This window comes from Morchella sextelata, assembly GCF_020137385.1.
Source record: "Morchella sextelata strain SCLS chromosome Unknown scls_12, whole genome shotgun sequence".
NCBI classification, from domain to species: Eukaryota; Fungi; Ascomycota; class Pezizomycetes; order Pezizales; family Morchellaceae; genus Morchella; species Morchella sextelata.
Window position 1 is genome coordinate 5,157 of NW_025408627.1, and position 122,138 is coordinate 127,294.

General features: G+C 47.1%; 33 protein-coding genes across 33 annotated transcripts; 22 read left to right on the forward strand and 11 right to left on the reverse strand.

The window, feature by feature from the left end:
- Positions 1-577: 577 nt before the first annotated feature.
- Positions 578-2,353, forward strand: H6S33_001906 (uncharacterized protein; the record flags this gene model as incomplete). The annotated part of the gene is made up of 3 exons (XM_044833674.1): positions 578-987; positions 1,075-1,936; positions 2,081-2,353. The coding sequence occupies 3 exons, from the start codon at positions 578-580 to the stop codon at positions 2,351-2,353; spliced, it is 1,545 nt and encodes a 514-aa protein (XP_044693049.1).
- Positions 2,354-5,805: 3,452 nt separating this feature from the next.
- H6S33_001907 (uncharacterized protein) lies at positions 5,806-8,670 on the forward strand (the record flags this gene model as incomplete). Its single annotated transcript, XM_044833753.1, has 5 exons — positions 5,806-6,143; positions 6,214-6,436; positions 6,523-6,582; positions 6,672-6,953; positions 7,051-8,670. 5 exons carry the CDS (start codon positions 5,806-5,808, stop codon positions 8,668-8,670), a joined length of 2,523 nt encoding a protein of 840 aa, XP_044693050.1.
- Positions 8,671-12,015: 3,345 nt separating this feature from the next.
- H6S33_001908 (uncharacterized protein) lies at positions 12,016-13,234 on the reverse strand (the record flags this gene model as incomplete). Its single annotated transcript, XM_044833764.1, has 6 exons — positions 12,016-12,198; positions 12,254-12,541; positions 12,612-12,668; positions 12,721-12,994; positions 13,077-13,141; positions 13,196-13,234. The coding sequence occupies 6 exons, from the start codon at positions 13,232-13,234 to the stop codon at positions 12,016-12,018; spliced, it is 906 nt and encodes a 301-aa protein (XP_044693051.1).
- Positions 13,235-16,359: 3,125 nt separating this feature from the next.
- Positions 16,360-17,121, reverse strand: H6S33_001909 (uncharacterized protein; the record flags this gene model as incomplete). Its single annotated transcript, XM_044833775.1, has 1 exon — positions 16,360-17,121. One exon carries the CDS (start codon positions 17,119-17,121, stop codon positions 16,360-16,362), a length of 762 nt encoding a protein of 253 aa, XP_044693052.1.
- Positions 17,122-18,359: 1,238 nt separating this feature from the next.
- Positions 18,360-20,084, forward strand: H6S33_001910 (uncharacterized protein; the record flags this gene model as incomplete). Its single annotated transcript, XM_044833786.1, has 7 exons — positions 18,360-18,452; positions 18,615-18,779; positions 18,855-18,922; positions 18,997-19,252; positions 19,314-19,370; positions 19,464-19,745; positions 19,821-20,084. The coding sequence occupies 7 exons, from the start codon at positions 18,360-18,362 to the stop codon at positions 20,082-20,084; spliced, it is 1,185 nt and encodes a 394-aa protein (XP_044693053.1).
- Positions 20,085-23,473: 3,389 nt separating this feature from the next.
- H6S33_001911 (uncharacterized protein) lies at positions 23,474-25,041 on the reverse strand (the record flags this gene model as incomplete). The annotated part of the gene is made up of 3 exons (XM_044833797.1): positions 23,474-23,799; positions 23,868-24,270; positions 24,349-25,041. The coding sequence occupies 3 exons, from the start codon at positions 25,039-25,041 to the stop codon at positions 23,474-23,476; spliced, it is 1,422 nt and encodes a 473-aa protein (XP_044693054.1).
- Positions 25,042-27,267: 2,226 nt separating this feature from the next.
- On the forward strand, positions 27,268-28,381 carry H6S33_001912 (uncharacterized protein; the record flags this gene model as incomplete). The annotated part of the gene is made up of 3 exons (XM_044833342.1): positions 27,268-27,453; positions 27,525-27,888; positions 27,966-28,381. The coding sequence occupies 3 exons, from the start codon at positions 27,268-27,270 to the stop codon at positions 28,379-28,381; spliced, it is 966 nt and encodes a 321-aa protein (XP_044693055.1).
- Positions 28,382-30,360: 1,979 nt separating this feature from the next.
- On the forward strand, positions 30,361-31,855 carry H6S33_001913 (uncharacterized protein; the record flags this gene model as incomplete). Its single annotated transcript, XM_044833353.1, has 4 exons — positions 30,361-30,511; positions 30,575-31,112; positions 31,197-31,773; positions 31,832-31,855. 4 exons carry the CDS (start codon positions 30,361-30,363, stop codon positions 31,853-31,855), a joined length of 1,290 nt encoding a protein of 429 aa, XP_044693056.1.
- A 5,764-nt stretch (positions 31,856-37,619) lies between these two features.
- H6S33_001914 (uncharacterized protein) lies at positions 37,620-38,103 on the reverse strand (the record flags this gene model as incomplete). The annotated part of the gene is made up of 2 exons (XM_044833364.1): positions 37,620-37,725; positions 37,811-38,103. The coding sequence occupies 2 exons, from the start codon at positions 38,101-38,103 to the stop codon at positions 37,620-37,622; spliced, it is 399 nt and encodes a 132-aa protein (XP_044693057.1).
- A 1,567-nt stretch (positions 38,104-39,670) lies between these two features.
- Positions 39,671-40,900, forward strand: H6S33_001915 (uncharacterized protein; the record flags this gene model as incomplete). Its single annotated transcript, XM_044833375.1, has 1 exon — positions 39,671-40,900. One exon carries the CDS (start codon positions 39,671-39,673, stop codon positions 40,898-40,900), a length of 1,230 nt encoding a protein of 409 aa, XP_044693058.1.
- Positions 40,901-40,974: 74 nt separating this feature from the next.
- On the forward strand, positions 40,975-44,457 carry H6S33_001916 (uncharacterized protein; the record flags this gene model as incomplete). The annotated part of the gene is made up of 1 exon (XM_044833386.1): positions 40,975-44,457. The coding sequence occupies one exon, from the start codon at positions 40,975-40,977 to the stop codon at positions 44,455-44,457; it is 3,483 nt and encodes a 1,160-aa protein (XP_044693059.1).
- A 1,046-nt stretch (positions 44,458-45,503) lies between these two features.
- Positions 45,504-45,905, reverse strand: H6S33_001917 (uncharacterized protein; the record flags this gene model as incomplete). The annotated part of the gene is made up of 1 exon (XM_044833397.1): positions 45,504-45,905. The coding sequence occupies one exon, from the start codon at positions 45,903-45,905 to the stop codon at positions 45,504-45,506; it is 402 nt and encodes a 133-aa protein (XP_044693060.1).
- A 136-nt stretch (positions 45,906-46,041) lies between these two features.
- H6S33_001918 (uncharacterized protein) lies at positions 46,042-47,136 on the forward strand (the record flags this gene model as incomplete). The annotated part of the gene is made up of 1 exon (XM_044833408.1): positions 46,042-47,136. The coding sequence occupies one exon, from the start codon at positions 46,042-46,044 to the stop codon at positions 47,134-47,136; it is 1,095 nt and encodes a 364-aa protein (XP_044693061.1).
- Positions 47,137-50,965: 3,829 nt separating this feature from the next.
- H6S33_001919 (uncharacterized protein) lies at positions 50,966-52,325 on the forward strand (the record flags this gene model as incomplete). The annotated part of the gene is made up of 2 exons (XM_044833419.1): positions 50,966-51,341; positions 51,478-52,325. 2 exons carry the CDS (start codon positions 50,966-50,968, stop codon positions 52,323-52,325), a joined length of 1,224 nt encoding a protein of 407 aa, XP_044693062.1.
- A 2,731-nt stretch (positions 52,326-55,056) lies between these two features.
- Positions 55,057-55,494, forward strand: H6S33_001920 (uncharacterized protein; the record flags this gene model as incomplete). The annotated part of the gene is made up of 3 exons (XM_044833430.1): positions 55,057-55,134; positions 55,190-55,222; positions 55,297-55,494. The coding sequence occupies 3 exons, from the start codon at positions 55,057-55,059 to the stop codon at positions 55,492-55,494; spliced, it is 309 nt and encodes a 102-aa protein (XP_044693063.1).
- Positions 55,495-57,212: 1,718 nt separating this feature from the next.
- H6S33_001921 (uncharacterized protein) lies at positions 57,213-58,381 on the forward strand (the record flags this gene model as incomplete). Its single annotated transcript, XM_044833441.1, has 4 exons — positions 57,213-57,477; positions 57,545-57,892; positions 57,956-58,124; positions 58,198-58,381. 4 exons carry the CDS (start codon positions 57,213-57,215, stop codon positions 58,379-58,381), a joined length of 966 nt encoding a protein of 321 aa, XP_044693064.1.
- Positions 58,382-61,740: 3,359 nt separating this feature from the next.
- On the reverse strand, positions 61,741-62,963 carry H6S33_001922 (uncharacterized protein; the record flags this gene model as incomplete). Its single annotated transcript, XM_044833453.1, has 6 exons — positions 61,741-62,224; positions 62,279-62,307; positions 62,413-62,485; positions 62,551-62,623; positions 62,681-62,794; positions 62,948-62,963. The coding sequence occupies 6 exons, from the start codon at positions 62,961-62,963 to the stop codon at positions 61,741-61,743; spliced, it is 789 nt and encodes a 262-aa protein (XP_044693065.1).
- Positions 62,964-64,517: 1,554 nt separating this feature from the next.
- On the reverse strand, positions 64,518-65,880 carry H6S33_001923 (uncharacterized protein; the record flags this gene model as incomplete). The annotated part of the gene is made up of 3 exons (XM_044833464.1): positions 64,518-65,136; positions 65,192-65,457; positions 65,518-65,880. 3 exons carry the CDS (start codon positions 65,878-65,880, stop codon positions 64,518-64,520), a joined length of 1,248 nt encoding a protein of 415 aa, XP_044693066.1.
- A 736-nt stretch (positions 65,881-66,616) lies between these two features.
- Positions 66,617-66,944, reverse strand: H6S33_001924 (uncharacterized protein; the record flags this gene model as incomplete). The annotated part of the gene is made up of 2 exons (XM_044833475.1): positions 66,617-66,773; positions 66,841-66,944. 2 exons carry the CDS (start codon positions 66,942-66,944, stop codon positions 66,617-66,619), a joined length of 261 nt encoding a protein of 86 aa, XP_044693067.1.
- Positions 66,945-68,038: 1,094 nt separating this feature from the next.
- H6S33_001925 (uncharacterized protein) lies at positions 68,039-72,441 on the forward strand (the record flags this gene model as incomplete). Its single annotated transcript, XM_044833486.1, has 8 exons — positions 68,039-68,369; positions 68,432-70,455; positions 70,504-71,083; positions 71,129-71,284; positions 71,342-71,641; positions 71,693-71,872; positions 71,923-72,084; positions 72,143-72,441. The coding sequence occupies 8 exons, from the start codon at positions 68,039-68,041 to the stop codon at positions 72,439-72,441; spliced, it is 4,032 nt and encodes a 1,343-aa protein (XP_044693068.1).
- Positions 72,442-73,536: 1,095 nt separating this feature from the next.
- On the forward strand, positions 73,537-77,045 carry H6S33_001926 (uncharacterized protein; the record flags this gene model as incomplete). The annotated part of the gene is made up of 6 exons (XM_044833497.1): positions 73,537-74,017; positions 74,086-74,127; positions 74,177-74,586; positions 74,671-75,385; positions 75,464-75,808; positions 75,868-77,045. 6 exons carry the CDS (start codon positions 73,537-73,539, stop codon positions 77,043-77,045), a joined length of 3,171 nt encoding a protein of 1,056 aa, XP_044693069.1.
- A 31-nt stretch (positions 77,046-77,076) lies between these two features.
- On the forward strand, positions 77,077-80,381 carry H6S33_001927 (uncharacterized protein; the record flags this gene model as incomplete). Its single annotated transcript, XM_044833508.1, has 2 exons — positions 77,077-77,132; positions 77,198-80,381. The coding sequence occupies 2 exons, from the start codon at positions 77,077-77,079 to the stop codon at positions 80,379-80,381; spliced, it is 3,240 nt and encodes a 1,079-aa protein (XP_044693070.1).
- A 4,140-nt stretch (positions 80,382-84,521) lies between these two features.
- H6S33_001928 (uncharacterized protein) lies at positions 84,522-84,939 on the forward strand (the record flags this gene model as incomplete). Its single annotated transcript, XM_044833519.1, has 3 exons — positions 84,522-84,565; positions 84,620-84,770; positions 84,838-84,939. The coding sequence occupies 3 exons, from the start codon at positions 84,522-84,524 to the stop codon at positions 84,937-84,939; spliced, it is 297 nt and encodes a 98-aa protein (XP_044693071.1).
- Positions 84,940-87,138: 2,199 nt separating this feature from the next.
- Positions 87,139-88,731, forward strand: H6S33_001929 (uncharacterized protein; the record flags this gene model as incomplete). Its single annotated transcript, XM_044833530.1, has 5 exons — positions 87,139-87,278; positions 87,337-87,769; positions 87,832-88,158; positions 88,236-88,262; positions 88,345-88,731. The coding sequence occupies 5 exons, from the start codon at positions 87,139-87,141 to the stop codon at positions 88,729-88,731; spliced, it is 1,314 nt and encodes a 437-aa protein (XP_044693072.1).
- A 161-nt stretch (positions 88,732-88,892) lies between these two features.
- On the forward strand, positions 88,893-89,235 carry H6S33_001930 (uncharacterized protein; the record flags this gene model as incomplete). Its single annotated transcript, XM_044833541.1, has 2 exons — positions 88,893-88,966; positions 89,028-89,235. 2 exons carry the CDS (start codon positions 88,893-88,895, stop codon positions 89,233-89,235), a joined length of 282 nt encoding a protein of 93 aa, XP_044693073.1.
- A 3,151-nt stretch (positions 89,236-92,386) lies between these two features.
- On the reverse strand, positions 92,387-93,121 carry H6S33_001931 (uncharacterized protein; the record flags this gene model as incomplete). Its single annotated transcript, XM_044833552.1, has 1 exon — positions 92,387-93,121. One exon carries the CDS (start codon positions 93,119-93,121, stop codon positions 92,387-92,389), a length of 735 nt encoding a protein of 244 aa, XP_044693074.1.
- An 887-nt stretch (positions 93,122-94,008) lies between these two features.
- On the reverse strand, positions 94,009-94,170 carry H6S33_001932 (uncharacterized protein; the record flags this gene model as incomplete). Its single annotated transcript, XM_044833564.1, has 1 exon — positions 94,009-94,170. One exon carries the CDS (start codon positions 94,168-94,170, stop codon positions 94,009-94,011), a length of 162 nt encoding a protein of 53 aa, XP_044693075.1.
- A 1,984-nt stretch (positions 94,171-96,154) lies between these two features.
- H6S33_001933 (uncharacterized protein) lies at positions 96,155-98,122 on the forward strand (the record flags this gene model as incomplete). Its single annotated transcript, XM_044833575.1, has 4 exons — positions 96,155-96,202; positions 96,261-96,589; positions 96,806-97,505; positions 97,580-98,122. The coding sequence occupies 4 exons, from the start codon at positions 96,155-96,157 to the stop codon at positions 98,120-98,122; spliced, it is 1,620 nt and encodes a 539-aa protein (XP_044693076.1).
- Positions 98,123-100,832: 2,710 nt separating this feature from the next.
- Positions 100,833-102,004, forward strand: H6S33_001934 (uncharacterized protein; the record flags this gene model as incomplete). Its single annotated transcript, XM_044833586.1, has 2 exons — positions 100,833-101,309; positions 101,369-102,004. The coding sequence occupies 2 exons, from the start codon at positions 100,833-100,835 to the stop codon at positions 102,002-102,004; spliced, it is 1,113 nt and encodes a 370-aa protein (XP_044693077.1).
- Positions 102,005-107,512: 5,508 nt separating this feature from the next.
- H6S33_001935 (uncharacterized protein) lies at positions 107,513-108,888 on the forward strand (the record flags this gene model as incomplete). Its single annotated transcript, XM_044833597.1, has 2 exons — positions 107,513-108,656; positions 108,725-108,888. The coding sequence occupies 2 exons, from the start codon at positions 107,513-107,515 to the stop codon at positions 108,886-108,888; spliced, it is 1,308 nt and encodes a 435-aa protein (XP_044693078.1).
- Positions 108,889-109,720: 832 nt separating this feature from the next.
- On the reverse strand, positions 109,721-112,754 carry H6S33_001936 (uncharacterized protein; the record flags this gene model as incomplete). The annotated part of the gene is made up of 8 exons (XM_044833608.1): positions 109,721-109,965; positions 110,056-110,898; positions 110,963-111,040; positions 111,435-111,501; positions 111,571-111,738; positions 111,815-112,052; positions 112,116-112,165; positions 112,371-112,754. The coding sequence occupies 8 exons, from the start codon at positions 112,752-112,754 to the stop codon at positions 109,721-109,723; spliced, it is 2,073 nt and encodes a 690-aa protein (XP_044693079.1).
- Positions 112,755-113,199: 445 nt separating this feature from the next.
- On the forward strand, positions 113,200-113,838 carry H6S33_001937 (uncharacterized protein; the record flags this gene model as incomplete). The annotated part of the gene is made up of 1 exon (XM_044833619.1): positions 113,200-113,838. The coding sequence occupies one exon, from the start codon at positions 113,200-113,202 to the stop codon at positions 113,836-113,838; it is 639 nt and encodes a 212-aa protein (XP_044693080.1).
- A 5,805-nt stretch (positions 113,839-119,643) lies between these two features.
- H6S33_001938 (uncharacterized protein) lies at positions 119,644-120,018 on the forward strand (the record flags this gene model as incomplete). Its single annotated transcript, XM_044833630.1, has 1 exon — positions 119,644-120,018. One exon carries the CDS (start codon positions 119,644-119,646, stop codon positions 120,016-120,018), a length of 375 nt encoding a protein of 124 aa, XP_044693081.1.
- Between the last annotated feature and the right edge of the window lie 2,120 nt (positions 120,019-122,138).

The following is a 122,138-nucleotide window of genomic DNA, read 5'->3' on the forward strand; positions in this document are numbered from 1 at the left end:
CGACGGTTCCCAGGCAACCTCAAAATCCTGTCCGACATTGGCCTACTAGATAACTTATCCCTGAAAACGTTGTCCACAAGACAGATTACGTAACTCGAGATGTTACAGTCTTACAACTTCATGGTGCGTTATTGGCCTGGAGCATATAATACAATTGCGGATGCGCTGTCAAGAAGGCCCGATTATGGTAGGAACGATGAAGACTTGGAAAAAGAAAAGAAGAGGTTAAAAAATGGCGTGGAAAATAAAGGTGGAGAAAAAGAGAAAGAAAAAATACTGGGCGTTAGTGAGGAGTTATGTATGAGGATGGAGTGGAGAGTTACGGATAGAGAAAATGTATGTAGAGAAGTGTAGTAATTGAGCGTGTTATTCCTGGTAACTAGAGAGGGGGGAATGCCCCATATTTATACTAAAGAAAGGTAACACAAAACATAGTGAATCATAACCGTATAAGTAATAGAAAGACATGACTAATAGATACCAGAGAAAGAATGAGTCAGAACCCATGACTCATAATGATAAATGAGAATCCTCCAATACTATGAAATGTGCTGAGCGTACTATTTCAAGAACGGAGATGTCGGTGGTTAGCGGTGCAGATTCGATTCAGGGAGTGAGAGACGGGTATGGAAATGATGATATGTTTGGACCACTTAGGAGGGCATGTATTTTGAGAGGACAGGCAAGAGATACGGCGGAGAAGGTTCAAGGGATGAGTAGGGATATAGCGGCAGTGAAAAGGAGGCAAGGACTGACGGCAGGAGAAATATTGGCAAAGGGGGCAGAATGGAATAAAGGGGCGAGAAGATGGATTCAGGCGGCGGAAAGGTATAGGTTACGTGATGGATTATTTTACAGGTTAGATGAGAAAGACGGAGACGAAGGGCAGCTTACCTTATGCATACCTAAGGGGGACGGTGTGAGAGTAGCACTATTTAGGGAGGCGCACGATTCCTTGACGGGAGGTCATTTCGGGATCGACAGGACGTATAATACGTTGAGGCAGCGTTTCTTCTGGCCAAGGATGAGGGCCTAGATCAAATCCTATATCAACGCCTGCGACACCTGCCACAGGGTTAAAGCAACCAATCAGAAACCAATGGGTCTCCTTAAACCATTACCCGTTCCAAATGGACGGTGGGAACGCATTGGAATCGATTTCATATGCACGATCATAGACCACGGAACGAGGACAGCTCATTTCTTTCCAATGAAGGAGGCAACTTCGGCACCAGAATTCACTATTTTATTCTTAGGAAATCATTTCCGACTTCACGGCATACCGAAACGGATTGTCTCAGATCGGGACGTGCGGTTCATGAGCGAGTTCTGGAGAAGTTTCATGGGTTTACTCAAAACGGAGTTATCTCCCTCAATACCATTCCACTCACAGACAGACGGTGCCACAGAAAAAGCCAATCAGATCGTGGGCACCTATCTAAGAGCCTTTGCGACCCAGTACAGCAACTCTTGGAATCAGATACTACCTCTAGCGGAGTTTACCTACAATAGCAGTACCCACAAAACCACTAAACAAACACCATTTTTCACGGATTTGGGGTATACACCCACCCTTCCGCTAGATACTGTAGCAGAAGTAAAATCACAAGAGTCACTGAGTGCGAGACATTTGGAAGGCGCCTCGTTCACGGAAAGAATGCACGCCAGCCTGGAGGTTAGCCGTATCGCGCTCCAAAACGCTCAGGATCAGCAGTCAGTCACGGCGAATGCTAGCAGGCATGAGACGACGGTCAAGGAAGGAGACTCCGTGTTTCTGAACACCAAAAACCTTCCGTTGACCTATGCGAACGTAGCAGTAGGATCTACCAAACTCAGGCACCTTTACGCGGGGCCATTTACGATTACAAAGATGATAAATGAGAATGCAGCACGTTTGGACATACCCCAAGGCCTGGACATAGCCAAGACACAGAATGTGAGCGTTCTAAAAGAAGACAAGACCGGGGGGGCGAGAGGAGAGGCACCCCAGGCCCCACTATGAGCCGTTAAAGGAAAAGATGAAGGAGTATTCGAAATAAAAGACATCGTGGAACACACTGAGAGCGGTACCAACCAAAAGAACTGCAAGTACAGAGTTCGCTACGTGGGCTTTGACGAATCAGAAGACGAGTGGAAATCACTACGAGAGTTGGAGGGTTCCAAGGAGACGGTAGAAAACTATCACCGTCTTAACAAGCTGGGACCCCCGGAGTGGAAGAAGAAGAAGGGAGTGAAGGATAAGTCAAAGACAAAGACGGTCCGCATCAAAATCGAACCAGGGGTGGGCGATGATACGACCGTTAGGAAGTCAGGGAGAAAGAGAGTCAAGAAGCTTCAGTTCGAGGGAGGATGATCAGAGGAAAGATACGAACGAACGAACAGTTAGAACAGCTAGCGTTGTACTACAGAAACACCCGCAAAATTTTTAGAAAGAAGGGGGAGTGATGCAAGGCGCTAGTTAGAGACAACAGCGAGCACTTAGAAGAGACAACTGTAGTTAGTATCACGTGATGACACATGACGGATAGTTGTAGCTAGATCGTGGCGACAGAGTGTCATCAGTGTATAGGGTAAAGTAAGAGGGGAGGTCTACCGAGACCTCTCCTCTCATCATCAATAAAGATAGATTAGAACCTATTACATAGGAGGTGGCTCAAGAGTCTATTCTTTCTTATGGCAGCTTAATGAACCTAAATGTAGAGGCAACTCGCGGTTTCATTGTAGCTGCCCCTATTTGGAAAACAGGACACTGCACCGGATACTATAGTGATTACTCTCAGATGAGAGGGAGGGGCGCAAGCCTGGGGGCGAATGATCCATCAAGTATGTGAGAGCTGAGTATGAGGAAGACCGAAGACCCTGTTCTCAGAACATAGGAGTTTGATATCCAATAGTGGAATTAACTCGACGCCACTCTGCTTGTTCCTCTCAGTCTTATGGACATCCGTTCATGTTGAGTCTGCTTCGAATGGTCCACCCGCTTAGCCCGGCTAAGCGACTGAGGCGACAGCGGCGCTATAGTAAAGACGCGAAGTCTTCGGGTCACGTGCAGACTCTTTTCCGGCTCCATGGCGGGAGGGTGTGGTAGGGCCTATATAGGGTTCGCCTTCAGAACTCTGATCATACGACATCACTCGCGCCAAGCAAACCCACCCGAGGGAGCTCCCCAGCGCCGGCACTCCCACAAGCTACGCGATATAAATACCAATAGAGAGGTTTTGCTACAGCGACAACGTCGATTAGGGTTTTTTAACTGTGACCGTGGCAACCCGCCACAAATTTATGTTTTGAGGAACGAAAATTTTTCATCTAGTGAGGGCCACGAGACAAGACCTGTCTACAAGACCTGGCAATACAGCGATTTTGGAAGGGCAAATATCTCGAGATGAGACTGAGGTAGGTCTCGAGATATAATACAAGACTTTCCCGCTACAGTCGAATCTCGCTATAAGGGTACGAAAATTTCGGAAAATCGGGCTGCAGCTTACCCTTATAGAGAGCGTACCCTTATGGGAAATTAGGGTTAGGGATATTTTGGTTGGCGTGGTCGGAAATGGGGGTAAGGAGAGAAGACATCGCAAAATTTCTTCACAATCATCTAGATTTGACCCTAGCCCTACCTTTTCTGTAAGGGTACGCACCAAAAAAAAAATCTCAATTGTCTAAGAATATTCTTATAGCAAGTATTTGGTCATTTACCCTTATTTTTTCATACAAATTTTTTGGACCACAAAACTGTACCCTTATAGGGCGATTACCCTTATAGATGTTACCCTTATAGCGAGATTCGACTGTAGTTATTTAGTCTCAAGGAGGCGTGAGGTGCGGTGTTCCGCAGGGTACAGTATGCAGTATGGTGCGCCCGCTCTTAAAGGTAACCGAAAATTGCGGAAAGTCGATGGCTAATAACTTTTCGACGGTTTTTCTTTCTAGATTTTTGATATCTATTCTACTTGTGAAGTTATTCGAGCTTGAAATTAATTATTATTAGAGAGTATTTATTAAGTGTCAAATTCGACAATTGACACTTTAAAAACGATGGTTGCGGGAGGCAAAATTGACAGTTCCCCTCAGTGACCTGATTAACCACACAAGGAAGGTATGATAAGAGAAACGTCGTAGATAAATAATTCTTCACGCTTACTGGAAAATATGCTGGCAGGATGTGAACTGCACGCACAACTACCCATAGTATAGTAAATATCCCCAGGCGTATCCTACATCCCCACCTTAGCAAACCGGCCAGAATTGATGGTTTTGGTAACTACTTTTTAATATGGCGAAGTGTAAATTGTTAGTTTTGACATTTGGTAAATACTCTCTATTGTATGTAAAATGTGCTAAGCTGGCGCCGAATGGAACACGCTTGGCAGGTAGGTAACTACACCTCAACATGGTGGTGGATAAGAACCGTTTCTTACTGGTAGGACGCTATTTTCAAGTAAGTACGGTAAGCAAGTTCCTGGCGGATAGGGCGCCCGAATCGTATGTTCCGGTGGATAGGACGACTTTGGATCGGTCAGAACACCAGTCAGTTCCAAGTCCCAAAGTCCGCAGTCGGACCAAGGTGTCAATCAGCTCGCGGCCACGAGTTGGCCTACCACTAGTTCTTTTGTATGGGGAATATATCTAGATAGCAAGAAGAGGTAACGAGGTGCAAGTAGGTAGCTATCACGCCAAGAGCCTAGCTAGACACCCGTAGTGTAACTGAAAATATCAGCGCAATGGGTCTAGACTAAGCTAGTGGACCACTTGAGGCCCGCCCCCCCGCCCTGCTGGATTATTAGGAGATAGGCCTCAATAGCAGATCTGGCGGCATTACGGGTACTTACATATATGCAACGAGCGACTGATTCTCGATCGCCTGTAGACCTTTCTGTCTGTCGCGCGAAGAACATTTACACTGCATGTTGACGAGTAGGGAGCTTTCGGCTAATAGACGGAGGTGTGGCTATATATGCTGCCATTAGTAAAACTTGAAAGGATGCCGCCCAACATGCAGGAAACGCAGTCGGGTTTGAAACATCGCCCCTTATATGGTAGTTATGATACCAAATACAGAGTAAGTACCGTTATTTCTGGGAAGTAAGCCCGTGGGCTTAATTAAAGCAAAGTGGTGGGAGGAAAGTCAAGGATAACTGGTGGTGTATGCATATTCCCGTGACTTAAGCCAACCAGCAAGCAATTTTCTACCACTAATTTGTTTTAAGCCCATGGGCTTATTGGGTATGTAGGAGTGCTTGCATAGATCAAGTCTTGATAGAGGCTAGAGTAGGTGTGCCAACCTTAACCTTTAGCTCGAATTTAGGGTCTTGACTTGAGGCTCTTCCTCTAAGATCTAATATTGCCACTGACACACCCACACACTATCGGGAATCGAGCAATATTTGGAAAACACTATAGTTGAATCAGGTATTTTGTTTGGTTCGATTCAAACCATCAATCAGATTATTTCTAGTGGCTCGATTGTAGCTCTGTCCAGTGCGCGCGGTATTTGATGTATCCTATCGTAACGAGGTGCTGTACAGCAAGGCTTTCATCGAATCGCCGAGACCCGAGCTCGCGATCCGTTCGTCACATTATTGCAGCTGAGTCTAACCATAAAATAAGGTCATTCTCTCCGTAAAGATTGCCGTCTTCGAATTATTCTTCGACCATCAACCCTTCACACGAACGCAGTCTGCTTATTCCCCAAGCCACTGGCAACCCTTAAGCTCGGTCATCAACCCCAGTTTTCCTACTTCAGAAAGGTCACTCCCTCCAAGGCTATCTCTCAACATCTACCACCTTTAAGGTATTCTCACCATGTCAATTATAAGCCCAGTATTTCGAGCGAGGGGTATTCCTCTGGACGCCGACCTAAGCAAGATCATAACCACACTCCGGGAAGCGTATCCAGGCTTCAGTGTCAACCGCGATGCGTGTGCCATTGTCCCATCACCTTACACTAGTACTACCGATAAAACAGCCTTAATCCAGTTCTTCCGTACCCCCCCAGCCCTGGAGAGACTAGGCGCTCCTGGCCAAAAGGACTCTGTGCTCATCGACTATAGGCGTCCGGGCATGGTTCAGTTGATCATTGATAAGGAGTTCTATGAGTTGACACAGCTATACGAGCCGAAACCACTACCGATAACCGCAGAGTACGTTCTCCCTTCCCCATTCCTCTTGGTACAATTTAAATATACTGAGATTGCTCTTCAATGTATGTAGTATCGTAGCGGTTTCCGGGTTGAACGGGCACGCATATGGTTCTTGGCGAAGCAAAGGGGGCCAGAGCATGTGGCTTCGGGATTTTCTATCCAAAGACCTTCCATCATGCAGAACAATGATATTTGGATGCAATACGAAATTGAGCGATGATTCCGACTATGAAATCTCCGACTATGCTGCAACGCTGTTGGGAGAGCTGAAGAAAGCTAGAAGGACGACGGAGGTGAGCAGACTGTGATTGCTACGAGACCGTGTGCTCATTAGAGATCTTGGGGCTAATTCTCCTTTCTCTTTCTACGTATGCTCTAGGAGAAGGCAAGGCCCATAGTCTTTATCGGACATAGCTTCGGCGGAGTCATTATCGCTCAGGTAGTTATATATTCTCACACTTTATAGAACCCACCAAACATCAACAATATCGATCGTGATCATCGAGCAGACCTAACTAGACCCACCAGGCGATTGTGAAAGCGCACTCGGATGCCCAGGACATCTGTGGCTGGAAGAATATTTTCGATAATACACGTGCGATCGCACTTTTCGGAACACCGCATCAAGGCTTTTACCTAGATGACCTGCAGGGCATGCTCAAGGAGGGATCCCCAAGGAAGCGCCTTCTCGATGCTCTAAAGTCCGGAAGCTCACAGCTGAGGGAGGAGTTGTCTAAATTCGTCAACTGCTGCGATAACATCAAGATTATTACATTCTACGAGGTCAAACAAACCAAGACAGTGGTAACGGTGAGTGCGCTGATTCGTTTCGGCCGACTAGCTAGCTTTTCCCATATACAATATATTCTACGTTCATAAGCTGATATGTACAACGCACTTCAAAAAGAGTCCAGACGGCGTTTCGACAGCCTCTGGCAATCCCAGAATGAGAGTTGACCGAGACTCAGCCATTTTACGGCTCCCAAGCAAGACGGAGCAGGTCCACGTCGCTGATGGAGACCACTCCGATATAGTCAAGTTCAAGCATAGCCAGGAGAGGTCATACCTGAGCTTTCTCAATCATTTCAGGGACTTTGATCTCAGTCCCAGGAATGTCACGGGATCAAGCCAGGCACAGAAGCCCGCAACCCCTGCACCCGCGACTCCTGCGCCCGCAACCCCTGCACCCGCAACCCCTGCACCCGCAACCCCCGCACCCGCAACCCCGGTACAAGCAACACCAGCACCAACACCAACACCAGCACCAGCACACTCAACTCCAGCACCCACACCCCCACAACCCAGACCCCCTCCCTCAACGCCGCTTCGAACGTCACCGCCACCCATCCCCACTTTTCCGCAGGGGCCTGACATTCCAGGGCTATCTTCAACGTTATCTTCAGTGTCAATCGGAGCAGGGTCTACACCAAAGCATGGGATAGCACTCGACGCGGTTCTTTCGAACGATCCATCTGCCCTGAGGGGGATACTTCACCAGACACCGGGAGTGGTGAACCAACGGCAGTGGAATAACACAACAACACTGCTTCACATTGCCATTGATCACGGGTTTGAATCCGTTGCACACGTTCTACTGGATTATGCTGTTAACCTCGATGCGAGAGATCAAAACGGACTGAGTGCCCTACGCGTGGCGGCCTACAAGGGTCTCTCCGGGATAGTCAGGGCTATTATAGCACGTCAAGGGCAAGCACATAACTGCGAGGAAAGAGGATGGGCCCTTATAAGTGCCTCCACGCAGGGGCATCTGGGAACGACCCAGGTGCTCTTGGAATCTGAAGTCAGCCTTGAATGGCTGTCACCAAAGGGGGATGGAATCCGGGCATTACACGCTGCAGCCATAGGGGGCCATGTACCGGTGGTACGGTTACTCGTGCAATACGGGGCAGTTATTCATGCGGTGGAAACCCAGGGCCGGAATGCCCTACACCTTGCTGTAATAAACAACAAGCTTGATGTCGTTAGAGAGTTAATACCAGTGCACATCGGAAGACGCATATGCTTGGACATCCCGGATAGGTGTGGATATAGCGCGCTTCACCTCGCTGCCTCGATGGGGCATCAAGCAGTTGCGGAGGCCCTTCTAGAGAATGGCGCGACTATTGAAATTAAGGGCCCGGACGGAAATACTCCATTGGGTCTTGCAGCCGGTTCTGGACACAAGGGAATGGTATCGCTTCTTTTGGCCCGGGGGGCAGAGGTAAACATGGTGGACCATAGAAGAACGACACCATTATCTCTGGCCTCCAGGAGTGGCCATGTTGAGGTGGTGGAGGAACTGCTAGGAAGGGGGGCTTCCATCGACCTTGTCGATCTCTTCAATAATTCGGCGATATACTATGCAACTGCTGGGGGTCACATGAAGGTTGTTGAGATCCTTTCAATCGCCAGGCAGCAACGCATCGGACAACCGGCACAGCGAGCACCAGGGCTTCAAGCGCAAGGCCACGTTTCCATTCTTGGGTTTGGTCTATCCTTTGGCGCCCAAAACTCATACTGGCCTTAGGGTTAATGATCCATAATCCTTTCATTTGGTCTTTGATTAGGTAAATACATACCCGGTGGATCGTGGTGATCGATTAGTTGATCGATAGTTCATTAACTCTTTGTGGATCATGGTAATCAAGGTTGAAATTATCACAAAGTCTTCTGGATGCGCGCGCTAGAGGGGCGAGACAAACGAATGGCTAGAATTATTTTGGTTCGGGTTTTGGTTTCAGTGTATTCTTGTTGAACGATACTCAACTGAGTATTCATGCTGTAAGCTTAATTCGATTACTTCAAGTGGGTGCCGAATGATTCCGCCATGACATTTCGTTCAAGTGTTTTCAGTGTCTGCATACACGGCATGTAACCAGTTCTCATATATATCTCGTTTCTCATTTTGCGAATGGTCACTACGAAATTCTGGGCAAGAGACTTGTGGGGATATTTGTTCATTTAGGGCAGACGACCACCACGCACGGTGTATGACATTATCAGAGGCTCGGGGCATCGTGTGGCTCAGCGAAACATACGGGTCGTGCAAGAACCTATATCACTCACTTCTCTTTATATACAGCCACTCTGCAAAAGTGTTCGTGAGTTCGATTTCGGAGTGAGACATTTCTCTATATGTAACTCTGGCGGACCATTAAAAAAACCCCAAGAGAAAACCTTCCCAGTCACCAATGGAGCCCGGAATCAATGAAGAATAAGATCAATGACCTATCTTCTTTTATATATAGCCACGAACTATATTATATATTTTTCGTTGTTTTAAATCTCTACATTAATAACATTAACGTCATGGGTGCGCGCGCCACACTGCGCACTGACATTAAAGCTAAATCACGAACACTTTTGCTGAGTAGCTGTATATAGGTAGCTGATCTTCAATGGCTCTTCGACAATTGTTAATACAGTTAATCAATCTACAAACGTCGACAATTAATGAGTTAAACAAAAAAAAAATTCACAAATGTGGAGCATGGGAAAGCAGGATGCCAGTACAATTTTAACCGATCGGAGCTAGCAACGAGAACCCTGACCCTCGGAAAAAAATCGAGAATTCGCCGAATTTGCGGGCGCCTGGCCCCTGTGTCATGGTGTATTTGACTAGAACAAGGCGGCATTCGATCACCACCGACACCTGCTTGGTATTGATATATCGGTCCTGGATACGTGTAGGATTAATGATCTCGTGGAAATTGAGTTCCTATCCAATAGTTTAGTAAATGTATCTTTACTCCTTTCCCCATACAAATGAGGTTGGTCGGTGCACCATGTAAATGTATCTGTGGATGACTTAACCCCTGTTAACCAATATCTAAAATTGTCCGTAGAGTCGTGAAAGAGGAGTTTTTCTATAATGATGTCTAGAATTAATCAGATTACATGGTACAGGGGTTACAGACAGTTAGTAGTCATGAAATGGTCTGTGTTCAATTGCGGGTGGAGTTACATTACCGCCCGAATGGGTATTTTTATAAGCCTCCAGTAACGATTTACTGTCAAATAATGCTTAATTAAGCGCTTTTTGACGAAAAAGGGTGGTGGTGGTGTTAATTTGATATAAGGCTCTTTACTGGGTAAGGGTTGATGCAAAATAAGGCACATATAGGGCTTATTCTATGAATAACTATTAAACTTAGATAATTATTATCAAATAGCTTAAGCCTTTATACTAGATCTCCCTTATTCATCACATAAGGCCTTTTTAAGGCTTTTCGGTGGGTAATGTTTGTATCAGGCTTAAAAATTCGCATTATATTGGCCACATATTACTTCCAGCACCGGAATTTCAGTTCTCCTATGGCTCAGTGGGTAGCATGAGGTAGATGCTACCTGCAAGGCTCTGGGTTCAACCCCCCGCCTTTTTCTTTTTGTCTTTATTTGAAAATAATCCTTAAAAATCGACATAAGCCTTATAATCTTTATAATCCGTAATAAGCCTTAAAACCCGAAAAAGCCTTAAAATCCGAAATAATCCTTATTTGAGATAATGATTATTGGTCCGAGTCTATTACTGGAGACGTAAAAACGGAATAAGCAATATGCGAGCAAAAACGGTTAAATAAGCCTTATTTCAGCGTTATATAACCCTTATAAAAATACCCCTTCGGGCCATAAAGTACCTATTCTTAAATGATATTTTCCTGATAGTTTTAGGGTTGCTACAGGTTGAGTAAATGATGTATGTAGGGTCGTATAATTTCCTTATATATATTTACTGATTCATGCACATACACATGCAAAGGTATGGTGTGGGGAAACTAGTTTACAGATGACTTTGCTCATAAGGTAGTGGTAAGAGCGATGTATTTACTGACGATTTTTGTTTTACAGTTATTTGTGCCTTGCTACTTCAGTTCAGGGTTAATATACGTACCTTTAAATTTGGTGTTAAATCACCACTCCTAAATAGCCGGATAACCCGGACAAGCTCGAAGTTAGATCACATAGCCGGTGCCACCGTACAATCCGACCAACCATATAAATACCGCCCATTCTTTATTTGATCTTACCCCCGTGCTAATCTAGTTCTCCAGTTACACAGGCTCATTCATGACTGCAAGGCAGAGTGCATTTTGCGATACGCGGGGGGTAGATCAAACAAATTACTCAAAGAAGATGTACTCAAATCTATATGAGAGTAGTTAGGCCATATCTGTAGTAAAACGCGATCGATCTATTTCTTAAGCTGCAAGGCACCTGTTGCAAACAGTTAATGGATATCAATCAATCAACTTGCGTGAAACCCCGACCCTTCCTTTTTCCTTCTTTTCCTTGATCTCTGATGCTTCTTCTTCGACCCCATAGAATTGTTCCTTATGAGTGGGTTGAGCGAGATTCAATGAGTCAATTACCAAAGGGAACACATTTTTGAAAGCCTCACCTATGAGGACTGCATAAGGCGAATTCAACCTACATTCCTTTCTGCGCACATGCTCTGAAGCCTAGCTTTGATCAAGCACTTTTCATGGTGTCTTGACGGACGAAATCCTCTCTAGTCGTATGTCATTACTCAAGAGCCTAGGACTGCGAGATTACAGACCTGCGATGTTTATTGGTGGTTGGCCTTTTCCAATGGAGAATGGTTCAAGTACATAGAGAACTAGCTACTCCCACACGAAAATGATATTTATTTTTGAATCTAGTTGCTATGTTTTCTAGCTCCCTAATTGAAACAATCCTCGCAGTTCGCCGCCTAAACCCACACGAGACGTATACAACCAAGATATAAAGCTGTGTGCCTTATAGTTGCACCAGATATACCTCTAAAGCAACACTCCCTTGTAAACCCTACCTCTGCCATGTTAGTTTACTAGGTAGGCATAGAGTAATGGTAGCGTAAGTACCTTTCGTCTATCTATCCCTGACTCTTAAGGGCTGCTTTGTAGATGGTACGGACATCGGCCTTCATACGTTGAAGGATCGTTTTACCGTTTGAGTCATTGAGCGTCATGAACCTACACATTTCCCGATGGGTCTTGTTTAAGGGCACAATTCGACTTCCGCTAGGGCCCGACCTTGCTGAGCCTTCGTCCACCACCTGTTGCAAGTCATGGAATCAGTGTGAGCACATGATAGGGGTTTGACATTCTTACCATCACGCCTCCTGGCTCTGCCATCGTTTCGTAGAATGTCGTTATAGCTATGCCGGTTGCTCTTTCTGTGAATGCGTCTGAAAGATCCAGCAGCTCCGGAGACCAGGTCCCCAGTGCCTTGGCGGTCTGAGACGTACCAGCCATCCCCAGACTCCCGGACATTCTCCCAAGCACCTCAGCCCAAGCTTTTACATTTGCTCCTGCGTGGGGGGTGCTATAAAAGTGAATGGCCTTAGTACTGGCGAGAATGTGTCCAAGTGTTGAGTTGGAGTGTGCTATATTCAGAGCCTACAACATGAGCAAATGCAATAGCTATTGGAATATAAACGATCTCAGTTGGGTGGTTTCGGTTTATTACCTGTTTAATAACCAGCCCACCCAAGGAATGGCCTATAAATATGATGGGTCGATTTTTCTATGAGAGATCAGTGAAGGTTTCGGCCTATCTTAGTATGGAATCTGCCTACATCCTCATCTTGCCTTAAATCGTCATCATCGAGTCCGTTGAGAAGAGCTGATGCAAAATTCTGTAGGCGTTTGGTGTTGGCCTCCGCGGGTTGTACGAAGATGGATGCGTCATATCCAAACGTGAGAACCCTCACGTACGAAGAATCGCTGGTAAGAATATCCTTCTTCAGGACACCCGGAAGTATATCGGAAAGCCACAATTTAGAGTCAGAACCGTTGGTTGCGGTCCAGGTTTGAATGGCGTCTCCACCAAGTCCGTGAACGGCGACAATGCTGAGTATCAAGATCTATCAGTACTGGGTTATACTTGAGGATAGCCCCTCGCGGCTCAGTTATTGGTGCGACGACTACTTACTCGACTAGTATAGACCGGTCTTCTCCTTCGGGAGGGTACAGGGTGCGAAGCCCATAGGTGTCCGGCTATATCGCGGATTCAGAAGGTAGGACACTATCAAGCAGGAAAGGGCTACATACGTCCACATTGAAATGTTCACTATCGACATAGTCGGCCATAATTGTTGAGAGTTTGTCAATTCGAGATATTTGTGTGAATACCGAAGTGTGTTCGGCAGGGTCAGAATAAGAATTCACTGGTCCTGGTCCTGGTTGAGTTGTTTCAATAGCGGATATGGCTCTCTTTTAAGGGGAAGGCCTTATCTCTTGAGGTCGGCTTAAGATTGAGAACGGGAGCGCTGAAGGCGGGGAGTAGTGTGCGGGTTGAGAATTAAGATCTGCGTAGGAGCAGGTTTGCATGTACATACCACATGCACAGAGAGGTAAGCAAGGCCTGGAAATATTACGGATTATCACAAATAATATACCGGGACGCAACAACGGGACAACGAACAGAGCCACATGAACCCAACCACACCACCAAAAAACACCAATATCAAGTATTGATGAATGTTTGTATATCCTCTCATTATTATTATTCGTTTTATTTGAACCTCTATATCAATGTTAGTCATCGTTGGAAGACCGTTAATTGCGTCGAAGCCTACTGCGTCCCACTTCTCCCGATAACTCGCAGTACTGCAACCAATCGAGTAACCATCTGAATTTCCTAGCTACATGTATACATGAGTGTGTCTTTGTGAAAACTAGACCTTGGCGTTACATTTATCGTCATTAATCGCCGAGAATAACTACACCACATTTTTCCCCCTAGCTATAGATTTTCGGCCCCACTGAAGTCTTGGAAGCATGCTGAATTATTTTTGAGGGGTTCCGCATATACTTCACCTACTTTATCATCACTTGGCGGATTTATACATGGGGGGTGGGTTGGTCGCGGAGAGTCTCATTTTCATAAAAGCACACCACATGTACATCTACATGATCGTCGACAGAGGCTGCGATTCAATAGCAGCGCAATGCCTTCACGAAGAACCACTCGCGCTCGTATCAACCCAACGTTCTTCGAAAAAGAAACACCTCAACTAATCCTTGCCTTTACATGCTTCTTGTGCGCACAAATGCCGGGACTTGTGGTGAATGTGATATCAATGACCCTGATGAAGAATGTGTAGCACAGAAAAAAGCCCCAGGAGTGGAAATCAGGAGAATTAGTCTACTTGGTGATTTCTGAATTCAGCTGTCGAAGGGCTGTGGCTTAATTACCACGACTCTAGTGGTCCCCGCAGAATGTTTGGTTGTCTGCGCAGGGTCTCCCCGCGTTTGGCCTATATCACGCAACCCATATAGCAATCATGCGCACCCAGCCTATTTGGAAACCACCCACTCGCGTGGCAAACATGTCCAATGAGGGTTAAATATGCAGTAATGGAGGCAATTAATTCTCCATACAAAGATATCATTGGTCTTCTGCGCAACCCTGCGCATGCGCGCAGTTCTGAACCTTCGACGGTCCCATGAGCAGGCTACGCCGGAGCAAGCATATGCGTTGCCAGTGCATTAATACCTGCAGGGCCCACCAACCATCGGTAGTAGCTATAGGATCGTCGTCGACAAGAAGCTCGGGGATGCAGATCCTACACCTACCTGCAGAGTATTTAGAGTACTCGTTACTAGAGTAGTAGTGGCCTACCTCGCGACCGCGAGGTCCTCCCACATGAGAATTTTTTCCACCTCCGTGTAGTAGTTGATCACCTCTGACCACCTCCGTGTAGTATTTGACCACCTCCGGTAGTTAATTAATTTTTGCCTTAGCCATCTCATAGCCAGCTCCCACCGCATTGACCTGGCCAGCTCCCGCAAATGGGGTAGTGATCCAGCTCTTTCAGTTATGTAGTAATGATGTATCTCCAGCATAGTAGTTGCCGAGCTTTCCCAGTCGCCCATCGCCAGTTCCATTGCCAGCTCCAGTACTTGCAATATCAGTTCTCTCAGTTACGGCCTCCAGCGGAATCTGATGCACTCAGTCCAGTATATATAGAAATGACCCGCTTCCAACGTTGGTGTGTCGTGCTTGCTAAACCTCCTAATAGATTCTTTGGCGTTTCCTGACTGAACTGGGTCTGCATATGGGTGGTATGCAGACCCAGTTCAGTCCGGGCCTGATTGGTCGACAGCGACAGGGGTGATTTAGTAAGCACGACACATCAAAGTGCTGTGCACTCACGGAAGGGGAGTAGGAGGACGGGGCCATAATTCTAGAGGAAAATTTGGATTGGAGAGAGCAGGAGGTGAGGCGGGGGGCCGACGGTCCCCCCATAGAAGGCCTTCCTCAATTACTTCATACTCAAAACCCAAAGTACAACTCGCGGTCGCGAGCTGGCCCATTACTACATGTAGTCTTCTACTATCTACTATCTACTATCTACTATCTACTATCTACTATCTACTATCTACTATCTAATATCTGGTACTAGAGTAGATTAACGATTTTTCAAACGGTCTGGCAGCTGATTGGATGTCGGGCGCAGGGGTGTTTACTAAGCACGACACATCAAAGTACTAGGGTGTAGCGAAAAGTGATCAGAATCTGATGACAAATACACGTATTCACCGCAGCATTCACTTATCAGATTCTGATCATTTACCGTCAACACCCGGTACTGAGCACTCACGGGGCCTAAAGCCCCTCATAATTCTAGAGAAATTAAACTGAGGAGGCGGAATGGGGGGGCCGAAGGCCCCCATTGAAGGCCTTCCATAATTATTTGATACTCACAATCCAAGGTCAACTCGCGGTCGCGAGCCATTACTAGAAACGAGTACCACAAAACTAGTGTTACCTGCTGGTGATTGACAGGGGGGATGTAAAATTAACCTGGTTCCCTACCAAGATTGTGTCACTTCAAATCCTTTCCGCTCAACCACAACAGAGAAAGATTAGAGGCTGTATACCTGTTCCCCTATTGATTATACCAGTATGGAATGGGAGTCTGACTAAAAGATTCAACCCACACTTTCTTATTGATCATATTCTCGGATTGAGAGTCGACCTTGCACCCTATAGATCCATTGAACACCACAGTGCTCACGTTCACAGTCAATTAATGGCCACGTAATTCAGAGCGTGATAGGTTATCATTTCAATATGTTTTATGATGATTGGGGAAGAACTGTGGGGACCGCTGAAACTGCATGAACGATGCTAAGACAGATATTTTCCGTGATAGACCATTCAAATCTGGAACATCCAAAACACTTGATGCTATATGATACATAATTGCCTAACAAAGCTCCCAGTCATCCTGCTCACCCTGCTCGCTCCAGGTTAGGAACTCGCGGGCATCCCCGGCCGGATGTGCAGCCCATTTGCTTCCAAAGTTGCCAAGCAGATCTCCAAATCGAAACGTAAATTCCCCCGCATCCGCCCCACAGATCACACCACTATCTGTTGCGACTCGCACATGGGCTGTAGCTCCCACAGCGGCAGGATTGTTGGGAAGGGATAGACGGACAATATCGCTTCGGGTCAGAACCTTGTTCTTGTCATCACGCCCAAACTGGACCGCAGAAACTCGAAATTTCGTCTTTTGTTTGTCCGAGACCAGGATATTGGATGATGAAGGATCGAGGGACCAGTAGAGCTCGGGCTGCCGTATATTGCGAATGAAGTAAGAGCAATTGTGAACCCAATCTCGCCCAGGAATTACAGGAGCAGCATCCCATATCCGGCTGGGACCATCATGAAGAAGAGTTGGCATTATCCTCCCCTTGACTGAATCCGGCATACCGAGATTCGCTCCCAATATATCGAAGAGGGACATCCATGGATCGCCGTCGGTAGTATCGTATAGCCAGAACTGTGGATTGTTGCGTTCAAGCCTTGTGAAGCGTGACCTCCCCCGAGTGTCCTTGAGCTCCTTGCATGCTCGAAAGAACTCGTCCGCAACGTAACGGGACTCGCAGGTGAGAATTTGACGCGCCCATTGTCCACATCTACTATCTTTCTCCTTGTACCATCTCAAGTACACGTAGTAAAGGCTCATATTGAAAGATATGTAGGTACTAGTAGTGGTGGAAGGTTGGCTTTTGATCAAAATGACAAGATGACTATGGCGTATCTGAAAGTACTGCCAATAGGAAGTTCATCTTGACGTTTTATAATTGAGATTTTGACGTGGTCGTACAGTACAATCAGCATAGACAGTGGTGACATGGCGCAAAGCTTTCATGCGCAGACTATACCACTCGACTCGATCGATCCTGAACCGTCCGCTGTTACCTTGATTCCTGTCCAGTCTTCTGCCGGCATAGGACCTCCATCATAAACTGCGCATATCGGAAAATATTGTGAAAATCGAGACTCGGATTAACCTCTGATTGATGACCTCGTGGGGGTCTGAGGGGCTGGCTTCATGCATTCAAGACGACATGATTAATGGCTACCCGCGTTTGGCTGAGTAAGAATATGTCATATATACCTGAATGATGCTGCAGATTAACCTAGAGCACCTTGATGCAGATGCAATATTGTTGGCAACCAATATCCTTTATCATATTTCTAATTCTTAGTATATAAATGGTCATGTGGCGCAGATGTATTATGCAGTGCATATATGACGATATATTGCAGAAATGGAGGACTAAATTAAATATAATAGCAGAATCTCAAGACTGCAATAGAGACTTTTAGCCAGTACCTTAAAGCAACGAACAAAAAGATTATTTATTCCCAAGATTTCCAAAACATGCAAATTGGATGCAAGTTGGATGTGATATAATATTTTCGACTGCAAGACTTAAGGATACGCCTAGAGATATTTTCAATCCCAATGCCTAAGATGCCCCTCTCGGAGTAACCTTGAGACTATGCGGGCCAAGGAACTAACGCAAGCAGAATGGTCTTGGGAATTAATAATTTTTCGTTTGTGGATTTTTTGTTGCTGGCTAAAAGTCTCTAATCAATGAGTCTAACTTGGCTGTAGCTCATTTTAAACTTTAAATTGCCGAAATAAACAATGAAGTGCTGGACGCTCTCAGGCTGCAGGTTTGTTTAAGGCTCAACGCGTTACTGCCTAGTGGGAACAAACCTTGCGAGCCCCCGTAGCTTGAGATTTTTAATTCGAGAGACTATATAACTATATATACCTCAAGGTTATACAGAGGTATTATATATATATAGCTCATGAGGATTGTCAACCACCTAACACTATATCATATCATTCAGCCATCAATTAAACTAGAAGCCCAACAATCATTATTATTCACGCGCTAGAAATCAGCAATGTTTCCTCTGGGTGTGCGAAGTCGACATAATAGGAGAGGTGAAAAACCATTAATTGGACCTGGTTCATTCATCCCGAATCTACTTGGAGAGGTTGGTCACGTAGAGTCTTCTATATCGTTCCCAACGTATACAGCTACCAGCCTATTATCACCCTCGCTCTCGCCCTCGCCCTTGCCATCGCCCTCAGCACGAGAGCAAGGGTCGCCCCCTCTCGGTAACGCTTACAATGTCCCGGGCTAATATTATGGACAGATGCCGGACAATAGACAACCGGCGAGACCCAACACAGAAAACACTTGGAATTCCGGCCAACAAACAGCAGGCGGCACTGGAGCACCACAACAGAATCCCGTTCAACAACAAGTACCGGCTACGAAGCCCACACCGTCAAAGAACACTTTCAGTACAAACGTACCGGTACGGTTGCTCTGATATGAGCTGAATCAAGAAGAGTGTACATATACGCAATATGAGCTAACGCTTGGTATCAAGGATCATACAATAGGCTTTCACCAATTGTACCCGCCGGGCGAGGGAGGTGGGCATGATGCCCAAGTGGAGTAAGCTATACGAACCTAAAAACCCAGTTTCGTCTAGCCAGGCGGCGTTTAAAACTAATCATTTATTTCCTCAGTATTATTGCGATACATGGACTTGCCGAAAATGCGTACTCAGCCTGGACAGAAACGAAGTCTGACAAACTCTGGCTTCGCGACTTCCTTCCACAGTACCTTCTGAGTCGCCACAACATAAAGTCTCGTGTTATGACCTTTGGGTATCAATCAGGCGTATTCACGCAAAACGCGTACGAGAATAGTGGCAGACTGCATACCTTTTCAGAGCAACTCCTGAACCATCTTGCGGACTCGGACCGCACCTCGCCTGACGGGGTATTAAACATATAGCCATAAACATTAGTTTCGGATAATGGCGTGCTAACTTTGAGTCTAGTCCTATCGTCCAATCTTGTTCATTTGCCATTCACTTGGTGGGCTCGTGATCAAAGCGGTAAGCTGGTTAAACCACTCCAAAGACAATTCTGAATTAAAGCACACAGCCTGAGCATGCATGAGCTTATACTTCAAGTAAATAAAAAAAAAGTCCTTAAACCTGGCCTTCAGCAAATCATATCAGTACCCTGGAATAGTGGATAGTACCAAATCCATAATGTTTCTAGGAACTCCCCACGCAGGAGGCGACTTGGCGGTGTGGGCCGGTCTCCTTGGGAGACTATCAGCCGGTCTACAATTAAATGCAAGGTCTTCGGACGACTTCAAGACATGGTCCGGCACGCTCATGGATCTTGCTACAAACTTTGTTGACAGGGCTCCGAGGTTAAAGATCACAACATTCTTCGAGACCAAGGCTTTAGGTGATCATATAGTGCGTTATATACTCCCTTGCAGTTCCCGAACGAAATCCCCCCAACAGATATCATGTAACTAAGATTTGTATCAGATTGTCGACGAAGGATCTGCCCGGATGAATCTCCAAAACGAAAGAACTGTCCCCCTTGATGGCGATCACCTAAGCATTTGCAAGTTCGCGACGATGAATGAGAATGCCGCAAGTACAGTGCTGAAGAGGATTGCGAGAACAGTGGAAGAAATTTTTAAAGAAGCCGCGGCAGAAAAGGCGGCGGCAGAAAAGGCCGCGGAAGAAAAGGCCACGGAAGAAAAGGGCCACAGACAGGTCGCAGAATTACCTGCGACTCCTCTCTAGCAGGCCGCCCGCCCCTTTCAAGGATATTTGACTGATGTGATCGTTATATATGGGTCTATACGATATACGAATTGATAAGATTGATATTCGATCATTATTTATTCCACTCTTTCTTATGTTCTGGATACTGGTGCCTGGTGAGGAGTAGGTTATAGTGGAGGCGCAATTGAAATATCATGTTTACTATACTCTCTTAGCTTGGTTTTTCATGAGATTAAACAACGTACACTTCCTCCAAGCAACATGTACTTCAACAGATGGTTTGTGCATCTTAATCTAGCGCCCGTAGGCCCAATGCACATCTTGGATGCGTATTAAAACACATTTATTGATAGATTGAAGGATGTTTAGACTGTGTACATACTTAATGTATTGCGGGTTAAAAGAGAAAAGGCGGCAATCATGTATTACCGGCCATGTATCATCCATGGCCAACCACAGTACCGAAGAAGCGGGTGGATCCAGTACCATACCTGGGAGAATACTGCAAGATTACGGTATTGCTACGGTATTACTACGGTACAATAGTTAAAACTCCGATGAATTCGAGAGTTTTGTGAAACTCCGTATTGGTAGAGTACCTATCTTCTTTTTGGTTCTATAATTCTTGCAGGTAGGATGCCATCAGGTAGGATGCGATCTTTCCCTGGTGCAAAATAAAACCAGCCATAGTTTATAAAGTAACCTAACGTTTTAATTGGTTCTGTCATGAGAGTCTTTAGTCACCACGAATTAGGAATCCACGAACAAACAATTTCCAGTTTAATTCCAAGAAGATAAGTCTGCGTATATACATTATATCCTTGATCAATGCTCAGAGGATCATATTCCCATATATCATCCATGGGCCATTGGTTCTCAGATCCAGCTATCTAGCCCTCGAAGCCTCGATTACTACATGTATACAACCGAGACATAAAACCTCACTCGATTCTGATTTGACACCATTACGTATGTAAATACATACCCCGCACTGAACTATTGTACTCGGGGCTGTGCGGGTACCCCGCGTTCAAAAACGTCAGGAAGTTACGAGTATGTAGATCTCTCTCCTTGCGTATGCATAGAATACTCTCTCGTCTGAACCCCTGTCCGCGCATCTGCAGGTCCTGCCGTTCGGGCCGTAGTCTTTTTAACGTTTCCAAACTGGACTGAGTCTGCATATGGAAGTAGAGCCTGTATGACAACCATCTTTTGGTGGTATGCAGACCCAGTCCAGTCCAAAATTTCAACTAGGAGTGGGTCCAGAAAAAGAACAGGAACATGCAAGTGGCGATTACAGGGATTATTTGTATTCAGTGGCGCCGCTCTGCCATACAAATAGAGCACCCGGGCAACGTGGTCATTGCAATGGCACGTGGGCATTGGGCTGGCTCGGGGGTGCTCCTCGTCCGGTGTATATATGGTGCCGGTCTTAAAGAACAAAAATGATGAAGAACAAAGTGACTTAATATCTATCATGGTTACGAAGATATACCGCAGAATCTCAGGAATAACGAATCGGACTGGGCTGGAATACCACTTACCCATTGGTCAAGATGACCAAAAGTTACGCTTTGGGTCTGTGGGATTGAGGCTCAACAAGCATTTGACCAATCCGAAGGCCAATATTCCAGTCCAGTTCGATTCGTTATTCCTGAGATTTTGCGGTATAAGAGATTGAAATACCGCAAAAACGCGAAGAATTTGCTAGCTCCGTGAGATCAAAATTACTTCTATGGGAAACATCTGACGTGGATCGATGCCATCCAACCAATCACTTGAGAGATAATCCTTGGACTGAACTAGCGAACTTCTCGAGGTTTTGCGGTAGGTTGTTCGTGTATGTGAAAAGCGCCAAGAGTGAATAAAGTGGAATATGCAGTATTATCCCTTAAGCTAGATTTGTATGAGAGATCTACTATCACAAAATGTGCTTTTTCTTGGTGGCAGCATTTTCGCGACAGGTTAAGGGATACAGTCGCAAGTCGATATGCCGGATCTCAATACACCGGATCCCTTACTGTCCCGTACGAAATCCTGGGGGATTTCAATTTTCTCACCGCGAAATCAATTTGCTACCCCGGATTTCTTGGGAATATTTGCTATCCCGCACGAGATTTAGTGAATCTTGGCCATCCGGCATAGCGAGGTGCGACTGTACCTGTTTGGACCCCCAAAAAAGCAAACCTGACTGAGCCGTGGCAGTGATGCAGCAAAGTGGCCCCCTTATTGGCTCATGAGGCCCTATTGCAGCCACAATTTTTCCACTTTCATATGCCGCCGTGTTGTCGCGCTGTGTAGGTACACTTATACGCGAGTACCGAGAGCTGACGACTTGGGTCCAATCCCTTTCTGCATAAAATACATAAATTGATGCTTTTTGCCAACAGTAGATCTCGCATATATACATGTACTACTAATTTCTTGACAGAAAAGCGCCAAATACACCTTTTTGTATGCCATCATGTAATATTTGTCGTGTTCGGAAACGCTATGAAATTATGAGCATATATACACAAGTATGCACTTCACATTTACCAACACGCGTCTCAGTAAAAAACCGTTTGTGTACCTGGGCTCTATGTAGTGGTAATTTTATTTACCGCAGATCCTTTTTATAAACGATTTATGTAGCTAGATGTGTGTTTGCTCTCAAGTGTGCTCTGGAAATGTATCAAATGATGTATTGTTCATCTCTTTTGGGGATGCTAGGACCAGATAGCGCCATCTTCCCCCTCCCCTTATTTCGATAAGAGATGTCGAGCCTCAATTAATGTCCTTACTAATTATCGTTAGAATATATACTTTCTGTGGCTTCGCCAAGATAATTATGGCTAGATAGTTACCTCACGAGCAAGTCCGCTTAGCGTAACCTTTGCTATCTGTACCGAGATTGAGAAGTTGATTTAGCCATTTCAAGCATTGGCAAAGATTGGGGAATTCAGGATAGATATGGGCAGGAAAGTACCTTATCCAACATGTCCTTGCTGAAAGAACTTCCATCGAAGGCAATACCAAGGTTATCTATTGGAAAGGTATCAGCGATGTACATATTTGAGATACGTTTCCCTCACCTGGCTCGCAATGAATATGTGGTCTTATCTCTTGGTTCTTCTCCAACTCGGCAACCAATTTTGCTGCTTCTCCGTTCCCTCCAGCGTCACAAAACTGAAAGAAGACAGCTGATACAACACAGGAGATGTTAACGAACAGGAAACCACGAGTCGATTTGAGAATAATCTGAACGGGTATAACTAACATGACTCGCCACCAGGGAAGGACTTCAATTGGGATATCCAGTCATGTAAGACAGCTGATAGTTTGCCTGTCACTTCTCCGAAAGCCTAACTCGTGGTATTTCTGCATCAGACAATGTTTGGCGAATGCGGATTAGCCTAGCTATTATATCATGGGGATGCCACCTGTCCATTCACAACGACAAGAACAAGGAGTGGTCTCTTCATCTCCTTGGTTATCAATGGCTTGAGTATTTTGTTCTCCAACTGATTTCCGGTTCTCCTGTGCCCAGCATAATCATGGATCTTTAACAATTTTGTGATACCCGCTTCGTCGATATGATCTGCAATTTCGTTCCCGTTGAGAAACCGAATTGTTTGAATTTTACCCTGTTCACCTGTACCACAGTGGGAATATATGCGGATAAGAGCCGTCAGGAAGCCCATAAGATTGTTGATCGCTACCCTCCCATTTGACGTCATCGACCTGGTGTCGTCTGTGGTCACCAGGACGTGTTAGACGGCGTGCACTCAAGGGCTTTGCGGCGTGGTGAGCGGTACTTACCAATTAATATCGCTACATCATAGATTGTCAATAGCGCAAACGCAGCTAAGCTTCCATGATTAATGCCGATAGCGTTTGCCAGGGCCCCAGCTTGTTCGGCGTTGGCTCGCAGGTGATTCCTTAGCTGTCTCTCATCACCTCCACCGAATAGCCTCTGTAGGCCGTTTCTCGTGATATGAGTCACAAGGGAATCAAGGTATGGATTAGGAGGGGCATCGGTGGAGTTCTTTGGTGTGGGATCGCTTCCTGTTGGAGAGTTGCTAACTACTGCCGGAGGGTTGCTAACTCCTGTCGAGTGGTCCTTATCTTTTTGAGTGGATGCCGCAGGCTTTCGTTCCTCATCTTCGTCTTTGCTGTTCTCGTGCCTATCCACCTTGGAGTTTCTCGGTGATGTAGGGTACTTCTTTCCGCGCACAGGTATGTTAGCCACTGAGAAAGGGTGACGGGAACATGAAGAACTTGTTATTCTATGCTGTCTTACTTTAACATATTCATCTAAACCGCCGTAAGTCTCTTGCACCGTCCGTTCGAACGCTCCATCGTCAGATAGTGCTTGGATGGTCTTGCCGTCTTTTCGTTGGTGCGTTCGCGAAGCCCCTTTCAAGATGTGCACCATCTCGAAATCACAATTTCGAATAGCTTTAAACAATGGTGTTTCGCCTTCTGCGTCGGCTGCTTCGAGATCTGCCTTCTTTTCGATGAGATATCGTGCTATGTCATGATGTCGATTCTGAACAGCGATGTGAAGCGGAGTCAGCTCGCAAGTACGGCATCGTACTGCGATGCTGCAATTTCTCTCCACCAAAGCCTCGACGATCTCAATGTCCCCCGTTCTCGCCGATAGCCATAGCGGGGTTCGTCCATGATTGTCCGGGGAGTCGATATCTGCTGATTGGCATCCAAGGAGGGATTTAACGATGACAGGCTCATCTATAGAGATTGCGAGATGTAGCGGGGTTTGTCCATTGCCGTCCTGACTATTTGGATTTGCGTGATGCTTGAGAAGGGCGTCAACAATCTTAGGTATCTTCTTGGAAATTGCCAGGTGTAGGGGTGTTGTATTGTCATGCCGTTTGTCGTTGACACAGCCCTGATTACTTGCGATGTAATCGACAATGGCCGCAGGAGTCGACTCCTCATCGTAGACGTCAATCCTGTCGAAAATATTACTCATGGGATTTATTTCTCAAATATCGTGGTTAAGGTTTAGTCGTGGCGTGGCGTAAGATGCTTGGGGAGTGGTGCACAATGAAGAAGAAGACAAGTGTGATGTTGAATGGATACCAAAGTTGATACTAGCTGACATGATCATGAGATAGATTTCGGTATGATGCATATTTAATGATATTGGACTTTTGGTTGTCTTGGACAATTATATTACATAAGCCTTTATAAATCAATTCACCATTCTTGATCCTAAACTCGGGGACTGGACATGCAGCATTGAGGCTAATTGAACCAGCGTCGACGACTATTTGAAATCTACCCGGGTGCTAATCGAGATTGCCCGTCGTGAATTTGGCAGTCAATCGCTTGATCAGCTGGACGGATCCAAAGAACATTTCTTTAGAAACAATAATACTCATACATCACCGGCCCTTTTGGTTGGTTCCCTTCATGATCACTCCCAAGAACCAATGCGAGATTAATCGATTCAAAATATACAGCTACATTTAGCAACTTCAATCAATATAGGTATGCATACTGCGTCTCCCCCCCAGTAACGATCCTAAGCGCACAAGGGTCCCGGCCCATAGATGATAAGATCAAATACTTCCTACTCGAGTCTTCGTCAAATAGAAAGCTAGGAGATCAAGGGTGCCGAGACCGTTCCACATGCCTTGAAGGAAGTTAATTGGGTTGTACTGTATAAGAAGGATCTCGGGGGGTAAGGTCCAAAGCAGGACTGAGGTATATTTGCGCGTACTAATTAGTAGTATTCCTGCAACTTGTGTATAAATCTGCCCGATCATATGCAGTAGGCATGGGCACCAAATGTATTATTAAGGATCTCTCTTTAGAAATTTCTACTCGTGTGCGACCGCTTGTTAAAAAATTTAATTCCTGAAAGTCGATCTCAGAGGAATTGATCAGGGCATCTAGATTCCGGACAGCGAGGTTGCAGAAAGCGCTGTGTACTCGTGCCACTTAGGTAGAAAAGGATATATACGTTTATACCTTCCGTCAGGGATAATTTCTATGACTGATTGGAACTGTATTACCTACTACCGGCATTATGGGGTGAATTCGAGGTTTGAAGTTTGGCACATGATATGCGGTTAGTGTTGAGTCGTACGGCCGATCTTCGCGCTGCGCACGGTGGTTGCATCGGAATATATACATATGATATGCTTATACACGCGGCACGTTTCATAACACTCACACCCACACCCAGACGATCCTCATTCGTGGGGGTTATACATGCATACTTGCGGTGAAATTAAGTATTGTCCCAATTGCGCTGGCAACTATTCAACCCCACCAAACTTGAGACCCTATAAAACCACAACCAATAGCTAAAACCAAGTGTATTAAAGTCATAGTCATTTTTATGCTCAAAAGTAATTATCTCCTACTTTAATTATCATGGTTATGGTGGTGGTTGGTGGGCCTATAAAGGAAATGGTGAGGTCAATGGTTGCTATCGCGAGAGACAATACTTAATTTCACCGCAAGTACAAGCGCCCTAGCAAATCGAGATAATCAGGTGACCTATTAACGAGATCGCTATCGTTGTTGTATTCGTAACGAAACAGCTCTGTATAAGGAAAGCAGCAACAATCCAATGTGGCTATGCTGAATGCCTTTGAACCTGACCGCAAGGAAAATGTAAACATATATCAATCTAGCGGCCCTCCTGTATTTCCCTTGTTTGGTAATTCCGTGCTTGATTTCACGCTAGAACCAATCCGCAGGCCCGAAGTATGAACGTTTACTCGCCCTGAAGCTATATCACCATTGAATATCACACTTTATATCAGAACAATGAAAATAAAATCCCTCACCTATAGCTCATGTGTATAGAAAGCCGGTAGTCACATAGATATGAACTTGTGTAACATCTATTACCAGAGTGACAGGGTCACAAGTTCTTGAATCCAATAACGCCCACCACCTACTACATGTACTTACTACCAATGGCCTTCAGATTTATTAGCTCCTAGCTTCTCTGGCTGCCTTCGTGGGCTTGCCGCCCGTACCACCAGGGCCTCGTACCGTTTATCTTGTGCAGAAATCGCACGAGATCATCACTGAATATACCCTCTTCAATCTAGACCCCCGACGACCATAACCACATTTAAGGGCCGTTAAAGGGCACCTCATACCCCCCCCCCCCAAATTCCCTCTCATCTCTTAGCTCCACATTATTTCTTGAAGTCCTCCCTCACTGACTTCAGATATGTCTTCCACCCTCTTTGGAGCTCTTGCATCGGCGCCGAATGGCGAGTCAGTTCATCATGTGTACCAGACGGAAGAGAATACCCTCATCGAGAAGACCTTGACCAATGAGCAGTGGTCCTTGCCTAAAATCCTAGGTCCCGCTAAGGCAGGGACTGCGGCGGCAGCTTGCTTTCTAGATCCAAAGGTCAGTGCCCTACTCTAAACATCATCTCCGGTAGTGCAATCAATATTCTTACACAGGCTGACTATTTCAAGGGAGTTATTGTTTCGCTTGACGAGACGGGGATTCTCCAGGACCATGTATACGACCCCGACGAGGATGAGTGGCAGGACGGATCACTTTCGAGTTTGAAAATCAAAGCCCATCCTGAATCAAAGCTAGCTATCACCATACACGATGAGTTTGTTCGTCTCTACTACCAATGCCCTTCCGGAGGAATTGCAGAAGCTACCTGCGACGCTTTAATTGTTTGGGAACCATCCAAGGAGCTTTCGGTTCCAAAGCCCATTGCTGGCGCAGGTATATGTGTGGCCTCAACTGATGACAGCCTCTGCTTGAGCTACGTTCACCAGGATGGATCACTCCATCGATCCACGTACCAGAATGGGGATTGGACAGGTAATCAAAATTCTCCCTGCCCCATCAATCAAGCCTAGTAGTAATGCATAGACATTCCTGACCTATCATTGCATTAGACACAAGCCTAGGCAACACCACCGATGGGGCCCCTCCGGTCCGCATCCTGGCACTTATCGGTAGTGCTAGCATTTGTTACAGCACAAAGTCCGGCGATCTGATGGCGGTTGATAACACCGGTACACATCAAAGGCTAGGTGAGATCAATAAAGATGGTGAGGTGCAAACGTTTGGCGGTAAGGAATGCGGCGGTCTTGGCGGCAATTGGCAGGTTGGCGGCGGTATTGGTATTGGTATTGGCGGCGGTATTGGTATTGGTGGCGGCTTTAATGGTGGTTTCAATGCTGGCGGTGGCTGGGCACCATTACCGGGAATGGATGGCTTGCAAGGTTTGATGGCCGCTTTGGGAGGGCGCGGATCCATCCGCATTCATCAAAGAAGGGATAGAGCGCATGTTAGAATCAGGATGAGGTAGTTTAGGTACCTGTTTATATATTCACTATTAGCTATCTATGTGAATGGAGATGAGGTTGCTTTTTAATTTCTAGGTGTACCTATGACTACTTGCGGTGAAATTAAGTATTGTCTCTCGCGATAGCAACCTTCGACCTCACCATTTCGTTCATAGGCCCACCACCACCATAACCATGATAATTAAAGTAGGAGATAATTACTTTTGAGCATGAAAATGACTATGACTTTAATACACTTGGTTTTAGCTATTGGTTGTGGTTTTATAGGGTCTCGATCAAGTTTGGTGGGGTTGAATAGTTGCCAGCGCAATTGGGACAATGCTTAATTTCACCGCAAGTAGCTAGCCATCTAATGCCTCAAAGCTTTCAAATCTTCATGAAACTCAGTTGAAGTTGCACGTACTAGGCTGGATATATGTAATCGTATGGCGGTTCTACTTCGTGTTCTGCCTGCATAATGTCATAAAAGCTAGTATGCATCTCCATTCTTCTATCCCTTAGACGGTTAGGTCGGATGTAAATGGGGATCACCAGCCGCATATAGCAGGTATGATATTGTGAACTCTATGACTGGAGGTGTTTGGTACCGCTTGCCACGATCTGATAATCATCTCACCGTGATAGTATGAGTTTTTCAGCGTTCAACATATCATACCTGCTGTATGCGCCTGGTGATCCCCATTCATATCCGGCCTGACCGTCTAAGGGATAGATCATTTAGCTTTAATTTAAGTATACACAGCTTGGAACATGTAATTGAGGGTTTAATAACTCCAGAATCATAAGAGTTATTCCGGTTCTGCAGAATTCCCTCCAGCCCACAGATTGAAACTAAATCGAGTCCCACATATAGATTGGGTCCAAATAGTACAATATCGATCCCTCTTGTGCTTGTTGAGAACTGGACTCCCTTGATATGTACACTCCGGTGGGGTGGGGAGTGTTGAATGCTTGACTGTGTGTTCTTCACCGTATACTTCATACCGACCTGCAGATATGACCCCCTTCGATGACAATGATTTCAATGTATGCGTGATGTAGCTCAACTCGAAATCAACGGTGATCCAAGAGGGGGTTTACCCTTTTTTCTATTCGTCATGTATGTACATATATATATATAATATCCCCCAGGACCCCGTCGTGCGGGGCTTTCCAAGGCACACTTAGTATATGTGGGGGGTAAGTGTCTCACCTTTACTCGTAGTTTTTTGGCGTTTCCGGACGCAACTGCTATTGCATGCCATACAAAAGATAGCCTTGGCGAGTCTTTTCTGTGCATGCAATAGCAGTTGCGTCCGGAAACGCCAAAAAACTACGAGTAGTAAATTTGAGCTTAAAGCTATTTCACCAGGACTCGTGTGATGCACGAGTTGGGATAACCCGCATCCCCATTCCCCCATTCCCCCGCTCCCCACTGCCCCACTCCCTCCCTAACGTACGTACGAGAAAGTGGAGAAATTATGAGAGTGATTGCGTTCATAAAGTTTAATTGTTACTTCTCTTTCTCTCCCCTTCGCTTCTTATTAACCAACTGTACATGCATGCCATTCGCCCCGTACCCTTCAGCTCTTCCATTGGTTTGTCAGTTGCTTAGGAATTAATGCGTGACTTTATCAACCCTGTGCCTAATCAAGCATGTTAGATCCCTTAAATTAAACCTTTGTTTGTGTCAAAGTATCACCCGCTACGGACCTTATTCTAGCCAGACACCTGCAGTATACAAGCTAGTCCTAACCTTGGTGCCGAGTAACCAGGACCGAGAAGACTTTATCTCTGCACACAGTGCCCGCAGATCTCCTTGAACAACAGCACTCTACTCCGCGCTCTCAAAATATATCCTATATACGGGACCCATCAAGTCAAAGCTCTACGGTTTCCCCCAGTTGTTGTCCAACACTACCCAAAGTCATATCTTTCTCCATACCTACCCTTAACTGCGCAACTCGCACGCCCGATCACCTTGGACTCCACCGAGACAGTAATGAGCCCCTGGCAGGATGTCCTAGCGCTTGGCGGAGTGCAGGTTGGGGAGATATTGCAGGCGGAGATGGCAGTGAAAGGTAGCAATTTGCTCTCTACCGCCGGGCCTATGATGTGCACTTGTCGTCTTGAAATGACCTTTGTTGAAAAAGGTAGGATCTTTAATTCCCCGTCTGTATGATTGGTACCAGTACAGGGCTGAGTATAGTGCACAGGGGGTACGGTGAAAGCTCAGGGTACTGGGTTTCTTATCAACTTGCCTGAAAGGTACAAGAAGGATGTCATAATGACGGCCGGGCATAACCTTGTGTCAAGTAGTGGTGTCTATGCGGAGAGCATCGATGTTGAATTCTTCGTGTCCTCACCCGTCACCGTGCGCAGGGACAAGAATCAGTACTTCGCCTCGCAAAGCTATGAGAGGATGCCAAACGCTGCCAACGGAGTCAACGACTATGGCGTTATCATGATTAGTAAAGGTGATGTGAAATATTCCGGGGGGCACCCCGGTGGCTTTGGCTACAGCCTGCTTATTCCCAAGGAAGAATTGATTGGGGTTAGGGCGACCGTTTATGGGTATCCAGTCAGAGAGGGGAATCAACGTCCAGGTCCATACCATGCATTTGGTAAAATCATAGCCGTGGGGGATGGGCGAATCGAGTATGGGCTTACAACGCTTGGGGGACACAGCGGTGGGCCTGTCTGCGTAGAACGTGAGGGCGTGCAGGGAACAGTTTACAGTGTGGTTGGGATTCAGTAAGTTTAGCATATCCTGAACCTCATATCTCGCCCGAACAGTTATTCAGGGGTGATCGATTGCTCATTTTAAAACACATGTAGTAATTATGGGTCGGTGGGAAAGAACATCGGATCGCTTTTGACATGCGACATCTTGATTGAACTATTCGCTCAGCTTGAGGAGAAAAGATCCCTTGAACTCGGGCTAAAGGTTGGCAGTACAAATATCTTCCTGAAGATTCCACCAGCATCTGGATCAAAAGCTCTCGTCCGGCAATCTAGGGACAGATACACAAATATCTCTTTCGTTCCGGTTGAGACGTATTCAGAAGAGAATGGCGCCAGTCCGCCGAAGTGTGTAATCGCTACATCACTTCTCAGGCCGGTCACGTATCTTGAGTTTCATCAAAACGGAAGCTCAGGTGAGGTAAGGACGGTTCGGGGTGAGGACCTCACCGACAATCGCCCAACTGAGAAAAATGTTGTGATCATGGAGCATGGGAGCGCCGGGAAGGCTCTGTGGTTTCAAATTTCAACATTGAAAACTCCAGAAAGCTATTATCTACTCAGGGTTAATATGGAAGAGTTCAATAAACGGACAGGCTCAAAGCATGGCTGTGACTGTACAGCACGTGAAGGCCCGGATGTCGAGCTTATAAGGTGTCCGAGCAAAACCACTGTATGAGTATACCTCTTCCCAAACTCCATCAGAAGACTACTGACCTGAGTCGCAATAGTATTCCAAGTTCACGTTCGCGTGACAACAACTTGTATAGTCCCCATCACCGGGCCAGGCCTCCTATGTACTTGGACTTTTATTCTTGATTATTACTTTCTATACTTGTTACCTTTCACCATGTACCACCTAGAATGTAGATCGCTTATTGTTTCAATGGGGTGTCTTGGCAAACCTGGAGGCTGGGTATTCACAAGGTATCACTCGCTTGTGGGTTAGGGTTATATTTAAAAATGGAATACCTTTATTTCTGGGGAATAAGCCCATGGGCTTAAAGCAAAGTAGTGGTAGGAAAATGCTTGCTGATTGGCTTAAGTCACGGGAATATGCATACACCACCAGTTATCCTTGACTTTCCTCCCACCACTTTGCTTTAAGCCCACGGGCTTACTTCCCAGAAATAACGGTAGCTCTATTTATTTTTGTTAAATTCATTAATCATATGCAAACGATATAGCTTCATTGCAGCTGGCTTGATTCATCCAATCCTATATCTATGTGGCTCCGGCTGTTTGACTGTGAGATAGGAGTCCGGAGTGAAGCGAGTATGTAATATACGTCTCCCGAATCTCGAATCGAGTACAGTTTGGTAATATGGAAATGCCCGTTTCTTATCCCCATCAACGTGTTTTAATCCAACGCATACGTAACTTAGAGGTGCACTGTGGAGCCGAGCAGGATGGGAGTACAGGAAGCGAATAACCGAGAGATGCACAAAGTCCCGGCAAATAATTGAATACTTGGAGGGGTTGGCATTCAGCACGTGTGTCTAGTGATAGAGCAGAAATTTCTATTAACGGCAATCTTTGATCGCTCCAATTAACCATAGCCCATTGTAAACTAGGTAGAGCGCTGTCGTGGTCTATCATGTGAGTCGTATTAGAGCCTAATGCACCCACTCTATCGAGTATACTACATTGATAGCACTATTCAGACAGATGTATTACCAAACCTGAGCATTTTACGAAACAATTATCCCTATTTTAAGTTGCCAGCCAACAAATGCTGGCTTATCCCCCACCCAGAAAAACAAGTAAAGTTGGTGGTTTCCTAACAGATCTAGCTATCTCTCCTATCAAATAAGTGATCCCACACAAATTTCGATTCTCTACCATCGGGGCCGGCAATCGGCGGCTTAAGAGATACAAGGATAAGCTTGGACCGTATTTCTCACTAGTTCATCGAATCTTATCGGGTGGAGGTCAGCAGGACGATTAGAGCATTAATATGATATATGTGGGTATTCGCGTATATTTTACACAAAAGACCTATCCCCATGTACAGGCAGGTATAACGCGTAATCCTTACTACATGACGCAGCATTGAGTGGTATAATTGAACGGGATGGATATGATATGATGTTTTAGTAGCTCTGTTATTGTTCATTTTCATCGATGCCGACGTACCGATACAGCTGAATCAGTATTCTCGATTCACAGAAGCCAAGCACAATATTCGGCCATATTTCCTCCATGTGAGATGGCGGCTTTCGTAGTAGAAATATGGCGTAAATAAGGCAGAAGGATGGGGACTAAAACACTCCAATGCCTGAAAAACATTGCATACAGCGCGTACGTGTGCTGATTAGATCAAATATTACAAGTGGCCCAAAACCAGCCATAGCCCGCAAGTGTTATGAACGCAAAAGATCGACAGCCTGATATGATCTGTTTTTACATGATGCGTTCCATCAAAGAGCGTTCCGGCACGTGGGCTATTACGACTGCTACCTATAACATTTTGAGTGCCGTCTTCCCCGGTGTTTGTGGATCAGTCCTCGCGTTTACAATTAAATTTTAAATGTGCATGAATGAGTGATAAATGCACCATTATCCATATATCTGTAGAAAAAGCGCAGTGCGCGTGATGCTGTACAGTACAGCCTTGTTTCAAGATGCGGCGGTTGTATGCATATCATAACATCTTGCGTAATGCACTGCATGCCGCATTGGTTTAAAGTGACAGCTGTTAGACGGCGCATCCAATGCAAATCCTAAGATACCCGTTCGTTTATTCGAATCGATGGAGTGCTACTTATTCTTATGCGATCAGTAACATATCGGAACAGAATGTGTGTGAGCACCTGCGTATTTCAACCCGCCTTGCAGTGTGGACACCAATCGGTTCTGTTGGAAAGAAAATAATAGTGGGGCACTCGGTCTTGGCAGATGCCGTGAAGATCCAGTATGTAGCATTATAATGCACTGCCTACCTATATGCATCTATGGGCCGCCCCCGTGTTACCAGTACCAGCATACATTTAGTTGACCATGGAACGGGAGTTCTACATATGGGATTGAGCGAAAGCCTGCACCTCGAGTATGTACGATAATAGAGTAATGCACCTATCTCATAAACCGTCGGGAAGTGAGACATTGGCTTGCGGCGCCAAGTACGGTCTGAGTTGCCTTTTCCAAGAAAAGGTCTCGTCTTGAAGCACCAGGCGCACCATCAGGCATACCAGGTGCACCAAGACCCTTGCTTAGCTGTAGAGCGGACGAGGTTTTGCCAAGACGAGCGAATTCACCTCGAGCTCGTCTTGGCGACAACCATATCTTGCTGATGTATCTTTTGACACCTGCTATCACCCCACTATAGTCACCAAGACAATAGTGTGATGTTTTAGTACGATAGATATCTAAGTGTAGTATGATGGTGAAATACAAGGTCTAGTTTTAAGAACAGTGATTTATCCTAGTACCAAGACGCCAAGACCATAGCTGGTCTTATGGGCTCATGATCTAACACCTTCTGTCTAACACCCGATGATCTACTAGTATTACCAAATGTGCGAAAGCCAGTCCTCCTGTCACATATGTAATATGCACAGTGTCCCTGAGGGCATAGTGGCGCAGTTGACATTGAGAAGGGAAATGTAAATATATGGAGTACTATGAATATCGAAGCTTTCAGTCATTTCCCGAGGTTTAATGTTTCCGGCATTTCCTACTTGTTGTCTTGAGCTGTAAACAACGGTTCTGGTGATCCATCCAGGAACGTTCATGGTACAGGCTACCCATTGATGGTACGCTTCAGAACTATGGTTCTAGGGCCCCATTGACGGAACTTTCCCCGTACGGGTCGTCCCGTTCAATGAACGTACCCCGGGTGGGTAGCTCCCAGTGTATGGACCTGAACACCCCTACAGTACTCTTGAACAGAGGTTCGCCCTACACCCCACTGTCACTCTCAAGTATAATAAAGTATAAACGAGCTGGGAGATTTTAGGGTTCCGGTAAGGGACAACCAATGATAGAACCTTCGTAGCTATAAAATCAAAGAATTTGTCACTTTAGCTCTAGCTTGGCTTGGGAGCTTGAGATTCGTCCCATAAGCATGAGCCTTACCCTCTACGAGAGAAGACGAGACCTGTAGTTGGGCAAGACAATTAGTCTCGAGACTCAATTCAGCAGTCTTGAGACGTCTCGAAACAATGTAAAATGTTGAAAAATAGAGTATTTTCCAGGCGGATGGTTTAATACGTGTACAGTCGGGTCTCCCTATAAGGGTACGATGGGACCGCAAGATGGTACCCTTATAGGACAGGTACCTTTATAGGTTTATAAGGGTTAGGGTTTATGTCCGGGCTTGGGTCGGTTTTCGAGATTTTCGACAGTTCTGGGGGTAAAATAGTCTGCCTGTTGGGTAGGATGTAACCTTTAAACTTAACGGATATGATATAATACAGAGTTTTGCGTATAGGAGTTGGACCAAAGTTGCATTTTGCCCTCTGTAGCAGACCATTTTCACAAAATAACCCCTTACCCTCATTTCTCTATAAGGGTACAGCACAAAAAACCATCTCAAAGTCATAAGGGTATTCTTATAGCACTTTACCCTTAATTTACTATACAAAAAAAATGGGCCCCTACACCGCACTCCTTATAGGGCGATTATTCTTATAGGGGGTACCCTTATAGGGAGACCCGACTGTACATGCAAACTCAAGAATATATCCAAACCCTAACCCTAATTTTGGTTTTAATTCTGTAGTTTACAAGGCCTCATTACTACAATTGGCGTCAAGTTGAAACTTATCTCTGGAGGTGGAGCTGTGGTCTCGAGACTTTGCGCGAGATCTACCCTAGGTCTCTTTAGCCACAAGACCCTCTCTTCCCAAATGCGAGAGAAGACGAGATCCAGAGAAGTCTCGTCTTGTTTTGTGTTGTGTGCATCACTAGGCTCAAGCTAAAGTTACTGTAGGTACCTGGTCTCGAGTTAGAGCTACTGGATGCATCTGGAGTCGAGCCAGGGCTCCTGTACCCGTGTGGGGGCTCTGATTTTGAGTACAGATGTTCACAGAGCTACTGGGGGCGTGGCGGAACTTTACGGGCAAGCACAGGTGATATCAAAACCCCGGGCAGCTGGACGAGTACAGGTGGTATCCAGCTACAGACGGCCTGTCAGAGCGAGGTTTTGCAATGTTAGTGATCATGACATCCGTTGGTGGGGCATTCCATGGCACTCTATAATGCATACCTGTATTCATGTGTCGATGGAAAACCTAATCTTCTCTCTGCCCATAGGAGTATGATGCTAATGCTAACGGCTTAATTTAACTTTTCTTGTACCTGTTAATCATTCTTGGAACCAATTCAAGGCCCCGTAACAGTACAGGAAATCTGTTCGTCATAAAATATCACTCGGTGAGCCCAAATCACGGAATTTTGATTTTGGGCTTCTAAGCCTTGGTGTTATGACTCGATTCATAGCTCACCGCCGCAATTGATATTGCCCCATGCCAAGCCCCAATGATCCAAATTGCTGAAACTGAAGTATCTTCTCGAGCACTCCATAGCGACAACTGGTATCACAACCACCGAGAATCTGGCAGCAAACCTTTCAACGCAATCTAAGCATGGTAGCATCTGGCACTCTAGCACCTGACATAGTTGTTCTAATGAATGTTGACTAGTTGATGGCTTTCTGGCCCACTGCTCCTCGCCAAACAGAAACCGTTGGTTATCATATCTTCACAGTCTATCACTCGCAGCTGCTGCTCGCATCCTGGAAAGGTATCGCGAGTTATCAAAATTATCCGGACATTGTTGCAACCAAACCCCCAACTTCAACGCCGCATTCCTCCACAACCACCAGGAGAGAGTACAAGAGATTTGATTTCTGTGATTTCTTATGCATCCATTATCTTAAGCTTCAATATGAGCCGTTGAAGTGGTTTAAAAATTTGGTTATTCTAGCCGATTTGTGTGGTTCCGACGCGAGCGTCCGGATAATTTTGAGAACCCACAATTCCTAAAGATATTGACAATCTCATATCATCGATTCAGTGCCCCGTTGTATCCTAACTCAACTTTCAAAAGGTTTATCTTCTAGTCCCATCAATAGCTTCTACAAAAGCGGAAACGAAACTAAACATCTGCAAGCCTTTATTAGACCCTGTCAGTGAGATTTACTGATAGAAATTTTACCTCTGGTTCTTTTCTTCGGGTGGTCAACACTCTGCTTCGAATTGCATATTTGACTTCTTTGAAATAAGTGATACTAAGGTGGGATTTCGCCTCGTATTCAATTGTCGGGCCTATTTCTACATAGGATGGATGCCTCTTGTCCATTCTCGCAACATGTATTTCAAACCGTCGTTCTAACCATCTTTTTCATTCATCTCCTACGGTTCATCTTCTCTTTGGACAATGTTTGTCAGTGTTGGGGGATCGTTCTGCATGGACATCATTATGTTTTCTCGTACTTCTGCTGCCGTGACAGCTTGTGCTACTTGTCTTCTTGTCGGCTTGCATTTCTGCCTCTTAGTTTTGAGATTTCCTAGAGCTTCAATCGTAGGTGTATAGGTCTAGTCTCCAACCTCTAGATTTTCTAGACCACTCTTGATCCTCACTGACATCGGTAGCTAAAGACACTCTAAGCCATCCAAAGGAGCTGTTAATCACCCCACATCTTTGAGCGGAAAACTATAACTAAATGGCCACCAGGGATCCACAGTGGATTCTCGCGCCTTGCTTACCTAGCTCCGCACCTCGACCCCCCATTCGTTCTAGCGCCGAACCTTGCACCCACACTCGCCTCGCGCCCACCGCCTCTGCCTCGCACCTCCGCCTCCACCAGCACCAAATCCAGCGCCTCCGCCTGCAGCACCGCCTCCGCCTGCACCACCAAATCGAGCGCTTGCACGTCCGCCTCCGCCTGCAGCACCTTCGCCGCCAGCACTAATTGCAGGTAATTGCATCTCCGCCAGCAGCACTTCGGCCGGCGAGGGCGAGTGATAATATGTGACTGGGGATCCGAGTGAGATTCCATGATTGGCTAGGGTTAGCTAGGGTTAGTCATTTCTTGTGACCCAGGGAGACAGGGTGTTTTGAAGAGGGTCCTCAGTGGCTGACATAAGTGACAGAGCTAGGTACAAGATCAGATCAGCTACGTCATGGTTGAAGACTAACTCTCAAACCATCGGCAGTGGTTGTTTGTGCATGGTGAGAGACGGTGAGAGACTCCCGACGGTGGCTGTTCTTGTATAGTGGAAGACCCTCGACCACGTTGGCCATTGAGTAGGGTAACCTTTGACATAAGGGTTACTCTGTTCTTGCCCTTAGTGCTTAGTCTCTGTAACGAAGTTTCATGGATCGATTAGTTAGTATACTGGGTTACGAGGAGTTGGATTAGTCAGAAAGATTCTATTGGGTTCTATCGGGTTCTGCGGGTTGTAAGTGTATGAGTCACTTTGGATTTGTCATCGCTTGGATTTCTTTGGGTATATTAGGTGGTTTCGTTCTTATTTCTCGTTTTCTTTTTTCTCTTTCTTTTACTACGCAACGTCTTCTGTACCTATGCTGTCTACTACTATATAATATTATTTCCTCTTCTTTACTCAAGAAGACCACCGTACTGCTGCTCCCCTTGTCCCGTTAACCTTTACCAACGCTAGAGTCACTCAGGACCCCTCTTGCAGGCTCTCCCACTGATCTCGACTACCTCCTTCATACCCTGCGGAATACTCGCTACTCGTCCCCTTGAGACAGGTGTACGGGAAACGCGGCTTTTAGGAAAGGGTGTCGGTAGCATCCTCAGAGGAGTGGGAAGTCTTTCGGGGACGCTTACCAGGACTTGTGCAGGCTTTTTTCAAGCTGCGAGACAGTGGGAGACGAGCACATAGACCATGTATAGTGGTGCGACTCGAGGTAAAGGATCGTGGTATCGCTGATAGCTCACATGGGGTCCTGAAGGTTTGTAGGAGGAGGAGGAAGAGGATATGGGTCGTTAATATTCGGAGTATATTGGGAATAGCCTATTTGTTTGAGGTGGAGACTGGTGATTGGTTGGTAAATACTAAGATAGACTTGCGTATGTGGAATGAATTTAGTTGAATGCTTGTAAAGCCGTGAGGGCATTCGTGAGTGCTCTGGGAACGTTAGACCCAATTGGTGTAACGGCAGTTATGTATTTCGGTTAGGCAATAGATTGGTACGAGATGAAGAGATATTGTGTAGTGGGATTAGGATTTGTAATGGGGATTTCTGTTATGTTCTTTTAGTTTCTGTTACGCGGAAGTATTAGTCATTATTGGACTATGGTTGGATATATAAGGGGGCGTTGCTTTGTGCTTTTGTTTGTTTTCTCTCTTTCCTTCTTCTTTTACGCAACCTCTGTATTTATTCCACGAATATTACTTTTGTCCTACGCTACGTCATAGGGCTCATCTTGGATCTCGGATCAGGATTGAACCACCTCATAGTTCATAGTTACGAATATCTTCTACCACGTTCTTGCCTCGGTTGTATTCCTTGGCACTATAGTCTCTCGTCCATAGGCCCACGTTATACGTAGGTTGCGTCCTCTATCGCCAACCAATACAACACCACAGTCTACAATGTCGGAACATGCCCCTATTGACTATCAACGACTCAGCAATAACCTCCGAACCTTTTTTCAAGAGCACCCACAGGTCGATAATATTGTTGGAGCCGAAACCTATGCGCTTCTCCAACAGTGTCAACATGGTCTTGCTCAAAATGCAACGGATCTACAAGAAGTAGACGCGGAGGCTCAGAGGACAAGAGAAATGTTTGAGCGAGATCTTGCTGCTGCCCGAGCTCAACAGGCTCCTGTTGCGGCTGTTGCCCCTATGCAAGCACCCATCGAAGACAATGTTCCACCTGCACCCCCAGTACCACCCGCTACAGATACTACTCACCGGTCAGAGAAGCTCCCAGATCCTGAGGTGTTTAAGGGGGATCGTGATCGAGAAAGGTTACACCTATTCAAGCAACAAATGAAGATTAAGCTACTGGGAAATGCCGATCGCTATCCTACCCTACAGTCCAAACTATCCTATGCATTTAGTAGATTGGAAGGCGTTGCCGCCAATCAGTTTTTACAATATGTCGGCGAAGAAGGCATTGCTTTGCCCTCTATGATACGGTTTTATGAGGTTTTGGACACTGCTTTTGGGGACCCCGATCGAATGCGTACGGCTAGAAGGAACCTCAGGAATATCCGTCAACGAACTCGAACCTTCGCCGACTATTTTGCTGAGTTTCAACGGTATGCTGCTGAGTCGGGTATGGACGAAGCCTCTCGGATTGAGGCTTTGATGGAAGGTATTAATGCGGAACTCGATGAATCAATGATACACCATGATACTCCTGCGACGGTAGATGCCTGTGCGACACTTTTGCAACGGTTGGATAATCGTCGTCGAGCGGCAGAAGCGAAACGAGGATATAAAAAACCTTGGAATGCTACTACTACTCCGGCCCCTCGTCCCCCACCAGTGAATCCTGTTTCGGCTCCTCGCGTTGTCGCCCCAGTCGCCAATGCACCTGCTACTGAAAGTCATCCCTCCTCCCGCCCAGGAGGTGATGTACCAATGGATCTATCTGGAGGACGTCGTCGCCCTTCCCCTGCCGAAAGAAATGCCCGCTTAGCTGAGGGCCGATGTTTCTATTGCGGAGGTGTTGGACAAATGGTCAGGGATTGTCCCCAAGCGAGGGCAACTGGAAATCAACCCAGAAGGCCTGTAATGAGAGGAGCAGCATTGACGGTGGAGGAAAATGATATAAGCGATAATGAATCGGCAAAAGATTTGTCCCTGCACTAAGTGGCTTAGCTCAGGGACCGTTTAAGGATTTTTCTAGGATGCGTATTTCTGGTTTTTCGGTATCAGAGGAGGAAATGGATGGAAATCAACTTGTAGTAACTTGTTCGATTTCACAATACAAAAACTCTTTCATTCCCACCTACGCTCTTATTGATACCGGAGCATCAGGATACGCTTTTATTGATGAATCTTTTGCACGCCACAATAATCTTGCAATGACCCCTCTTAAGATACCTCGCCATGTAGACGTTATAGATGGAAGGCCTATCAAATCAGGAAAAATTACCCATATTGTCGATGTCTCGCTGGACATTCATGGTCATCGAGAGATTGCGCCATATTTTGTGACAAAGTTAGGACATTACCCGATTGTGATGGGAATACCTTGGATGCGACGTCATGATGTTACGATTCGACCAAAAGAAAATCTACTTATTTTCGACTCTCGGAACTGTTGTCAACACTGTTCAATTAGTGGAACTGCAGTTATTGTTCATGGTATCTCAATTCCCTTACCGGAACACCATACAGTCATCGTTTCAGCAACTGAAAAATCTACAGTCGACATTGAACAACTAGTACCAAAGGAATTTCACCATCGCCTCCATATGTTTGAAGAATACGATGCTTCAATTCTTCCACCACATCGACCATCCCATGATATTGAAATAGTACTGGAAGAAGGTAAACGACCACCGTATGGACCTATATATGGATTATCTCAAATCGAACTGAAGGCACTACGAGAATATCTTGACGAAAATTTACCCAAAGGATTTATTCGGGCTAGTGAGTCACCAGCGGGGGCACCTATATTGTTTGTGAAGAAAAACGATGGAACCCTTCGACTTTGTGTTGACTATCGAGGTCTAAATGCAATTACAATCAAAAATCGATATCCGTTACCATTGTTAAAGGAAACCTTAGCCAAGTTGTCAAGAGCACAATATTATACCAAATTGGATTTACGTTGGGGATATAATCAGATTAGGATAGCGGAGGGGGATGAATGGAAGACGGCATTCCGAACTCGATATGGACATTTCGAATATACAGTAATGCCGTTTGGATTAGCTAATGCCCCTGCTACATTTCAACATTGGATCAACGATATCTTACGTCCCTACCTCGATCAATTCGTAACGGCATACTTAGACGATATCCTTATCTACTCCGAAACTCTGTCAGAACATAAAGAACACATCCGAAAAGTTCTAAGGGTACTTGATAAGAATCATGTTCACCTTAAACCTGAAAAATGTGAATTTATGGTTCAGGAAACGAAATATCTTGGTTTAATCCTTACCCCGAATGGGAATAGAATGGACCCAAAGAAAGTCATCGATGTTTTGGAATGGTCCACACCAATGAACCTTCATGATGTTCAAGTATTTCTAGGATTTGCAAATTTTTATCGACGGTTTATTTTAGGATATTCGAAAATTGTTGCCCCACTTACAGCCTTGACAAAGAAAAACGTTAAATTCGAATGGACGGATGACAGAGAGGAAGCATTTCAAACTTTGAAAAAGATGTTTACAACGGCACCAACACTAGTTCATTTTGATCCGGATCGGAGGATTGTGATAGAAACCGATGCATCTGATTATGTTTCAGCAGGAATCCTATCTCAACGTGATGATGAAGGAATCCTACATCCAGTCGCTTTCTTCTCCAAAAAACATTCTCCTGCAGAATGCAACTATGAAATCTACGACAAAGAACTTTTAGCAATCATACGATGTTTTGAAGAATGGCGACATCACCTAGAGGGAGCTCAATTCCCAATTGAAGTTTTTAGCGACCATCGAAATCTGGAATATTTTATGACAACAAAGTTATTAAATCGTCGACAAGCCCGTTGGTCCGAATTTCTTTCACGCTTCGATTTCGTTATACAATTTCGGCCAGGAAAACAGGGAGCGAAACCAGATGCATTGACTAGAAGGTCAGGTGACCTACCTAAAGAGGGGGATGAACGGTTGACGCATCAGAGTCAAGTGATTTTGAAGCGAAAAAATTTGAGTACAAAGCTAAGTTTGTTCGCGGGTTCTTTGTCAAATGAATCCGCTGAAGGAGCGTCCACTGTAGAGGAGTTATTTTCAAAAGCTTACCAAGTTGATAGTTTTCCAAACAAGACCCTCACCATGCTTCGGAATGGCGTTCGCCACTCGAATAAAATTTCGCTTGCCGAATGTACGGAAGACAACAACGGTCGGTTACTTTATCGAGGCGCACTATATGTACCAGAGGACAATGATCTTCGGCTAAGGCTCCTAAACGAACACCATGATAAACTATCGGCAGGCCATCCAGGTAGAGCGAAGACCTTAGAACTCTTAAGTCGAGAATATTATTGGCCACAGATGCGAAGATACGTCGATCAATATGTTAGGAATTGCAATGTGTGCATCCGTAGCAAGGCGCCTCGAAATGCACCTTATGGAGTACTTCGTCCGATGCCAATACCTGATGGACCGTGGATGGATGTGTCAATGGATTTTGTTACCGATCTTCCTGAGAGTGAAGGATATGATGCAATCTTGGTCGTAGTGGATAGGTTAACCAAAATGCGACATTTGATACCAACGACCAAAGAAGTGGATTCGAGGAAAGTGGCGAGACTATATATCGATAATGTTTGGAAGCTACATGGACTACCAGATACTATTGTATCTGATCGAGGAACACAGTTCGTTGCCGAGTTCTGGAAGTCGCTTTGTAATCGTCTAGAAATATCACCAAAATTCTCTACCGCATTCCATCCCCAAACAGACGGACAAACGGAAAGGATCAATGCCGTGATGGAACAGTACCTCCGAAGCTATGTTTCCTACCAACAAGATGATTGGGCTCGAATGTTACCAATAGCTGAATTTGCGACAAACAATCATGCCTCCGAAACAACAAAGGTCTCCCCGTTTTATGCCAACTCGGGAAGAAATCCAAGAATGACCTTTGGCCTTTTAGAACATGGTAGAACTACTGCGGAAGACCAAGCTAATAGTATTGCACGAGAGATGAAGAAGATAGTGGGATTCCTAAAGGACGAGATGTTCCGAGCCCAAAGAATACAAGAAGAATCCGCCAATGCGAATCGAACTCCAGCCCCTCGCTACAATTTGGGAGATAAAGTTTTTCTATCGACACGCCATATTCTAACGAAGCGGCCTTCCAAGAAATTCGATTGGAAGCGTATTGGACCCTATAGTATTAAACGGATTGTCAATCCCTATGCTTACGAATTGGAACTTCCCCGGTCAATGAAAATACATCCAGTATTTCATATCTCATTATTGTCTCCTGAAGCAGGTAATCCTTTACCTGGACAACAACAGTTGCCACCACCTCCAGTTGAGATCGAAGGAGAGGAAGAATGGGAAGTCGAAGATATTTTGGATTCGAGAAAACGAAGAGGAAGAGTCGAGTACTTGGTACGATATAGAGGGTATGATGAAGCCTCCTGGCAACCACTATCGGACCTTGAGCATTCACCCGATATCGTCAAACGATTCCACGAGCGTTATTCAGAGAAGCCTAAGCCTACCAGGAGGTAGGCCTTAGAGGGGGGCGTGGTCTGTAACGGCAGTTATGTATTTCGGTTAGGCAATAGATTGGTACGAGATGAAGAGATATTGTGTAGTGGGATTAGGATTTGTAATGGGGATTTCTGTTATGTTCTTTTAGTTTCTGTTACGCGGAAGTATTAGTCATTATTGGACTATGGTTGGATATATAAGGGGGCGTTGCTTTGTGCTTTTGTTTGTTTTCTCTCTTTCCTTCTTCTTTTACGCAACCTCTGTATTTATTCCACGAATATTACTTTTGTCCTACGCTACGTCATAGGGCTCATCTTGGATCTCGGATCAGGATTGAACCACCTCATAGTTCATAGTTATGAATATCTTCTACCACGTTCTTGCCTCGGTTGTATTCCTTGGCACTATAGTCTCTCGTCCATAGGCCCACGTTATAATTGGACTCTCTGATTCAAAATTCGTGCCATCCTGCTATGAATGCGGATTGGTAGAAGGAGGTAAAGTTTCGGCCGCTCAGTATCTGAGTCTGGCTATCCAGCAAGCTCGCTCCAAGAGGGCAATGCCAGTCCATGTTTGCTGCTTATGCGTGGACATTGAGCTTTTCAGACGAGCCGTACCATGGCTTCGATTTCAAGGCTAATTATGCCTTCCACGAATCGACAGAAACATACACCTCTGTCAAAGGTTGGCTAGTCGTCACCAGTATACAGGACAGTGCTCGTATCAGTATCACGCGACTGACCGTACAGTGGCATTGGGGATACCCATGTTAGATATCATTTGAGGGACTGGTGCCTTCCTATACTTTGATGACGGTGTATCAATCCAAAGGGGGCAAAGTGATTTTTGCCTCACCTTGAATGGGTATGACGAATGCCTCAGCTCTGTGAGCTTTGATGAGTGCTGTTGTAGCACTCCCGGAAGCACTCGCGGGAGCATTCGCGTGAGCATTTGCGCTGCCGTGAGAAAATTCACCGTGCCATGAGAGCATTCGTCATGCCGTGAGAGCATTCAAGAAAACTGTGAGAGCATTGGGAAGTGCTCGCGTGGTACTACTGACGTAATCAAAAAGAAGTAAAAGTTCCATAGATGCTGTGGTCAGGGTCACTCCATCCTAACATCTCCGGAGCGGGAGATAATCTCATGGCGGCCCAAGCAAGCAGAGCATTGGTGAGTGCCTTCCGAACGTGAGCCATATCTCCTGGCGGTGCTGGAAGGTTAGGTGCTCCTGGGGCGAAGCCGCACGTGAGTGGTGTAGACTGGTGGTGCCAGATGCGGTAGGCGCTCGGGGTGCGGAACGCCCACCAGGACGAAGGGGCTGCGCCCTGGGTAATATGCGAGCTTGCTGATGACCGCTCACGCGACCACCTCCCAACCCTATACAAGACCTGCGCGACCACAACTCCATCTCCATCACCTTTCCACCACCCTATCCACAGCTGACCTAATCCACCTGATCCAGCCATCGAACTCAACAGTCCACACCTGAAACATATTTGGGGTAATAATAGTTCAATATAATTCTATGTATAGTTCTTATTCAGAAATTATGGGACAACGCGTCCGCTCCTCATCAACCGTAGCGTCCGTGATTCATCAACCATGGTACCTCCCCACAATCCTTCCTCCAAACAGCTCAATGCAAGTAGGCGAGAACTGTCAGAGGCTACCCGTTGGATGATCATTGGTGCCAGACAATGTGGTGTCACAGTCCGACATATTTCCGAAGTTTTTGGTGTTCCAAAAAGCACTGTTCACAACACCTGGACTAGGTTCAACTCCATCGGCAGTGTCCAACCCCAACGTGTAGGGAGGCCCAGGAAGACTACTGAGCGTGATGATAGATGTCTTTATCTATCTACCCAGTGGGATCCAAGTCTCTCCTATAAGGAGCTTCGTCAACAATTTGGCCTAAATATCTCGGTTAGCACCATCAAGCGGAGACTCAACAAATTCGGAATTCACAAGTATATTAAAGCCAAAAGACCCCTCTTAACACCATTTCAGGCTCGGGTACGACTGCTATGGTGTATTCACCATCGAGATTGGACGGTCGCGCATTGGCGACGCGTAATTTGGAGCGACGAATGCAGTGTTGAGAGACAGTCAAATCCGTTAGTTGAGTGGGTGTTGCGAAGTGCAAAGGAAAGATGGCTACGGGAATGTGTCAAGGGGGTGGCAAAGTCTGGAACAGTGAAAAAGATGATATGGGGGTGTTTTGCAGGTGGTCTCAAAGGCACGTGTGGAGGTATGAGGGTGGACATGGGGGAGAGTATGACGGCAGAAGTCTATATCAGAACATTGGACTTCTACCTATTGGATTTTGTACAGGAACTACGGGAAAGAGGCATAGATCCAATCTTTATGCAAGATAATGCTAGAGTTCATACGGCCAGAATTACTAAGGACTGGTTGTTGGAGAAAAATGTTGAAATTCTAGAAGGCTGGCCCCCATACTCACCATATCTCAACCCTATCGAGTATGTATGGGTACAGCTAAAGACACTCTATCACAAACACTACCAACACCTAGCAGATGATACCCGAGGCCCAGAGGTTCTAAGACCTCTAATGGAAGATGCTTTAATTCACTGTTGGGAGTTAATACCTGAGAGATTGTTTGAGGCCTTGGTAGAAGGGATGCCAAGAAGGATTGAAGCTGTAATCCGGGCAAGAGGGTGGTATACAAAGTACTAGACATAACAGATTTCATTATTATATACTAGACAATGTAATTACAAAAGGCCGCTTCTTAATAGCTTCATTTGATGGAGTTCTATGTGGGTTCCTGGTACTGTAGTCCTGGTTCGGGGCCATTGCCATGAGGCTTGTCCCGTGATTTTTGAGCTCGAGCTGTACATATATATGTCTTTCTTGTACCCGCGCGTACCTACCTGCCTGTGCCTACCTGCCTGCACATACCTTCTACCTCCCGAGGTCGTCGAATTAGGCCTGCTCTGGTGCAGGCGTCGATTGGGTTCTCACTTAGGTGCTCGATTTGGTGCTCGATTTGGTGCTCGATAAAGTGCTAGATTTAGTGCTAGATTTGGTGCTCGAGAAGGTGCTTGATTTGGTGCTAGATTTAGTGCTCGAGAAGGTACTCGAGAAGGTGCTCGATTTAGTGCTAGATTTAGTGCTCGAGCAGGTGCTCGAGAAAGTACTCGAAAAGGTGCTTGATTTGGTGCCTAAAATCTGACGATTTGGTGCTCGATTTGGTGCCTAAAATCTGAGGATCTGGTGCTAGATTTGGTGTTAGATTTGGTGCTCGATTAGGAGTCTATTTAGACGTTAGCATAGGTCAGAATATGGAGGCAGGGAGGTGGAGGCGGAGGTGAAGGTGGATCCTAATACGGTGTCAAGACTGCCAGTGTCACGTGCTAGTCCTGAATAAGCCTAGTGCATATGTAGTGTACCGATATATTACATTTTTATCACTATATCACATTTCCTAACAGGCCGGAGGCCGGAAATAACTTGTATATACTACTCTTCCCACTAGCTTCCTCTTCATTTTATTTTTGAATTAATATATCGAATTAACCTTAAGCCTTCTTATCATTTTCTATTTTCAGTCCTACAGTATTTACGTGTCTGGATTCAAATCATTTGGGGGCGGGGGCTGTCTTCCGTCTCTGTCAATTTCTCCAATTCCTTTATATGAACCTAGCCCCCACATCATGATTAACGACCAATCTATATGTCGATTCCTACTCTACTTCACTTTACGTCTACATAGTACGAAGCTATGTATAGTTAATTTAATTCTTGGTCAAAGGTCATCGTCTTGGCATTTCCCCACAACGCAATGACCCCGATAGATTCTCAGTGTTGCATGGACACATATATATGCTTAGAAATACCCCAATTTAGAAATTTCTGGCCCAGGCAATAGTTACGAAAGTAGTTGGATGGCTCAGTATGGCCATGATTCGTGATTTTGGTTGAAATTTGCCAAAACCCTATACAAGTTCGAGGTCTTGGCAAGGATTTCAGGATCGATTGCTCCCTCAAAAACATGAAAAATTGATATTTTTGTAATCTGAAGTTATAGAATAGTTCTTTATATTCAAGAAATACCTTATGCTACTTGTAGGTAGGCCTTATCAATTGCAAGTGTAATCAAAGCCTCGGCAACCACCACACAATACCCTCGCAATACCATAAATCTTAACAAAGACCTGAGTTTTGTGGCCAAAACTACGAATTAAAAATAAAAAAAAAAAAGGACAGTTTTGGGCTGTTCTTTCTCTAATTTTCTGCCATGTTTTCGCCTCACTTTTGGTGGCTGTACGCAAGGCCGAGGAAAGTGGCTGCCGCTGGCCACAGAAACCGCCCAATGCACCCCAAAACACAAGTTAAAAATCACAGATTTTTCCAAATGACTTTGACAGATATAACTTATTAGATTTACAACTGTCCCTGTTTTTTTAAATTTTTATTGAAAGTGAAGTCGTGAGATCTTTAGCGCACGCGCTGGTTGCCATGGCATCCTACATATATGTAGCTAGAAGAAAAACAGATTCTTTTTTTTTTTTTGTTTAATTCATTAATTGCATGCAGACCTTAGTCTATGACAATATTAAACAGATTCTTAGTTAGAGCGAGAATAATTATTATTGCAGGTACAAACAGGGGTGGTTTACGCGGCTGACTCGGCCAATAGGACTCTTCCAATAATTATACCTGACGCTGTACTACATGTATCACTAGCTTGGCACTCAACGGGTTGCTGTCAAGGTCAAGCGCTGAGCTGCACATCTATGTACATGCACATCACCGCGTAGGAGACACCTACACAAACAACGACGCCCGGACGTACGTGCGTCGACAGCTAATTAATCCTCATACTCGAGACGTAACTTGCCAAAATCAACCTAACCTCCGGTGTATATTGTTCCCCCTCAGCTGAAATCCGTACCACAAATCAAATGTCTGTAAGTTTCTTCCCCGAATTCCCAGATCCAGTATTCCACACCTAGCGGGGGAAAAACTGATTCCCTGCGTGAATAATTCAACTGACAGATCTAGAGCCATTAGGAAACAGAACGACACAAGCTACCCTCATGAGAGCCTACACTGTGCCCACGCCGACCCCAGTACCTGCAGATACCACTCACTGAAGTCTACAAAATTAAAAGGAATTGGATACTCCATTCTTGTCTTCCTCCGAAGACCCTTCAAGCTCTCCAAGCCCACAGCGCTGGCTCAGGAGGAACTGCTGCCGTCCTATCGAGATCCCACTGGAAGGGTCACCACCTGTAACCATGCATTCATGATGGCCCACAACCTGCGAGGGGAAGGTGAACTTTGTGATCTTTGCCGGCGGAGTGTTCCCTGGATCTGGACGTGCTCCTATTGTACGCGGTTTCTGTGTAATCCCTGCAAGAGGGTCCGCGTTGATATTATCGATGACGATTGAGATAATGCTACATTTCGAGCGAAAACGGATGACCCCACGATTTCTGCTGTGCTTTTCTACCTCTACGCACTCTATCGCTCTAGTTTCCTAGTCCTCATGTTTGTGTCCTGCTGTCACTCAGCTTCGGCTTTTTCCTTTATTAGTTCTCTTCTAGAGCGTTTTGTGCAGCCAGATAATATTATGTTGCTACACCTCGGCATCTCAAAGTTTATGAATACTAGCATTGCACCGAATATCACAGTATACTCGAGAAGGCGGGGTAAATGTGTACGGTGGTGGCGGCGACGATGGCGGCCTATTGTGCTCCATGGGCCGAGCTTTTGGCTAATTGAAAGCAAAACCTATCTCTCTGCGAGTCAAGCCTTTTACTCTAATTTACGGGGTTACTCGCAAGCCGGGAGTGATATCTTACATACTATATCATAGACGACTCATAGGCCTGGCCATCAATAATGAGAATGACAATGAAAACAGCAGCAGCAGCTTGTCATAAGTTTGAGCTCCTGCTTCGGTTTTTTTTGTGTTTTGTGTACATGAATGATTGGCGAGTAAAGACATAATATGGTTGATGAGTACATGTAGTCAACATCTAATCTCTACGTGTCAACCCTCACACCGCCTTATCCTCGAGCGTCGCCCACCAATGTACCTACAGAACCCATACGAACCGCCCCGACTTGTTCCAGCTTATCGACGCACTCAGTGAAATACATTACGTTAGTAGCACTCATTCGCTAACCCGATCGCCTCTTAAGCGATGACTTGGGTTTATATGCTTTGGTTGGACCTAAGTATTCTTTTTTTCTCTTTTATAAATTTCATTCCCCACGCATCCCATGTTTACGTTCCCTTTATCATTACACCGCCCACAGCAAGCTAGCTCAAGCTCTTCTACCAGCACTACTCCGCCTAAATCCGTCGAGCTAGCTTCCGCCATTTTGAACCAACCAACCGCTCAGCAGGTAGCTCCCGATCGAGGATATCCAAGTTGACGCAGTTATTGGCCTAAGTAAAAACCGCAGATACGCCTGGGCTCATTTTCGCTGCTGACATGGAAGTCCATAGCCTTTCGGAAACGACGCATCATTCCTTCTCTTTATACCTATAATGACCAGAATAGCGGCTCTGGGATTAGCCCTGCTTTTCATCCCCTTAGCCGACGCCAGCACGACCGCCGCGAACATAACAGAGTCAAAAGTTTCCTGGACACCCGAACCGAAAGAACGAGGGACATTGGGAATTCTTTCCACCTGTCTCTTTACCCTCATTATCTGCATCTGGACGGTCGTTCACGATGTTGTTATTGTCAACGGCACACCATTCTCACGACTTTTGTCTAAGGTTCAATGGATGCTATGCGCCTTTTTGGCTCCGGAATCAGTCATCTTGGCCGCGCACGAGCAGTGGAGGCAAGCAAAGATTCTTCATGCGGATTTCTACGAGAAACGTCCACTTGATGGAGGTAGTCCCCGAGACTCATTAGGTATTGAAGGTGCCTTTTTTGTGATAATGGGTGGCTTCTCGGGGAGGGGAGATGGATACTCTTGGCGACCGACAAGCCCCTAGCATGCGGTTCTGGTTGCGCAAAAGTGAATTCCTAAAGCTAATACCGCGAGAAGGCCCGGTGCCCAAAGCGGTTAACAGAAGACTCATAGCCGATCGCGATAAAGCGGATGGAATCGGGAAGGCGCTTGCTCTCCTTCAAACCTTTTCGATGGTGATCCAATGCCTCTTGCGCAAGATTCAAGGCCTGACGGTCACCTTGCTCGAGTTCCACGTTGTCCTCCAAGTGTTGTGTGCGGCCCTGATATACTTCTTTTGGTGGTTCAAGCCTCAAGGAGTTAATGAACCGATCCCGATTATAGATTCACCTAGCACCACGGAGAGGGAGGACCGTCGGGGAGAGGCCGAAGAGATCCCGATTTCCCTCAGTCCCATAGATATGAAGGTCCCTGGCGAGGTTGTGGTAGATATCCCAACATCTAGCGCCACGGATGAGGCCGAGGGAGCTACTACACTGGCACCGCCTGGGCTGTTTAGCCGGTCCACTCTGGACGAAATCCGGAAGCGTTTGAAAGACTGGATATCTGATGGCAAGAATAATTGGCGTTTCGACCTGGAAATTTTAGACGATCCCCACACAATAGATTTCGCCACTTACTCTATATACGGTGCGTTACATAGCATTGCGTGGTACAGCAGTTTCCCGACACCGATCGAGCAGCTCTTATGGCGGATATCCTGTGTTTCCCTTGTCGTCACCCCACTCTTATTCGCAGCTCAGACCAAACTAGTGATCAAGTTTGACTTAATCAGCCCTTTTATGTTTTCACTGGCTGTAATCCTCCTTGTCTATTTAATTATCTGTAGAGCATACTTGACTATTGAATGTTTCATCAGTCTCAGGCTCCTCCCAGTCAACGCATATGACACAGTTGTCTTTGAGAGGATCTGGCCTAGTCTATAGGGGTTTAGGGATTCCATTGTTGGATAAAGGGAAGATGTTTTGGAATCGTTACGTTTGTCCCAGCGGTCGGATAGATCTGTTTGCGCACCTCGAATATGCTTATCATTTTCCTCTTTAGTTCTTTATGTTTTTGCTACAGTCCTTCTCTTTGTTTATTAGTCTTGAATCTCTCATGAACATTCACTCCGATCTCACTTGAGGCCCATACCGGCTTTATTGTCTCTTACGTGTATCTGTTATTTCCTGTTTTCAAAGTGATTCGATCAATTTACCCATCAGTTGAGCATGCACCACACTGCACCTACATTAAGGCCTGGATATACTATTTCAGTCACCTACCGGTAGTTCTCTTCAAGTAGCTCTCGCTTCAAAGCATACGATATACCAAATAGGCAGGTTAGCTTTGTTACCTCCGTGGAATAGGGCTGAGGTTCGATCGGAGGTACATCATCAAATCTCACTCGCTACAAGCATTGAGGCTAATTTTATGCTTCCGAGCCCAGACTTTATACGTGAAATTTTGACAGTCGAACATACCGAAGTTACATGGTATATGTATATAAAGCTCTTTAGTTGTATAATATTCAATTTAGCAACCAAGCCCCGCAAATTCCACTTTGCCATTAAATTTCCGTATTGACAAACAATATCGATGGTTTCATCAGAACCCAAAGGTATAAGTATCTGTGGAAAATCTCGACATGCTTGCCTCACTTCCTTAACTATCTTATAGACGGGCATTTACGTCAACGTATTTTTTGTAGCCACATGTTCATGTGAAGGAGAGAGGGATATAACCATCTCTCGATATGAGATCATAGTCTTCTATCGATTTCCCAGAACATCACCATCTTCCGATAGGTAGGGCTTCACTCCACGATGAACCTAACACGCCTCGCCTTTATCCTCACATCTCACGTTATTGTAATTGAGGATTACACAATACCCAGCCGCCATGGATTATAGCGTCCATCGCGTCTAGGAGTCATGATAAATCCAGTTCCCGTTATTTTAGGGCAGTTATTCATGGCAAAAGGGGAAGTATTATATTATATAATACATCCAACATACACTTGATGTCTCCCAAGAACCGTAACGTTCCACCGAGTGTTTTTCGAACCATGGGCTGGCCGGGCATGGTATTTCCTCTTGGTTTACTGGTAGATGTACATACGTATACATACTTACATGAGTATCCCCGGTCAAAGCTAATAACTCTAGCTAAATTTACTTTTCTCGGGTTGGCAATATTTCCTTGACAGTCTCAGGGATAGCACGTACGCGTTATATGAGGATTATCAACAAGAAGTGCTGATGCCCGTATGAGATAGGTACATGTGTTATCTAGCTATGAGTCTTGCGTACCGCGCCAGCTCTCAGCTGGAACAAACCCAATTGAAGCCTGATCCTTTGCTTTTGTATGGGTTGCGACCTTAGTCGGGTTGCAAATTCAATAGAGCCAATAGTAGTACAGGGGAGTCTCGATAGTAGCATATGGTTGGGAATGGATTTTCGTGTGCTACTATCGAGAATATGCTTGTATCGAGAACAAATTTTCCCGTACCGACTCGTTTGGGATTGCCCAACTATATGCTACAATCGAGGATAAGCTATTATCGAGAATGCTACTATCGGGACTCCACTGTACTACATACACCCCTGTCACTCACCAGGGAGCACTCGTTTTGTACTAAATGGGTCTGTATCCTGGAACCTTTTACATTTGCCAAGACCCAATATCGTGACCAATATATCGCCTACAGCTGTGATTGTTTGTATGACTGGTTAAGCCAATAGTACTCGTCCCATACTTCTACAATAACACCACCACAAGCTGCATGAGGCGTTCGGAGAATCTCTCTCATGCATTGGCGTACTCTATCTGGGAAACGATTGACCAGCTGGATAAAACAGCAAGCTGCGAAACTTCTGGCACCTCGAAGTATATCAAGAACTTGTAAATGAAGCAAGGACACCCCCACCGCCAAATCGGAGGTCACATAACTGCCAATTCACGCTAATGCATGAGAGAGATTCTCCAGATGTCTCATACATTCAGGGGATAATCGAAACGACCTACGACACAGCCCGAATTCAATCGAATGGAAATTTTCCTTCCGATCCACGTGAGCGCATACGGAGCATCTCGGCTGAGGAGCGACGGGGCCGGAATCTACTCTAGATATGTAGCTACGTAGCTCCAGCTACTACATATAGCAGACCTGTGTTCACTGCGCTTTCTTATCCCCGCTGGTGGTGATTCGGAAGCTGAAGGCTGCATATATACCCGGAACACGCGCCCAAACAAGCCTTTCTCCCCGGGACCGGTACAGACACTACTTGTGTGCGGGCGGGATGCAGTTAGCTGCTCTTTAATCTATCACTGCATGTATGGAAGCTTTCGGTGTTGATCAACCTTCGGAGTGTCAGAGTACCTTCTTCCTTTAGAATTCAGCTATATACGTGCTACGAACTCGGGCCCCTTTGCATAGGTACATACATATGTCGAGCTGTGTGTTGGTTTCTGAGTAGCGCCCGAATGGAACGCATTGAATTGTACCCACTGCAATGATTGAAGGATCAAGGTCATATGAACCTCGGGGTATATAAGATATATTGGTATAAGTATATATCTAGCTCACTAGACGTCCTATCCTCGCTCGACCTCTGGTCGGACACCCACCCAAGGACTCTCGCTCCACTGAACAATTACACAGCTATAGCAATCACAATGAGCACTACGACCACCCCATATGATGTCTTCTTCACCATCTACAACAGAATGGACAAGCCTCTGACCAATGGAACGGTAAACCTCACTTCCGGAATCCTTGTTGGATAGCTGCCATCCTCGGTGCTGGCAGGCTCGTCTTCCAACACAGTCCAGATTAGCGCCGGTAAGCTTCGCCCTTATGTTCATGGTATTCATCACCGCCCTCAGATCCTGACGTGACCCTGTGATGTATTGTAGGCGGGCGATGCGGGCACGGTGGGGGAGGTTACCTATCTTTATGGCTTGGATCCCATGACGTTCAAGTTCCAGCACACCGTTTCCGAATACTCGGCTTCGGGACACCCCGATGCCATGATGGTCGAAGTCTCGAGATATAACCCATTTATCGGTCAGTCATTCGCATTGATGTTCTACGCGATGATTGCTCCTCGGTGACATGCACAACAGTCACTTACACCGTCAATCCGGCATAAATGATTTATAGCTTAGAACGAGTTGAGGGAATTAAGAGTGCTTTCTTTGGACACTTGTCTGTACTTTCCACATATATCTAGATCTTACTTTGCCCCGCTCATTTTTACTCGGCTTTAAATTATATCATGCAACTATCCTGCGATCCGTTTCTTCAAATTACGTTCTATCAATCAAAAATACAGTTTGCACAGTATATCCCTGATTTAATTCCAGAATGAATGGAATTAGATAAAACACACTTCCAATCTATTTCGGCACTATATGTAGTACTTCCTCCCAAATTTAAAGACGTTTAATGGAAAATCCAGTGCTCTTTTTAGATTTATGCTTCACACGCTTCCATAAGCCTATAATTAACCCATTCAACCATCCGATACTCGATCCGAACCATCTACAATGTAACCTCACTCTCGACTTCAACACTGATGTCATAATATAACCGTTTTCTCCAATCAATTATTAGATCCAAACAACTCCCCCCACGATCCACCCGCACAAACCCACCCACCGATCATTACCCCCCACCATCCATCCCTAACCCTAACCCACGAGTGATCCCCAGTGACCAAGACTTGCGGAACGTGCGACGTCGCGATGCCGTGCGGAAAGGCCCATTTCGTCCGAGATCGCCCCGCGCCCGAGTTTAGGCAGAATCGGCGGGGTGCAGGTACGAGATGTGGGGGATGGAGAGATGGGGATGGGGATGGGGATGGGAGGTTACATTAGCCGGTAGTGACATTAAGGGAGTTTTGTATGCAGGGATTAGGGACGGTATATGAGTCTGTAGAGAAGCCTCGGCTTGCAATGTATTGCAGTAGCAGTAGTAGCGGTAGTAAGTGGCGGAGTTTATCATTACTTGAGTATGTGAGTTAGAGCGATACTCAGATTCTTGGGAATAGAAGGTTATTACTACCTTTCTACCATCACCTCGTCTCGACCCCATATATACTCAAAGCAGTGAATTACTAAGACCAAGCCAACTCTCGTTAGTAGTACTACTCCTAATGTCAGACTAAAATACATGTAGTAGGAATAATAGCCATCCTTATACCAGCAACAGCCGCGAGCACATACACATATCCAGGTCAAGGAACATTCCGGTCCTTCAATTATACCGGGGGGAGGGGGGGGTATTTTTCCTTTTATCCAGTCACAGAGCTCAGCCCAACACCACGCTATCCCCAAAGCGTCCCAGATTATTACCAAAAAGCAAATAAAACGATCCACAGCGGTGTCTTTTCTCTTCAAGCTGGAGCTGCTGAATCCTCCGAATCCTGGGGAAGCCATTTATCCAGGCGAGCTTAATCGATACATGCCGCACACCCGCATGCAGGCCAGGGGATATATACGCCCAAAGGAAGCCACCGGCAGAATTGCCCCAGGCAGACAGGCCATCTCGGTATCCCTTCCGGAGGCTAATTAGGTAGGGGCTGTCAATGTGAGTCGTTACCAAGCTAGGGTCAAGGATCAGAGCCCAGGTACCGGTTAAGCTTATATTACTTCGATATCTCCATAGCCAAAGGATCTCTCTAGCTACACCACAGCCCTGATCCCCACATAATGAATCCGCTCCGACACTCCGAAGATCTCGGTCCAATTCGCCCCTTCCCACACGATATAAGTCCCGGTCCCCCTCCGCACCATGACCCAGTTTCCTCACCACCACCGCCGCAGCCGCCATGCAGCTCCTCCCCCTTCTTGCCGCCGCCTTCGTGGGCCTCGCCTCTCTCGCCAGTGCCGCCAGCTTCACAAACCCGCTCAAGAACCCCAACGGCAGTGACCCGCACATTGTCTACACCGGCGGCTACTACTACCTCACCACCACCACATGGACAAACATCCAGCTGACGCGCGCCACCACCATCGCGGGGCTCAAGACGGCCACGCCCACCACCGTGTGGACCGACAGCACGGCCAGCCGCGCCGGCAACTTCTGGGCTCCTGGTACGCACCTCCGACGTGACCCCAGCCTAGTTGTGAAGTTGAATGATCGCTGATAGACGTACGATAGAGCTCCACTGGATCGACTCGAAATGGTGGATCTACTACACCGCCGGCACCGCAACCTGCTGCGACAACCAGCGCCAACACGTCCTCGAGGGCGGCAGCACCCCGCTGTCTGGCTACGCCTACAAGGCGCGCCTCTCCGCCGAGTGGGGTATCGATGGCACAATCCTCCGCATCGGAACAAGCATGTACCTCGTGTGGAGTCGCTTCAGCCCCAACAGCCTGCAGAGTCTGTACATTGCGCTCATGAGCAACGCGTACACCATTGGAACACCGTACTTGTTGAGTGAGCCGACAAACAGCTGGGAGGTCGTGGGCGGTGCGGTTAATGAGGGGCCGGCTGCTATGTACTGTAAGTGATCCTGGCCCGTTGTGGTTTGGGGATGGAGTGGCTAATTGGGTGTGTGTGTTCTAGACGGTGGAAAGACGTATCTTGCCTACAGTGCTAGTTACTGCTGGACTGCCAGCTACCAGCTCGGTCTCCTTACCTGGAACGGCGGTGACCCGCTGCTGGCTAGCAGCTGGGCCAAGACTGGTCCCGTCTTTAGCAGTGCAAACGGCAACTACGGTACCGGACACAACGGGTATGTTTCACCTCGACTCAATCTCTCTTGTGGCGGGTGCGCGAAGACAGCGACTGACAGAAACGTGTACTAGATTCTTCACCAGCCCCGACGGCACCGAGATCTGGAACGTCTACCACGCAACCTCTTCGAGTGGGGGCGCGTGCGACGGAACCAGATACACTATGGCCCAGAAGGTCAACTGGAGCAACAATGTCCCTGTGTTTGGGTCTGCGCCGAGCTTGTCGACCACTATCACTGGGCCGTCGGGCGAATAAGTTGTGTATAATATTGTTTGTTAGCGTTGTGGCGGAAGAATGGAATGGTTTGTTATTCTCAGTCATGGCCAGCTTTGACGTAGTATTGTCGCCTCTGTCTGTTGTCCTTTCATGGTGTCATTGAAGTGAACACGTAGTGAGATGCGAGTGCTAGCGCATGATTATCTGCCTAATGCTTGGTGCCCACATAACCCAGATTTTGAGCTTTATTTCAGCCAAGAGAGAAAACCTCAGGTACGCGTATGTGAATACGGAGTCGTACAACTACATGCACGTACGCCATATACCTAAAAAAGAGCCCGAATACTAGTCTCGTGCCAAGCCTGTGTTTGCTTTGATTCTGTGTCTGCACGGAGTGCGACAACAAAACAGTCTGGGAACGAGGCTATCCGAACACTACATGTATACTTCGCACCACGATACATATCATCCCAGCGGTAAAGACATACATTACCGGCAAAACGGGTATTTTTATAAGCCTCCAGTAACGATTTACTCCCAGATAAGGCTTAATCAAGCGCTTTTTGACGAGAAATTCTGGTATTAGCATTGATTTGATATAAGGCTCTTTGCTGGGTAAGGGTTGCTGCAAAATAAGGCATATATATGGCTTATTTTATGAGTAACCATTAAACTTAGATAATTATTACCAAATAGTTTAAGCCTTTATACTGGATCTCCCTTATTCATCAAGTAAGCCTTTTTTAAGGCTTTTCTGTGGATAAGGTTTATATAAGGCTTATATAAGGCTTAAAATTCGCATTATGTTGGCCATATATTACTTCCAGCACCGGAATTTCAGTTCTCCCATGGCTCAGTGGGTAGCATGAGGTATATGCTACCTGCAAGGCTCTGGGTTCAACCCACCCCGCCTTTTCTTTTGCCCGCAACAAGTACATGTCCTTAAAATCCAATAAGCCTTGTAATCCAATAAGCCTTATAGTTCAATAAGCCTTATAATCCGAAATAATCCTTATTGGAGATCATGCTTAGTGGCCCGAGTTCGTTATTGTAGACTTAAAAAATAAATAAGCCTTATACTACGAAAACCCTTATTTAACCCTTATTTGACCCTTATATAACGCTTATTTTTTTAACCCATTTTGCCGGTAAAGTATCTTCTACACATCAGTTGAATTGATTCGAATCATTCTCTAGCGAGCAGAACCACGTTGCCTCAGCCGCGATGCATCATCATCATCGAGATCTTTCTGCAATGATTCTGGCTTAATTTCTTTTCTTTTTTTTCTTCAAGCGCTATGCCGTAATACTTCATGCCATGCACATCCGAGAACGTAACGGGAATGGGAACAAGATTTCCAAACCAGGGCGAGGGTTATAATCTCTCCTATTTCGCTGAATATGCGTATACCTTTGGCTCACTATGCAGTTCCTATTATTACATTATACAAATAAATACTAGGATGTAGAGAATCATCCCTACTCATATGCGCAATCCAAGACGATACGAGACTAGAGCATAGCCTTGTCTCGCCTTGTAATATTAGGGGTCATGCCATGGAATTGCGAATACATAAGGGTCCTAAAACGACGTGAGAGTATTAGGGAGGGCTAGGGCTCTTGATTTAGCGATTGCGTAGCCTTATGGACGGTGGAAAATGGATAGGCTTTCCTTGAAAGTCCCGAGACCTTTTTGCAAAAATGGTCTCGAGACCTTGTATCTTCGGGTTTACATGGTCTCGTCTTTTCTTGTCCAAAGTCTCGAGACGAGGTCTGGCCAGGTTTTGTGCGTCTCATGCCCATTACTTCGCGATCGAGGCAGAGAACAAAAACCAAGCTGGTATCGATCAAAAATATCTATCTAGATACATACAAATTAAATCCCCCAGCGAAAAATTTCATCTAGAAACTATCTGGATCTCAAAAAAACCACACTCTCACGTCCCACGCCAAAAAAAGAGAAAGGGAAAGCAAAAAAAAAAGAATACGTGCAAAAAGAAACCCTAACCCACCCACAACCGCTCCAACATATCTTCGACCTACCCTCGTCGAAAGAGATTATAAACAGGGAAGTCGGTGTGCCACTACGGAATGGCGACTAAGTAGAGAAATTATGTGTTGAGAAGTAGTAATTGAGCGTGTTGTATAAACTAACTAGAGGGGGGAATGCCCCGTATTTATACTAAAGAAAGGTAGTACAAAACATAAAGAATCATAGCCATATGAGTAATAGAAAAACATGACTAATAAATACCAGAGAAAGAATGAGTCAGAACCCGTGACTCATAATGACAAATGAGAATCCTCCAATACTATGAAACGTGCCGAGCGTACTATTTCAAGACTAAGTAGTGCAGAAGCACTTATATCTTGATGGGGTTTTGAACAACTGGAGGGGGGAGGGGGGAACTTGTAAATTTAAGCAAGTGGGAACTGTGCCAAGCCCCATTGTATACTTAAGCCTAGCCGCTATCAATCATGGCCAACATGCTTGGAACTGAGAAACGATCTTGGTGGGTTGTAGTTGGTTTTTGTGGGAAATAATCAAAGCCAAAGTTGACCGAGTGACATACCATGACTCACTCGCACACAGCACCACACCACACCACACCACACCACACACCACACACCACACCACACACCACACACCACACCCGAAACCTAAAGTATCCAGTACCAACCACAGATAGAAGCACGCGTATATACCCAGCTATACACAGCGCATCTTAATACAAACACACCACAGAGGCCACGCGCAGCGTAGTGCTTCACCGCACCTCACACTAGGAGTGCCCAGCATGAGCCATCCCGTTCCGCGCTCCACCGCGCCCAGTACCATCCCACCCAGCCCAAACCTACAACTTCCAATCAAAAACCAACGACAGCCTGCGCGCTCAACTAGTAGGAGTGCCATAGCCTCCGGGCTGCATACAATTCACCGACCAGCAGGAGGATGTAACCGAGTGACAATCCATGACCATCTTTCCAGGAGTGCCGTCCGTGCTACCTCCCCTCACCACGTACCCATATCATATGGCACGGGGGTAAGACAGAAAAGGCTACACGCGCAAGGCTGGAGGTGGCGGATTTAAATTGCTACAACTATTTTGAGCTGTTTTGGTGTTGGCGATATCTCGTCATGGAATATCACTCGCACGCAAACTAGCTGGACAACGCTAGCTCCCGTCCCGCCGCTCACACAAACACCAGACCACCCGCGCACAGCGATGTTTTTTTTTTCACCAGTAACGTAGAGTCTACTCTATCAACACACAAACAGACACCATCACCTACATGCAGCCAAAACAGCACAAACAAAAGACAGAAAAATCGACAAACCACGCACGCTATAAAATACACCAAATTAATGCCGCCGTCTCTCATAAGCCGTATGTCACCTACCTGACCCACCTCCTCCACTTGCCCACCTCCCTAGCCCTCTCCCTCCCCCACCCCACCACCCTCGCGAGCGCCTGCACCGCCTCCCGATCCCCCCGCTTCTGCATCCACATCCACAGCAGCCCCCAGAACACTACCTCCATAACCATATGCCTCCCCAGCACACCGAGCACCCACCAGCACCACCCGCGCAGCCTCCCGCGCCGCCGGAACGCCGCCTCGTCCTCCATGCGCTCGCGCAGCGCCGTGACCTCCGTCGCCATCTTGGCGAGCGCCTGCTCGACGCGCCGCCGCCACTTGCGGTGGTCCGCGTCGATGCCCGAGTCGTCGTCCTCCTCCTCGCCGAAGGGGTTGGGCGAGACGATGCCGAGCTCGGGCGGGTGGTGGGCGCGGTGCGGCGTGGACGCCGCCGACAGCGACGACTGGTTGGACCGGATCTGGTCCCAGACGAATTCGAGCTCTGCCACGAGATCGCGTGCTTCACTGGCGGGGGTGTTAGTCACAAAAATACCCAGAGGAGTGGGAGGAGAAACGTACGGTGTGGCCGAGGCGTAGCGGTGCATTGTCTGTAGGGGGGGGAAAGGCTGAATTAGCAGCTGCCGAGTTTGTCACGACGTGGAAATGTACTGCGCTGACCGGGGCTGGTAGAAAAAAGAGAACGGACCGCAAACCTCTATCAGTGACGCGATGTACAGCCTTTTCGCCTCAGTCTTTGACAGCCCGCTCTGGGCATTCCAGGCGTCCCTAGCAGCACGACAACCGTCAGCCTCCAATTTTGCCCTCCTCAGCAGAACAGGGGCATAGCTCACCACTTTTCAATCTCGGGCCTCGACTCGGGCCCGTAGCTTGTCGGCCTGTCCATCACGCCCTTGACGTCTCCCTCTGCAGTCCCGTCAGCCTCCCACGCAACACCACCCCCGAGGACCAAAGAAAACTAACCCATACTCTGCTTGTACAGGCCGTACAGCCTCAGACGGTCGTCGGCCGGCGGACGCGCGCTCCCCGTCCTTGGAATCTTCCTGACCGTCTGCAGCGCGTGTGCAAAGACCCGGTCTGTGAGCCGTGAGCTGTTAGTAACAGCTTTGTGCCTAGTCGGCGGGGAGGAGTGGTAGGAGGGGGGAGAGTGGGGGCGAGGGTGAGGGTGAGGGTGAGGACGAGTGTAGTAGGAGTAGTAGTAGTAGTAGTAGGGATGGGGGAGCTTCGTACCAACCGAGTCGGACATTGCAGTGGGAGTGAGTGGGGCCGTGATGAGGCGTGGGTTGTTGTTGTTGTTGTTGTTCGTGTGATGGATGGATGTGTGTGGATCGTTCTTTTTCTTGGTGTGAATGTGTGGTTGTGTGGTGGTGTTTCTTCTCCTCCTCCCTCAGCTCGGGTTGTCGACTCGGACTCGTGTCTGTTTGTTGGACGGACCGAACGAGCCTCGGCACGTGTGCAAGGAAGGGAGTGCGCGCGTGACTAAGCAGCACCACTCGCAGCTCTGAGCCAGTGCACGAGTATGGAAGATCAGACCCGTGAATCGGAGATCGCCAGTCAAGGGAGGGAGGGACACCCACGGAACCCACAGCTACATACACAGCTATATACATGTATCTACATGGATGTGCCCCCGGGAATCCCAAGCACGAATCCTCGGTAGAAACAAACCCCCGGAAACACGTCACTCAGTCATTGACAGCCACTAGCGTTCTGTGGACGGTATCGACAAGGACACAGGTCCGACCGTGATCAACTTCCCCATATTGCGCCACAGACCTGGCTGGCGTCGGACCGGAACCTGGTACCTGCGTTTCGACAAGGTGTCATTGTTTCTCGGTGGTGGGTAAATTGGATTATTTGCATATCGGCCTCGCATCGATATCCAGATCTGCGTACATAGCCGGGGGGCGAATAAGCTTAAATCGACTCGAGACTGATGTTCTGGGATTTGGTAGGCGATAGAAGAGTGGGTACGTACTGATATCTGCTGTTTACGCCGAAGCCGTCAGTCGCGGTTGGAAATGACGTTTTACCTCACCACCGCCACCCCCCCAACTTCAACAACCAGACACTTCCTCTCAACGCGACGCGACACTCACCCGGTACCTGCATACATCATCCCCTCCCCCCACCCCCCATGAACAAGCAATGCTCTACCCGACAGCAAGGAGCATGAGACAACACCATCCATCCAGCACAAGCCACTGCTCTACACACGTCGATAAATACCCATACGATGCCTGACAGCAGCCAAAGTGCTCTACTCTACCAAAGATGTGACACCTCCACCGTAATGTACATGCACGGCACCCTGACCTTGGGACTGGGACCTGCATGAGCATGCCATCTGTCTGGCATCTTCCGCCCAGATCACGGGCGTCCCCGGTGCATGAGACACATGAGGGCACACCGTCGAGATCTCATCTCCAGTCTACATAGGAGAGCTCTGAAGCTCAAAGCTGACATATCACGGCCGTCAAAAAAAAAGCATATTTTCAATCCATTGTCATTGCTACTTTTTAGATTCCTCGCTCGTTCATTCGCATTGCATTACCTCACATTACTCCATAACACATCAGATATCATATACACCTCCAACCCCGAGCCCCCCCCCCCCCGTGATCCAACCCAACGTTAAGAATGAGACAACAAAGGGAATAGGCCATCACACAAGGAAAACAAAAAAAAAAAAACACAACAGGACCACCAGTGACCCCCCACAAAGACACCGTCTAAACTCGCCACGTACCAACAACCCCCCTCCCCGCCTCCCCTCTCACCTTGCGTACTCGGACCTCAACTAAGGAGACGCATCATGTGCGCCGCTCCTCTTCCTGAAGCTGAAGCTCCAGTCCTTGTCGCCCTTCGACTCAGGCTGCAGCGAGCTACTCGTGCTCCTCACCTCCACCGGGGCAGGGGCACCATTGTAGATGCTGCTGGACCCGCTGTCCTTCCTCTTCGGCATGGTCGGCGCCTTAAGGTTTCCCCACGTCTTCTTCCCTCGCTTAACGCTCCTTGTGCTCTCGCCGCTGCTCTCAACCGTGGCGGTGGCCTGCTTCTTGGTCTCGGCCGGGGCGTCGTATACGGGCCCGGAAGCGGGATACAGATGGCCTGTTGCGGGGTAGAGGCTGTGGCGGGCGGTCTTGGACGGCACGGGGATGTTGGTGTAGTATGCCGAGTCGCGGACGGATAGGTCCGAGTTGCGGGTGGTGAGGAAGGGAACGGCTTTCGAGATCTCGGGCATGGAGGGCGCGGCGGTGGTAGTGGTGGAGTTGGACCAGCGCTTGCCGAGGGGTGTGTAGGCTGCTGAATCCTTCTCGTCCACGAGAAAGGGGTTCTGGTCCGCGGAGAGGGAGGCGAGGTGGCGGAAGATGCGGATGAGATACAGGGTGACGAGGAGGGAGACAATGGCGAGTGCACTGGGAAGGTTAGTTTTTGTAATTGGGGCAGGTAGGGGGGCGCGGAAGAGCTTACCCAGACACGCAGGCGACGAGAAAGACGGTTATGAATATCTTCGAGGCGGCATCGTCGTTATTGAAGATTGTGCCCCACGCCCCGTCGGTGACGCCTTGGTGTTGGCGGTAGCTGAGGATAGCGATAAAGGCGTAGAACGAGATGATGGCGAGGTCCACAACCGAGGCGAAAAGGAAGTAGCTCACGCTGGATCTCGGGGTGCGGACACGGTCACTGCAAGCTACATGGTAGATGTAGTAGACGATATGGAAGATAGCTGCCGCCGGCTTCAGACACCATCAGTTTTTTCATCCTCAGGAATGCCATGGACGGAATGGAGCTCATACCGGGACACGGCAAATCCACCCCGTGATATCATCCAGCTTCCTCACAAACATCATGCACAGCAGCAGCCCCATCGCACCCAGCAGCTGCACAACCCTCAGCGCTATGGCCAGCACTCGAACCCCCAGCAGCGCCCTTCTCGAGATTGTCGTTGCGTTTGCACGCTCTGCTCGCGCGATCTTGGCGTTCGTGCTCTGGTCGAGGTGGACATAGGGGGCCATTGGCTGGGGCTTCGCGATCATGGGCGCCTCGGACTGCTGCGAGAAGCGCTTGGGGTTGAAGCTATTCAGATCCTCCACGCTGTTGAGGGCCGGATTGTTGTATGGGAGGAAGGGACGCGTGGGGGGGTTCATGGTGTGGGACATCGCGACGTGCCTGCCTGGTTGGCTGGTGTTGTGTTGTGTTTTTTTTTGTTTGTCGGTTTGTTTGGTGGTGGTGGTGGTGGGTGAGAGGAGGGATGCACGTACACTCATCTGGGGTGCGGCGCAAGTGTGTGTATTTAATGGCCAGACGGGATCCATGTTTGTTTTTAGCGTGACGGCTCGTTGTTACGGCAACCCCTGTCACGGTCTTGTACCCTGGCCCCTGGGAGCCCGGCAGGCAGGCAGGCAGGCTGTGTAGCAGCCAGCAGCCAGCAGCCAGCAGCAGGTACAAACAGGTCTGTTCCTTGGACAAGAGGCGGTTGGCGTTTACAGTCAAGATTAGAAGGTCAAATCAGGCAACCCGATTCACAGTGGGCCCCGATTGCTGAGATGTCTCGGGTGCAAACTTCCATCGTAAAAAAACCATCAAGAATGCCACTTTCAAGCAGGAGCTCAGGAGTCAGTCACAGCAACAGCGCCCATGCCACTATCCATCATCTACCTACTCTACTGTCCCTTGAATCGGAGTAGAGAGACCATATGACGATCTGGTTTTGAGGACGTCGAGCAGCAATTCCTCGGGACTCGGAAGGCAGAAATCTCATCAGGGGCTGAAGAAATCATGGCGGGTCGTGAATCTGTCTCACATGTGTGTTCCTGTGTCTCTCCCGGAATCGATCACTTTTCCATGTAGGTACCGCGGACCTTTAATTCGGAGGCATCGATGGGCCGTACTCCTCTATCCTTCACTGGGGGTGCATAGCCGAACGGGGTCTGCTAGCACTACACTATGGACGGCATCTTGGGGAACTTTGGGGTCGTCTGGCATCATGGTGGGATTCCCTTCGGCAATCTTCTTGTCCCATTCGAAAGTCTGGTAGATGTCCTCTGGAGGTCTCGGTCAAAAATGCATCATCATGTGTGCGGTTCACTGAGTGTTGAGGAATGTCAACCGTGTCATACAAGAGCCGCGCTGAGCCGCACTCTTGGCATTCGCTTAAGTTTATGCCTATGTTTGGCGATTGGTAGGCGAGGCCGGATGCGAGGATCGTAGGACGCTTCGTCATTTTGACCAAGCTGCTGGCTGGCCTTGCAAAATTCCGAGGTTGAAGACGTAAGTATCCCAAGGAACAAAACCCATAATAAGGAGAATAATTTGGATAACCCGAAATGATTCTCCTAGGGCACTAAATTTCAACCCCCATTCTTTTGTTACCTGCGCCTACATGTGACATATATTATGTTGCTATATACATGCTCATGTCCCCATTATAGTGGCACAATATATATTGGGTTTGTACTTAGTAAAATAGTGCCCGCCGGAGACAGAGGGATCGCCTGTAGAATTATATAAAGCTTCCTACACAAATTTGGCTCAATAATTATATAGCTCGGCTCGAACTTGACGTTTTCTAGAGCCTAATTTGGTATTAATCATGGATTATGATTCGGTTAGATCTACAACGTAGGAGTACGTCTAGTATTAGGGACATTCGGTGCCCGGCTATATGGAGCTTACTCTAGTCGTACAGGCATGGGTTGGGCAGGAATATTATATGGTGCCCCCATCCTTGAAGGTAACATGAGAAAAACGCCAAGGCTCTAATAACTTTTCAACCACGATTGATATTGAAAATCTGTAACGATAGAAGGCTGGATACCGTGATGAAAAAGAGTTCTATCATCACGGATTTTGAATATCAATTGTGGTTGAAAAGTTATTAGAGCCTTGGCGTTTTTCTCATGTTACATGGGGACACTATATCTCTGGCTACGCACAGGACAGCGCCGTCATCACACACATGTGTACCATCGAGAGAGAATAATTCTGATAACAAAGGGCCAATGATTATATATTAATAGCTAGTAAAATCTCTAGCGTTAATGAATTAACATTTTCTCTGCCAAGCCTGGAGCTATCACAAGCTAATTATTAAGTAAACCTAACCCATACCAACAACTCTTGACGTCAGAAGCAAACGCCAGAAGCAAACGCCAGAAGCAAACGCCAGAAGCAAAGTATGAAATCCATCTCTAGCTCTCTCATCCTTCACCGCTCATCTTTCATCCCTCATCCCTCATCCCTCATCTCTTATCGTTTACGCTCAAATCAGTTTACCTTGCTATAATCCATTTACAGCTAGGGATCACAGCTCTTGAAATGGGCACCTGTACTGCCCTCAACATCCACGACAGCTCGCCGTGTGTCGAGCCCGCAACCAACACCAATGGCCAATTCTGCCAATTCCACTCCCGTCAAGTACAAGGCCTCTACGAGGGTTACAAACGGAGATCTCTGGAGCTTGAAGCACTAGAGAAGAATGCTCCAAAATGTTTGCCAAAGAACTTTGGGAATACAGACTTCGCGGCGGTCAAGACCCTACCTCAGCTGAAAGAAATTTATGCCTATATGCTGCAGAGATACAATCTCGTGACGAGATGCGTCATGGCGAGAGACTTTCACCATTCCCATTTTTATGCGGACAAGTCGGGTTTAGTCTCCTCCATACCGCCACTATGCTTGAAGTTTAGTGTTAATGTTTGTTCCGGTTAGACTTTGGGCACCAGGCATACCTTGAACGACTCCGATCTACGCGTGCGCTTTTGACTACCACCCTCGGCCGGCTCGAGAAACGTACACTGGATGTCCAGTATTCAAATGCACAATGGTACAACTGGGTTGAATCTTTCCAAGCAGAGATGGACGCCAAGTCCGAAGCCGAGAAGAAAAAGGTCAAGGCCGAAGCAGCGTTATTCAAAGCTCACCAAGAAAACGTATCCAAGCTACGCGACGAAAAGGAAGCGACGCGGCGCATTCAGATTGAGAAGGAGGAGATTTGGGATCCAATCGAGGAGATCATTGAAGATGCTAGGGCAGGATATGTGGCACTTATTAGAGTTCTTATCAATGCCGAGGGAGTAGAGGAGAAAGAGATGGAACTAGCGCTAAAGAGAGCAAAGGAGATAAACGCGGCTGCCACTGGAGAATTAGGCGCACGAATGGCTGAATCAAAGGCGGATAGGTTGCTAGCGCAAAGACGGAGACATATGGAGGCGTTCCTCATGAGAGGGCCGGTGGGTCCCCCGGCACCGCCTATGCCTGGCCTGCATGTGCAATCACACGAAGAAGGTGTGAAGGAAGAGTTGGAAAGGAGAAACAAAAAGAGGATAAGTGAGATGGATAAGATGAAAAGGGAGGGATCGGAAGAAGAAGAGCCAAAGAAGAAAGAGCAGTCGAAAAAGAAGAAGGGGAAAAAGGGGAAAAAGAATCGTAGTAGTGAGAATGTTCCGGCACCTACGGTGGAGAGTGATCACGGTGAAGCAATCGAGAATGCAGAGGGGACTCAAGAGGCCCCCGATAGCGAAGACGACCCCCTCGATATAGATTCAATTCAGGACCAAGATATGAAAGCAATTATTCAAAGTATAACAGATTTCGTCATAGCCAATCAACCAGCGTTGGAAATCAACGTAGACAGCGAGAGTGGCTCGGGGAAGGTTCGTGCAGAGGTGAGAGCCGTGCACGAATACCTCCTTCTACGTTCAATCATTGCATCACCTTCGCTGCTATCTGCTGCTATCCTCAGCTCTTCTATCGATGAATTTTTGCATGATACTGTGCACGTGCGGAATACAGATCTAAGGGATCTCGCTCTAGAGCTTTCTAAGCCTTCGGACGATTCCATACGTGATGCGTGCGCAGATTATTGGGCCGGAGCAAAGATGGGCGACTTGGAGAGCACTGGGGATGACGAGCTATCGAATGAGCTAGTTGTGCATCAACCCAAGCCAAAGGACGATGGCGAAGAAAAGAAAAAAGGGAAAAGGAGACGGTCGAAACCCGCAGCGCAAATACCCGAAAAGGGTGGAAAGATGGACCGTGTAAAGATTTGCGGGAAATGGATTTATAACTACCCCGCCGAAACCAAGATGCCGCGACGAGGCTGGTTTCAATTTGCAATTCTCACTGGAACATCCTTCTTCACCGCTGCCAGCCTGTGCAAGTCCTGGCAGGAATTCTACGAGTTGAACATTCTATCCTTAAATGGCTACTTCCGGGGATTGAAAAACGGATGGGATACCACTCGAGAGTCACCCCCACTCGCACACCTACGACGAATTGGTTTTGTGCCTTATGCCCTCTCTCACAACTCCATTCATGCATCTGGGTTTACACAAACCTCTCGACACAGCGGTAATTCCGTCCGTTTGCATGCTGCAACCGAGGCACGAAATTACATTGCCGCCAATATGTCTCGCGATGATCCACGAGTTTATAGATTCATCGAGATCCTCAAGACACATCATTCCGAGCTGATCGTGTATATTAAGGACTGCAAGACAGGCCAGGCATTAGTGGACCCTCCTTCAGATGAAAGGTGGATCATTCGAGATAAAATAGGAGCTGGTCGACTTCATCGTGGGAAATGGACGATAAGACATCCTTTTGACAAAAGTTTCAAGGCGACTTTAGAGCGAGAGCGATTGTGGCAATCTTTTAGAGACTGCCTTGATGTCGTGATTTGGGATCGCCTACCCGCGAGGCCACCTGAACATCTTCAGTACACACTCATGAAGGTACGACTCCATTCCCACGCTAGCATCTTGGTTTTCTGACAAACATAGTTGTTACACAAAGCATTTAAATTTACAGATCATATCTCAGTCCTCGAGTCAACTTTAGAGGTATATTATCGAACTGCAAAAGAGGAAGAGGGCAAAGAAGGATCAATGGCAGCCAGTGTAAGGGACATCAAAATGGCGATCCGAGAATACCGCCGCAAATCGGATGCAGAAGGGGAAAAGAAGGCAAGGCCAAAAAGAAGCCATTATCTGTTTTATGACAGTGTAGATGAGGACGTTGACAAGGACCATCCTTACGACTCCCACACCACTTGGGATATTGAGAGCAGCCTCAAGGGTGATGCAGGACTGAGGGAGTTGGCTCAGCAGCACAAGTTTGCTACAGATGAAAAGGAGGTTGAGAGATTGGAAAAAATCCTCATGGAAAAGATGAGTAAGATTGTCGAGAAGATGCCAAAACAGAGGGAGCCAACAATTGATGATGATCTCGAAGATCAGGAAGAAGACTGGGAAGATGCGTCTGATTCATATTGGGATGATGGCGAAGATGATCATATGGAGTTTCTTGGCATTTGGGACCAAGCAGAACAGGAGAACGATGAACTTTACGATCAAGCTGAAGGTAATTTACTATTCGAAATCCATGAGTGATGCTGACATTGTAAAGACTTCAGCCATACTATGTTTGAACAGCAACTTAAGAGATTTCCCGGGAAAGAGCAACAGTACCAGGAACAGCGAAAGTTCTTGAACGATGTCGGCCGTCGGCAAAATAATATGAATACGAAAACCCGTCAAAAGCTTGAGAAAAGACAACAAGAACGTAAATAATGGATACATCCACAATTTGATTGAAGCAAACCTTATTGACCTCCAACAGTTATGACTGGAACTCCTTTCATCCCTCAAAATTTCATGAGATGTCAATACATCATCGAGCGCCTATGGGGCGAAAGCCCCGAGGTTTCTAAAAAGGAACTCGGGGAATATCGGGAAGAATTTGAAGCATTGCACGACAAAGAAGGTCGTGCTAAATGTCCGCCTAGCCGACGTCCACCAAAGGCTCCTCAGTGTGCACTTGATGAATGGGACAAGCTTCGTCCGAAGAGAGGTGAAAGTATGGCTGATTACGACATGCCGCGGGAGTGGGAACACGCCATCCAAAAGAACATTACGCGTTGTACGTACTCATCCCCAAAATCAAAGTTGGTCCGTGCTAACCTCAATCCAGTGTGGAAGAAAGGCTTGATTCAGCCTTCTTGGGCAATGACATGCGTACCTGTATTTGTTGGTCGTGAAGGTCCTGATAAGCCATTAGATCTCTACTCCGACTATCGTGGTCTTGTGATCACCGGAAGATTATTGTGTCCAACTACTGGTGATCCAGATATGCAAATACCCCCAGGGCCTAGTAAGTATTCTTTCTTGATATGCACCACCGATATCCTAACTTTTTGCGAGATTATCTGCGGGAGGAAATGGAGAAGTATGAAAGGAAGCATCCGGGCTCAACTTACAGCCTACTGAGAGTGGCGTCTGATCCGGATTGCTGGCCGTCTGAGATGTGTGAGGAAGATGCTCTTCATACTGCGATTGTTGATCGTGAGGGTAGGATCTGGGAATGTAAGCTCTCTTCAGATCCATGAATACTTGTCAAATAATCTAACATTGGAAACTTCAGGGGTAAAAACGCCCAAGGACATGCCTTGGTCTGATTATATGATGCATGATAACGTCCGCTATTTACTTAGAGATCCACCTTCTCTCAATCCTACGAGCGAGAAATCAGTCACCTACGTCCGTCATAGAGTCGATACCCTCCTCATCATGGGCGACGAGGACAAGTGTAAGCAGTGGTCTACCCTATGCCTGGGATATGTGAGGAAGCAACCCCACGGCTATGAGATCGATCTCGCCAGGAGCTTTTTGAGAGTGAATGCAAATTTTTTGAGGGGTTTGCAGGAGTGTTGGTGGGAGTAAATGGAAGTATATAGTTCACTTGTGTACTAGTTTATTTTTTTCTACATGCTTAACCCGGTTTATGTCATACATGTAGTTAAAGAGCCGTTAATTGCGTTTTGATCACTGATCATGATTAGCCGGACATCTAGCCGCAGTGTGTACCGTTATATGGTTGGGGACACCGAGCGACGGGGGGTGCGACATTGGTTCCTAATCTAGTAATAACTTGGCATGAAATCGATCCAAAAATGCCAAGAGAGTGGGTTTATGCCAAGATACTGGCCATGAACCAGAGATATCTTCCCAATCGGGTAATTATATACTAGCGTACTTCCTAATCAGGTAATTGTTGGCCTGGAAGGTAATTAATGTGCGACGTTTGGTCAGCCTCTCACCAGAAACCCAACTTTTAGACATTCAATAGCTCAACAACCACAACAGATAAAATTAATTGGGCTCTGTTACAGTGTTATTTACCTCTTCCTCTATAACCCTACAAAGCTATTTTAATTTTAATGTGTTGTGGTGGTTGGCCATTAAGTTTCAAACTTCGGCAACTTTGACACTCTGGCTCAAGGTGTCCCCAACCATATGTATGTGTAACACACAAACATACATAGAGTAATTGCCACCCAATGCGCACGGATGCGCAGCAGTGTTTATCCTATGAATGTCTCGGTACATACATCAGCTCACGACAGCACTCTCCCGCAATGCACAACAGAAAAAAAGGAAACGTATCCCCATAGTATACGGATCGAGTAGGTGCTCTAAAGAATTTGAAAGCACAGCTGCCTGCAGAATTGACGCCTGCTTCTGGTTGGCCTTACTACTGTGGAGGCGGAGCAGCATGCTTCATATCTCAATTATTCTATATCGATCGCGACTCTAACCAAATAACCAGATATTTGTTGTTCATTTTCTTGGTATGTGATACATGAAAGAGTGGTGGGCAGAGAAATTCCCATTGAGGTAAAGATGGGAATAAAAAAGTTCCGCCAGTTCTCTAGAGTATTAAGAGAAGGACTTCTGGGTCGACAGAAAGCAGACTTCCCACAGTACCGAATACACCAGACAAAACCCAACAGCACCGAGGAGTAAAATCGACGCGAGATGTCCACGATACATGGGAAATCTGGGTGGAGTGAAGGCAGTGACTTTACGAACAATTTCATCTCCGACCTAGGTCCATTGCTTGCGCTCTTCGGAGAACAGGTCGCCAAACAGTTCATGAGTGAATCAATGGGTTGGGCCGACAGCATTATATTCGCGATGGGACCTTTGGGCATCATCACCGCCATCGTTGGCGCAATAAGGGTTGGGGGACCAAGCTGGCTCAAAGCAATTATTGGAAGGGCTAGGGAAAATCGCGCGGTTGCAGAAGTGGAGCTGATGTCTTCAACGTCGCATGAAGTTTGTGAACTGTGGAATGGACAACAAATTGTGAGGATAATGGGGTCGCCAGAGATCAGAGAATTGATCCGTATCGATAAGAAAGCTAAGGCCAGGAGGTCAGAGGGGCATGCAGAGATGTCATCGATCTTTACGACGTTGGAACAAGCCATGAAAAAAGAGATGGTTTCAAAAGTAAAAGGTAAATATTGAATTATTCTCTCCCTATCAATCTCGAGTATCCCTAGCTAGTGGTAACATTTTTAATAGAGGAGAGTAGTTTCCCATGGTTATCTCCACCTTGGAAGATTAGTTGGTTAATCCTCTCCATATGTTACGAAAAGCACTAAGACAGTTATAGCACAAGACTTTACACCTAAGTTGAAAACCAATACCGTGTGTCCTGAGGCCCAAACCTCCCTGTCCCAACAAAACCCCGAGATTCTACCAAGACCAGAGATCCAGCAGACCAACGGGGGTCATCAACCTCCTAGCGGTTCACAGAAAACCCATGCCCCACAAAACCCTATGGAGAAGCCTGTTAAGAAAAGCGCTCCGAACATATCTCTCAATATCCATGATCATAGTAGAAGGCATGAGCTACATGTCGTGGCCGTGGTTGGAACGGCCCTACAATTGTTTGTCCTGATATACGGTGGCTTTGCTACTTACCATCCCCAGCTCAAGTATCAAAAGGAGGGCTCAGATATAGCAGTCTATGCTTTCCCTCTCACATCGATTGGTACCTTATTTCTAGTGGTTGGCCTGCTCGTTTGTTCGTATGTAATAGAACGCAGTACAAGCGAACAGGGTTATGAGATAAAGGATGCAGATGCTCATATCCTATGGCTACAGAAAAATGCAACTGTAGGGGATCAGGAATTCGATTCTTATGCAATTTTTGCAAAGGATAAACGCAATATCATTACAACGTCACGTCGGAATAACGACAACGACCCCTCCGATCCATCGAAGAACGGAAGTTCTACTAGTTCGGAGGTTTTAAGCTCGGCAGGAACAGTAATAACCTTATGCGGATTTTTTGGGCAATTTATTGGCCTTCGTAGTTTACATTGGTCTATTACTTTAGCACAGCTTGGGCTCACTCTTATAATGGCGGTCCTGAGAGCATGGGTACGTCGCGGACTTGCAAAGCGTCCGTACATTCAATTGTTGCCCCCAAAGCATGAGATTGACTGGCTTGCAACGCGAATTACACACGAAACGTGTGATCTTTGGAGAGAGTCTGGACCCTCACTCACCCTGCCTTATTGGAGGAAAGCTTGGGATAAAATATGTATGCGACAGGAACCACCAAAGATCGCTCCGGAAGAACCTGTTTGGAGTAGACATTGTTTCGATTGGGACATAATGACTGGCGAAGACGCACACGGATACGAGTCTTTGAGCGTAGAGATCCCAAGCCGGAGAATCGGGAGAATGAATCAAGTCGTCCAAAGCCGGAAAGAACTAGGGTGGTTAACAAAGTGGCCCGGCTCTGGTCGCGATTATGCAACTTCCGTAACGGCTGCGATTGATCTGGTCATGAATACTCTCATGAGTTGGGATGGTTTTGGGACCGAGCTATTTTAGACTATGTGTGCTCCTGACTACCAACTGATCACATTTAAAATCCAACGCCCCCTAGGGGAAAAGTGGAGTGGTGATGTCGCCGAAATTGAAGCAACACTGTCCTTATGGCTCTATAAAGTACGCGAAGAAGAACAAGCGAATTATGACGATAACGACAAGAGTGCATGGCTGAGAAGTGAAATGCCATCGAAGCGGCAAGGTTTGCGGCTTCTTGGGAAAAGTACGAGGTCTTCCCGCCGAGACATGAAGTGGTGGATTGGCGGAGGTATTTCGAGAATATTTCAAGTGAGTATGCCATCCATAGCTGAGGATGGCATGAACACTGAAGGTCTAGATACTATTAGCACTAAAGTTCTTGAAACGATCACGGTCGAAAATCATTGTGTCGTTGGGATTAGAGGTATTTGCCTACGCTTTATTCATATCGACGAAAACCACTGGCTAACCCAGAACATCTAGACCAGGACAGGGCTTCGGGCCCTCCAATATCACAAAGCCGGTCGGGATCAATGATATATAAAATTCAACCGTTCCCTGAAGATCTTACCACTGATCTTTCAAGTTTGGACAAAAACACCAAGCTTGTTACACCCAACCCAGAAAGAGGTTTGGTCCGCGTTTGGGACCAAGAAGATTCCCGGTTTAGCCTGGCTGTTGTATCAGATGCCCCCATTGGCTTACTGTTTGCTCAGGATATGTTTTCAAGTTTTATGTGGGCTGTGGCCAAGACTGCCAGTCGAGAGCAGATGGCGCACCTGATGGGACCGGCAACGGTCCAAAAAGCTGAGGATGTCACTAGCACCAAAAATGCTGCATGGAAGTCATTTACACTGAAGAACCCCATCCTCTCGAAACTTGTTCAGGGTATACAAAGAACTGGGCTAGGCAGCCAAGAAGAAATATATCTCAGCATTATCCCTCCCCTTTCTGCAAACGGAAGACTACCTGACCCTACTGCGGTGGTTCAGTCAGCGCGAGAAGAGGCGAAAAAGCAAGAGTTGACGGGGCAATTGCAAAGGGCGGGAGAGGTCTATTTATGGACTTTACATGCTTGTATGTCCTTTGGGCATAAGCATACTGTTGCTATTGAAGCCAGTATTGCGATGACAGAGTTTATTCGGTCTATAAGTATCACAGCTCAAGACAGGGAACACCAAAGCCGCATTGTTGAATCATCCAAACGTCTGAAAGAAATTCGATCCAGGCTCGCCGCTGTGTTGATTCAATCATCGTCTCCTCCTGTCCTGGGCATGCTAGCAAGAATGTACGATCTTCAATGCCGGGATGAAGGATGCAATGAATGGATGCTAAAAACAAATACTATATTCCCGAATGTCCACACGCTAGATCTTCTTAACTCCGACCTTCTTTGTCGTACGAAATTGCACGAGGCCGTGATACGTGGAGAGAAAAGGCTTGCCCATTTTCAGGAACACTACGCGTCTGTATATTACAATCACCTCAAAACAAAGGATATTTTTGGATGGACCCCGCTACACTATGCGGCACGGTTAGGGGATCAAAAGAGTTTCGATATGCTTTTGCAAAGCCATGCAGACGTCAATTCAACGGATATTGCTGGCTGGACACCTTTGCACTATATCATCTGGGCACGCTGCGTGCAGCCAGATATTTAGAGGTCGCTTCGTCAGTACAACGTAAACCTAAATGCACAAGGACAAGACGGGCTGGCACCGCTGCATTGCGCAGCCATCCGAAATGATGTGAGAATGGTCAGACATTTGATAAAACGCAGAGCGAAAGTAGGTATTCTTGACAATAAACGAAGGACACCGCTCCACTGGGCAGCTTTCTGCGGATCTGGCGATATGGTTAAATTGCTGTGTAAGGATGTGTACCTAGACTTACCGGATGAATACGGCAGAACTCCTCTTCACCTTGCTGCAGCCAAAGGTCATGAACATGTGATCAAAATACTCTCGAGCATACCAGATGCAGGTGGAGATATCAGAGACCACGACGGAATGACACCAGTATTGCTTGCGGCAAAAGGTCTCCATGAAGATGCGGTGAAGGCATTCTTGGGATGTGGTACGCTAGAGTATGGATTCACGGCACTTCATGTTGCTGTTCAGGGAGGCTATTTTCTCCTTGTCAAAGAACTTCTCACTGCTGGCGCAGACAAGGAGGCGTTGACTATGACTGGGTTTACAGCTCTACACCTTGCAAGCCGAACAGGAGACGACAAGATCATCAAGATGCTATTACAATCAGGCGCGAATAAGAATGCCCGGGATATTAACAATCGTACGGCACTACATATGGCGACTATATGTGAACACTGGAAAGCCATGGAGGTTCTTCTTTCTGCTGGTATAGATACAGAAGCGCAAGATAATCAATCCTGCACGGCTCTCCATTGGGCAATCTCGGAAGGATTCGTGGACACTATGGAAATGCTGCTCGAATACCCAGGACCCGATCTCGAGGATAAGAAAGGGTGGACAGTGCTACATCGAGCAGTTATTAGTGGAGATCATGAAATTCTCACTCGGCTCCTGCTGAAGACCTGTGTGAAGAAAGATGCGACGGATGTTGACGGGAATACTGCATTGTATCTGGCTTGCGAGAGAGGAAACGAAAATGCTGTGGAAACCCTCGTGATCGTAGGTGCAAACCTGGAGATCCCAAATATCCAAGGCTGGAAGGCAATCCATACGGCAGCTGCGCAGGGAAACAAATCCATTGAATTGCTTTTGAATGCGGGCGCCGAAAAGGATACACCAAATACGAGTGGTTTGACGCCGCTGCATCTAGCTATCCAAGGTATCCAAGATGAACATGAGTTAGTTGTCCAGATCCTCCTAGATTCTGGTGCGAATATCGAAGTAAAAGATGTGAACCAGCGCACACTACTTCACTGGGCTGCTGAAATCGGAAGTCGGTCTATCGAGACTCTCCTCAAGACGGAAATGGATACGAACGCAAGAGATAAGGAAGAATCAACACCGCTACATCTAGCAATCTTGTCAAAGCACGGATTTTGTGTCCAAAAACTCCTAGACTCAGGCGCTGATATAGAAGCAGTCGATATAAAAAAGCGTACGCCTCTTCATTTGGCGGCCAGAGGAGGGTATGCTTCAGGTGTTAGTATGCTTTTGAATCGTGCAGACAGAGAGAGGAGGGACAAGGATGGATACACGCCGCTACACTGGGCAGTCAAGAAAGGCAACATTGAAATTGTAGAACTGTTCATGGAAGTTCCATTGGACAAAGGATCGCGGAATACAAAAGGATATACAGCCCTCCATTTGGCGGCACAGGGCGGAAATCAATGTATATTCGACATCCTAGCTTCTCGGGGGTGGGATATAGAGTCACAGGACAGGAAATACTGGACGCCATTGCATTGGGCAGCTTATAACGGGCATGACCTTGTCATCCAATCCCTTTTAAAGGTTGGTGTCAATAAAGATGCAAGGGATAAAGAAGGATTGACGCCATTGCATCAGGCGGCGAAAAGTGGACACCCACTTGTTATTAAGACGCTCATAAAAGCAGGAATGGACACGGAGGTAGAGGACATCGTCGGGCGGACCCCCCTCCACTTGGCCGCTACTAGAGGGGAGGTGCAATCAATCGAGGTGCTTCTCCAAGGGAAGGCTCAGTGCAATGCTAAGGACAACCTCATGTCAACGCCACTACAACACGCCGCTTTCCACGGGAAAGATGAAGCTATTCGGGCTCTTCTATGTGCAGGTGCAGATATAGCATTGATAGATCAAGACGGTACGGCATTGCATTATGCTGCTCACAAAGGACACCAATCGACCGTGCAGGTTCTTCTGGAAAACGGAGCGGACCCGAATGAAGTCAATATGAACCAGTGGTCGGCATCACACCTCGCCGCCTTTGGTGGTCATATTCAGGTTCTAGAAGTACTCGCCAAGTCCAAGGCCAATTTCCGGGCGAAAAATAAAGATGGATCGACTCCTTTACATATGGCCTTACGCGGGAGGCATATGGATGTGGTGAAGGCAATCTTGGGATGGGGAACAGACGCCACAACAGCCGAACTACACTATGCTGCATATATAGGAAATCCGATGGAGATAGAAAGGCTTTATAATAGTGGTGTCTATCTACAACTAACAGACGCCGCTGGGCTCACGGCACTTCATCATGCTGCTAGTAACGGACATGATGGAGCTCTCGCAAAGCTTCTTGAGCTAGGCGCATACACATCAAGCAAAGACATATACGGGCACACTCCTCTCTTCGAGGCTGCAGCAAACTCGCGTTACGGCTGCCTGAAGATACTCATTGATAAAGGTGCGGAAGTGGATTCGCAAAGTATCGTCGGTTGGACAGCCCTGCACTATGCTTCGTATGAAGGGAAGGATCTAATCGCCAAGACACTTCTTCAATCCCGTGCCGATACCGAGATAAAAACAAATAATGGAGAAACCGCGCTCAATTTGGCTTGCGATGTCGGACACGAGTCTGTGGTAAGAGTACTGTTAGTTGCGGGCGCGAATGTCAATCCCCGAGACGGGTCTGGATGGACTGCGCTTCATGGAGCGGTCCATGGCGGTCATCTCGAGCTGTTAAAAGCACTAATTGAGGCTAAGGTAGATTTAAATGCAACCCTAAAGGACGGATCAACGGCATTTCATGTAGCGGCGTTTCTAGGGCACTTAGAAGTGGTAAAGACACTTCGAAAGGCAGGTGTGGATGTTTGGGCGTTGAACTTGATCAATGGATGGACAGCATTGGAGTACGCTACTAGTAGCAAAAGCCAGGAGATGGTTGATTTTCTTCTAAGTGAGGACGTTGTTTCGCCAGATCATGTCAAGTCACGATTTACGATGCCTGAAAACGATAGCGCTATAGAACCGCTTTTTCGTCAGGGACTCGAGCTGCGCGCTGATTGGAGAAGGAAAATCTGTGGTGGGGAGGAGGAAGAAAGAGGAAAACGGGTACTCAAGCGCCAAGTTAGAGTTGTATTATAGTCCTTATATTTTCATTTCTTACTTTCTCTCACCACTTTCATTGTTACATGGATTTACAAGTACCTCGCGTTAATGGAGATATATTATATAGTACTTTATTGGACCACAAAGTGTAAGTCATTTCGTAATTGAGTATTCAAATACTTATAGCCGTCCAGATATCTTTCAACCACCATCCCATCCCAATATTACTTACTGCTGTTTTAACGCCGAAAGCTAACTCGCCCATTTAAATCGTGCCACAAACAACACACGCCAAGAAGCCCAAGAAAAGTAAAAGACAGGGGAAAGTAGTAAAACCGAAAACGGAAAGAAAATCAAATGTAGTTCTAGGTAGCGCAATGGCATTACTGCGAGGATTACGCAGTTATGTCTGTCACGTGACTTCGTGTTCTTAATCGAGTGATAGCATATGACGCACGCCCCCGGAAAAAGCCTTGGCAGTAGATATAGAGTAGATACTAGACGCCTTCCCGTAACCGAGAGAACTCGTTCTATTATCAAATAGTCCAATTTCTAAAGTTCTATTGATAGAACGGAGGATCTATTCGTTTGTAATCCCTTAGTTAGCCCCGCGTTCTACTCATTCACCGGTAGTGCGAACACTACTCAGACTAGGGGAGGTACCGAATTGGGAGTGTAAAAGTGCTCGCCACAGGGCCCGGAACAACTTCGAATCTGAATGACCAGAGGTACTATTTGCCACCAAGAGCCACAACCGCCATTTAAGCCCCACTGTTTGAAAACGAAGGAAGGGATGGAGAATCATAATTCCAGGGTTCGGGATACTAGACCATAAGCGCACGTGGAACTACGAAGTAGTCGTACTCGAGATAACTACCGAACGTGATATTACGATATCAAGTTATCAAAATGCTATGACGATATATGGGGCGGTAAATGTGTCAAAAGTAATTTTACCAACGGTAGTAAATTATTTTACCACCGGTGGTGAAAATAATACCAGTATTTATACCCTATAATGCTAATTTTTATGATAAAAGCATAGACCTTTTGGCCAAAAGGGGCCATATAATGCCAATATATATGAAAATTGTCCACCGATGGGGAATCTCACCATCGGTGGCGGTATTTCATCACCGGTGGGAAATTTTCATACGTTTTGGCATTAATGATTGAACATTTACTTATTTGGTATAGTGCAGCATAAAGACCGAAACTCAGTGTTTATACCGGTGGAAATGTACTAATGTAGTAGGATTGCGTGCAGATACAATGACTGAAATTCAGTGCTTATACCACCGGTGGTAAATAATTTACTACCATTGGTAAAATTACTTTTGACACATTTACCGCTCCATAACGATATTCCTATTTCCCGAATCCTTGTCCCGTAGAATTGCGTGTTACCTGTACTTCATCTCCGAGCTAGGCCATTTATGAGATTCTTCAATCAGTATAGCATATAGATCTAAACCGTAAGGCTTGCATTTCTTATTCTGCATGATCTGTAACGTGTGGTAAATGTGAGTAAAAAGCTTGGGCGGACTAGGACTCGAACCCAGATCTCTTGGTTAATTTCTCTGACTACCTTGAATCGCTAACGCCGTCCCTACCCAGCACGACTTACGGCTTCGAGTGGTGGGAAATCGAATGTGCGAAGTTAGTAATGAGTGAAATATAGTGCTCTACCATTGAGCTATCCACCCATGAGCTGCTGGCAGAAACATGCTATTATTTTCGCTATCAAGGCTCGGTTGTCCCCTCTTGCATACAAGTACTCAGAGGACGACTTGGGCCGGCCCATGAAACGACGGGCCCGGGCCAATATTTCGTGAGCCGGGCCCTAGCTGTTTTTGGCCCGGGCTATTTGGTGATTAAATGGGCTCGGGTATTTGCTATATAATTTTGATTTCCGGAAGTATTGTTAGGGCTAAAATGTTATTCCCATCGGATCCTGGCAAGTCTTCTTGTATATCTCATCTTGAAAAGATTTTCACAACCTTTTCAAGGCCCAGATATATTCGCTCCATGGCCCGGGCCGCGACTAAATGGGCCGGGCCGGGCCGGGCCTTACCTTTTGTTTGGTGGGCTGGGCCGGGCCCTACCTATATTTGGCCCGGGCCGGCCCAAGTCGCCCTCTGCAAGTACTTACATAAGTACATACTTTAGGAACTACTTATGTAAGCTACTGTACCGCCACACGGGGCAAAAAAACAAGGCTCGCCCAGCAAAAAGACTGATATCAGGCGTACATATTTGTCGAAAAAGGGTGGTATTAGCCTTCTGTTCATATAAAGCACCTAAATTGCTAAGAATCTACTGGAAAAAAGGATTATATATTAGTATGTACATAAGCAAAAAATCTTAGGCGGACTGGGACTCGAACCCAGATCTCTTCATATCCCTGACTTCGTTCGCTCTTTACCTCGTCCCCACCCAGCACGTTTCTTTACGGCACTTGAGGGGGGGGGGGGGGGGGGGGGGGGGAATCGAATCCGCGAAATGATCAATGAAGTGTAGCGCTCTACCATTGAGCTATCCACCCATGACACTACTGAAAGAAAAACGTCATTTGTTTTGCGGCTAGATCTGTTCTATAATTTACTACTAACACCGCTTACCTCCTAGTACTAATGTAGACGAACGTCGTACTACTTAGAAGTACTTGTAAGTACTACATACTTACGTACTTATGATGACGTAGCTACTTTAGAGTAGAAAGACATGTAGGAGTTCTTTCTATAGGCCCAGTGTTTCACGAATACCGACGCCGGCAGGTCTGTGATAATCAGGTTGATGTGTTGCATCCCTATCGATACTCCAAAAGTGTAAGCAATATAAGATACATCCTATACTCAGTACTATGAGCGTGGCCAAGAATTCTTGAGATATTACATGTAGTTGTACGCACGTACTAATATTCGAACTATAACAGCGCGCACACCGTATGAGGGATCAAAAGTGTTTATTTTCATAACACCTGAGTGGCTACGTACGCGTGGGTATACCCGTGAAGTCATACGGTGTTCCTTGGGAAGCGCCTTTCCGCCATCGAATCAAAGAGTCACCAATAGCCAGCAACTTATTCTGTAGTGGGGGCGGCTAAATATATGTGATTTTCTTCAGTGGCCTGGTGGAGACTACTAGACTTAATTCGCATAGATTATCACTCGGTAGCTCGTTCATCGATATCGTGGCGACGATCCTTAGATGCAGGTAGCCGCATATCATTTCCTGTCTATGGCCCTTAATCTCAGCAGAATTAAGGCTCACTAGATTTGAAGGGGGATATTTCGATCTTGTGTAAACCCTGCCTTAATCAGTTATCCTCTAATACCGAATGACTCCGATCGGCGTGTCCTTATCCTCGTGGAAACTAGATATTAATAATTCCCCAGACCGCCGGATCAAGTTTTGTATTTTAATCTGGCGTAGAAACTGTGATAGATCATGGACATTAGAAAGGGCCTAAACTAATGCGTACGAAATGGATAGCTACACCCACCAGTCCCACCGAAGGATTACCGAAGGTGTTGGTTGGATAGGATGGAGTTCGTGGTGACTAGCTTATACCACATTCCGTGACGTCCCTGTTACCGCTTCAACGTTTTGCCCTCTCACTCTGTGCTACTTGAATGCACTTGAGTTTATTTCCCTACCCTCATGCATGTACGTTTTCTCTTCCCTCACGGCTATAACATACGTATACCTTCCCTGCTCTGCTACTCCACTACTACATACTACTATCTCCCACCATGGCAAACCTCTTTCTCTTTTAATCAATATCTTCTAGTACATAGTAATTACATGCAACCAGTTATAGCATGTGTCAGCAATCCCCGAGCAAAGATATCATCGAGTTTATCTATATATCTAAATTCTATACATATATCATGATCACTTAGTATACACCCTGCGGAAGTTCACCAAGCTATGAGATTTAAAAGGTTCATCTATCGACGGCTATCCTATCTATATACATACTATGAGGCTCCAATTGCACAACCTCTTAAACCCGCTCCGCATGGCAACACCCGCGGCCAATTGCGTATTGCAAAATCGACGGGAGGCCTTAATCAAGACGCACAACTTTCTTTTGTGACTTACCTATACCTAACTGACTACCCCTCTTTTGATCAACCCTCAAACAGCATCAACGCGAAGAGAAAGGAAACGATGGCATCAACAGCATCGCAGGTGGAGGTTTCTACTATTGAATAGTAAGCGCTGTGATAATACTTCGTCACAAGACGCCGGCTGCTGATCAGTGGTAGTTTGAACTCGACAGTAGTGCCGTTGTTCCTAGCATGGTGCGGCACAGCCTTGACATGGATACTCCTCAGCATCGTCTTGCCGTCGTTCATACTCGCGCTCGGGGCTTACATCATTTTCACTGTTGACGCATGGAGATCTAGAGAAGGAAAGGTAAGTCAATCAGTCCGACCGCCGATCAAGTGTGTTACTGAATTACTAACGACAAATCCTATTCAAGACTTCACAGGCACCTCCTGTACCGGTTCAGTGTCAATTCACAAAACTCCCCTTTCTAGGAAAGATGGAAGCTATCTTAACCTGGAATTGGATTTCGGGATGAGTCATTTGAAGCCCCTAGATTCATTTCCATATGAGGAGGGGAGGGGGGACTCATTTATTCCCAAGGGAACCTGGTGCCCAGATATACTTTTCACTCGAGCTCTTGTTTGTTGCGTAGGTTTTATTACAAGTATTTGTTAAGAAAAGAAGTGTTTCAAACACATTCTGGCTCGGTTATTCCTTTGAGGTTTAGTAGATACTAACCATCGTGCGATTTCCATCTGAGATTATGTAGGTACATATGTGGGTACTAGACCCGTTGGGCAAATTTTTTATCGCAATAGTGGTGGCGCTGTTCCGGCTCCAGTGGCTCGGGAACCTCTAAAATTGACATCCTACTTGCCTTGCGCTTGCGCCTGCATCTGGGGTAGGTACTCGGGGCAGGCAATAAGAACCTGAAAATGCAAGCTGCAAGCAGGGGCTCAATTTGGTGTAGCTTTTCGCCAGCCGCGAATCAGAGGTCGTTACCATAAAAAGTCATTTTCAGGTTCTTCTTGCCTGCCCCGAGTATGTATGTATGTACTCTACTCTGGATACATGTACGCATAAAAGCTCCCTACAAGGTTTAACCCTCGGGTAAGAGGCCAGATATAGAAGGGAATCTTGACCACATCGATCAGAGGGAGGAGCACGCACAAGGTCTTATAAATACTCCTAGTGTATGCAATTTGAGAGGCACAACTTTTTTTTTTTTGCTCGTTCCCATTTATGGTCTAAACACTAGCGGCAACGCCCCTGCTCTGTGCTGTAGTGCGTGGCAGATATCAATAAAGTTGACGGGAATAAGGATCCGAACTTAATTATTAAGCGGGTGATCAACAATTAGCTCTTTCTGGCGTCTGGGGTACTTGGTTAGTGGCCGAGTGTTAATTAATTCTCCTCAGCTAGCAGCTCATGATCACTGGTCCGACTCAGTACGTAACGAAACAGAAGCCCCTTGGGGCAAGATGAAGTCCTGATTTACAAATGCCATCCCTGGACTGCCATTAGTTGATTGCATATGCGTAGGGATATATACTCTAGTTGTTGGTTGGTTGGATGCGTGATATGCGTGGCTGGCGCCGTGCCCTCCGGAAGTCACCACTAGTCACTCGGCACATAAGCGCAGTGAGAATGCCACTTGGTTTATCCATGTTGGGGTCATATCGATTCTTGATCCTCTCGGCTACTTTGTGATATGTGTAGATTTTCGAGACACCAATATGTACTTGAGCGAGCAGCTATGTAGAACACCTCTTGTATGACATCACAACCATTCTTGAGCTGAATTGAACCCTTACACTTTCCTGATAAGATGTATGTACTACATATATGCATACATGTATGTACATAACTCTTTTTTTGTTGATTATTGATCAGGCCTAGATTCAGGAACCATGCAGCCATTGGCACTATAAGAATTCAAAGAAGCCATTCACCTGAGGCAGCAGCTGAGTAGTTGAGATTTATATCTCGCTTCCTCTCGTTTAATTGTGAGAAAGCGCAAAAGTTCGATCATGGACCTCAGAGTCTCCATGCCCAGATGGATGTCAGCGTCTATGGAGGGAGGACGGATCGAGTATGTACATGTAGGTTCGCTTAAATTATTCATCAGTCGTTAATGTTTGATATCGGGGCGGCCCTCGGTGCATATTTTCGCAATACAGGAACGCTTTGACGTATAACAGAACTTGGCAAGATTGCTTATTGGTCAACTGCATTCTGCAGAATCATGGAGCCCCCGACCACGGACGGTGGCACTGCGGCTGTTCTGCAGCGACGGTTTCTCTGGGATCGGTGACAAGTACCCGCGAGGCCGCCTTACCGAGCGGTTATTTAAGGTAAACACGAATCCTTCTAGCCCTAGGGTCTCCTATATAAGTCTGTGGAGGCCTGTCTTTCTCCTTTAGTTTTCAATCCAACATCTTAGTCGGCCTAGCGCACATTCACGCTTAGATTCAATAATCGAATTTCACCTATAAACTACTATGCTTCACCTCAAATACAGTACCGTGACCTAAAGTACACCATGATGGAATCCCCCTTTCAGAGATCTCCAGATATCTCTGCCCGAATAAAATCCCAACAATGGCACAACACCATCAGCACTTTCGAGGACTCACGATCATGCACGATTAAACGACCATGTCCAATAAGCAAGCTTCCAACGGAAATATTACTGCAGATACTCGAACTATTGCACATATCTGACATAAATTCGATGACCCGTGTAAATCATCGTTGGAATGCTCTTGCACTCCCGGTACTATACGAAACTGTCATCATCGGCTGTTATGGTACCAATGCGGCGGAATCGGAGGCAGCTATTCGACATGTCAATGGCGTTACATTTCCCAACAGGTAAGTCCTGGCTTTACCCTCAAAATATTTCGATAACTGACTAGATAAATTTGAGCAGGGGGGATCATAAACTAAAGCTTGTCCAACATATAAGGCTCTATACTTCTTCACACTACCTTTCGCCAAGGGGTGTTACTGTGCACGAATTCTCGAACATCAAGACTTTGACTTTATTTTCTCTGGACCGCAACTGTCACCAGGAGTCTTACTACCGAATGTTATACTCTGTCGTGATGCAAAATTTACAAAGTATACATATAGGATTACGGTGTGAAGCAGCTGAACTACAATTTCCAAAACTGTTCAGCGCGAGCTGTGTGCTTCAAGGTCTACCGAAACTTGAAATGATTCGATACAGCCGCTTGAGAACGAAGAGCGAGATTGCAAGAATGGGCGAGGCTTCTGATGAAGAGGTGGTTGTTGAAGATGCGCTTGGTGGCGGTGCGTTGGTGGGTAAATATGATGGAACTATGACATCCAGCCAGGTTTTTGTAAGACTACTCGCTCAGATTTTCACTCCTAAACTAGGGGTTTGCTCACGACAATATCACAGTCAAACTATATTCACCACCTCTCAACTCTACCTCATCTCAAAACCATAGATCTGGACCTTGGCATTACCCCCGACTCATTTGTTGACCTTCGAGGCAGCCTACCAAGCAGTTTCAATATCCTTTCCGAATTTCTCAAGACGAGAGAAACTCAAAACACCAAGATGAATCGCGAGAAAAAACTGATGCTTTTCTCAAAAACCCAATTTAATGAGCTCGTCAAAGACTTCACCGACGAAATTACCCGCCGGAATACTCGCTCTTCAGATGGTCATGCTTTGACAAGCCATCTTCAACCCGTTGACGAATACTCACACAAACGAAATCAGGTGCGTGCTAAATTTGCGACTGTTCAGCAACAAGCCTTCGAGGAACTTGCAGCCGATGTGCATGATCAAATGCTCAGATCGTACCCACAATTGTCGGTACCGGGGTATAAACATCTCTTTGAACCAACCCCACCCTTTGGAAACAATACTCTCGATAATGTAACGTGCTTGAACAAGGTTGAACAGGTGCGATTATTGCGTGTGCTACCAAAGGAAAAACGCCATCCAGGGTTGGTGCAAGCTCTTCGTGACATGCAAGTATACTGCACTACCCTGATGTACGAGAGCTTAGCCGAGTACGGAATGGACAAAGTTGAAAGGCTTCGTATCAGAATGGGCCTTGATGGACCGTGGATGGAAATACTTATCCGTCGGGACGAGGAAAGTTCCGAAGTGGAGGTTGTGACGTTGTTTTCGGATTTGGTTATTCCGGAAGAGCTTGAGAATATGCTACCCGTTGGGCAGCGATGGGGATGTTATGCGATGTATCGAAATAATAAGAGGACAGTTGATAGCTGTGCTTTGTTGGAATTTAAAGGGGAAAGGTGGTGTCCTGTTACCCAGTACATTTAGGATAGATAGATACTGTATTTTAGCTTGATCCGCAGGAGCGAGTGATAAATGTTTTTAGCGAGTTCATTTTAGCCTCAATTTAGATTCCCATGGCCACTACATGCTTCGACTTCCCGTCTGTTCCCATCAACCTCACCACAAACACAACCGCCCCTCACGCAATGGCTAGATCCTCATTCGAGACTGAAGTCCGCTCCTGGGGCTTTAAAGAAGTATTCACATGGACAGACTCGCCGTAAATCACCTCCCTCCCTTCACATCTTCTCCAGTCTCCTTGGCTAACAGTTAGCATGCAGCAACTATCACTATCCACCACACAAACATAACGCGCTGACCACCCACCTGATTGTGAGCGGACAACTCACGATTCGCTACCCAGAGGATTCTCAGGCACCGGATAAGAAGGAGACATTCGGTCCTGGTGGTAGAATCGACGTGGGGAAGGGCGTGGTGCACGAAGTTTGGATAGGAGACGAGGGTTGTACATACGTCATCGGTGAATAAGCGGAGGCTTCATGATCATGTGAGATACTAGAAAATTGCCTTTCTGACTGTGGTTTATGGTTTTATTTTTATTTGTGGTTTTTTTACTATTGTGGAATCGCTTTATTGTGGTTTCCTAATAACCGGATGTGTACTAGCTACAGGCAGCCTAGGCCTGGCTAGGGCGCCATTCGACTAGCGGGGTTTAATATCATGGTACTCCAAATTGAGTACTGCTTTGGTATGAAGGCATCTTCCATCCGTGGCATAGGGGTAAAAATACAAGTCCACGATTCCCCCTATTCAATCCACAGTTCCACAAACTTGTCACATATGTATATAGGTATATGTGGTTCTCTCCCTTTCTTAAGCCTTCTCCGTCGATCTTGCCTGACACTACATATTCCACTGACGTCCATAGCTAAGACCGGGCCAGTGTATCACTTCGGGGACTGAAGATAATTAATAAGCTTCGCAGTTCGCGGTAATTATTAGAAGACAGGGATGCATGTATCTCAGGCAGTGTTAGGGTTTGCCAATCCGTATCAACATTGTCTTAATTGATCTACGTCGATCTCGCCCCCCTACTGCAGCCCTCGTGATGTTTTGCGCATAGTCAGATTACCACGGCTACAATTTTATAGAGACATATGAACACGAAGGCGCTGAATTAAATTAGGATTGCCATGCCGGCACCGATAGAGATTCCAGAAGAGTGTCTGATGAAAATAAGTTTCCTTCGGCTTTATATGATCACTCAAAAACAAAACTTGTGGCTTCATACATTACCCCTTTCTCCGCACCTAAAAAAACACTGCAAAAGTATATTATGAGCTTCAATGAAGCCCCACGCGGGGGTCGAACCCGCAACCTTGAGATACCGTTTAAGAGTCTCACGCTCTACCGATTGAGCTAGCGAGGCATGTAAAAAATCCCTTGTTGTGAACAAAAGAAGCGGGCTTGAGGTCTGCTCTAGGGCGCTGTCCCTGGAGGCTGAAAACTTTTTCTTAGTACAACCGACCGACACCCCAGCAAACGCTAACGAAACCCTCACACTACCCCAGCAACTTGAATCCACAAAGACAAACACTCTTTCATGCCTCGCTAGCTCAATCGGTAGAGCGTGAGACTCTTAAACGGTATCTCAAGGTTGCGGGTTCGACCCCCGCGTGGGGCTTCATTGAAACTCAAGTTCAAAGAGTGGAACTGAATTACTCCACCTCGTCAGTTAGTAACAACTTTGTGGAGGGTTACTGTCTTCTCTTTTTTCTTTTGATATCTCTAGGTGTAACACTTCGAGCGTCCTTGGGTCTTATATTTACTGGCAAAGAACTTGAGAGTCAAAAGTACTCTTCGCTTCGGTCAGATATAGTATACTAATGGTTAATTGATTATATTTACCCTCAAAGGTTTAAACCATGTAACCGTCACCTCTCTAAATTCCGTATCCCTAAGTACCCTCTGTTGTGTTGAGATTAAAGGATTGAAATCAATTCCACGTACTTGGTAGTTCTTATTTTTATTTATTTATTAACATTTTATATGCTCGCCCATTGGACCTATGGCCATGGAAGCAAATAATTTAAGTACATATATGGTGCGCCCAATCATAAAGGTAGTCAAAAAATTGGGGCGAGGTCGAGGTTGAATAACTTTCCAACGAAACAAATTATGAAAAATCCGGTTGGTAAAATTGAAGTACTAGTGATGAAGAAGAACTTTACCAACCAGATTTTTGATATCTCTCCTGGTTAAAAAGTTATTCAAGCTTGAAATTCGGTATTTTAGTATGTAAAAAGCGCCAAGACTAAACAAAGTGGAACAGTATTATACCCATTTATACCCTTAAAGAAGCAAACCTGATCAGGCCATGGCAGTGATGCAGCAGAAGGCTAGAAATGGGCCCTCTTATTGGCCCATGAGGCCATATTGCAGCCACAATTGTTCCACTTCTGTATCTTCCGTATGCCACCCCATCACCTTTAAGAGTGTGCGCACCATATGTAATTCCGTGAGGATTTAATACTCCACTTGTGGTTCTAGTAACACTTAAGAACAGGTATGTACATGTAAAAGAACAGATTGGATTCGTTGCCAAGACATAAACCTAATCAGGCTTGGCCGCCTACACCTTAGTTGAGGAACCAGCACAGCACCTCTTCATTTTCCATCCCTTCCGAATTGTGCATAATGTGCTTATTGAAACATGCCGATACAGCCTCGGGGAGCATATCTCCTACTCCCTCACACCAGGCCCTATGACTCTGCGATCATGGAGTATCACTCGCCCCCAGCTTTCTGCCGAAACATGCGGGCTTACACCTCTGCAAGCTGTAAGAATTCCGTCTACACACGTCTATATGTCATAACATCCGGGCTTCTGTAGGTACGGAACTACTCATTGTTTATGTGCAATATATTGACCTGACATAGTCGCCTCTCCGTGTTGCCTGATAAGCATCAGCGGAAGAAAGAGCTTTGTGTTGGTACGTCCATCATCTACGTGGTCTTGGACATCCATAAAAAGGCAATAGCTAATCAAATATCAGTTGGGAAATGAACCGACATGGCATATGCTCATTGATGCTTGGGTTTTCGGGTAGATGGGAATAAGACGCAGCGGTAAAGCAGCAACGCATATTAACGTGTCCTGGGTGGCTGTAGCTTGGGAGAGATCACGAGATACCGGTTACAACAGGTTGGCCGCTTAAATAAAATCAGAAGATCATGGTTAATCGGTGTTCATACTAGACGTGGTTAAGTTAGAGACAGGCAGTGGAGATGGATACCGACATGAGCGACTATGTCACAAGACACGCGCCAAGAGCACAGGTAGAAAAATGTCAGACATCAGCTATCTACTCTTAAGATCTTATTTATACCCTTAAGGATACGCCCATAAACCCCCGAGCTAATTATCATTTCGGTTAGATTCGATGTAGAACACGGACTAGAAGAGACGGAGCGGTTTTCAAGACTGGTCTTCCATTGTGATATTTTCAAGCTGACTCAAAACAAATATGCGTAAATCCCTCTCTATATATCCAAAAACTCAATGACCCGCATGCAAATATCTATCTCAACAAAAGAAACAAGGAACAAAAACAACCAAAAATCAGCGCCGTCCCAATGCATAGAGATTGTTCGCCAAAGCTTCTCCTTGTCCTCATACTTAGAACTGTCTAGCTCTCCTAACCTTGCGCCCAATGCTCCTAGTCGGGCTCTTTGATGAGCTCCTTGAAGGGCTTCCTGCTTTTGGCGATCCCTTTGGCGAGATCTTTGGCGATCCCTTTGGCGAGATCTTTGGCGAACCCTGTGGTGAGCCTACGGGAGAAAGTGGCTGCCAAATAAGTTCGATATCATCCAATCTCGAGATAGGGAGTCCGGTATTCTTATACTTTGGGTCCTTGTATTCGACCTTACCGTTCTTGCGCTCCCAGACGACGTACTCAAAAGACGGGTCGTCAGGGTTCAAAACGTGCAGCGCTGTGACCTTTGCGTTCTTCAACAAGGCAGGCTCCTCCTCCTGCTTCCACACGCCCTTCTGACCGTCCACGTTCAGCCTGTCCTCGAAGAGCCTGACGATGCCAGAGGCCCCCTCGGCAAACAGCTTTGATTCGGCGCGCCCAATTCTAGGCTGCTTGTTGGCCTGCTGGACCAGGTTGATGGTCTTCATACTTTGGTATTCGGGACGCCCGCGGGCATAATCTGAGGTTTTTGCGTCCCTCATGGCCCACATCATGGCCTTTGTTCCCGTCATTTTTCCCTTGCCGTCCTCACCGCAGTAGAAGACGGCGGTGTTGGGGGCGGTTGCCCAGACGTTTGTTGCGTGGGCTGTCGCGAAGAGGGTTGAGAGGAGGAGGAATCCCTGGACGAGGGTGCTGAAGGAGGGAGATGGGGCCAACATATTGGATATCTGAAGAATGTAAAAGTAGTGGAAGAGGAAGGTTATGTTGATGTAATTTGAGTTGTGATAGATAGAGACTTTTGAGGATATCTGGGAGCCGGAAAGATTGGAATATGAATTGTACTGGAAAAAGAAGATGAAAGAAAGAATGAGTGTGTTGGTAAGTGTTTATTGACTGTAGTGAGTGAATGTAGTGAGTGAAGACCGGCTTGCTGATTTGAAGTTGTGGGACATTGACAGCTCTTAAATACATAGTTTTCCAGTATACTAACTCTTCATGAACGTCTGCAATATCTCCTCGCCAAACTATTCCACCGGAACACCGCCCTGGTCTGCAGAAACGTGGCGGTGATTACTGAGGAATACATAATGAAAAGATGAATAATTGCTATAAAGTCAGGTCGGTACCTTCTCTTTCTTGTTTAGTTGTATGTGTTCCCGGTGACGGGGATGGCGCGGTGGGGAATAAAATAATATCTAAGCTTTACCTACATATACATGTAGCTATAACACCACGTGTGGAAGCAGAGTACCTGGGACCGATCCGCCGTGGTGGTGCGTAGTGTCTTATTTTGACACCTACGCCGCCTGTCATGGGTCTACATTTATCTTCACGTCTGTTAATAGGACCATCCTAGCTACATATTCAATTAAACTGCGACATCAACCTCTAGATCTTCACTACCGTGCAATAGACACCCTTTCTTCTTGAACAGGACCGGAACTATCCCACTCTTTCAATACCAATACCTTCTTTCACCTTTACTCCATCTCCAAATACACAATCTTTCTCTCCTCAACCCAGCTTTGTACTTACATTACAATCCGCAGACAACCCGCGCTGACTGTCTCTCGCTAACCGCCTTACCCGAAAACCGGGCACACTCTCAAAGCTCGACCCAGTTATTGGTACGGCTGCTGACACATGACATAAAAATCCCAGCCAGCCAGCCGGCGTTGCGGAATAAGACTGCCGACCGGTGACCGCTGGAGAGTTTTCTCGACTTGATCGCTACTGCGGTGCGGCGCGCGGAGGACGCATGGGCCATGTTTGGTGCGCCCGGTGAAGCGATGCTTGTTCGCTAAGCTTAATTTGGGGGGTGCACTGAGAATACGAGATGATCTCTGTGCAGATAGATACATGTTCTTTAAATTTGTCACACTGTCCGAGGTAGGGTGGAGGTAACGCGTAAGGTAGGATACATATGTTATTAATTAATCACGGTGGGGATGGAAATAGTAGGTGGACAGAATAGATATCCGGCAAGGGCGTTAGAAATGGCGATTTTGTAGTTTCGAGATATTTTAGGTGTCATTTTAGGTACAACTAGTGGTTGGTTGTTGAAGTGGGTGGCTGAGACATGTCACTGGAGCATGGTTGAGCACTTGTTTTTTTTGTTTTTGTTTTTGTTTCTGTTTTTGTTTTTCTGTCAATTGCAATACGTGCGGTTGGGCCTCTGAATGCTGGGTACATGCCATAACCACTATCAGTAAGTACATCATTATCCCACTGGCTACATACATGTACTGATACTGTACATATTACAAAGTCCGAAGAACTACACTCTCCACACTATCGTTCTGCTACGAATGCGGACCGACTCGGCGTCGCAGGAGAGGCGCAGCTGAAGAAGTTGTGACAGGAGGTGGTACAGCACTCGGGTCTTGACTGCGGGGATGTTTAATCATCATCATCGTCATGCAAGGCTATTTAGGTGCTGAACAGTGTCTACAGGGATACATATTTAGACTATCCGGGGCCGGGCAGCATATTGTCCTCTCGGTAATCAACAACCCTGGCACCACCACCACCACCACTCGAGATACTGTCGGTCTGCAGAAGCTTTAGCGAGGGCATGGGTCTGGTATCGTATTGCGGGGAGGAAACAGCATGGCCGGTGTGCTGCTAGGTGAAGGAGAAGGTGTGGGTGGTTACGTATAAGGGCGGCCTTTTTTTTGACTCCGCCCCCCCCCCCCCCCACCCCTAAAAAAAACAGCCGTCAATATGATAGAGCTATCTCGTACCGTAATATATCATATTATCGCCGATAGATGGAGACTCAAAAAAGAACTTGGGGTAAAAGGATACCCGGTGGGGTTTCGTGTAGGGAAGGGATACCGAGAGAGATGTTTGGATATGTGTATTTCGAACCTGACTAAGTGAGGTGATGATGGAGAGAGTCGGGACGGCGATTGATTCTATTATTTGTTTGTTTAAATTTGTTTGGAGCGCTGCGTTGCGATTACTTGATGCTGGCTGTATCATCATGAGTGAGCACTCGGTTTTCAGACTTTCGGCCAAGAGGACACTAGAGAAACGGTGTTTATCCAACAACACAATAACATATGGTATGTGTCTTCAAGCTTAGATGTTGTCCAGATATCTGGCCTCGATAATCTCAAGTATAAATTAAGGTCGAACATAATTTTCTTTCTATATCACCTTCGCTTTTGCTTGATCAATTGAGCTGCTAGAACGCCGGTTTCTCGTGCCTGATCATGAGCGAGCACTCGCTTTCAGCCATTAAGCTATTATCACGTGAATACTCGTACTGTATACATCTACTCACGTATCTTCTACTTTCGCGACCGTGATAAATCGATAACCGGCAAAAGTCGGCTTCTCTCCTGCGTCTTTGCCGCCCCCGCCGCCATAGGTATTTGGCATCAGGGGCTGCATCCATAAATAGCCGCGGGGTCATGGCTATTAGTAATCAGGCAGCTTCCTCACCTCGACCGCGACCGCCGGTGTCTGCTCTCGATGTAAGGGCGTGAGCAATGGATAGTATACAGTTTGCTAATAGCGTTTGAATTAATTTCTTGGTTTCCCGCCGGGCTAACTGTAGGGATTCTTGGCCAGTACAGTACATACCTAACACATGCGTGGAACTAGAACTTCTCGTAACGATGGATATCGGTTTGATAGGTGCATGTTCGCTTATATATATTCACCGGCCGAGTGCGACTGAGCTCATAAGACTATAAGTACTTTGCTTGCCATCTCATCATCACCGCCCAAAGAAATCATCCAACATGTTCCACTTACTCCCGGGCGAGATAGTCGCCGAAATCATTTCACATGTACACATTCATCCCTCCTCTACCTACTTCTACACAAAACTAACTCACCTCGAACTAGGCCTCCAACAGCTGCCCCACCACATCACTCACGCAATTCCCCGACGACCAAACCCTGAAATCCTTGGCCACACTCTGCCGCGTCTGCAAAACATTCTACGCCCATGCTGCCCGTCTTCTCTACACCGCCGTCACAGTCAAGGACCTCAACTCCTCTCTCATAGAGTCCCTAGCGACTAATGCGAGCTTGGTTCGCTCACTCGCTATACTCGAGAACCGGAAGAGACGGCTTTTTGAGCATGAACTACAGCCATATACTCCTGAGGATCTAGAGAGATGGAGGAAACTTGAAGAGGCGGTGGAATGTATGGAGAACATCGAGAGCGTCGTGTAAGTACCTATATCACATCTGCTGTTGATAACACAAGCCTGAATTCTGCCCAATACATCTTTAATTCATCTCTTACCACTGATTCTTGTATTTTGGGTTGTCTTGCCTGTATTGCGCCTTGTCACAATATACCACATGTATACATATATTACATGTACCACTACGGTCTTCGAGACTTGGCTTGAGCAAATTACAAACCTAGCTAACTTAAACAGCTATGAAGTAGAACACCTTAGCCCCAGATTGTCTGCGGCCTTATTAAAACGTCCAATTCTGCGCCATCTCACAACCCAAGATTCCATCCCATTCCTCCCCGGCCCGCCACCAACCCAGTCCCTATCAGTCTACTGGCTCCCCCACCAGGCGAAAGAGCTCACCTCGTTGCAGTCCCTCATTGCTCGCTCAGCAAAGATTCTACGGAAGCTCCACCTCTCTCTCCATTTCGTCAACGAAGCAGAGGTGCCAGACCTACTCGAAGCCGTGTTCCCCGAGCCGTATGGGATCCCATTATCGGAGCTCGTGTTGGACCTACCATCTTTCACACCACCCATGGTGAAGACACTTGTCGGCTCGATTGATATGTCGGGTTTAGTACGTCTGGACCTACAGGGGTCGGGGATGGCGGGCCACCTGTTGGATGCATTGACTGGCCGGGTCAAAAGTCTGCGGTGGCTGCGGGTTGAGGGTTCGGCGGCACCCTTTATAGCATCTTTCTCGGGACTTGAGGAGCTATATTGGTACTGGGTTGTTAGGCAAACGGCTATTGACGTTACTGTGCTGGCGCAGCATGGGGCATCGTTGAGAACCCTGTGGTTGGAAACTGATTATATCTTCACCTCCGAAGATGTCCAGACATTGACGTCGGCGTGCCAGAAGCTTGAAGTGCTATGTCTCGATGTTGATTTTACTCAACTGGTATGATATACTCCCTTCCTTCTCCTTCCATAGCGGTTTCTTTCTCCAAGACGCTGACAAAATCTCTTCTCCAGGAATCAATAGCAGCATCTCTGGCAGGCTTAAAATCACTAAAAGAGCTCTACATCGCCCCCTCTAAAGATTCCAGTGACCTCACACTGCCCTTAGGCCCCTACTACCTCCATCCCTGCCGCTTCGGCCAGACAACATCTCTCCAACACGAGCTCTCACTGCTCTACCCCTTCCTCCCCTACATCGTCGACGGCATCGACGCCGCCCTTGGCATCCTGCTCGTCGGCGGTGTGTCGTGCCCCGAAATCGCAATCGAGGGCATCGTGCCTCCGTATTTCGGCATCTTTGACCAAACGCTAATCTGGGGGCGCGGGGTCCCACGGATGAAGCGGTGGGTCAAGAATGGAACGGCGAAGGACGACGTGGCCCCGGGTGCTTTTAGAGGTGGGAATATAGGGGATCGGTATAAGTGTGAGGGGGTGGAGGGGGAGTGGGAGATGATGAGTTCGCTTGAATTTCGTGAGTGGAAGATAGAGCCGCTAGGAAGAAGGAGGGTGCCGCCTTGCTGTGCGAGGACGAAGAAAATGTGTAAGTCCAGAGAGTAGAGTGTACTTCACGTGCGTACGTCAACGTATTGCTAAATGGCTACATGTAGTTAAGCTCCGTACATATCTAACGAAGTGCGCGGCAATATTATTCAGTAGCATGTCGGAGGATAGAAACCAGATTATAAGTACGTATCTGTACAGTAGTTTACAAAAAAAAAGAGAGAGAGAGATTTTTGATAACGTCCCCAGTTGGGATTCGGACCCAAGATCTCCTCACAGCTCTGTCTCCCACGTGCTGCGTTTCGGCGTGTTGACCAGCGCTACACCGCCGTGGGTTGTCTATAGGTGTGATGTAGCAGGCCTTAAAACTAATAAGTCCTTGATAAGCGCTATTTAAGGATGAAGTGGGGATCTATTTACCACCAAGACTACCGTGGGCTTTTGCTAAGTTGAAGCTTCTTTTTCACTACCATTCTCGGCTACTCCGCCCTGTGAGCTCCATAGTACTAATGTTCTAGATGTTTCGTATTGAATGCAGCTGCTACGTTCTAATATTGTATTGCGAGGTTACATACTTTATACTTCATGTATCGTGGCAGACATGTACTCACCTACTTCTATGCAGGCAATCAATCCAGCTAAGAAAGAGTCTTCTCTTTCTTTCTCTCCCCCCCCCCCTCGAAATACAATGTGCCAATAAAGGCCAATATGAGAAAGTGATTCAATTGGTCCTCTACGCCATCTATACCACATAGCCAGGTCCACTCCTTGAAGGGTTGATGTACGGGTGACATCCCATAATGCAAAAACTTTTACACCGCGCGAAGAAACTAGCGGCTGCTAGCGCTAGAGAACATTTTGATGTGCTACTTGTATTCGTATGAACAACTCAGTTTCATGCCTCGCTAGCTCAATCGGTAGAGCGTGAGACTCTTATTGTAATCTCAAGGTTGCGGGTTCGACCCCCGCGTGGGGCTTTTTGGGTACGGTCTGTCTGTATTTTTTTTTATTCTTTTTTTTTTTTTTTCACTAGCGCTGGCTGGAGGTGGTTTGGGGGATCCCTTTTTTGTTGTGGAAGGAGGTAGGGGTGTATATGGGGTTTGTTTTATTTGCGGTGAAGTTGGAGGTGTCCCATGTTCTTGTCGGGTTGGCCTTGAGTTTTCACGGCCGGGTTGAGATGTTCGTATACTTACTTATGCTACGGAGTACCTAACACGGCCTTATATACCCTCCAAGCGTCTATCATATACATGAAATTCCATCATGGGCCACTTTATATATGCCTGAGATTAATTGCTACAGGAGCGGCTACTCTTCCCATTTCATTGTTCTCAAGGGATCAGGACACTGCTCAATTGGGTGGTCTCAGGGTTTTTTTTTTTTTTTACCGTGCTCTTGTCTTAATTCGCCGAGTGATACGACGTGCACGGAGACTCTCTTCTGAGTTGTTGGCTGTGTAGTTAAAGCCCTGCGGAAGTACGTGTCGTGGTCGATAAAGGGATAAGCAATGCTGGTGTTGTGACTGATGGAGTTGGCTGTGTAGGCTGTAATACGTACGCTAGGTGCGTGCCCGCCGATGTCAGTCCGGCCGGGTTCAGGATGCGAGTATCGCTTTGGTCCATGCGGCGCTGGGGGGGGGGGGGGGGGGGTTCTGTGGCCGATATTCGCTTCGGTCCCGGGATTATTAATACGCCGCTTTGTGAGGTTAAATTCGTCCATTCTACCAAGGGCTTTTTGGTCCAGTTCAGGATATGTGTGCGGAAGTAGTTAGATGCTGTTTGTTAGAGTTGGTACTTGGAGTGCCGAGAGTACGTCGGCCATCTGCACAGCCAGCCATCAGTCGCGCCGCGAAACGGATGTTATTTTTGTAGAGTGCTTGCGCAATTTATCCGCTGCCGCTGTCTGTCGCTGGAGCGTCGCAATTCTGGTTTCTTTCCCGCCCCCGTTCGCAGCAGCTCAGTCTAGAGGTGTATTGCATTGTGTATTGTAGACATTCGTACTCCTGGGTAAGAATACCTACATGTACCTAGCACCCACCAATCAGCTGGCGGGCATCTCCGAAAGACGTTTCAGCACTCAGCACCCCTCTCCGCTGGCGGAAACGTGGACGATCAGATAGATCCAGATCATCAATGCCATCATCGGAGATCCCTGTTTTTTGGGCGTGGGCGGGTGAGTCAGCATGACGGAGGTGGATGTGCAAGGGAGGGCAGCTTCCCTGTATGTTTGTGTCTCAGCAAGCAGGACGGACAGCAACGTCGAGGAGTGGGAGTGGGAGAGAGGGGGAGTCTCTCTCTTCCCCCTTGAGTGCTTGCTGTCTTGTCTTGTCTTGTCTTGCTCTGCTCTGCTCTGCTCTAGCTATCTCGGCTGTCTGTCTGTCTGTCTGTCTGTCTGTCTGTCTGTCAGTCTGTCAATCCTTTCTCTTCTTCCTTTAGCATCGCACCACTATCGCCAACATCGAACATCGAACATCGAACATCGAACATCAAACATCCAGAACTGCCGGTCTCCCACGCGTTTCTGCTTACGTACCCCTAGCATCGTGCCCGTTCAATTAAGCTTATCTCGCGATCTCGCACTAAACAGCTGTCACCACCAAGCCGTTAGTAATTGGACCGCGCACACACACAGCTAGTAGCTGTCTGTCCCTTGATACATTCCGAGCTTCGCCCAGCTACCTACGATACGTACGACGCCGACGCCCCCATCACGCCACACCACGCCTTCCAACGCCACCGCGCGCGAACCCCCAAAACCCACAGCGAGAATGTCGTTCTCGCCCCCTCCCCCTCCGCCCCCACCCCTCGAGTCTCCGCGCTCTATATCAAGCTCCCCCCCGCCGCCCCGCCGAGCGCGGACAGCATCGTTCCAGTCCCTCATCGACGCCAACCCCCACTACGGCTTCTGCGCGGCCACCGGCGACGCACTCGCTTCCGCACCGTCGCTCAAAGATCTTCGCCGCAACAGCGCGGGCAGTCGCACAACGATGGGTGGACGCAGAGGGAGCAGTGTCAGTGCTATGAGCCCCGGCGTGGGCCTGCCCAGGAACGAGAGCTTCCCCATCCACGAGCATGAAGAGGAGGATCTGAGGAGGGGCAGGGTCGCGGCGGATACGGCGGACGGAGAGATAGCCCCGCTGCAGCCGCAGGAGAAGGGGGAGGCGGAGAAGGAGCATAATCCGGGCTGGTGGGCGGTCACGGTGCAGGGATTGCTGTCGTTCTGGAAGTTCTTCAAGACCCCGCTGGTTAGTTTGCGTTCTTGTTCTTATTCTTGTTTCTCTTTCGGATGCTGACGTGCTGGTAGGGCTTCTGCATAACGATATACATGCTCAATGTCATCGCATGGGGCGGCATGCTGTTCCTCCTGCTCATCAACGCAGCACCGGCAATGTGCAAGCCCTCGTGCAACTACATCAACTCCCCGCGCCGCATCTGGATCGAGATCGACTCGCAGATCCTCAACGCGCTCTTCTGCGTCACCGGCTTCGGGCTGATCCCGTGGCGCTTCCGCGACCTGTACTTCCTGCTCAAGTGGCGCGTCGCCGGGCAGAAGTCGGCGCTGGTGCGCCTCGCCACGATCCACGACGGCTGGTTCAGGATCCCGGCGGGGGAGGGCGGCGTCGAGGCGGGCCCGAGGGAGACGGTCACGGGCGAGAGGGCCCCGCCGACAAAGAGTTGGAAGATGGACTTTGTCGTCTGGCTGTATGTGTGGAATACGTTCCTGCAGGCGGTGCTGAGCGGGTTTATGTGGGGCATGAACCGCATTGAGCGGCCGAGCTGGAGTACGGGGTTGTTTGTGGCGCTGGCGTGTATTGTGGCGGGTGTTGCGGGGGGGGTGGTGTGGTGGGAGGGGAGGAAGGTGAAGAGGATCGAGGGCGTCGAGGAGAAGAATGAGGGGAAGAAGGGCGAGAAGAGAGCAGAGGAGATGGTGGAGGTGTAGGACTGTTTCTTTTATGTCAGCGCCCATAACATATACAGCGGGGTAACGGGGGAAAAAAAAGTTGAATTTCATTACACAACCTTTTGTCGTTTTTTATATACTCACATTTATTATCGTGGTTCCTTGGTTTACATATACCATTTAGTCTAGGTCGTATACATGTCCCATTCTTGTCTTGCTTGGATTCCTTCTTATATATATATATACCCCTTCTTGCGCCTTTTTTTTTCTTTCCTTTTGTACGGTACGCTATGGGTGGCGGGGTGGCAGTGGGTTTTGGATAACGTATGTACTGTATTTCTAGTTTCCTATGTATGGTACTTGTTCGGGCAGCTAGGGAGGAGTTTGTGGGTGTGAGCACGTAGTTGGAGAAAGCTGGCGGCGGCAGGAAATAACACAGCTGGATTCGTTTTCTGATGTCTTCCTTCTTCACGTGCGATGTCTCCCTCCCGGGCAAGCCTTCAAGGCATATGAAAGACCCCTCATCCATGGTCCCATCCCACCCGTTTCTTCCAGTTGAGTTCCAGCCCAGTAGCTTATGCCTTATGCCTTTACGCCCCCGCCTACATACGTCGGCGGGGCAAAACGAATCCAGCGATCCCCTCCTATGCCCACCATCCACCCCCCGCACTATCCTGTCATCGCCTCGTCAGACCCGTAACCTCCCCCCTCTCCGCAGTGCAACGCGCGGAGATTGGTAAACGCAGCCCAGCGCCAAGAATTAGTACTGCAGTGGTAGCGTGGTGGGGTGCGGGTGCTAGCCGTACTGGGTGTAGAGGGGGCGAGTGAGTTCTTGTGATGTGCTGGGCTGGTGGGGCGGGGTGGGTGTGCGGATGATGGATGGTTTGGTTTTGTGGGGAAGATGGAGGGTGGTTTTGTTTGGTGGGGAAGATGGAGGGTGGGGGTATGGAGGGGTGGGGGAGGCGGAGGAGCTGGCGGTTTGGTGACCGGGGGGAATATATCTTTGTGTGCAGCTGCGCTGCAGATACTGGATAGGTGCGATGGGAGTTTTGTGGAAGGTCGGCTCTACCCTTACCTTTGCCTGCTGCATCGTACTGGTGAGACTAATCTCTCGTCCGCGACGCCACTAGGACATCCCTATTCTGAATTCCCCGATCTCACGCCCCCGAAGCCGGCTAACAGAGCCAGCTCAATATCCCCCAATCTCCAGGAGAAGGCACAGAGTGCTGTAAACACCCGAAGTAGAGACTAGCTACTTAGACCGCGGCATCCTCTTAATGTAGTCACGCCAGAGTCGCTCGCGGGTGTTCGCCTCGCCGGTGGCTATGTGTACTTGTTATTCTCAAACGTATCAGCCAGTAGATCTTCTACTATGTCCTCGAGGTAATATGGACAGGTAGATGCGCGCTGGATAAGGTCGAGTGAGAATCTGTGATTGTGTTTTAGGCGTATGGGGGGTGGGACTCACTCGCCTGCCTACTAGAGAGTCAGGGTGTGCCACGATGTGGTGCCGCTCGAGTGGCTTTGGGGGCCTGTGGGGGGGGGGGGGGGTGGGGGATGTTTTGGTTGGGTGGGGCGGACGGTGGGTTGGGGTGCATCTCTCTGGGGGTCGGTTATGTTCCTTCGGGGCGGTCCGTGGTATGTAAGTCATCTCGCCTGCCAGGGATACAGCGGTGCTTGTGGTTCACGATGTTACGAACGATATCGCTGGTTTGCACTGGCCGTAGAGAATGTACCGTTGTGTGGTGGCGCGCGGGTGGGAAAGTCAGGTGCAGAAGAGGTTTGTGTGTGGCGAGAGCTCCAATGACAGTGGTGGCTGGGCCGTGTCTTAGTTGAGAGCTTGTAGGTCCATGAGATATCACTCAGCCTAGCTATCTGATTTCTTGGCGTAACTATGTGCAATTCCGAGCCATGCTTAAATCTTTTATTGCACTAACGCCCAGCCCATCTACGATTTATCTGCTTTTACTTTTATCGCTCATATATGAGATTTTGTCTGGAATAAAGACTCTTCGAGATACTTGTCCGCGATTCAAAAACCCCCCAAATTGACCATAACGTTCTTTTGTGATAGAGTTGATGTTCTAGTGTCGCTGGGGAAATACCTGCTGGGAAGAACGGGAGGAAAATGGAAGGCGATTACATGTATGTAAGTTTAGATAACGGAACATTTGGAAGACGCCATACCCATGTAGGTACAGCCGGGGATACGGCAGAATCAATGCTCGAAAGGCTCAGAGAAACCTCCGATTAATTTTCCTAGCGCGTGCGACTTCATCGTGAGTGATTTAGCTCTCAACTGGTCTCCTAGGTTCTTTAGATGGGGAGAGGATAGCTCTATAGATCTAGCCGGTGTGCATCGTAGTCTAGCTGTGTAACGACTTAAACCTTAATGTTACATAGAATCGGAAAGAAATAAAGATGTGGCCTCCTTCTCCTCTTTCGTTTCCATTGACACCACCAAGTACCATATAATTGGTACAAAATCCCGATTCTTCCTCACTCCATCCCAAAATCCACCCCCTTGCATCGGCTGTGATGGGTCTTCTAGCCAGATCATTCTGAAATGAGCAGCGGTGGTTTGTACGTACCCTTGCCCATCCATAAAATACCCAGTCTTCGAGCCCTCCATCCATACCTTTCCCCTCAAATCCCCAGATACTTCTAACAGCGCACGCCTAGGATTAAACCGACCGACGTGGCTCGGCCCATATATATAGCCCGCCTTACATTCCACCCTATCTCCGCATCTATGGGCGATGAACTCCGAACCCGTTGGCGTTCCATGATGGCATCCGAGACAGGGAATGTTTTGGGCATGAATATTCAGCTACGGGATGTGACAGTTGCTGTGTGGGATGCGTACGCAATGGATATGTGCGTTTGAGTGCGGTGGATGCATTTAATTATATACGCAGGCCTGATCAAGAGTATGTACGGATTTGGAGCGAGTTCAAAGCTACATGCAGTCGATATCAAGCGAGATAAATGATCATCCCAGCTAACTAAAGTTTAGATGAAGGTTAAAGTACTCTGACATGGAGGTACCGATTTGGGCAACCGCATCTGTTAGGACTTAATCAAATGAGATTGGACATGCAAACACCTCTTATAAGGATAACAATCTCCGACACAGGAGGGTAGAATATATTATAGTAATCACTGTAAGTAGGAAGTAGGAATGTTAACTACATGTACATGTACATGTACTTTACGACCCATCCATTCAGCTAATACAATGGTTTTCACCCTGCGCCACAGACCCACAGCCACAGACCCACAGCCACAGACCCACAGCCACAGCCCGCGTGCCCCCGACTTGCTCCCGCGTATACAACCGAGAAAATCGAACCAGGGAAACTCAGTGGCACAGCTTACGATCACCCAACGTCTGGCTGGGGTCATAGCGCCAGGAGAAGGCGTATACTCGAAACACTGGAACACTTTTGAAACCGATGGCATGTGCACGGACAGGCCGCACTATGAATTCGATGCGATGTACTTTGGGCTTCCCTCATCGGCTACGCACTGCGAGGATTGATACATAGATACATGTGTAGAGTAGAACGCAGGCCCCAAACTTTCTTGGGTTCCGAGCGCGAGGCTGGAAGAGATAAATCCATCTACTCCCCGGCCGAAACAGCGAAACAGAGAAACCGAAGGGCATTTCTCAAACTACATTGCATACATAACATACGCACTCGTCGCCAACCATACTATATCGCGTCGCGGCCGGATAGATGGTAACTTTTCGGCGCCAAAAGTTGGGGTCGGGAATGCTACTACTCTACCTACCAAACCCGGTTACGGAGGAGGAGTGAAAAAGTTTCACCACTGAGAAATGCAGCCCGTCTGACATATATGTACAGTATCCGGTAGAATTATTGCGAAAGTCAGAACTAAAAGGGTGGGTTTCTTGGCCCGTGCTCACTGCAAAAATTCCTTTGAGGGCCAATGGGACTATCGGGTCACGGAAAACCCACTTTCGCATTAATTCTACCAGAATCTGTACATGTAGGTACACCTGCTCGATCGTGGGTTATGTATTTTTACTCCTGAGGTTCCTCGGTAAGCCTATGCTGTCTGCAGATGGTGACAGGCAGATAGATGTCTCATTTTCTCAGGAGGGTTTCGACAGGCGCAATAAGTATAATCCGAGATGAGAAATATTTTTACTTGTATGCGGTTTGACTCCGCGCGGTTAACAGATTAGGATGGCCTAGGGCTGGCCAATGAGAGTTGTGCCGTAAATTCGGTACCTGAACTCCCTCCCTCCTTGGCAACCAATCAAGTTCCACTGTAGCCAACCGGAGAATTTGTGGGCCGGTTTGGATTTAGCATTGGCTCAGGTTTTTTTTCCGTGCGGAAAACGGAAAGGAGGAAACGGGGAGAAGAAGAAGAGAAGAAAGGAGCGAAAGAGACATGCACGCAGAAGCATTGGCAAGAGTAAGAGTACCCCTAAAGTAGCAGTATGGCGTCGGAGGCTTCGTTTCATCTCCCATCGTACGGCTAGGTGATCCATGCCCTGTTTGGCATGTTTATTTACCTAAGTATTATTCCCAAACTTCAGTTCTGTACCTCGATAGTTAGAGTGGACTAGGTTCACCATATATGCCCAGCGCGCCTCGGCGGCGGACTGAAGTATGTATTTTCCCAAATACCGTTATTTGGAAGCCGCTGCTCTAAATTGAGAGTTTAAAATTCGACGAAACCGCAAAGGTCCTATCTAATCACTTAGCGCTGGCAAATTCAACTGTATTTGGCGATTACTGTGCTAAAGCGGTAAAACACCAGCTCGGATACGATACGACTGGTGTAGGATTGTTATTTCGAACGGGGATGCAAATGTACAGATTGACGCCTATTGTTGGCTGAAAGTTGAGAGAGCCAATAAATGTGCCCTGTAGTGGCAGCTGGTTGGCTGGAGTGGAGATGGGATGGCAACAGGGATGCTAGAGACCTGGTTCCTGCATCATGTAAGGGTTAATCTAGTACTAATTCGGATCTCATAGTACGTATGGTTCTCCTAGTCAACGGTCAATATAAACTGTGGGAAGTCTCCCTGATATTTCAACCTCATTCACCTTTGCAAGCATAGCCGTTGAACAGCAGCAATAGCACTTTTCTTTGGGACAGGTTCTCCCTTCTTGTTTTTCTTTTAATTCTTTTTTATTGTTTTTGTTTCTCCTTAACATTTACTTCTTCCTTTCTATTGCTTCAACCACCTTGTCTGCTTGCAGCTCTTGCATTCCTTCTAAGAAGAAACAAACCAACCACCACCACCACATTCTCTTAACCACCCGCAGTCTTCACTGTACCTCCTTTTCAGAAGCTGTGTCGACCGCTGTTTCTAATCTTATCCGGAATATTACCCCGCCATTCATTCTGTGTTGGCAACTTTTTTCCTGAGTGAGTTTCCTCTAGGTCTTTGCTTGATTTCAATACAATGGTCCTAACAATATACAGGAATTATCTTCTTCTGAATATACTTCATCTTTTTTTTTTTTGTGGATACGCTATATTTAAACTTTTACCAACCTCCCCATCATGAAATTCACCACCTCTCTTCTTTCCGCCCTCTCACTTGGTCTGTCTCTTGCCGCACCCCATGGAGGCCACTCAACGCCAGAGAATACAACAACCACTACCGACAGTGTCAGCACATCAGACACCGTAAACATCCTCGACGAGACCCCCGGCTCCGGTGGCAGCTGGGACGTTATTATCTCCGAAGATGACCCGCGCACCCTGGACGATATGCTCGCAGCCATGAACCTCACTGTCCAAGACGTAACCAACATCTACAACAACAGCGCCTTCAAAGGCTTTTCCGCCTCGCTCTCAAGTCACTGCGTAAACCAACTCGAGGTCCTCTCCTCAGGCTGGAAGACATATCAACCCCAGGTGGAAGTCAAACTTCACGACTCAACAGACGGAACATGGGGGTTGAAGCGTGTCTCACAAGCAGATAAGGTCGAGGTCGGCTCAAACCAGACCATCCGGGACTTTGACTTCACATCATACGAGTTTGACGGTGCTGTCAATACCTTGGGTGCGGGTGTTGATATTTACATCGTGGATACTGGTGTCGACATCACTCATGTCGATTTTGACAATCGTGCCACTTTTGGCTTCAGCTTCGACGGTACCGAAACCGACGATGTCGGCCACGGCACACACTGCGCCGGAACAGCAGCATCTACAACCTTCGGACTTGCCAAAGCTGCCAACATTATCGCCGTGCGCGTGCTCTCGGCTGAAACTGGCAACTCAAACAACATTCTCTCCGGCGTCGACTTCGTCATGCAACAACACGACCAGCGCAAGACCGCTGCCGATTTCAAGGGATCGGTAATTAGCATGAGTCTCGGCACATCCGGCGTCAGTGATGCTATTGATGAGGTCCTGAAGAAGGCAAGTGAGAGTGGAGTTCACATCAGTGTTGCGGCAGGCAATGACGATGTCGACGCTTGTCTCACCAGCCCTGCACTTGCTAGTCAGGGCACCGATATCTTGAGTGTGGGTGCAGTGGATATCAATGATGAGAGAGCCACATTTTCGAACTTTGGTGCCTGTGTCAGCACTTATGGACCTGGAGTGGATGTAACGAGTACCTGGATCAAAGATCCTACACTTCCAAACATTGTCAACCCTATCAATACCATCTCCGGTACTTCTATGGCTACACCCCGTAAGTTCAACTCTATTCCTCTCTCCCGCTGTAAATCCTCAAAACATCAACTAATATAACAACCATAGATGTGACTGGCCTCATCGCCTACCACCTTGGACTAAACTCCTCCCTTGCAACTGACACAGCAGCGATGAAGGCGCTCATCGTCGGAAGTTCGCTCCCGTTCCAGTCGGACAAGAACGCCCCGGATCCAGCTATCTTGATCAATAACGGTATCCTGAAACAGTGATTTTAACGAACGGAAAATCCTCGTTTCCGATTATTTCCATAGTTCTATTCCTGTTTGAATCGGCATTGGCATTTGCATTTTAGAAATTTAAAAAGATTCATTGTTTTTTTAGGGTGTGGGGTGGCGGCATTGTTGGTGCGGGTTGCACTTGGAGCGTAAATTTCTTCTTCATGTTCATCTTCTTTCTTTTTTTGATACTCCTTTTTGTTTAGTGTATAGTTAGTTTGGGTCGTGGGTTCAATTCTATCGTGGTTTTGTCATACTTGATCTTTCTCCCCCTTCTTATCTTTTCCAGCGTCCTTGCATACATACAGCTTTATACCTGATCCTGCAATCAAAAAAGAGGGTATGTATAGGATACATCACTCTTGGCCGCAGATCTCTGAACCATATCTACCTATGGTGGAAGCTACAGCATACTATACGTCTTGGCAGTGCAACGCAAATACCTATGTATTACTATGAAAAAACAGTTTCGAGTGATATATTCGTTAACAAGATCAATTTAGATATAGGCGGAAACAATTTCGGCCCAATCAACAAAAACACCCGTCCATCACTTAGATCGTTACCCCGCCAACTCTCATTCCCAACCATGATATATCCCATCCACGACCAATCCATACCCTGAAGTTCAACTCTCCCACAACTACATCTTGCCCTTACAGGCCAGATACATCGAATACCAAAAAAGATAAATACCGAACAAGAACAAAGACTGCAGCGGACATCAACACTTGCAGATAGCAAATATAAGAAGGCCTTGCACCACTCTTGACTGATGAATTGGAATAGTGGTTTCGCGCGGAGTGTGGTCAGGTCAGAAGGTGGATTAAGATATAGAAATATCATTGTTACGCATCCAAGACTCGAGTTTCTCCCTTTCACACTCAGGGAGGGATTGAATATTGGCACCCGCTTTGAGAAGTTTGGCTGCTATAACAAAATAATTCCTGCGGACTGCATTAAATAATGGCAAGCAGTTCTCTGAATTGACATCGGCCCCGGCCTCCAGGAGCCTGTTGACCACGTCTAGGTGGCCATTCCACGCCGCTTCGGATAATGCCGGGGATTCACCTGCATTGACATCGGCCCCGGCCTCGAGGAGCCTGTTGACCACGTCTAGGTGGCCATTCCACGCCGCTTCGGATAATGCCGGGGATTCACCTGCATTGACATCGGCCCCGGCCTCGAGGAGCCTGTTGACTACGTCTAGGCGGCCTCTTTCCGCTGCTGTACGCAATGCCTGGGATTGACCTGCATTGACATCGGCCCCGGCCTCGAGGAGCCTGTTGACCACGTCTAGGTGGCCGCTACACGCTGCATAAAATAATGCCTGGTAACTAGTTCTGTGCGAATCGGCGCCGGCCTCGAGTAAGATGTTTACTGCTGCGATGAATCCAATTTCACTTGCTATCTCTAGTGCTGTGGAACGACCATGACTCCCTATTGAATCATCACGTGCGTCTATATCAAACCCATCTTCGAAAGAAAAGAGTTTTATCAACTCTAAATTCTTGTTAAGCACGGCATTGTGTAGAGGTGATGGCCGGCACATAATTAAATCTTCCTCGCGATCGCCTATCGGTATGCCCTTCCCCTCGCACAAAAGGAGTGCCACTGCATCGTATTCATTCCTCGTACACCAAACAAATAAAGATAAGTTCTTGATTGATTGATTGATTACTTCATTAATTGAAGATAAGTTCTTCGAAGTGCTTTTTTCTCTGTGCTCATCCATTAAAATGGATTGATTCGTCAATTTTGCCAATTCTTTCGCCTCAAGTAGTAATCTGGTAGAGTATTTCGCCCTTGTATTTTCTCTGAGTTTTTCTGCCTCTGTATAAACCTCTTCATCTTCAAGTAGTCGCCTGACCACTCCTCCATAATTGTTCTTGATAGAAAAGAGCAGAGTAAACGATCGCAGGATCTCCGGGTCGTTCTCTTTGAACTTGCAACAGAACAAGTATTCCTTAGCAGCTTCCGTAATCGCGCATAGGTGCTGCACATCTGTCGTAGGATTATTAACTACATTCCGCTTGTGTAAAGGAAAAAAGAAACGACCTTATCGTACCTTGGGTTGTTGAGAATAGTACTTTTTGATCTTTGATTTGCATAACATTTTTATTAGGATACGGGGCCACATCCCTCACTAAAACTCGGACGTTAATGAAAGAGAAATCAGAGATTTTTTATCAAAATTGTGGGATTATGGGTATTGGGAGATATACCAACGAATGTCGCTAATGTGAGCCAGCTCTGGTCTCTCAGAACTATCTTCGCTTCCTTAACCACCTTATGCATTAAGAAGAGGATAATGCACGGAGTTTCTACTGCGTAGCTATTTGTCTGGTAATATACAAATCTACATACTTAGAGATATATATCATAAGAATTAACGAGCAAGGGAAAATACCGTTGAAAGAGTACGTATTCATTTTCTGTCATCCACGCCTGGCGGCTCAAGCCAGAGCTCGAGGTTTCTACGTGAGGCTTTAAAGTGGACTCCTTTGCTTGTGTCTCCCATATTGCTAGATCACAAGTACCCAACTCTGCAAGCGTTGGTCTCGCGAGGCCTGACTTATTAATATTTTCAAGCTCTCTTCGTATTGTCTAGTTCATGTGAGTGATCAGTATAGTACATACATACTTCCCGCATCCAATTATAAGGATTTTACCTACCTCTACTAGTAGCTCTACACCGTATGCGGTACTTGTCTCCAGAAAGTCTAGTTGTGGATGTCTAGTAATGATATCTATCAAGATCCAGGCTGCCTTGATGAGGTTTGCATATCCTTGCCAAGTTATCTTGCGCTCTGATGGTAACCCAGTGTAGAGATCCATTTGCGACTGTATTTATATACCGGAAGTCAGCGACTATCTGTAAATATGATATGACATAGGCTGCTTAAAGAGATCAAGCTACCTTTAATAGCCACCAACTCCCCGCTTGAATCCACTCATCAACCCCGATGGCACTCCATTTTCGCCCAATTTCTGCACTTTTCATCAAAGTTTCACTTAAGGATATTGAAAAAAGTCTGTCGCCTTGTATAGCTGAGAGTGTGGGTGCTCCGACTGCGGGAGTTCGAATCATGTCTTTGATATCATTAACCCCCTTTTCAACTTTCGAGGTTATTGTCTCTATACGCTGCAGGGAAGAGCTGCAACCCATACATGTCAACCCTTTCTCTTTTTCTTTTGTGTTTCTGGACGGGAAACATTACTTGCCGCACGAGGTCAGGAGTAGACTGATGACCCCATTATGATAGACCAGCTATATCGTATATGCGCATTAGTATGTTAAACAGGCTATATATCCTAAGTCTTTGCGAAGGCCTGACTCTCAATCTCTTAATAGATATAACAGGTGTCGCCCTTGAAGTGGGGGATAGCCGTAAAAAACAGCCCAAAACGAAGTATCCAAGGACATTCCGATACGTTTACACAGGTATATAATCCAAACATATATGTGTATTCACCTTATTGCGTAATGCATCCAGTTCCGAAGCCTCTGCAGACCACCGCACACCGGTCCACCACTTCCTTATACTGCTTGAATGCTCTTTGCCCAAGCTATCGTATTTCTTTGAATGTTTTTCCAACTCCCTGAGTGTTACATCAACCTGGCCCACTACTCTCTTCACCATGTCAACACGATCGGCTCCAGCGCGCACCAAGATGGATTCCTTGTCAGTGGCTTCGTCTTGAAGTAGCTTGATGGAGCTATGCAGCATGTTGATCTCCTCTATCAGGCATTTGAAGTCTTTGGGTGCGCCTTTGGCAATTTTGTAGCATTTTGTATAGAGAGTCCAGGCAAGCTGTAGGGTACCAGCGAAGTCGCCGACACTAAAACCGAACGACATGTTGTGAAAAAAGGCGCTCTTGTGGTTTTGGGGTTATCGGAGGAGATGTTCGTGAGGAAGTTGCGGTTACCCCGCGCGCGCCCCAGCTACACTTTAGAGTATGTGCAGTTCGCTGTTGGGCCAATCATAAGTTGAGGTAAATACATACAGTCGCACCTCGCTATACCGGATGCCAAGATCAGACAATGTCCATGAGAAATCCGGGATAGCAAATTGAGTTTGCAGTAAGAGAATTGAAATCCCAGATTTCGTACGGGACAGCAAGGGATCCGGGATATTGAGATCCGGCATAGTGAGGTGCGACTGTAGGTACAGCGGCGGGTAATAAGTGATCGGACGCCTGGATCAACTGCTGAGAAATCTGAGACAATGTTGATGGTAGTAGTACTCGTGTGAGGAGCGTAGAAGTGAATAGCAAACGGATTCTAGTACCCAAACAGCCAAAATGACCGCCATCAAACCCATTTCAAAACCTAAAAGGGCGGAGACTACAGAGGTTCAGCGCTCAGTTATTATCACCTTACATGGCGAGGGTTATCCTTTTGCCAAAATAGCCGAGAAAACTGGAGTACCAAAAAGCACCTGCTATTCAATTGTCAAACGAGATAAAGACAATCGGAAACCTGGCAGTCTAGTCCCCTACACCAAAAATGCCTCTAGGAAGAGCCGGCCAGAGAAGCTAAGCCTAAGAGAACGGCGGTTCTTAGTCTGGATTGCACGACGTTGCCGACGTACAGTTCTTAATCAGCTTATCAAATTCTTACCTACTTCGATTACTAGAAAGACTGCTAGGAAATATTTAGCCAAAGCAGGCATCCACCGACGTCGCGCAAAAAGAAAGTCTTTCCTAAAGAAGCAGCACATGGTTAATAGGTTAAAATGGTGCAAGGAAAGAAAGAGCTGGACTTTGGAGGATTGGGGAGATATTATTTGGACCGACGAATCGAGATTTGAGGTGGGATTTCATGCTGGAACCTGCTGGGTATCGAGAGCAGCTGGTGAGAAGGAGCTTCCAGATTGTCTACTGCCTTCTTTCAAAAGTGGTAGGACGTCGGTCATGATATGCCAGTTCTCAAGGGAGTGAGTAGCGAGTATTCCGCAGGGCACGAAGAGCGTAGCAGGGGACGGTGTGGGAGCTCCACGATATGGGTACTACGGGGCTCTAGCGTCGGTAAGGTTTGCAGGGGACGAGAACAAAGCGAGGCGGTGGTCTTCTTGAGGAAAGAAGAGAACGAGAGTATTATATAGCAATAGACAGCGTAGATACAGAAGACGTTGCGTAAAGAAAGAAGAGAAGAACACAAAATACAGGCGAACACCCCCCTTAATATACTCAAGGAAATCCCAGCGATGACAAACCCAACATGACTCATACATCAACGATCAACAGAACCCGGTAGAACCCAATAGAACCTTTCTGACTAATCCGACTCTTCATAACCCCGTACCTCCACTGATCGATCCATGAAAGTAGCCCCTCCCTTCAAGCGCGAGCTCCTGCGAGCCTTAACCTTAATCTTTCCTTCCAATGGTCCAGGTTTGTCGGGGTAGCGTATATGGAAGCTATCAACGGCGGCGGTATTATCGTGGTATGCGGCGGGTTCCCAGGTAGGGTCGGTATAGCCCGTCCACTTAACAAAGTATTGTAGGCCAGTGTTTCGTAATTCTCGCGAGTCCAAGATTTCCTCAACTGCATACTCCTCCTCTTGTTCGACGATAATGGGCGGGGGTGGTGGTTGAATTTGCCCTGGGACAGGATCATTCGCAGCGGGGTCCAGCAATGACACATGGAAGACGGGGTGCATCTTCATACTCCTAGGCAGGTCGACTCGATACGCATATGGCGATATAATTTCCTTAACGGGGAACGGTCCCAGTTTCTTCCAGTCCAGTTTCCGGGAGTTACGCGTGGTTCGGATGTTTTTTGCTGAAACAAACACCATATCACCGACATCGTACTGTGGGGCCGGCGTTCGTTTAGTATTGACGGCCTGCTCTTGTTGATCCTGCGCTGTACGGATATTGGAACGTAGGTGCTCGTGGAGTTCTTTCATCTTCGAGGCGAAGTCCTTAGCGTTAAGACTCGGTGGGGTCTTGTCCAACGATTTGATCGTCACTGTAAACCGGGGGTGGAACCCATAGTTCGCGAAGAATGGTGTAGCTTTGGTGGATGCGGAGACCTGATTGTTGGCGGAGAATTCTGCCATAGGAAGCCATTTTACCCAATCGTCCTGTTGATAAGAGACATACCCACGTAGATATTGCTCCATTACAGCATTCAGCCTTTCGGTTTGGCCGTCGGTCTCTGGGTGGAAGGCGGTGGACATCCTTGCTTCGATGTTGAGGTGTTTACAAAGAGCCTTCCAAAACTTAGCTGTAAATTGCGTACCGCGGTCGGAGGTGACGTGTGTGGGTAGCCCGTGGAGCTTCCATATGTTTCGCAGGTATAGTCGGGCGACGTCTTCGGAGTTGACAGTAGTATTGCAGGGCAGGAGATGTCGCATCTTTGTTAGCCGGTCAACCACTACCATAATTGCATCGTACCCTTCACTTTCCGGTAGGCCCGTAACGAAGTCCATCGATACCTCCCGCCATGGTTGTTCGGGAATCGGTAAAGGTCGAAGTACGCCGAGTTTTCCATGGGTGTTGGGTTTACTTCGTTGACAGGTGTGACAGTTCCGAACGTAGCGGGCAATGTAATTTCGCATGAGGGGCCAGTAGTAGTCCCGACTGACGAGTTCGAATGTTTTTTCACGTCCCGGGTGTCCAGCAGAGGCAGCGTCATGGTAAAGTTGGAGGATTCGAAGCTTAAGGGGGTCGTAATCAGGGACATATATACTGCCTCGGTAAAGCAATCGGCCTTCGACCTCGGTGCATTCGGCGAGTGATATGTCTTTTGATTGTCGATCGCCTTTATCCCGCATATCCAGTATTTTTTGGGGAAACGGGTCAGCGCTATATCCTTCATCAAATAATTCCTGCAGTGAGGCGTTCTTTTCAGCGGGCTCCTTTGAGAAAGAACCCGCCAACAAACTTAGCTTTGCATCCAGATTCTCCTTCTTCAACACAACTTGACTCTGATGCAATTGTCTTTCATCCCCCTCTCCAGGGAGATCTCCTGATCTTCTTGTCAACGCGTCCGGTTTCCCTCCTTGTTTCCCTGGTCGGTATTTGATAACAAAATTAAATCGTGACAGGTATTCTGCCCACCGTGCTTGTCTCCGGTTGAGTTGTTTAGTACTCATAAAGTATTCGAGGTTCTTATGATCGGATATGACGGCGATTGGGTGTGCAGCCCCTTCAAGTTCCGGTCGCCACTCTTCAAAAGACCGAATGATTGCCAGTAATTCCTTGTCGTAAATCTCGTAGTTGCATTCGGCGGGGGAGTGTTTTTTCGAGAAGTACGCAACAGGTCGGAGGATACCATTGTCATCGTATTGGGAGAGTACACCGGCGGAGACATAGTCAGATGCGTCGGTTTCCACAGTAATTTCCTTTTCCGGGTCGAAATGAGTGAGAACGGGCGCCGTGGTAAAGGCTTCTTTCAGGGCATTGAAGGCGGTTTGGGCTTCGCGTGTCCATCCAAATAATGTGTCCTTACGTGTCAGTCTGGTAAGAGGAGAAGCCAGTTCCGAGAATCCGCGTATAAATCGGCGGTAAAAGTTAGCGAAACCCAGGAATGCTTGTACATCCTTAACTGTTTTGGGGACGGTCCAATTCTTCACTGTTTCCACTTTCCTTGGGTCCATTTTAATACCATTGGGTTCTATAATCAGGCCGAGATAGGTGGTGCTTTGTGTGTGAAATTCGCATTTCTCCGGTTTCAGCAGTATTCCATTTTTTTGTAGGGCTTCCAGTACTTTTTCGACGTGTACTTGATGTTCCTCGAAGGTGTCGCTGTAAATAAGGATATCGTCAAGGTAGGCTGTGCAGAACATGTCCAGGTAATCACGGACGCAATCATTAATAAAATGTTGGAAGGTGGCTGGTGCATTGGTAAGGCCGAAGGGCATTACGGTGTATTCGAAATGTCCGTAACGCGTTCGGAAGGCTGTTTTCCATTCCTCACCCTCAGCCATTCGAATCTGATTGTACCCTTGGCGAAGATCAAGCTTGGTGTACCACTTGGCTTTGGAAAGGCGATCGAGAGTTTCCCGGATGAGTGGTAGCGGGTAGCGGTTTTTGACAGTAAGTTCGTTGAGGCCACGATAGTCGACACAAAGGCGGAGTGTTCCATCGGCCTTCTTAACAAATAGGACAGAGGCACCGGCAGGCGAAGAGCTGGCCTGAATGAACCCCTTTTGAAGGTTGTCCTGTATGTATTGTTTCAGCACGATAAGTTCCTCGCGGGACATACCATAAAGTGGCCCAAAAGGGGGCTCTTTCCCTTCCTTGAGCGGTATCTTATGATCATAGGGGCGGCGAGGCGGCATCCCGTTAGCGAATTCTTCGTCCATCATTTTATAAAATCTCTTATACCGGGTTGGGACCCGGTTCCTCCAGTCTTGCTTAGGGGCCACGCCCGTTGCTTGATCTATTTCTTCAATAGTTGTACTAAAGATTTGGAGTTTGTCTCTTCGAGCAAAGCGACAAAGAGCAGCTGAACTGACGAGGTGAAAACGGGGCGGTGGTGCGACCCCTCTAATGGGAACGGGTATCGGGGAAGAGTTGCACTTGCGTTTGCAGTATTCGGAGTCGAACAGTATGCTGTTGTCCTTAAACCGTAATGTTGCATCGTGCAATTGAAGCCAGGGGATTCCGAGGACGAGTGGATACGAGCCAAGTTTGGTGACGAAGAAAGGGGTAGTTTCATGGTGGGAGTCAATGGACAGCGGCAGATAGCAGAGGTGGGTAATTTGTCCGGAAGATATGGGCCGACCGTCGATGACTTCAAGAGTGCGGGGTGATTTAAGGGGGAGAAGTGGGAAGTTGTTATGGCGCGCAAATGTTTCATCAATGAATGCGAATCCGGAGCAACCGGTATCGATCAGTGCGTGGGTTTGAATGGATGTTTTATTGTTTATAATTTTACAAGAAGCAACAAAATGATCCCCATCCAACTTATCCTCCACAGACGATACCGAGAAGCCAGAGATAGAAAACGCAGACAAAGGAGAGACATTGGAAGGTCCCGGGCAGGGGCCATTGATCAAGCCCGGGACTACTGAAAACCCGACTCAGAGGAGGCGGGACTAGCGACCGGTGGAGCAGCGGGGTCGACGGCCGTATGGCTGGGTGCGAGGAGGGCGCCTCTCATAACCGGTTGGTTACCGCGCGGGCGATTGGCAGAGGGGCAGTTGGCAAAGACATGACCGGGGTTGGCACAGTACATACAGAGATTGTTGTCCCTTCGCCATTGTTTTTCAGCGGCGGAGGTTTTGCGTTGCCCGTTGACAAAAGTATATCGTTGTTCGATGGCAGGACGTTGAGTGGGGCGGCTTTGGAGAGCGGAGAGGTCCATTGGGGCGAGGCCTCCGGCGGTATGAGATGGGTGTGCGGCAGCAGCGGGGGCGGTGAATTGTCCCATTGTATTCCGAATGGCCCGTTGTTCAGCTTTGCGGCCCCGAACCTGGTTGTCGATTGTCATCAACATGGTGGCATAGGCTTCGACGGTGTTAGGCCTGTCTGTCCGGTATGTCATAGCATCCTTCAGGTCTTCCGACAGTCCTTCGGCCAGGGCATCGATCTTGGCTCCCTCGTTGTAGTCCAGGTATGCCACGATGCGGAGGAACTGCGAATAATAGGTAGCGAAGTCCCCTTTGCCTTGCTTCAGGGCAACGAGTTGGCGACGGGCGGTACCCCGGGGGTCTGGGTCCCCAAAGGAGGCTTCCAAATGGGCGACGAAGGCAGTGACAGAGGAGAAGGGGGCGGCAGGGTTAGCATTAACGAGTGGGACGACTTGGTCAAGGGCCCTTCCTTCCAAGCGGCTGACGGCGTAGATAACCTTTGCTGCCTCGTTCCGGAACCGATCGTGGTTAACTTCAAGTTTCATTCGAAGTTGGGTAGTGAATCCGGGGAGCTTGGTACGGGTGCCATCGAATTTTTCAGGGTCTGGAAACTTTTCGGACCTGAAGGCGGGGACAGGAGCAGGTGGAGGGGCGGGGGCAACGGGGACAGCGACGGTAGGGGCAGGAGCAGCGCGGGCGACATTGAGGTCGAGGTTGAGCCGGTTTATCTGCTCCTCGAGGTTGTCAATGGTTTCGTTGGCGGCGGTGAGTTGTGTATGAAGGGTGTCCCTTTGGAGGCGGACACGCTGGACGAGGGCGGCGATGTTGTCGAATAGTTCAGCAGGGCCGGCTTCAAACATCTGCCTGAATTCCTCTACATCTTTGGGTGCATTCCATGCAGGTGGGTCGGGGGTGGACATATCGTACGGTGCGGATGACGACGCAACGTAATCTCAAGGGAGTGAGTAGCGAGTATTCCGCAGGGCACGAAGAGCGTAGCAGGGGACGGTGTGGGAGCTCCACGATATGGGTACTACGGGGCTCTAGCGTCGGTAAGGTTTGCAGGGGACGAGAACAAAGCGAGGCGGTGGTCTTCTTGAGGAAAGAAGAGAACGAGAGTATTATATAGCAATAGACAGCGTAGATACAGAAGACGTTGCGTAAAGAAAGAAGAGAAGAACACAAAATACAGGCGAACACCCCCCTTAATATACTCAAGGAAATCCCAGCGATGACAAACCCAACATGACTCATACATCAACGATCAACAGAACCCGGTAGAACCCAATAGAACCTTTCTGACTAATCCGACTCTTCATAACCCCGTACCTCCACTGATCGATCCATGAAACCAGTGGGGTGCGATCAAGTTGGGTACTAAGGGACCTATGGTGATCTTACCGAGTGGGTCTATAAAGGGCCCAGATTATGTTAAACTTGTTATGATTCCCGCATTACATCCCTTTTATATTCAGACAAGACGGGCAGATGGTGAAGCCATGGCTATGGAGGACGGAGCTAGCATACACAGGTCTGTAGTTGCTAGGGAAGCTAGAAATCGCTTGAGAATACAACGGATACCTTGGCCTGCCCAGTCACCAGACCTCAACCCCATTGAAAACCTATGGTGGAAAATGAAATACAGAATAAACCTAAGAACCCCGGCCATTACCACCAAGCCACAGCTTATACAAGCACTCCAGGAAGAATGGGACTCGGATCGCTTCACACCAGATGACTTCAAGAGGTTGATAGAGAGTATGCCTAGGAGGGTCAGGGAATGTATTAAGAGAAAAGGAGCTTCTACGCACTACTAAATGTACATTATATTCATCCTATTTATCAAATACTGTTATTCGTTGCCATTTCGTTGATGTATCGACCTTTAACCCAGCCTCGAACCTGGGGCCAACGACCTCGAACCGCCAAATGTAATATTGCTTTTGCAAGCGTCCGATCACTTTTTACCCGCCGCTGTACATACAATATCTATATGCACACATTTGTAAATTGTCACTACAGTTCACTTGCGTTTCTACAATGCTATTATATGCAGCATATACATTGCATCTCGCGTTTAATTCACAAAATAGATTACTGGCTAGAATAAATGAATATCCTGTCGACACATGTACATAGGACGCAGTTTCGAGTGCCCAAAGACAATCAATCAAGTAAATACGATCTCAAAGCCAACCAAAAACCACCGATTATCCCTTAAGCTGTTACTTAAATGCTGCCAACACGAAACATATTGGTAACATCAGGGGCCGGAGCCCCGCACGAAAGCCACAGAACTGAGACATGATACTTGGCAAAGTTGGCAGCTTTAACAGCATAAGCTTAAGGGATAACCGTGCGAAGGTCTTGATGAATCATAGAATATCACTCGGCTAATAGACAGTCACAAATGTTGATTTCTGGCTTCCGAGTCTAGGAGTATATATTTTCGAATTCGCTACTATGTGTTCTCCGCATGATTTTCTGTAATAGGGTGGAATGCTCAGGTGCATGATTAATTGCTGGATAAAGCACGAGATGAATGTAAATTCATATATAAGAGTCTAACTAAGTCGTGACCTCTCTTACGCCTATCTTTCCCTCCGGCCATTCCTTCTATATCCCATTCAGTTCTTTAATGATTCAGAGAGGCTTTATTTTGAAGAACTATCGAAGGGGCCGGCTCTCCGTGACTGTTCATTTCCTATATATACCCACACGCGCGCACTGTCTTCTAGCCAGTCACAGATCATCAGCGTGCTTTATGATCAACCAACCCTTTATAATTTACCACCACAAAACTCCCCAAAAATCAGCCCCATAAGTACCACGTCAGTGGTAGATACAGAGTTCAAACCACTCTATATATTCCGGTAACATCACAAGAGTCACACAAGGCCCCCTATTGTACAGTGTCAATCAAGAAATGAAGTCTCGCTTTATTTTTTACATACCAACAAAGGATTTCTAGAACAATTGCTTCACGAAGTAGCTCACAAAAGACTCTCGATCAGTCGTGCTTTCAGAACCACAGGATGTCCCAAAACCACATCTTGGTTCGATGGTGTTTGATCGGGATATTAACCTGAACGACCGTATTTAATGCGTAGAAGAATATACCAGTGCCTACATATATATAAGTAAATTAAGTATATACGTCTATACATGGCCAAGGGCCGCAAAACCTACTTCCTCCCAATCCACACGCAACCCGAAGTAACCCAATGATGGCCTCAAGCTCTTGCGGCATAGAAATCCACAGCCCACATCCTATATCAATCATGTTCTTTTCTAGCCAACGTATCCAATCAGGGCAACAGACTACTGCTATATACTAGTCCTAGCCACATCGATCTCAAGCGGAGATTCCCCACGGGCTATACAGCCATTTCCTTGTCGCCGCGAAACTTAAACTTCTCTACTATCCATCTCTAGCATTTCCTTAAGCTGGCCCTTTTCTCAACGTCTACGCTCGCCCGTCTCGCCCGTCTCGCCCGCCCTTCTCGCCCGTCTCGCCCGTCTCACATCACTCAGTTCACCGAGTGATGCCCATTTACCCCCAAAACACCCCTTCCTGCTCTCACCAAGACTTCCGCCAACCAAACACGCCCACAACCCCCAACATCACAAGCTCAACTGACAACTGACAGCCAGTCCAGTCAACTATCCCACAGCATGCCACCACTTGACTACACACCTGTCCCCCGTAGCACACAACCTTATCCCGCCACTTTCGAGCCGGCCCCAATGGGCATTGTCAAAACACTCTCGACCAGCTCTATCGTGCCATTGCATCTCTCGATCTGTTACTGTGCCCAGACTGCATCAGGAGGACTAGTCCAGCTTTCCCACCAGTGGTTGGTGCGTGGAAGTATGTCTTCGGGGAATCAAGGGGTGGTGGTATCTGTTGTGAGTGTTGTGGGTAGGAATTCGGCTG